Genomic DNA, 138,035 nt, shown 5'->3' with positions numbered 1-138,035 from the left:
ATATTGGTATGGGTGTAGGAGACTCAAAGTGAAGTTGATTGGAGATTTGAGGAGATGAAAAAAAGATTGACTTGATCATTAATTCATATAAACTAATGAGGCCTTTTGCATTAACACATGTTGGCTTGAATTTGGTTGGAAATCTAAATTATCAATTAAAGTTTAAACTTGAATTTATTTAAATTAGTTAAAGATGTTGTCAAAAGTTATTGGTGAACTAAAATTATAATTTGAATTGGGCACCAAAGTAGGGGTTTGATGCTCCAATCCTAGAATCAACTTTGCTTCAGCCTTCACCAATCTCATATGTTAATGTTCATATAGTTGCCTAAACTGCAAGCGAAGTCGGGTTCTACTTTTAGAATATGGTTATGGACTTACAACAATCTCGCATTAAGATACCAAACAGCCTATTTGCTTGCACAAGTATACCAGCCACTATGACGGTGCAATGCCAATTGGGTAGTTCATGTTATAGACAGCGGCTATACAGAGCTAATGTTAAAGGGAAATATATGAGAAGAAGGATCATCCACTTTTAGGAACAGAAATAGAATAGCAGCTACTATTCGTTAGCGTAAAAATGCATTCAATTGGAGCTATTGCCGACAGCTCTTTTCTAGATTCACAGTGGACTTAGCAAAACCTGATTTATTTGCCACTTCAACATACATTAATTGTACAAAACAAGTAGGATAATTGACATCAAATTTTCAAAGAAATTAATGTAAACTAGGATATCTGTTAGCCCATATTGAAAACTAAAATACATGAAACATACACTTTCAAAACAATTGCACAAATTCAAAATAAATAAGCATGTGTTAACTTTCTGACTTGTCTGTTTGACATCTTTGATATTACATTTTCGAGGTTCACTTTTATATGCATCTACGTTGTAATTTAAAGTAATTAATTTTGTTCTATCATAGAGTCATCAGGAGAGTGATTCTAACTTTCGACTAGTTTATACAAAGATAGTCTAATCCCTTTTAATATCTCTTCCCCCTCCATTGCACAAGCCCTATAGTTGAAGCATTTCAACAAACAACAACACACCCACTTATGAAACCTTAATTTGAAAATTTTACTAAAAAATTTAAAAAAAAAATTAACACACCCAGAAAACCAACAACCATGCACACTCACCCTTTTGCATGTCCATACATCTTAAGCCGTGACATAACACACTTGGTTTAACTAGTTGAAGCCATCATCACTTCGTATCAAAGTTTCCTTATGCGTTGAAACTATGTCCTTCACCAATCACCCTAAGCAAAATTGACGGAATATACCTTGGAAAATATCTTTTGTTAACTGATACAGCTAGAATTCCTATTTGAACTCAGAAAATCGATTCAACTTCCCAGGTAAATCTTGAGCCATCAAACACTGGCAAATGGAAATTTTCATTCATCAACCGATACTCTTCTTTCTGAGACAGCCATGCACCAGAGGCAAGCAAACAATTTGACTCTTCAAGAAGCCGATGAAACTTTTCTTCAAGAAGACATCCACGTGTCCTAAGCTTAGTCATCTTCCTTTGCACAAGCACTGGTTTCAACCTCTTCTGAAACATGCATGATAAGACAAGGGGTAAATGGATATAGCATTAACCCACTTTAGACTATTACTTTGCATACTTTCCACCCATATTGGTTGAACGGGCAAATTTAGAATACAGTGATTGAATCTATAAACTAGGCTCAAATTTAAATTTTTTCCATAAAGATTCTAATACTCCATTAATCTTGCTAGATCTTGAGGTCCATGCATTTGGTTTAAGTTAATAAATTATTATTCTAATAAATTATTTTTTTATTATTGACATTATTTTATTTGATTTATTAAATAATAAATATATTTTGATAGTATTTTATTACCTATATTGATGTGACAGTTAATATAAAAATTATCATATTACTTCATTAAGTATTAACAAATTATTAAGATAATTTTAATTTTATTATAATTTTATTTTTACTTATTATTTTTTTAAACAAAAATTCTCTTATTTTTAATTAATATAACAAGTAATATAAATAATATTTTTGTTTTGTTGTAACCTTTTATAAATTGGTTATTAATATTTTATTTCTATCATTATATTGTTTAGTTTATAAAATAATAAAAATGTTAATAATTTTTTATTATAAATAGTGATATGACAGGTAATAAATATAATAGGTAATATGAGTATCTTTATGAATTTTTTAAGAAAAAAATGCCTTCAATTTTCAATTAACATAAAGTAATATGGAAACAATATATATTTTTAAAATATATTGATTTATATATAATAATTTATAAGGAATAATTTGATATTGATATTTAAGTAAAATAATATATTAATATTTTCATATTAATTTTAACTAAGCATAATAATTATTTATATACATAAATTTTATAAAATATAATAATAAATTTATACAAAGAATCCTTTAGGTAATCTATTGTTACCGTAGTATTTCATTTATAGTAATAAATTTAAGTAAAATAATATTTTAATATTTTTTTAATTACATCCAACTAAATACACAAATTTTTTAAATGTACAAAATTTTATCAAATGTAATAATAATTTATTTTTACTTAAATATTTTAACATAAGACAATAATTATTTATACAAATAAAATTACCAAATATAGTAATAAATTTATAACAATAATCTTATAAATAATAAATTTTTATGGTAATATTTTATTTTTAATAATAAATTTAACTGAAATAATATCATAGTATTTTGTTACTACATTTAATCAAATATGATAATGATTTATATGTACTAATTTTTATTAATTTATATTGAGGGACGACGCATCATTCAGAGGACGACCTTCTGAAACAATTAGACAAGAGCTTAATAAAATAAGGAGGAATAAGCAAAGAGACCTGGCAATTGAAGCCATTTGGAAGATGAATGAATTGTTTTGGGCTCAGTGGATCTTCTTCAGAGAAACCTGCGTTGCTTGATATGCAAAAAGAGTGGAGCTTGGCATGGTATTTATAGAAGAGCGCAACAACATAATTCCTTTTTTGGGTTTTTTTTTTTAGTAAAAATATTCTTATTTATTTTAAATACACAAATAAATGTATAATATATATTATTATATGATAAATGATTTTGAATTAAGAATAAAATAATATTTACTCATATGATAATACACATAAATATATATTTATTTATGTATTCAAAATAGATACGTATAGTATTATTTTTTTTTAACGTAATAGGTTAAGGGTACGTTTTACCCAAAAAGAAAAAACATTTTCTAACCTAAGGTTTGAGTTAAAAGCACTTTTCCCCTTTTACTTAGTATAAATAATATTTTCAAATGTAAAATTAAACTTTATTAAAAAATAGCATCATAAAGGTATAATAGTAATTTTATCATCTATTAATTTAAAAAAATTATCTTTTTATCAAACTACAACATTTTAAACATAATGATTTAATTCCTTCAAAAGATTGTTGTATTTTGTTCAATTCTTTGATAGTGTAATTGTCATTTTTTAACCTATTGGTGGGCAGATTGATATTTTAAAAATTTACCAAGAGACCTTTGAACTTTTTTTAAATTTATGATAACCATGTAAAAATTTTTAAGAAGACTCTTGATATTTTCAAAAATTATAATTTACTTCCTAATATGTGTGATTATATGACAAATACACCTATTTTTATAAGAAGAGAGGAATAGGAGGTGAGGGTGAAATTAAAGGAAAATATGAGACTTTTTCTATAATTTGAATATTTAAATGGTTATTTTTATTTTTATTTTTTTTATAACAAAAGCCCTGTCCGTATTTTTATTTATATTAATTTATGTTTATATAATAATTTTTAAAAAATAAAATAATAAGAATAAAATGGTAATTATACTTTTTAATAACAAAATTTAATTTTAGATGTAAATATATCATTTATACTTGATTTTAGGTGGGAAAGTATTATACATGTCATCAAGAGCTAGAAAAGTGTTTTAAACCCAAAACTTGGGTGGAAAAATGTCATTCACTGTAAAAAAAATGTATGCGTCTTTGTAATTAATAAGTTTTCAACGCCTTTGTAAGACTGTGATCGGTAATATTACATATATAAATAATGACATATTATTATATAATTAGATAATTAAAAATTAAAAATAAAATAATATTTAATTATATAATAATATATTATTATTTATATATAAAATTATATACATAATTTTATTCAACTGTGATACTTTCTCACTAGTCCAAATGTGAAATGGCCCAAGCCAACCTTTTTACCCAATCAATAGGTGGTCCGGATATGAAAACCATGCCCTCTACTTAACCAAACGGAATTATAATTGGTTGCGTGGCTTGAGTTTGAAGATAGGCCAATTCCCATCACATATTTAGACGCGTAATATTATTTAGTCGTTAAAAGGTAGTTCTCAACTCTAAGTTTTAATCAAATAACCAAAAAACCTCTCTAATATTTTATTATTAATAAAATTTTTTCTATCATTAGTTAGTTGTTCATATCCAATTAGAGTTTCTAATAAATAGGTGTATAAATAATTACATAATTGCCCATTTGATTTTCATTTTAACACCCAAAAAATATTAACAATAAGAGATACAAAGATGTTTCGTCAATGATGAAAACATTAGCTCATGGGTTGCCATGAGAGAAGGGTTTGTCAGAAGAGAAGTTCACTTGAGGAAAAAGGTTGCCAGAGGGATAAATAAAAACCTAGCAAAAGGGAAAATATACAATTTTAAAATTTAATTATGAAAAAAATTATTAGTTTTATAAATCTGAAAAGGAAACAGATAAAGTTTTATTATTTTTAATATAGTATTAATTAAATAATAATTTTTCTTTTAAAATTAACTTATTTTGATAATTTTAATTACCCATAGATGAAAATTTAAATTTTTAATACTTGATATATATTAATTTAGGGTTTTAATAAACCTTAGACGGGAATAAATCTTTTGCCTATTAACAATAAGGGATTTTTGTTCTTTAACTACTCATAAGACAGTTTATTACCATTTAACTTTAATTTAATTTAATTTTTGATTTAAATTTATTTAATCAAATAGTATGAATGCATTGTTATGTCATATTCTAATTTTTCTCATTTAATTTGAAGGAACTACTCAAATGGGGGCACCTTAACATATTCCATATAAATATCTCCACGTAGTTAGTCTTTTTAAATAAATGTCTATTCCCATTATAATTCTGCAAGTAGGATTTGATTTTGTTGCTTGGAAAAACGTATTACAATTGACCAATACTTTTATAAAGGGTTTTGGATAGTACAAAAATGTAAGTTCAGTTGACATCAGTCATCAGCATCAATTCGGATTGGAAAACGTCAAAATCAATCTCCTGCACTCAACTTCAACATCTGAATCTAAATACCAGTTTATCTTAGAGTTCTTGAAATTCCACAGAATGTCCTGTTCCTGTTCGTGCTCCTGCCAATGATAAATGTATGTAATTACATCGGCTTTTAAACCTCCCTGGTTCTGACTGTTACTGTTTTTCATAGACAGATTCCACCATTACAGCTAAGTTGGATAAAATTTGAATTTTTATCCTCTTATATTTCGAATTCTTTCTTTGGTTATTTAAATTACTTCTTGAGAGTGAGAGAAATTGTCACAAGAATATGATACCACTGTTTATAAACGAATTTAAACACCAATAAAGAAGCTCAGGTTAATCCGGGCGGTAGACATTAAAGGTCTAAATTTTTCCTTTTCCCTTCTGGTTTTCCAATTTAAGGGTCTCAAAGTTTGTATTTTGAGTTACAAATTTAAGCATCTAAGCCAAAATTCAGCAACTTCATTCTACTTCCTAGCTAGAACTTCAGTTGGGTCATCAAAACTTAAACTATGCCTTAAAAATGCCAAACTAGGGAACATGGTGGGAAACTTAAGAACAGGGCATTAGCCATTTACATTCAGTACAAAAAAAAATTACCATAGAAATATTCGGCAGTTTCGCAGAATAAAAAGTTACATATAGTTCCGAAAATGGAAGAAATCTAAAAAAATTAAACCTGTAAATGATAGTTAAAGAAGAAGGAAAAAAATTTAGGATGGATACAAAAAAGTCAAGACAGAGGTGTAGGGTGTGAATCTGATTTACCCCTTGGCTTCTCATAGAGCTGAGAGAGTCAGAAGAGAACTAATAATACGACAACATCGTTATCGTTTTCACAGGAGACTTGGGCATTTACAGATCTAAATCAATACAAGACCCATCTCTCTGTCTCTTACAATTAGGCCATGAAATGAACCAGAAAACACAGCCAAAAACGGACATTAAACACAACTGGACCCTTTTGGTTCTGTCTGCTTTTGTTTATCCTCCAAATCGCAACCTCATAGCCTCATTCCCGATTAACCGAAACAATTTTAAATAATTAATTATACACAAATCTCGCAAACAAGGAAACAATTAGTTCACAATTTCATATCATAAGGGTACAGATCAAGTTACCAAAACCCAGTTTACATACAAAAATTTGGAAAACACAGGCACAACCCATATTAAGAAAACAATAAAAGTGGAAACTCATACAAAAAATATACATAATTATAATGATAATAATGATTGATAAATCAACTACCCCGATTACTAGAATTCATCTTTTCATAGTAGCGAATCGAAAGCAGGGACAAGGAGAGATGAACCTCGTCTTTTCCCCACCGCTGCGGCTGCTTGGAGCCGACGACCCGGTGGCAAAGATAGAGAGAGTGAAGGCGACGGAAGCCACCAAGAGCAAGGACCACGGATCTCAGTTGTTGGGTACCGCAGCCAACATTAGCCAAGTGGCGCGTGCAGATCAGCTCCCAAAGACGCTCGTCTTGGCAGGTTTTGTACCACTGCTTGTTGACGCAGGCCGCCGTGGCTAGAGTCTTTGCATCGACATGTTTCAAAACCTCGAAAAGAAGGTTTTCGTCCAAGTTCATGAGTCCCGTTTCTTTAACTTCCTCTTCTTCTTCTTCGTCTTCTATGTGTTTAACTTTCTTCATCTTTGGGTCATCTCCGGAATCCGCAGAATCAAAAACCGTACGCTTCATGATGATGAAGGAGTGCTTTGAGAAAACAGAAATGACGAGGGGTTTGGTAGTGGGTTGGGTCGGGGGTATGGGTTAGAGAGCTCACCTTGGAGGGTATCGAAGACGACAAGAAGAGAAATCAATGCACTTCAATTCTCTTACTTTTTTTGTTGTCTTTTTTACTCCTTGTTAATTTACCATTTTGCCCTCCTGTCTTTTTTTATATTTCCCATTTTAATGGGTGGTATTAGCTTTTTTGCAGAATAATTCTAAATCAATAAAACTATTTATAAAAATTTTTAAATGCATAAATAAATATACAGTGTAATCATATAAATATAATAAAATTTAATTATATAATAATATATTATCTAAATATATATTTTTATATTAAATATATATATATATATATATCATTACTTTAATAAAACTTTTAATAATAGTTTAAATGAAAATAAAATAGAATTTTAAATATGAAAATAAATATTTAAATATCTTTTAACAGTTCAACTTTGAAATCAACCCCACTCACTTAATCGCATCGATTTTAGTGTCAATCAAGATAATTTGATTTTAACCAAGATAGTTTGGTTTTAACCATAAGAGACAAGGTATTAAAAGGCCCAAGCAACATCGGACAGAGATTAGTTGTTAATTAATGGTAATAAAAATGAAATTAGTGACGAGGCAGGCAACTTGAAGCAATAGAAAAAAATAATAATAATAGGCTTGACTGTGGCAGGAGTCATGGCGCACCAAAGCATAGTGTAAACGCTGCTGGATGGGTTGGAAGAAATAAACATAAAATAAGACAGCATCATTAAGATATTTACAAGTCTCCACACAAGGGAACAAACAAAGATGCGTTAAAAGTTGATTGAAGGATGAGTGGTTGGGAATAAACCACGTGTTATTTTCTTTTTCTTATAACCATCTAAATTCTTGTTTTCTTCTTTGAATTATTTTTAATCTTACCAGATATTGTTTTGTTTAGAATCCGGTCCTGAAAGTGACAGATTTGGCTTTTTCTCAACGCCCTGTTATCTGCAACCGGATCTTTGACAGGTTCCTCCGGTCATTTCTTCATCAAAAACTTCGAGCAAAGTTTATTTCCAATCCAAACGAGTTTAAATATAAATATAAAATAAATAAATATAAATCTAAATACAAGAAATAAAGTAGTAGAAAAAACAAATCTATACAAAAATTGTGTTCGGCTTGCAAATTGATGCATTACTTAAAAAAATAAAAAAATAACATCGATTAGAGAATCTAATCAAATATCTTATGTGAACTTAAACTGAGTTTAACCTGTTTATATGACCTTGAGTTAAATATGAACTCTTAAATTATAAAACGAGTCAAATTAGAATTAATGTTTATTTATACTCAACTAGCCCATACTGAAAACGAGTTGAACTCACTTGAAAATGAACTGAACTTAGGGGTGGATACAAACCGAGTCAAGCCTAAACATCCCTTGGTTCGAGTTCTGTTATAATGAAAAATAATTTGATTAGAGTTTAGCTTGAATTTATTGAGTCAATATTAAGGATGGTTCGAGTTTGGTTCAAATGAAAATAGTTCAATTCGAGTTTGACTCGAATTCGTGGTTTGAATTTGTCACTTATTAATAAAATAATGTCGTTTAATAATTATTTAACATAAATTAAATTGAACTATGAGTCAAGTTTGAATCAGATCGAGTTATCTATTCAACTCACGAGTCAAATAGAACCAAACTTTTTATAGCTCAAGTTTGGTTTGACTTTAAAATAAGTTGAGTCTTTTAATCAAAACTCGATTCATATTAGAAATAAACAAATTCAGATCAAGCTGAATCAGCTCAATTTAGGTCCAACCCTAGTTGAACTCACTTGAAAAAAAGTTTTATCTTATTTAAATTTAATTCGATTTAAATTTAATTTTAATTTAAATATTTAAAATTAGATTCAAATAACAGTACTTTAAACGGAAAAGGGACTGAACGGTGCCTAGAGAGGACAAAGAGATAGAAACTTCAATCATGTTGGGATGGTTAACGGACAATTAAGGTCCATTTATTCACAACACATGATTATGACGTTCTTGAATCTGGGTAAACTACAAAACTTAAAAGTCTTCCTTGCATGTGAACCTTTAAACTTACTAAAATATATAATACCTTTTTTTTTTTTTTCATTCAAGATACAATATTTATGTTATATAATATAGTAATGTCTAATTAGATTATATAATCTTAACATATATTATTCAAGATAATTTTTATTTTTACCTGCAAATCAAAGCTAAATCTTCGATCCAACTATAGGCAAAAGTAATTAAAATTCTAAAATAATCTTTTTTAAAATTATAATCATTAAATTTAACATATCTTAATCAAAACAATTCAATTGATCGACATAATTTTATTTTTGGAACTAAGGAAAAGTTAGGACTTTCAATAAGGTGGGGCTGCTTAAAGTATGTCCATTTCATTTGAGGAATGGACTACTTAATCGGGTCACCATCGTCCAAAAAGGGGGAAGTATGTAATCCATTAGGCCTTTCTTAAACAGAGGAAGAAGCCCGTTACGTACCAGCTTTTCGACTGAATATTTGCCAAATTTGGCTGATGGACCAAATCCAAGTTGGGTGTATTAGCTACTTAGAGCAAGTAAGAATTGGGCACGTTGTTGTGTTATGTGCCTAATTTACCGAACATCTTGTCCTAACTTTTGTGTCCATTCCAATTGTATTCACATTAGATAAGGTAGGGGAATGACCCAACTTGCAGCCCAATTCAGGCCCTCCATTGCCAGCCTTAACACGTTAGTGAATCGGCCTTGCCAATTAGGACTGCCAATTTGGCGGACAACCAAAGCATGACCTAGCTTCTAAACACAGTGAGGGTTGTGCCAAAACTAGGATTAAATTCAAACTGAATCAAGTTTAAGTTTGTTTTAATGAAGTGAAGCTTAAGCTCATCAAGCTTGTTTTAAAAGCGTTCGAGCTCTAATTGAGTTTTGAGTTTGATTCGATACTAAAACAATATTGTTTTAATTAATTCGTATTAAATTTTTAAAACTCACGATCTTTATAAGTCAAACACTCTTAAAACTCGAATTCGAGTTTAAAAATATTAAACTTTTAGGTTTTAACTCGTGCTTGTTCAAGCTTGCTTTGAATCAAACTATAGCCGGAACTGCCCTGTCATGGCTAACTGACATGTTTAATTCACATTGTTATCACATACTTACATTAAAATAGCAAATGGTTGCCAATCCAATGCATGTATTAACTATTAAACATTCATACAAAGAAGACGCTTATACAGTAACTCAACAATTCTATGTTTAGTCGTTTCTTACAGAATCTTGTAATTGCCTGACATTGTTATGAAACAAAAAAAAAAATTAAATTAAATGCAGATATAAACTAGCATAAGAATGCGGGATATGACTGCCCAACAAGCTCTTGATGTGATTTCATCAAGGCGTCCTCAGCACATCATTTGTGACCAATCCCTCTTCTACTGGGACCAGAATAAGCCTGAGCCATGTTCAACTTGTTGAATGAAACAGGGGAAAGCCGGTGGTTGACAGGCCTCGTAGCATTTACATGAACAGAACAGGAAATCAAGATAACGATGAAAATGACAGAGATGGACACAGCCAAAGAGATGATCCGATGAGGTGGCTTCATTTTTTTATGTCCTTAGTTGATTGGAATCAATGAACATTTCTTTAGGGGTATATATAAGAGAAGAGGCAAGCAAGAAGAGGCTCTTCTTCTTCATGTAGGGCCGCAGGGGAATAAAGAATTTCGAGACTTCAACAGTTGTACTTTAAATTTTATTTTATGTGATTCAAGAGATCTCTGTTTCAGAATAGGACAAACGTTAAGAAGGAAATAAATTCTAGTTTGGAATAATTAAGTATAATTTTAATATGTTTTTGGGATTTTCAAATAAGAATATGGAATGTGAGAAAGGCTGAGGCGTATCTACCAAATTTTAGATTTAATTTAGCTCGTGATTGACAGATGGAGGGAAACAAGATATGTCACGGCATGAATATCATTAGCGCGAGTTTGTTTTCAGACGGTGAAATTGTCAAACTGACAAGTGCCGGCACAGGCGGCTCTTGCCGTTTGGTCAGGCTCCTTCATTCTGCTAAGATCTTTATAAGAAGAAATGAAACAATTATACATGAAGTGCTTTAATTAATTTTAAAAATCTTGTTTATCATTCATAGACGTTTAAATATATTAATTTTAAGGGTAAAATCGTTATTTTATATTTAATATTAAAAATAAATTTAAATTTGATTTAAATTTTCTCTTATAAATTATAAAAATTAATCATTTATTTTTAACCTAAGTTTTCAAAAACAATATTTTCTTTTAAGATTTTCAAATTTTTAGATCTTAATTTTTTGATAATAAAGAGACTTCTCTGACGATCTCCAAACAACAGAGAAAATTGTTAGTTTTTAAAATTTAGGAGGGAGGAATGATATAATTAATAAACTCAGTTAATTTTAATCGTCGATGGGTGGGTAAATAAGAGTTTTAAAGTTAAGGGACATAAATTTGAAAAAACAGCATACTTGGGGGTGGGGGTTGGAAAAAATCCTTTGGCCTATATGGAGATTATATTTATAACCGAAGATGAAGTCCTGAGAGCTTATATTCAAAAATCAATTATGAAGACCCATAAATAGTAATCCTGAGTCCCATAAAACATTTATGGCAATGTATTGACTATCAGAGATATATCATTTAAATATTTAATTATATAGACAAATCTAGGTGAATATAACATTGCCGATTCGAGAATAGTAGCACAGTTGCAACTTGCAACACAATAAGGAGTGGGGTTTACATTTAACCACCACATACTCCTCATGGCTCACGAGGATGACAAGGGAATAAATGAAATTCTTATGTATATGGATTGTGTCGATCACATGCTTACCATAATTAATATTCTTAACAAGATTATGAAATATAAACCTAATAACGTGATGATATATGTGCGGCCAAATGACTTATTTCCACTTAAAGTTTGTTGTATTTATAAATCAATATTCTGTTAAATATTGAAAATCTAATCATTTATCTGTAAACGATTAAAACTAATTGAACTAATTAATATTATTTATTTCCTCCTTAAATTTATAAAAATAATGATTTTCTCATAAATTAAATTTTAAAATATTATATTTTTCTCTAAAGATTTTTATTCGTTCTTCCTTTTTCCAACGCAATCTCTCTCTCTCCCCATTTTTTCCCTTTTCCGATAACTTCTTATTTTTGTCATTGGACGAAAATGTTTGGAGATGAATCATCATTTCTTTCGATGATAAAAATGATGTATTTGTCACCAGGCAGAAATGATTCATCCTTTGGCTTATATATGCCTGGCTCGGACAGATGATTCAACTCCATAGAAGCAGCAAGAATGCATATAATGAATAGTATACGGTGGTTGATTTCTTCTAACTGGTAACTTGTTTGTTGGCAATATTCAAAAATCGAAAGCTAGACCTGGTCTTGGTTTCACATTTTCACACCTACATGGTATCATTTTTATGTGTAAATCGCTCCTCTTGCCAGAAGCTAGCAAGTGGTCCATCACATTCTCCGTCAGGAATGTTGAAAATTGTAAAAGTTGTCGAGTCTCCCTTTGAAAATTGCCTCTTACTTTGAATTAATTCGTAAGCTAATAAAGAGTGTAGGAAAAGAACTCATTTTATATATTCGAAAAGCTCCTGACACAAACAGCTAGCAGCTAAGCTGAGTGAGACACGGCCTTTTCAACTTCACGATCCATCTACCGTCTTGTGACTGTGAGCTAGCCAACACGGAAAATGGTAATCCGTGTTGTGTTGCCCAGTTAAATTTAAAACAAAATTAAGGGTCCTCCAGTTGACTCTGTTCCTTCGGTTTCAGAAACTAAAGCAAGAGAATTAGACCGACAATTATATATATATATAAGGAAACCATTAATTCAAACCCAGCTATGCACCGCCTTTGATATATATAATAATAGGCATTAGGCACCCTTTTTCCTGGAAAAATACCCAAGAAAGAAAAAAATGACGCATTCAGTTCGATTCCATTGTTTATCATCATTCATCTACCTGGATTTTCAACACAACACGTGGCATGAAATGTACACGCAGATGAGTAAACTATGAGCTAGCTAGCTGCTGTTTTCATGACATAAATTAAGAGTAGCAGAGAAAAAGGTCATCGCGTAGCAGTTAAGTTATAGGAATACACCCTTTGGATGAAGAAAACCGTGTGAAACCAGGCTTATTATTTGAACGTGATCATGCAAAAACCACAAAAATTTAACCTAAATCTATATGAGTCACGTAATCAGCTTTAAAAGTTTTACTTATTATGCCAATCCAAAGGCCAAAGCCAAGTACTATCAGAAAGAGTCAACTCCCAATGCCATCAAAATTGTCAAAGTAAAAGCTATTCTCTATCCTCAAGCTCACCCTTCACGGCTTCTCAATCTGTACACCCATTGGTTCACCATTTGAATCTCCAAAAAGAAAAATAGAAAAAAAAAAACCGGTCAAATAATCCTGTAAAGGTCCCACTACGCAGCGTTTCACCGTCTTCTCCAGACAACTCAAATATATATATAGACACATGTCTAGCAGCATGTAGGCATTAATCAGCAACTTTATAGTATCTATCTTTAGAGAGAAGATTTCAAAACAAAGGTAGCATGGCAGCATCAATGAAGCCATCATTGTTTGCGTTGGTTCTGATAATCCTAGTGGTATTATCAACACAGTTTAGCGTTACCCATTGTAGAATCCTCCGGTCATTGACGGACACCAGTACTATTTCTGGGACTGGAAGCGAGCACGTTGCCACCGTTTCATTTTCTCTTCCTTCCAAAAACTCGAGCATTCATCAATCAGTAAAAAGCTTGGCCTTTAGATTGTCTTCCGGCCCAAGCGATCGGGGTTCTGGTCATTAGAAGTTGCACCTTCAGAAGCTAATATATTCTTTTGGTTTTGCATATTCTTCTTTACACAAAGTTCAAATTTTAGCCTTTTGTTTTCTCAGAAAAATACTGTTAACTGGGAATTTTTGTTCTGGTTCATTCATCTGTTGTAATCTTAATTTCTGTTTCGATTCATTCTATGTATTAATTTTACGATGTAATCAGTTAATTAGTGCATAAAGTATAGAAAATCTTTTAATGCACCCTCGAGATCACCCATAATTTCTCTCTCTTTGCATCTTTAATTTCTCATCTCATTGCCAAGCTGCAGTGTGATTCATGATTGAAAGAGTTCTGAATTGGGATGTAACTAAATGAATATTATTGATTAAATATTGTACAATTTTTAATATTACAGGACAATTTGAATAAGAATCATTACCCAGAATAAGAATAAATATTTTATTTAACAATGATCTCAACCAATCTGAAAAAGAAGTTTCAAGGAATTTAGAAATCTAACCAAAATCCTGTTCAAATTAAAAAAAAATAGTAAACCAATTTGTGTAGTATGAATTTCTACATACCCTTGTGCAAATATACAGTATATATACTTGAAGATCTTATAGACGGCTCATCTACTGTACTCCAAGAACATTTTTTAACCTAGTAAAGAGCATGTTGCATATTGCTCTGGTTTTAGAAAATTTCAATGCATCGCTCCCTATAATTAATCAGAGATACTTGCACGAAGTCTGTGAGCTGGTCAAGAGCCCATGTTCTTTCGATAACGTAAGTGTGTCACATGTGTCGATAGAATAGATGGTATCGTTATATAGGCTCGAAAAAAATGTGGCTTGGACTTTACATAACAACTGAAAGTTGAATTATTCAAAGGCCGACGGATAAATTTCCACAGCTCATAAGTCGAGGTAAACTTGTTCTACTTTCCCAAGCTGTGCATGTTTCAATTCGTGCCAACATTTTCCAAATGTCGCCATGTTTTTCTCCTCATGTCCTTTTCTTCAATTTGCCAATTCTAAAATGCCCATATGATATGATGCTAGCTTTGAATTTAGGGGATAGAGTACAATCTTGGTCTAAGATTATGCACGAGATCAGGGAAAAAAGGCAAATGTCAAATGTTGTTGGTATTCCTCAAAGTTGAATTCCCAAGTAGCAATTATCCTTTTTCTCAGAGGCTCATTTCAAAGCATACGCATTAGTAGTCCTATCCTACTTTGATCAACCCCCTAAGCCCTAACTATTTCAAGAAATGCACAAGTTTTTTTTTAATCTTTAAATTAAATAAAATTCCCACCATACTCTAATCGTCAAAAAGAATGACAGATCCATATCAAATTCAAGGGCTCCCTGTTTCATGCTGACATAATTCTCAATGATTATTACTTGTGTTTGTTGCCCAGTAAACTGTGGAACTAAAGAGTACTCCTAAATTTATAAATTAATCTTACTAATTTATATATATAATTTAATGTTATAATATAATTAAATAATTTTGAGATTAAAAAATAATTATCATCAAATAATAATTTATCATTTCAATTTATATGAATGAGTTAATAAATTTAGTTTGTTGATTTATTCCGAATTAAAACCCATTTAATAACCCAACACCATTTTGAGGCTCTATGGGATTGGGCGGTACTAATTTATGTCATAGGCTGTCAGTCCGACATTCCACAGCACGATCCCAATCCATAATGAATGTTTATATTTATTTTCTATCAAATAATTTTCCAATTTTTTAATCAAAATGAAAGGAGGAGAAAACCTCCATGTGAATAGGAGGAGGCTGGTTGTTCAACCAGTAGGCTCCCAATTAAAAGCATTCACAACAAGATAATGAAAAACGAACAAATCAATGGTCAATTTTTCAAATATTCCAAATAATAAATATTTCTTTGCCACCTGCTACATCCACCATAATCCATGCCTAGTCTGCAAGCTCAGTGGTTCATCAAAACAGCCGTCAGCTGTAGCATCAACTTTCCTCAACGCCGAGGCCCTCAAAAATCTTATAAGACAAAAGATGTTCAAAACAGAATCAATATAAAATAATAGGCTAAATAAACGACTACGGGGAACAAACAAGTCTCTGGTCAATTTTACTGACTACTCAATCAATAATTAATTTCCTTTACACCATCAACATTCGTGCCAAATAAAACAATGGTTTCAAAACCCGACAAGAGCCAGCCTGACTGCCTGAGCTTATAACACCTTGTTGAATTCGTCCAAGATGATGTACAGTAGTATCATCAGAGGATTGTAAATAGGATAATAATATAGTAGACTATATAAATAATATTATTTGAGAAGACAACAGCGTCATCAAAGAGACGAACAATCCAAATTCAAATCCAATTACCAAGTTGTAACTCTATCTCAAGTTTTGCACGCTAAAACTAAATGTGGATTTGAACTAGAGGCTGAAACCTAATTTTCTCAAGGTGAAATTGTCAATAGGCATCCACCTATTATTTATATTCAAACATGGTATTAGGGATTGCAATAGGAGGGGCAAAGAGGGGATCTCCATCCCCATCTCTGTTTATGTCTTTGTAGGGGATATTAATCCTTATCCCTTTTATAGGGATAAAAATTATTCTCTATTCTCTCCCCACAAAAAAAAAATCTTCTCCCCATTTTTATGGAAAAAAATCATTTCCCCATACCTATAAGAATTTTTTTTTTTCTTATACCTTTTAAACACAATATAAAATATTAAATAACCAAATTAAGTAAAATTAAAACCGATCAATTATTTCAAATGTCACTAATATAATATATAACCACTTTAGTATATATAACAAAAACCTAAATAAATTTAAAAAATATAAATAATTTAAAACTATAAAGATATATTAATATTTTAAATAAATATATTAATATAAAGAAACGAAGACGAGAAGTAAGATGAGACTAGGGTGGGGAAGGGGCAATGCAAGACGGGGAGGGGATACATGTATCCCTATCCACAATTACAGATTTTTTTCATCCCCGTTCTCGTCTCTTTTCCCATTTTTATTGAAAAATTTCTTCCCTGTTAGGATTGAAGAAGATCAAATCCCTAAGACCTAGCCAAAATTGTCATCTCTACATGATGTACCAACTTGGGAGATTTTGCACAGAAGAGATTTTTAATAGATGATTAGAAATAAAATTGACAATACAAATCTACATTATTCCCCGGGCATAATCAAAGCAAACAAAAGCTGAAACTTTACTTTTGCGTTAAGTACTATCACAAAAATAAGAAACTTAACTCCAAAAAATTAAGGGCTTTCATTTTAAAAATTTAGGTCTATTCATAAAATATGACAATCGGAATATGAGGTCAAAACTTCAATACAAAAATGGCAATACAGATTCTGGGAAACCAGAAAGAGAAGATGTTATCATGCTACAGACTAACAATTAAGTTCAGGACTTCCAGGGGAAAGTCAGCTTTACACTTCTGAACCATTGCAGAGAAAATCTAAGCACCGTCAAGCCAAATCAATTTTATGCATACAAATTAATTTCAAATCAATCAATAAGAGGAACATTACAAATCGGAACAGTGACATTATAATTCAATCTTCAATACATTGAGATACAACCAACAGGTTGCTGTTTCCTAAAAGATGGATACAGTCAATCACATAAATATAGTTCTAAAATGCAAGGAATAAAGGAAAAGCAACCATAATTAAGTTGAAAAGGAGATGCCATATTATTTGAACATATGAAGTATGAAGCTAAATCTAACAAAATTTGTCTTCCATATAATCCTAAATAGTACACCAGGATCAACAACAAAACGCAGCAAGATGTCTGATGGGATTTAGACACTGCACTAGCAAGAGAGCATGATTTCAAGAGAAGATATATATATTCAGATTAAAGGTGGTTGCAATAACAAATGATGGAAGAACAAAAGTAAACAGAACCCTAAGCTTCCAAAATCAACCCTGACCAGGTCCTTTAGGCTAAAACATGAGCTGAATTTCAAATCAATCGGCTATTAATATGTAACTATTCCAACTGTTTCTTTAAGAAAAAAAATTTAAGATCTAAGAATATAAACTGAAAATCTTAAAAGAAATAATCTCACAAAATGGGCAACCTGGTCATCAAAGTCAAAATGTTGCCCTGGCATGAAAGATGAGGCCTGAAAATGAGCCGAAGTGTATTACTAATAGTGAAACTAAACAGATGGAGAGGACCAAAAAAAAAAAAATTAACACAGAGATTATGGTTTTAAACTTAAAAAATTAAGATTTCCAAAACATCAACCTAAAGCTCAGCAAACAACATTTCCATAACATTTATGATTCCAATAATATCAACTCAGTGGAAAATACCAAATATTGAATCACAATATGAATACAGGTATGAGCTCAGTAATAAAGTAGGAATTCAGTCTTAATTGTGGCAGAACTTGTAATTCTTAATCACATCTAAGCTTGATAAATCATACACCCCACTATTATAATGAAATGATTAAACACATTTCCCTTCCATAGCATTGGCTCTTGATTCAACACAATCTAACAATTGGCCAACAACAACCTTTGAAGCTATTATTTTGGAAATACCATTAAAATGCTTGACATGAAATTAAAATTAGGTACAAAGAATTTTTGTATATACATAGTTATTGGTTAATGGTCTATAGGAGGAAATAAGTAGAATAATAAAATTAAAACAGATCACATTTCATAAATGCTGCAAATAAAAGAACAGTGATGTCATGGCCCAAAGAAGGACAGTAAATCAATAGAAAAAGGTCATCCAATTTTGAAAGGACTATCAAACTAGGCATAAAAAGGTCAAGTTGTATGAAATTCCTTGATGAATGCCTTTTCTATGCTGAAAGCACATAAAAAATGCAGAATCAATAAAATCTTCATGGTCTAACACATATATATTACCCATACCCAGCCAAACTAGGTATCTACTATCTAGACATTATTAATGTCCACATGACATACTTCTAAGAATAAATATTCTGCTAATTTATACAAGTTAAAATTAAGTTTTCAAACTAAGAACAAAAGTTCTAGGAAATAAAACTCAAAATTTCAATTTCATTACATCAAACTCAAGCTGCAAAGGGTTATGGTAGTTTTCTTCAAGGATTTGTGTCTCCCATGGTTTCCCTTCATAATAAAATACATTCTCTTTCAGCAACTGCAATTCTTAACTAATACATCAGCCAAGTAATCCACAATGAACAACACCGCATCCTAATTTCGGAAGAGCGAGCACACACGAACACTTAATGCACACAACATTAGGCAGAGAAAGAAATTGAAATTGGAATTAAAATAAAATAAAAAAAGATGTCGCGCATCATTATTTCATAGAAAATCAAAAATGCACAAAATTGCGACAACTGTAGCTGAAATAGATAAAATTAATCAAGAAAAGATATTCAAAACCCTAGGATGATCACAAAATAATATAACTATAATATTGGGTAATAAATCAGTATTATAAGTACAAAAGCAGATCCGAACCTCCAAAAACATAAATGATAACGGAAACCCTAACATACCATAACTATAATTGAAACCTCCGGAGAGAAATCAAGTCTGCATCTCAGCAGAAGAGACAGCATCCTCACTCGCCTCTCCCGCGGCTTCCGCACCATTTTTACTGTCCTCCAAACCAGTAGTCGAACCAGTACCGACAGCACTAGCGCGCGACTTCACGGATTCCAGTATGCGTTTGCTGATCTCCTTGGAATAGACCTGGAGAACCTCGATTCCATCAACCTCAGCAGCAGCGCCGGCCTCGAGATCAGCAACAGAAAACGCCTCGTTCTCAATGGAACGAGCTGTAGAGTCAGCCTCGTCTGCCGGCATGGAGCCGTACCGCTTGGAGAGCACCGAGGGAGTAGTGAGCGTCTCGACGAGGCGCGCAATCACCGCGTCACGCGTGCGTTGGGTCGGCGGCCATATGCGGAACGCGAGACTGCTGGAATTGGGCTTCTTTGAATCCTGTTGAGAGTCGCTTTGGGGATCTTGAGGTCTTTCAGCTTCTGTTTCCATCGGATCGGAGCGTCCGCCTGTTGTCCCTATGATTAATTATATAATATTCGATTTGGAAATTTTCTTATATTTTTAATTTAGGCAGAAGATTATTGGGAAATGTAAAGAAAGAAACATAGACAGGGGTGCAGGGTTAGCTTACAAGTTAATCTGATTTTGATGTGCGACGAACTGACGACCTACCTTTTCCTTTTATGGTTTCTACTTTACTTAAAAATTACTTGCTATCTCCTTCGTAAATTCATACGAAAGAAAATAAAATCACATAACGCTATATTTATTGATGGTTCGGATTTTGCATTCTGTCCAAATCTTCCTTCAAATCTGATAATTTATCCGAATATTAGAATCCACCTAATATTTCAATCAGTCTATTTTAATGTGTGAACGATATTTAAATTTTTTTAAGTATTAAATATAGAATATTTACAAATTAATTAATATAGACTATTTACACATTTAATATGATATCATCTCATCTATGGTTAAATGATTATTTTTCACCCAAGTTTTTATATAATGATGGATTTTTACTTTTTAAATAAAAAAAAATTAATTTTTCTTTTATTTATTAAATTTATTAAAATATCTATTAAATTTTTTTATGAAAATATTAAAAAGGCAAAAGGCCTTATAACAAAATAATGTTGTGTTCCTAAAAGTTTATTAAATAGTTTTTATATCTCTAATTTATATTAATTTTATTTAAAATTAAAAAGTTACAAATATAAATATAAATAAATATATTAATAATATATAATCATATATATATTTGAGGTAAATTATAATTTTAAAAATTTTAAGAATAATTTCACCAATTTTAAAAGGTTTTTAGGAATTTTAAAATAGTTTAAAGTGATTTTTTTTGAAAATTTTAAATTTCAAAAGTCCCAATTAAACTGCCAAAGAAATGAATAAAGTAATAAATTATAAACGTAAATATTATTATATTAAAATTATTAGAACTATATATTTTTTAAAAATATGTAGGGAATATGATAATTTTTTAAATAAGATAAGAGAAATTTTATTTGCCTCTAATAGGTTTTAAAAAATAACACTTACTCCCTCATTTACACTTTACCATATAATATTTGAATAAAAAAATATAAATACTTTTTACTATTAAAATTAATGGTTGATTTTAATATATAGGTGGAAAATTGATTTTTTTTAAACTTTAAGGATGGAAACATATTCTTTCATCAAACCTTGGATTGGATGTAATATAGTCATTTGGCCTCTCATTTAATGGTGTAATTCTAACATTTACTTTAATATTTTATAAATCTAAGTAATTTATTTTGACAGCGGACAATTTTCTTTCAGTTGCTAGTTAAGAAAGAAAATTTCATAATACAAATATTACTAAAGTTACAGCATAGAATTGGCAAACAGTTTAAAATTAAGCCCATGAGTTTTGAAAGGACATTTAACATGCACTCGCGAGCTTTGCACAGAGCCTCTAATGGCTTCACCTTAGGCATTGTAAGATCAGTTCCTTCTGTCAAGTCCACTTCCTCTTCACCAATTCTCTCCCACTCAAAGCACTGAATTAAACTGGCTAATGCTAGCCCCATTACTCTATTGGCAAGGCCAGCCCCAGGGCAGGATCTTCATCCTTGCCCAAGTGGTATTAACTTATACGCCTCAATTTCACCTTCCAGTCCTGCAAATCTCTCTGGCCTGAAACTTTCAGGGTCCGCCCACACCTTGGGATCTGTATGAATGGCCATTGCATTGACAATTAACATTGCTGACGGTGGTACATCGTACCCTCCGATTGTGCAGTAATCGGATGATTCATGTGGCACTAGAAGTGGTGCTGCTGGGAACAGCCGAAGGGTCTCATTGATTATGCATTGGAGGTCCGACAACTTGGCCAAATCAGATTCTTCTGCTGAACGGCCATGGCCAACATGACGGTCAAGCTCAACTCTGGCTTTCTTTAGCACATCAGGATGGTTCAGCACAAGTGACATTGCCCATTCTACAGTTACAGATGATGTGTCTGTTCCCGCAACTAGCAGCGCCTGTTAAAATTACAAATCCATGGAAGTCCATATAAAATGTAGGATTAACAATAAAACAGAGCTTTTTAGACATACCATTATCATACCTTTGATAATTTCATCAGAGCAGGATTCTGGGTCGGACACTTGTAGAGACATCATAGAATCGATTATCGTCTTGATTCTTCCTCCTTCATCTGAAGAATTCCTTGTCTTTCGATGCTCATCAATCAAACTCTGCATGAATCTATCAGACTTCTGATGCAGTCTTATTACCCTATTTTTGTAGCCATTGTAATCCACCCATCGTAAAAAGGGTAAATAAACTCCTGGATTTGAAGCTCCACACACAAAAAATCTCCCTTACGATTTCTAAAACCCATTTAGACTCCTCTGGGTGGTCGACTTCTTCCCCAAAATATCTTTTCCCAGAAACCATCCTCATGATGATATTAAAAGAAAGTTCGGATAGCTTTGACCTCATCTCCACTTTGCGAAATTTTGGCATGAACTGTGATAAAGATTTTTCAGTAAAAATATAACCTCATCCTTTCTAACTCCCAAAGGCATGTTGAGGCGATTCGTTGAGAAGATATCAAGCGCAGCAAGACGGCGAAGATTGCGCCAATGAGGACCATAAGAAGCAGCGGCCATTGTCGTATGGTTATAGTTCAAGTACTTGCCAGCAAAAAGCCGAGGCCTATTGGCAAAGAGAATATCATTTTTAGAAAGGCATTCTTCGGCGGCTGATGGAGAGGACATGAGTAGCACACAGCGGTTTCCAAATGAAAGATTCACGATTGGACCATATTTGTTTGAAAGGAGCTGTAATGTTCTATGAATGGGTTGTTTCAGTAGATGACAATGGCTAATTATAGGAAGTGAAGTTGGGGTTGGAGGTCGATTCTTTTATCGTGTTTGTTTCAGTAGAAAATTCCTCAGAATGAGAAGAAAGAAGAGCAAGCATGACGAGGACACAATGAATAACCATATTTTTTTTCCATCAGCTTGAATTTGCCATTCCTCTAATCTATGACGGAATAATGATAATGGAGGAGAACAGGCGTGCCCATATATTGTTGTTGTATTATTTGATTTTGGGCTTCTCTTTCTGTCATCTTTCGACAAAAGGACTCAGGCCGGAAAATTTTGTCGTTTTGCAGAGAGATGGATGAGTTTACCCTGCTTCCCCAGACGGCTATTACGTAGTATGGCTGGTTGTCTGCTTGCCATTGACTGAGCTCTGCTTGATAATAATATGTATAGGGGAAGTTTTGTCTTCTACGATCATTCGCCAAACGATAAGAATGGAAGATTCAGTCGCCACTAAGGCTCTCACCATGTCGAAGAAGAGTGGCTCCTCTATGGAGCCCGGTTTTATTAATTTATTTTGAGGGGGAGGACAGCTATTTCCCACCAGAATTACGTGAGAACCTCACGTTTCATCGAAAATTTTCCCCTTTACTTAAGGGCAATAAAGTAATTTTATTATTAAATATTAAATACTAGTTATAATTGTGAATAAATATAAAAAAATAGTTTTCCCATAACCAACTTTATCCCATTTTTATCATAAATTTTTATCCTTGACTTTTTTTATATTTTCTTTCTCTCCTTTTAAATAATTAATTAAAATACTCTATAATTATGACAAAATCTCAAATTCTAAATCTACTAATTTGATAATTATCTTAAGTAGATATAATTTTATTTTTAAAAAGATATATTTTACGGTAGGGTTGGTTTGGTAATGCTGATGTGAGAAAGGCTACTAGAATGAGAAAATTCAGGGCAGTGAGATGTAGTTTTCATGGACCATTTGATTGGTCTGCCAAAACCTGCAGCACATCACGACAAAGTGGAAAAAAAATTGCCAATAGGCGATAGCAACAATAATTCATTCTGCAACTTGGAAAGAATTTAACATCCATATCTGGACTGGATCTTCATCTCAGGTTTGTTCTTGAACATAATTTTCTTTCTTATTTTCCCATGGAAAATTTGTACTGTACCCTTGCTCTCATAGTCTCCATTTTCATGATAATCAAACTTATATTGAATTACAAGCAAAATTTACCACCGAGCCCACCGACACTTCCAATCATTGGTCACCTCTACCTTATCAAGAAGCCGCTCCACCAAGCTCTGCAGGATCTGTTATCGCAGTATGGTCCAATCATATATCTCCGATTTGGTTGTAAGTCTATACTTGTTGTATCTTCTCCATCAGCTGTTGAAGAATGCTTCACAAAGAACGACAAGATATTTGCAGACCGCCCTCGAACTTTGGCTGGGGATCATTTTACCTACAATTACAACTCGTTTGCGATGGCTTCTTACGGTCATCTCTGGCGAAGCCGCCGCCGCTTCTCTGTTGTTGAAATTTTCTCGACTACCAGTCTTCAAAAGTCTTTAACCCCACTTCAGGATGAAGTTCGCAACCTGCTTCGCCTAGTTTATATGCATTCAGTCAGAGATGACAAGAAGGTGGATTTGAAGAATTTGTTCTCACTTCTAAACATTAATTTCATTATGAGAATTGTTGCTGGAAGGCCTGGTATTGAAGTGAAGGAAGCAGAGATGGAAGTTCTGGAGAAATTCTTGCTGGACTTCAAGGAAAGATTTTTTCCTAGTTTGTCCATGAATATATGTGATTTTTTCCCAATTTTGCGGTCGATTGGTTACAAAGGTATAGAGAAGAGTTTCGTAAGACTTCAAAAGAAGAGAGACGAATATCTGCAGAATTTGCTAGATGAAATTCGTTTAAAGAAAACAGTTACTTCTACAATCAGGAATGGGGAAAATAACAGGTCATTGATCGAAACTCTCTTGTACCTCCAAGAATCAGACCCCGAATTTTATTCAGACCAAGTCATCAAAAGCAACATAGTGGTAAGCACTAAGCACCCGTACATTGATTCTCTCTATTCCCCTGTATATAGACTAGTAATTTGTTCAATGTTTTGAAATTGTCAGATGATGTTTATTGCGGGAGTAGAAACAGCAGCGCTTACCTTAGAATGGGCAATGTCGCTACTGTTGAATCATCCTGAGGCTTTGCAAAAGGTAAGCGCAGAGATTGACAAGAATGTTGGAGATGGATGCCTGCCAAGTGAGTTGGATCTTGTTAAGCTTCCATACCTTCGTTGTGTCATAAATGAGGCACTTAGATTATATCCTCCGGCACCGCTTTTGTTACCCCATTCATCATCTGAAGACTGTATTGTGGGAAGATATAACATACCGCGAGGCACGATCCTATTGGTGAATGCTTTTGCGATGCATCGGGATGCCAAGGTTTGGGAGGAGCCCACGAAGTTCAAGCCTGAAAGATTTGAAGACAGTTTTGTTGAACGAGAGGGATTCAAATACATTCCTTTCGGAATGGGGAGGAGAACTTGTCCAGGTGCTGGCATGGCTATTCGTACAGCTTCTTTGGCATTGGCCGCTCTCATAAGATGCTTTGATTGGGAAAAGGTTGGGGAGGAGGTGGATATGAGTCAACATTATGGACTCTCTCTTTCCAAGGCCAAGCCTTTGGTGGCTATGTGCACCCCACGCCAAAATATGATTGAATTCCTCTCTCAGTTGTAGACATAAATTGTTTCTGGAATTTTACAAGTTACAGAGTCGCACAGCTTTAGAATTATATGCATGCCTTTAGGCAGTTCTAGAAATCATCACTTGTAATGTATTGTTGTCACTATTGCAGATACCAAAGTCCACCCTACTTGAATAAAAATCATCTAGATTTGGTTTGTTTGTATGATTTATGAAAGATGTCGTTTGGACTAATTTTAAATGTTGTTTGAACTAGCAAACTAAACCAAAAGAATGTTCTTTATCAAAGCATAAACTTGACTCATTTTATTAAAACGAGTCAAATTTATGAATTATGTTCGAAAGTTAAGTTTGATTCAAGTATTTTTGATCCTATTTATAGATCAAACATAAACAACTTTGAAATCCGATATAAACATCAAATCAACCTCTATACAAGAAGATAGGGAAGCCATAAACAACTTTTAAATCCTATAGATTTCATTACAAAGGAAGACTGCAATATTATTAATAAGATACAAAAGCAATCAAAGCGACTATCATAGCTTTGAAAGGACATTGAACATAGACTCGCGAGCTTTGAACATAGCTTGAAGTGGCTTGGCTTTGGGCATAGTAATACCGGTTCCTTCTGTCAGGTCCACTTCCTCTTCGCTAATTCTCTCCCACTCAAAGCACTGAATCAAACTGGCTAATGCTAACCCCATTACCCTATTTGCAAGGCCAGCCCCAGGGCACGCTCTTCTTCCTTGCCCAAATGGTATAAAGTTATAAGCCTCACCCACACCATCTAATCTTTCAAATCTTTCTGGCTTGAAACTTGTGGGATCCTCCCAGACTTTGGGATCTCTATGTATAGCCCATGCATTAACAAACAGCATTGTTGATGGGGGTACATCGTACCCACCGATTCTGCAGTAATCGGATGATTCATGCGGCACTAGAAGTGGTGCTGCTGGAAACAGTCGCAGAGTCTCATTGATTATGCATTGGAGATAAGGCAACTTGGCCAAATCAGGTTCTTCTGCTAAACGATCATGACCAACAAGATTATCAAGCTCAGCTCTGGCTTTCTTTAGCACTTCAGGATGGTTCAGGAGAAGTGACATTGCCCATTCCATAGTCACTGCGGATGTGTCTGTGCCTGCAAGTAACAGTGTCTGTTGAAGAGAAAAGTAGGATTACAAGGATGAAACTATTGAAATTGGAAAATTCAAAGTCATATAAATCCCACGCTAAAAGCTAGCATGGGACATTTAATCTAAACATGAATTTTTATTTGAAGAAAGATCTACCAGTTATCAAATTGAAAATATCCCACCGAATTTTTCCTGGAAAAATTCAGTTTAACTGTAAGTTTGCAAGTCAATATAATAGTTGAAGGAAAGACATACCGTCACCATGCCTTTGATAATTTCATCAGAGTAGTACTCAGGCTGAGAATCTTGTAAAGACAGCATTGAATCGATTATTGTGTCGATTCTTCTTTCTCCAGCTGAACAATTTCTTTTGTTTCGATGCCCATCAATCAAGTTCTGCATAAATCTATCAGACTTACTATGTACTGTTATTATTCTTTTTTCATGGCTCTGGAAATCTAGCCATCGTAAAAAGGGCAAGAAATCCCCTGGATTTGATGCTCCACTAACTTCAAAAATCTCCCTTATAATTTCTCGGAAACGCTTAGCCTCCTCAGACTCACCAATTTCCAAACCAAAATACCTTTTCCCGGAAACCATCCTCATGATGATGTTAAAAGACAACGCGAATAACTTTGACTTCATCTCCACTTTCGTGAAATTTTGCCGGCAACTTTGATATAGCATTTTAATTAAAAACAAGATCTCATCCTGCCTAAGACCCAAAAACATGTTAAGGCGACTGGTTGAGAAGAATTCAAGTGAAGCAAGGCGGCGGAGATTGCGCCAATGATCACCATGAGGGGCGGCCACCATGGTGGTGTAGTCATAGGTTAGGTACTTGCCGGCAAGAAGACGGGGTCTATTGGCAAAGACGATATCAGAATTAGTAAAGCATTCCTCTGCTGCCGATGGGGAAGATACGAGCAGCACTCTGCGATTACCGAATGAAAGATTCAAAATTGGACCATATTTGTTTGACAGACTGTGTAGTGTTCTGTGGATGGGTTGTTTCAGGAGATGAAGATGCCCAATTATCGGAAATGAAGGAGGACTTGGTGGGAGATTCTTATATGGTGTTGGTTTTACTAGAAATTGCTTCAAAATTAGAAAGAGAAAGAGAAAGAGAAAAAAGGATGCAGAAAAGATGAAGAACCATGATTTCTCCATGAGAATGGAAGTATTCATTCACTCTTAATTCCAGTGAGATTGATTGTTTAGTCTAGTAAGGCCAATCATTCATTATTAAGTGAGGAATTAAAAATGGTTTATTTGACTAAGTCTGTGGCCATTGACAAACTTGCTTTGCTTGCAAAGACAGTGAATGTGGTGTTGTTTACTTAAAAGCGACTGCTTCCCACTCAATTGAAGAAGATTGTGACGCCTGAAGAAGAGGTTTTGTCTTGTTTTGATAAATTTTTTACATGAACTTATTGATGGTCTCATGGTTTACAGTCTATACAAAGTGAAGAATATTTTGACCATGGACGATATTACAGTGCGACTCTGTAACTAGTAAAATTCTAAAAGCAAACTGCTCTGCTGGAAATTTTGGCTTCTACAACTGAGAGAGGAATTCAATCATATTTTGGTGGGGGGTGCAAATAGCCACCAAAGGCCGAACCTTGGAAAGAGAGACTCCATAATGTTGACTCATGTCCACCTTCTCCTTCCCAACCTTTCTCCAATCAAAGCATCTTATGAGTGCAGCTAATGCCACAGAAGCTGTACGAATAGCCATGCCAGCACCCGGACAAATTCTCCTCCCCATTCCAAAGGGAACGAATTTGAATCCCTCTCGATCAACAAAACTTGCTTCAAATCTTTCAGGCTTGAACTTCGTGGGCTCCTCCCAAACCTTGGCATCCCGATGCATCGCAAAAGCATTCACCAATACGATTGTGCCTCGCGGTATGTTATATCCTCCCACTCTGCAGTTCTCAGATGCTGAATGGGGCAACAAAAGTGGTGCCGTAGGATATAATCTAAGTGTCTCATTTATGACACAACGAAGGTATGGAAGCTTAACAAGATCCAACTCACTTGGCAGGCATCCATCTCCAACATTCTTGTCAATCTCTGCGCTTACCTTTTGCAGTGCCTCAGGATGATTCAACAGTAGCGACATTGCCCATTCTAAGGTAAGCGCTGTTATTTCTACTCCCGCAACAAACATCATCTGAAAATTTCGAAACATTGAACAAATTACTAGTCTAATGTACAGGGGAATAAGAAATATCATTGTTTGGGTGCTTACCAGTATGTAGCTTTTGATGACTTGGTCTGAATAAAATTCTGGGTCTGATTCTTGGAGGGACGAGAGTTTCGATCAATGACTTGTTATTTTCCCCATTCCTGATTGTAGAAGTAACTGTTTTCTTTAAACGAATTTCATCTATCAAATTCTGTATATATTCGTCTCTCTTCTTTTGAAGTCATACGAAACTCTTCTCTATACCTTTGTAACCAATCGACCTCAAAATTGGGAAAAATCACACATATTCATGGACAAAACAGGAAAAAATCGCTCCTTAAATTCCAGCAAGAATTTCTTCAGAACTTCCATCTCTGCTTTCTTCACTTCAACACCAGGCCTTCCAGCAACAATTCTCATTATGAAATTAATGTTTAGAAGTGATAACAAAATCTTCAAATCTACTTTCTTGTCATCTCTTATTGAATGCATATAAACTAGGCGAAGCAGGCTGTGGACTTCATGTTGCAGTAAGGTAGAAGACTTTTGGAGACTGGCAGTCGAGAAAATTTCAACAACAGAGAAGCGGCGGAGGCTTCGCCAGAGATCATCGTAAGAAACCATCGTAAACATATTGTAATTGTAGGAAAAATGATCCCCAGCCAAAGTTCGAGGGCGGTCTGCAAGTATTTTATCGTTCTTTGTGAAGCATTCTTCAACAGCTGATGGAGAAGATACAACAACTATAGACTTACAACCAAATCGGAGATATATGATTGGATCATACTGCGATAAAAGATCCTGTAGAGCTTGGTGGAGCGGCTTCTTGATGAGGTAGAGGTGACCAATGATTGGAAGAGTAAATGGGCTTGGTGGTAAATTTTGTTTGTAATTCAATACGAGTTTGATTATCAGGAAAATGGAAACTATGAGAGCAAGGGTACAGAACAAAATTTCCATGGGAAAATAAGAAAGAAAATTATGTTCAAGAACAAACCTGAGATGAAGATCCAGTCCAGGTATGGATGTTAAAACCCTTTCCAAGTTTCCGAATTTATTATTCCTGTCGTTATCAAAGTGACTTCACGTTGGAAAGAAAGCTACGATGCTGTCGCTGTCCCAGCACAGCATTTGCCATTTTGGCAGAACAACAAAACGAAACCCGTCAAAATTCTTACAATTGAATTTGTTCCCGAGACTTTAAATAAGAATTTTAGGGCAATCTGTAATTGACACAATGATAAAATAGCCAAATCGATAAGAATTGCAAGAGATAATATTAAATTAGCCTTTTCTTCTTTATTATATTTAGGGTGAAGAGGAGAGAGCTTTTGCTTTTCTTCTGCAATGATTAGGCCCATAAGGAAATGGAATCTCACGGGCTCTTTGGGCTTTGGCAGTCGGGCAATTATCTAATCGATGTCCGTACGGATATCTACGGTCAAGCAGCCGCAGAGTTTGCTTCTCGATGCACAAATACAATATTCGTTTTTGTGAGATTTGAATGTGAGTTTGAAACCGAAGAAACCACACAGTTTGGCTGAAATTTGGAGCAACTACAAATAAAATAAACAGCAAAGTTTCTTAATCACTTCATATATTTATCGATTTACACATATATGGTCTACAAACTAGTACAAAATATGGCTAAAATGTCCTCAACGACCAGCAAAATTTTGGAAAAACGACGTATGCAATTCACGGAGAGGAAAAAATGCAACCCCAAAAACCCACTTTCAATGACAAAATGGACAAACCAGTAAGGCAATAACGCTTATATGGTATTGAGTATATGGAGCTCCGAGTCTCCTTGTCTAGAGATTTGATTATGCGATGAAGCTTCAACGATTGTGGAGAGGGTCCGAGGCATTAGGAACTTTCCTCTTGCTCCAAAAAATTGCATCAGATGGGCGCCTCATACGTTCCTGCTTCTGCTTCTGGGGCTGTTTAGCTTTCATTAATGGTGGTTTATTGTTTATACCAACAACCAGCGTCTCTTCCTTCTCTCCAGAGACCAACAAAGAGAGAAAAATTATGACAATTAACTTGTGAAACAACCCCAACTGGAAAAACTGTTGATAATGCATGTTGTTTGCAATTCTTCTTCAAAGAGAAAGAAAGCTCTTTATCTAGCTCTTCAAACAAAAGTGAAATGCACAGTAGAATGAGAGAAGTTGGAGAAAAAGTTATTTGCAGAGAAAGCTACCTAGCTTTGTGTGGTTCCGAAAGAAATGAGAGAAAAGATAAACAGGCAATGCAGTGTGTTGAGTACACTACACCCAGCAAACAAGGGAGCAACTCAAGATGAAACTTTTCTAGCCATTTTGCTCTCTGTTCATCCTTAAAATAAGGCTGGCTCTACACATAATTTAGTGCACTTTGTATACAGAACTTGGCTCTTGTGCTTTTTCTTTGTCTGGGTATTGCTTGTCGGTTAGGGAAAGTAGTCAATCTTCTCTTTATAGTTACTTCGACCACCCCAGAAATAACAAGTAAAAACTGTTTTCAATCAAAAAGTCTTCTTCCGAGGACTTTTCATAAAGCTTAATTTATCGCTCAAAGAATCCTGTAAGAGACATAAACATCTTTCTTTCCTGGTAAACAATCTTTGCCTTTAAGTACAAGTTTTGAGTGGTCAAATCATGCGCAGCCTTGCTAACTTCTGGTTTCTTCAATACTCTTTGTTTAAATGGCAACTCTCTATTCAACATTCAACCAAGTCTAGCTGGCTCTGTGAACACATTATCTTATTCCATTCCGTGATTATAGCTTTCTTTCTTTCTGAATTGCTATCACAATTTGGCAGCGATTCGACCGAAAAGTAGGCAGCCCGTGGCTTTGTCCTTTCAAATGGCTTACAGAAAGTAAACTATGTGAATAAAATAAAAACTAATAACTTGAGTGGGAGAAGGTTTTATGTATAGAAAAGTATGATTTCAAATTCTTCCATGTTATATTTCAATATTAAATTTTTGATTTACTTGATATAGTAATTGTAAAATTAGTTATTAGATTTAGAGTTTTACTTATTCAATAACATTGATTTGGCCTTAAAAGGATAATCCATTTAAAATGTGATTCATCGATAAAAAAAAAAAAAATCTAATAATATATGAATCTAGAAAAGAAAACAATTAGCATGCTGATGATGTAGTTATGTCTCACATAACTTTGATCCTGCCCTTGAATGCATTCCCTACCATTCTACTTATGAATTCCTCTGTAGCTGTAAAAATAAATTTTGAATGAAGGCAAAAAGAAAAACATCTGATGATTTTGCAGACACTCATGTCTTGGGAAAGATAAAAGAAGTATTAGTATATTATACAAGACCACGCTTCAATACGGTCTCACCCCACATTTTTCATCACATTTAAGGAAATCATTGGCTCCCTAAATGCTTGGCTAGGCATGCTATTGTTATTAATTATGTTATTCAATTTCAGACGGGGCCATATTGGGCAAACCCGGGTCCCAGGACTAACCTGGGCTTACATTGAATGGATCTCAACTGTGAGTTCCTTCTCAGTTCTCACCCAATAAAATACAATCAAGGCCAAGTTGTCTGGTTATTGAAAGCTTAAATTAGGCCCAAAGCCTCATCTTCTACTCCATAACCAAATTCTGTTATTCATCGTAGACAACTCCTCATAATTCGAAGATTATGATTTGACTGTGATGGATTGTTGTTATTGGAACTTCCACTTATGAGCTTATTCAGAAGAAACAAAATAAGGATACAATTGTGGATGTTAAATTTTGAAACAGGAAAAGGTCGACATGACAAGCAACGTTAGGGACACCAAGAATCAAAGAAGAGAGCCTTTAAGGCCGTCAACTTCAACTACATTCATTCTATCTTACTAAATTTGCGGGTTGTGGGAAGGAAATTCCACTGCACAGAAGCAGCAGAAATGTTGCGGGGCAACGAAAGAGTGATTTATTTGATGATAACTGCAACAGAAATCATGAGGTTACTTCAAAAGAGTGGGTGAATTCGAGAGTTGGAGTGAAGAAAGATCTTAGGGCGCCAGGCCAGGATTTTCTAGCAAACTCTACTCCCAACAAAATCTTATCATGTCAATTCTGCATGAGAAAGTTGTATACTTCACAAGCGCTTGTTGGCCACCAGAATGCTCACAAAACAAAAGGGAGCAAAAAAGATACAGAAATGCCAATTTTTTAAAGCAGCCTTAAGAAATAAAATCTCACTGCTACTGGAGAGATCCATTAGTCTTCAGAGCAAAAAAGTTATACTACAAACAGGGAGACCATTAATTAATTGCAGCAGCTCATATAAAATGAGATGAACTAAAGATTAGAAAGAAATTAGCCAATACTATGATTCATGTCGGCAAGCATGAGCAAAATGTTAACATATTTGAACTTGCCAACACTTTTTCCTGCCTTGTTAACTTTTTTCTTGGCTAGTACCTCTAAGCAACCAAATATGAGCAAACTGTTACAACTGTTAGATTCCAGAGGCAAAGCCTCTGCTGGAAGATATACTAGATCTAATAGCTCAACTGAGGCTGCAAACTTGCTCGATATAATCAAACAGGCAAGTGGTCAATTTCTACAAACATTTCCAATCTAAGAATATCACCATTCATGTGAACCAATCACTTGATCTAAGTAATGTCACTATTAACATATTAGAAGGTTTCTCAAATCTAGCACACATTTTTTCAGTCTTTTGCCCTCAAAAAAATCCAGGCAGCATGTCTCAATTTAAGCCAATCTATAATGCTGGGAAATGGAAATTTATCTGCAATCATCCTCTTCCTGGAAAAACAAAAAGATAATACCAAATGTTCCCTCAGAGATATTCATTTATAAGCATAGAATTTACATCATTCAAAAATGGATTAAGAATTCATCTCCTCCAAGAATGATCAACAGTAAAAATAAAAAGCTACTAAAACCAATCAGAAATGCATCAGTTGCCCAAACCCACCAACGTTCAAATGCAAACCGCGAGCATTTACCCAAGTGAAACTATCTTCCATGATCACTATTAGTAGTTTCTTTGGCTAGAAGCACCACAGATATTTCGCAAAAATCTTCAAAAATCAGTAGCCCTGACATGATTTGCACTACAGCATTTCATGGCAAGCAATTCAGGTCAAAGAATCTATCCATCAATTAATATTAGCAAAAAGCCAACCAAAAGTCAATCTTCCGGGAGTTAGAGTACTTATATGCAACTCATTTTCAATCCTCTTCAACCATGCCAAGCCTCTTCCAATGATAAGTATAAAACCATAACCGCAATTCAACTTCAACCTTAAATATCTTCAAAGTAAGAAACAGGTATCTCTGGAGAAGAGGGCATAGTTGTAACACATTTGAACTGTTTCAAGAAAGTGAAAGCACAAATAAGACTACAATTTCCACAATGTGACAACTGGCAACACAACCATTTATAAACTTGATGAAATATGTACCTTATGCTGCTTGTATTTTTCTCTTACAGCTTGTAAACTACCCCCCCTTCTACTCAAATACAAGTCATGTATGAGAAGAACACACTCTTTTATATCAGATGGTTTGTAGCCAGTAGATTGTTGCAAAGTAGAACTCTACAAAGCAAAAATGATTTTGACTCAATAAAAGTCCTTTGCAAATAAAAGTAGCAATCAGATAATTAACTAATCCGCTTACCCAAGGGTGCCTTGTTGGACGAATTATGAATAGTGCAAGAAAGACAACAGATGCAGCTACCAAAGAAGGTAAAAACTTCACACAAGCATAATCTAATAAGCTCAACTCAGCAAGGTAGTATCCAAGGAACTCTAGCTGCAAATTGGAAGCCTGTATAAAGCACAAAAAAATTGAGCGATCAATAAAGAACATTCTTAGCTTTTGTACATCCACAGAATAACAAAAGAGAAGAAGTTTTACTAACTTTATAATCTTCTTGTGCAACCCTGGTGAACCTCCTGCATTCCAACAATGTTAATGGCAGCAACAGTTAGTACAAAGAAGCATTAAATTGTTACCAAGGATGTCCTACAAGAAAAAGTACAAGCATTCTTGCCTTAAAAATGTTTTTATTGTGGGATTGCCAAGTTCAAAGTTCAGAGCCTTGAGTGTATCAGCTTCCATCTTAACCACCTTCACATGAGAGTAAAATTCGTTTCAACAACTAGGATGGATGTAGAATGTAATTAAATAGATGATAAAGAAAAGAGTACTAAAAGCTACCTCATCTTTAGTGTATGTATTATCTGTAATGTAGCAAAAATCTTCCACATTAGGAGGGCTGATTTCCTCGTACTTTCTACTTGATACAATAAAGATAACAAAATATAAGCATTCAAGCAAAATAATTAAAACAAAAAGGTTTAATGGTAAAAGCACGAATGAAAAAAACAAATATATATATATATATATATATATATATATATATATATATATATATATATATATATATATATATAAAAGGAATCCAGGTGCTTACGAGGCTATGAGCATAGAAGAAACACCAAGCAGTTGAAGCCTTTGCCGATTAAGAACATTCAAGGAAAGAAATCTATCAATATATGAAATTGTGAGATACAAAGTATCTGGTACAAGCTTGTATTCCTCAGCAACTTCAACCAACCAATCCACCAATATTCCCCGCATATTTGCACTGACATCCTTCTGAACCTTCTCTATATAATCAGGTAAAGGTCTTCTCTTTGGATCCACCTGAATATTAAAGCATAATCACGCTTATATTACAAATGACTAAAATACAGTCGAAAGCTATTGCACATTACCAAATCACCCAAATAAAAACCTAACATTAATCATTTGCGGATCCTTAATTCCTAAAAAGAACCAAATCTTATACGGATACACTTTAGGTTCCCGTCTAAGCTACAAATATCAACATCAAATGAACCACTATTGTTAAACTATCTCTGCCGAGCAATTAGGAATTCGATCCAAGAGTGACAGTCTTAATTGTTACAGTTCAATTAAAATCTAAACTAAAAAGATCCAAAGTCTTGAATTACCTCCATGTTATGGAGATACTCGTAAATGTCCGATACATATGGCCCACACATCTGTGGATCATCTGACTTGGCATCAACATCAACCTTTCCGTCGACATCGTCGTTCTTGGCGGATGTAGGCAGTAGGGGCTTCTTTACTTTCATCTTAGCTTTACCTCTGGGCTTCTGCAGCTCGCTTTTCAAACTCGGATTCTTCGAAACGACGACGTTTGACAAGTTCGGTAGCTCCCCCAACGCCACCCGTTTCTTATTTGGCGACTGGCCCTCAGCATTACACAGTGCCGCTCTTCTCTTCGAAGCGCGGGTGACCCTCACACAGTTCTCCTGATCAGCCATTGCAGTGAAGAAATGAATACTCAGACTCGCTGCTCAGCTGAGAGAGAAAGAGATGGAGGGATTGTGAGAGGGGGAAAGAGAGATGATTATATGTAGTGAAAGAAAGAGCGGGCAGCGTTTGCATTTTGAAATGAGATTGAAGGCGCTGTTATCTCAGTTTTTATTTAAATTTCGAATTTGGGTAATTTCCAACCCAAATGACTTAAAAAAATTGACGCTGCCGGGCTTTACTGGCAAGATTTGGCGGGCTGGTGGACGAAAATCAAATCATAACTATTCTTCCAAAATAATATTAATTTTTGTAAATATTTACGATAAATAGAATTTTATAATTATTAAGGTAAAGTGTTGACTATGGTAATAGAATCTAAGACAGAAACATTTATTTATTATTGGCTAAATGCCTTTTTTTTTTTTTACGGGAGGTCAGATATAAACCTAATTTCTTATTTATTAATTATCAAAATTTTAGAGAAAATTATAATAAATATTTAAAACTAAAAGATATTAAACAAAATCGCTCAAAACTTTAAAGATTAAATAAAAATACCTTCGATTTGAAAAATGACTAAACTGTCTTTATATATAAACTTCACATTTTCCACGGATTTACTATTAAATTCAAAGAAAAATTTGGGTCTCCCATAAATATAACAGGTTTTGATCTTTTTCGTATTTTTTGATAACTGAAAATGACAAATAAGGATAGTACATCATCTCACTTCTTATTCGAATTAATTTATTATTATGATTATTGAGATTTAAGAGAGATTTTGAGGTTTAAATATTTAGGGTTTCGATTTTGAATAATGTATAAAATATTTTGATTAAATTTCTCAAGGTATTTTGTGTTATTGGATGTGTATATTTGATTTGTGTTAAAATTAGAAGCTGAAATGACAAGTTTTGATTGAAAAATGGGTTAGATCTGTCAGCGCTATGTTAATCTCACACAGGCACCCATGGGGTAGGGGAAAATTTAGCGTTTTCAAAATTTTAGGGGGAAGGGGAAGAGGAGGAGATTCACGGGGGTCCGTGGGAAATTTTACACTAAACCGTGAAAACCTTAGATCGAGTGAAAATTGACTTTTTTAAAACTATAGAGTCTGTATAAGATAGACTTTGAACGACCATATTTTTTTATCTGGGAGAAGTTACAGGGCTTGTAATATATCAACGCGAAGCTCGTTTCGAGCTCTATAACGACAACTAGTTTTGCTAGTTACTCCCAATTTGAAGGCCCAAATAAAATTGTTTCAATGTGTATTATGCAATTTTTTTGTTTTACCAAATTTGGGATTTTCAATTTTTATGATTTTGAGCTTGCTTGTGACTGAGCTAGACTTTTTTAATATGTAGTTTTCAAATTTGACATCTATCTCTTTAATTTTATGCTTTTTGAGACACGTTTTACGATGTAATTAAGAAATTATAGGTCGATTTTTTGGTTTTCTCGTTTCTAAGCTATTCAAACGTGTAGTTTTTTAAATTCAGATCTATTTTTTCAAATTTTGAGTGATTTTTTTATTGTTGACATTCTAGAATATTTCAATATATCTATTTATTCTTAATATGTTAGTTAAATCTTTTATATATTATGTAATATCAAAATGTCCTCCATTTTTTTAACATTTTATTTAACCCCTAAATTATTATCCAATATCCAAATGCCCCCTTTATATGACATACAAACTAGATTTAATAAATAAAATTAAGTTTTGAGTTAAGATTCATATAAATACTTTTTTTCACGAATTGATTTTTTTTATTCGAATTCATAAATACGAACTTCTTTCTTCCGAATGAACCTGTAGTAATTAATATTAAGTAAAAATGAGAGTGAGAGTGAGTGTTTAAGTGATATAAGAAATGTATATAACGAGAGTGAGAGTAAGAGTGAGAGGATTTATATAGATGTGGTGAAGGGTAATTTTGGTATTTTAAAAAAATTAAGGCATTTTTGCTTAAGAATAGGAAAAATGGGTATTTTTGTTTAAGAATAGGAGAAATGAGCATTTTTGCTTAATAAAAAGGTAAAATGCGCATTTAATATAATTTTTCAAAATTTAAATACCCATCAATCTGTCAAATTTTGTTATTATTATTAGGAGTAAAATTATTATTTAACAAAAATATTTAAAAAAACTAAATTTTATCACATATCCCCCCTCCCCAAGGATTAGTTTTTTGATAAATTGTTTTTACCTAAAGTTTGAAAAATAAACATTTTCTTCTTAGGGTTTTTCAGCCACCGCTATTAGGGGCTAAATTCTCTCCCCCTCATGAGTTCTCCCTCTATCGTAGTCTATCTATAATCATCACCAATCAAAGACAGAGGTTTTCTTCAACCCAACGATTTGTCTTTGTTGAGATGAAGAAAACTATCATCTTCGATTGATTTCGTCGATCAGTGATGGTCATTGATAAACCAGTATAGGGAGAGAAGCTGAAAAGGGGAGAGAACTCAATCGTCCTAGTCTTCAACTGTTGGTAGTGATGGTAAGAAAACTTCAAGGAGAAAATATTTATTTTTCAAACTTTAGATGATAAAAAATTTATTAAATTTTTAAATTTAAGAGAAAAATATAATAAATTTTTAGTATTTTAAATATATTAATAAATAATCATTTTACTAATAATAATAATAATAAAATTTAATAGAAAAATAAATGTATAAATTTTTAATAATTAATTAATAAAAAATTAAATTTACACCAAATCGTGAGTGGGAAATAGTTATTTGGCCTTTCTTATTTGTCAAAAAGTTTAAGTTTGGGTTTGGGAGGGGGAGAAATGGGAGCGCTGCCGCCACTGCCCTCTATTTCACAACATTGGGTTACCCGCTCCTCTCGTTTTGGAAGGCTCTTTTGTCACAGCAATTTTATGTTTTAAATTTTGATCTCAAAATCAAATCAAATCTTGCCCGCTCATCTATGCTTTAACCTCAGTTGCTTCTTGTGGCCCAGAGGCGCACCATCATTGCCGTCCGCTCTGTGATCAGAAACAAATCAAACGGTTAAATACGCCTTGATTAAATACATTTATAATTATTTTAATCATAAAAACAATGTTATTAATCAAAAAATAAGATTTTGAGTTACCATTAACAAGATAATAAACTAAGAGGGACCGCACCGTGAGGCCAACAAATTATAAACTGGCGCATGTATTCTTAAATATAAGTAGAATTTTGGCCCAAAAGAATATATTTTTTCCATGTTTTTAACTTTACTTATCACAACAAAAAAATAAAGAAAAATTCAATCAAATATAAGGGAAAAAATATTTTTCTTTTAGTAATAAGAAATTTTATTTAAGTTAAATTATTATTATTTTTTTATCCAACCAATAACATTGAATAAACAAACTCTACAATCAAACCAATAATATTAAATAAGATAAATTTTAAATCTAATAACTAATCTTATAGCTACTAAACTATATCGTTAAAGAATATTTGAATTAATATTCTTTTATATACAAATTTTTTTCTTTTGTCATTCAAATCATCTCTTGGGATAGTGAATCTTCTGGGAGTTAGAGTACTTATATGCAGCTCAATTTCAATCCTCTTCAACCATGCCAAGCCTCTTCCAATGGTAAGTATAAAACCATATCCGCAATTCAACTTCAACCTTAAGTATCTTCAAAGTAAGAAACAGGTATCTCTGGAGAAGAGGGCATGGTTGTAACACATTTGAACTGTTTCAAGAAAGTGAAAGCACAAATAAGACTACAATTTCCATCATGTGACAACTGGCAACACAACCATTTATAAACTTGATGAAATATGTACCTTATGCTGCTTGTATTTTTCTCTTACAGCTTGTAAACTACCCCCCCTTCTACTCAAATACAAGTCATGTATGAGAAGAACACACTCTTTTATATCAGGTGGTTTGTAGCCGGTAGATTGTTGCAAAGTAGAACTCTACAGAGCACAAATGATTTTGGCTCAATAAAAGTCCTTTGCAAATAAAAATAGCAATCAGATAATTAACTAATCCGCTTACCCAGGGGTGCCTTTTTGGACGAATTATGAATAGTGCAAGAAAGACAACAGATGCAGCTACCAAAGAAGGTAAAAACTTCACACAAGCATAATCTAATAAACTCAACTCAGCAAGGTAGTATATAACGAACTCTAGCTGCAAATTGGAAGCCTGTATAAAGCACAAAAAAATTGAGCGATCAATAAAGAACATTCTTAGCTTTTGCACATCCACAGAATAACAAAAGAGAAGAAGTTTTACTTACTTTATAATCTTCTTGTGCAACCCTGGTGAACCTCCTGCATTCCAACAATGTTAATGGCAGCAACAGTTAGTACAAAGAAGTATTAAATTGTTACCAAGGATGTCCTACAAGAAAAAGTACAAGCGTTCTTGCCTTAAAAATGTTTTTATTGTGGGATTGCCAAGTTCAAATTTCAGAGCCTTGAGTACATCAGCTTCCATCTTAACCACCTTCACATGAGGGTAAAATTCGTTTCAACAACTAGGATGGATGTAGAATGTAATTAAATAGATGATAAAGAAAATGGTGCTAAAAGCTACCTCATCTTTAGTGTACGTAATATCTCTAATGGAGCAAAAATCTGCCACGTTACGAGGGCTGATTTGCTCATACTTTCTACTTGATACAATAAAGATAACAAAATATAAGCATTCAAGCAAAATAATTAAAACAAAAAGGTGTAATGGTAAAAGCACGAATGAGAAAAACAAAAAAAAAAATATGTTAAAGGAATCCAGGTGCTTACGAGGCTATAAGCATAGAAGAAACACCGAGCAGTTGAAGCCTTTGCTTATTAAGAACATTCAAGGAAAGAAATCTATCAATATATGAGATTGTGAGATACAAAGTATCTGGTACAAGCTTGTATTCCTCAGCAACTTCAACCAACCAATTCACCAATATTCCCCGCATATTTGCATCGATATCCTTCTGAACCTTCTCCATATAATCAGGTAAAGGTCTTCTCTTTGGATCCACCTGAATATTAAAGCATAACCACGCTTATATTACAAATGACTAAAATACAGTCGAAAGCTATTGCACATTACCAAATCACCCAAATTAAAACCCAACATTAATCATTTGCGGATCCTTAATTCCTAAATAGAACCAAATCTTATACGGATACACTTTAGGTTCCCCGTCTAAGCTACAAATATCAACATCAAATGAACCACTATTGTTAAACTATCTCTGCAAAGCAATTAGGAATTAGATCCAAGAGTGACAGTCTTAATTGTTACAGTTCAATTAAAATCTAAAGTAAAAAGATCCAAAGTCTTGAATTACCTCCATGTTATGGAGATACTTGTAAATGTCCGATACATTTGGCCCACACATCTGCGGATCATCTGACTTGGCATCAACATCAACCTTTCCTTCGACATCGTCGTTCTTGGCGGATGTAGGCAGTAGGGGCTTCTCAACTTTCGTCTTAGCTTTACCTTTGGGCTTCTGCAGCTCGCTTTTCAAACTCGGATTCTTCGAAACGACGACTTTTGGCAAGTTCGGTAGCTCCCGCAACGCCACTCGTTTCTCAGTAGGCGGCTGGTCTTCAGCATTACGCAATGCCGCCCTTCTCTTCGCAGCGCGGGTGAGGCTCACACAGTTCTCCTGAGCAGCCATTGCAGTAAAGAAATGAATACTCAGACTCGCTGCTCAGCTGAGAGAGAAAGAGATGGAGGGATTGTGAGAGGGGCAAAGAGAGATGATTATATGCAGTGAAAGAAAGAGCGGGCAGCGTTTGAATTTGAAATGACATTGGGGGCGCTCCTGTCTCAGTTTTTATTTAAACTTCGAATTCGGGTAATTTCCAACCCAAATGACGTGAAAAAAGAGTATTAATTAAAATCAGTAAAAAAAATTTTGTTTAAATATTTTTAGGTAAATTTACAGTACCATTTTACGGAAATTAAAATAAATATCCTTTTTAGTGGGATAATAATCAAATTTATCATAAATTTTAGAGTTAAAACATAAATACCCTTAAATTAAAGTATTTAAATGAAAATACTCTAAATATCTCCTTACATACCAAAACTGTCCTTCTAATTTAAATTACTATTTTATTTAAGGGTAATAAACAAATTTACCCCTAATATTGGGGTTTAAACAAAAATACCTTTAATCTAAAATATTTAAACAAAAATACCCCAAAATAATACTAAAACTACTCTTCCTCTATTTTTATATAAACCACATATCTTCCTTCATTTTTAACATATCTGAGAGAGATTTCTGAAGAGAGAAAATAAGTTTGTGTTCAAGATTTCGGGCGCAAAGAGAAAAGTTCGTCATTACGAAGTATTTATCCCTGTCATTACTTTAATCGTTATTATTTTATTAATAATACAATTATATGTGATATTTTATATAATAAATTATAATTGTATGTAATATGTAACATAATAAAAACTAGATAGGTTATGTTTTAAATATTATAGTAGTATAGGATAACATGATATTACTTCAATCGTTATCATTTTATTAATAATGTAATTATATGTGATATTTTATATAATAAATTATAGTTGTGTGTAATAAGTAAAATAATAAAAATTAGTAGGCTATATTTAATAATATTATTTTGTCAAATTGAAGTATGAAATAGGTATAATTGTGTAATAGACATCTATAAATACTATTTTCAGTCGTATTATTTATGTTGATTATATATTTGATTTAGGCAATGTACAATTTACCCGCAAATTTTAGGAGTTAAGCAAAAATACTCTTATATTAAAGTATTTAAACAAAAATACCCCAAATATCCTCTTAAATACCAAAACTACCATTTTAAATTAAATTATTATTTTTTAAAGGGTAATACCAAAACATGATATATTTAAGTAGTCTCAATATATAATTGAATTATAAATTAGGTATAATTATATAATAGACATCTGTAAATATTATTTTCAATCGTATTATTTATGTTGATTATATATTTTATTGTAGGATTAATCTAAATGATTGGATATGCTTCAATTAGATATGAGAGAAATTAGATAGAAAAGGGTGATAATGTTATAAAATATGTTGGAGGTAATAGGAAATTGATTAAAATTCCAGAACACACATCATTTGAAGAATTAATCGAAATAGTGAGCGACAAGTGTAATATAGATCGACGAATATTTAACATTCAGTTAAGCATGAAACCAAGCATCTCGACGACGGTGTTCCGATTGAAATTTCTAATGATGAAGATGTTGAGGTTCTTAACAGTCTATCTAACCTCTTCAAAGAATGTGTTCTAGTATTTGTTATGACTATAGTTACTGATGATAGTTATGAGACTCAACAAGCAAATGAAGATTTTCAAGGTGGTGAGTCGAGCAGTTATCCAGAAAATCAAACTATTGGTGTAGAAGAGATTCAAAATATCGAGATCAATCTGAAACAAGAATTCTTAGAGGAAGATTTTGCATATATAAATGAAGTTAACGTTGATGCATTGTATCGCGCAGAAGAATTCCTTAATGGGGATGAAGCAACTTTTCCAGACTGGAGTGAATTTAATGGAAAGGTTGAATATGATATTCCAATCGAAGAACCAGAGATTGAAGAGAAGACCTATGGTAATAACGATATTGAAGGTACGAGTTATTTTCCAGAAAAAAATCCTGCTAGTGGGAATGTTCTTACTGATGCATTTCATTGGTTATCACCGTTTCCTGATCAACCATCTACATCTAGAAACTCTAAAGCATCGACCGATACTGATTCTCCAAAAGTTGGTACATTATTTCCTAGTGAACAACATGTCATTGATGCGATAACTCAAGACGCGCTTCGTAGGGGATATCAATTTTTTGTGAAAAAATCAGACACGCTTAGATGGGTTCTTAAATGTCGTAACAAAGAATGTAAATGGCGTGCACGTGCAGCTAGGGTGGGAGAAACTGATAGCTTTGAATTACGTCGTTTGGATAGTTGTCACACATATTACAGAAATCAGATATTACCTCATCATAGGCAAGTAGGTGCTCGAGCTTTGGGACAGATTTTGAGGACCAAATTCATTTTAGTTGATCGTGTTTATCGACCGAAGGAGATCATTGCTGATATCGCCGACCGATATAAAATTGATATATCATACGCACAAGCATGGCTGGCGAGAAATTAGGCGCTTCAATCATTGAGGGGGACATCAGAAGAGTCGTTTATGTTGCTGCCAGAGTATTGCCTCAACTTAGAGTGTTGTAATCCGAGGATGGGGACACATATACTAACAGATGAGGAGGATCGATTTAAATACTTTTACATGTCATTCGGTTGTAGTATCCGTGCATTTCAACATCATATTCGACAGATTATTTGTATTGATGTTGCTTTCTTAAAGGGTCGATATCTGGGTCAATTATTTATTGCTGTCGCATTAGATGAGAATAATCAAATATATCCACTTGCTTTTGGGATTGGTCCCAGGGAAGATCATGACGCATGGTGTTGGTTTTTAACAAAGCTGAGAGATTATATTGGTGAGGTACCTCATTTGGCCATCATTTTAGATCGACATGTCAGCATATTTTCTGCATTGGCTGAAGTTTTCCCTGGTGTGTATCACGGTTATTGTTGTCACCATCTCCATTGTAACATACGGTCCAAGTACAAAAAGAATGCTAAAATCGCATAGATGTACTGAAAAATAGCCAAGGCGTACACTGAATTTGAATTTCAACAGGTCATGAAGTCACTGTCCCATTTGCACCCTGAGGCAACTGCATACTTGTGTGAAGTGGGTTTTGATCGATGGGCATGAACATATTTTCCAGGGCATAGGTACAATGTAATGACTACCAATATTGCTGACTCATTTAATGCCTTGGTCAGACACGCTCGAGGTTTACCTATTACTATGCTGATCGAGTTCATTAGAGGTACATTACAATGATGGTTTTATGAAAGAAGAAATCATGCCAGTAAGTTCATATTCACTGTTATACTATGTTATAAATGTGTGTTACTAAATTTATACTTGGTTACTAACCAGATGCATTTATATTTATATGATTTACAGATGCTTGTACCAGTCCAGTCACACCTTAGGTTGAAGATAAGATCGCAAAACGTGTACGGAAGTCTTCGAACTTAGAGGTGCGTCCTATAACAACTGAGTGATACTAGGTTCTTGGTAGTGGCCAATATGATGCCCTGGTAGACCTGACGGAGCATACTTGTACTTGTCGAAAATTTCAATTATCAAATATTCTCTGCATGCACGTTATTGCTGTAGCTAGATATATGAAGCTTACAACCTGCCTTCAATGGGTGCATTCATACTATAACACAACTTTTTATCGAACAGTTTATGTAGACGTAGTCAATCCATTGGCCTGTCATAATAGCAAACTCATATGCACTGAATCTGACATCCACGTCATTAACCCGAAACCATAACTCCTCTCCCAAAGTCACCTTATTTACCGCTCGAAGGATGAAGGAATGTATTAGGACCCCACTAAATCGACTATCCTTCAACTCTAGGAAGTGTCCGAAAAATGTACGTCGAAACATTTATAATTGTCTCTCTGTTAATAATTTTTTGATCACGACTCCAACATCTCTATATCCACATGTAGTAACTTGAGCCTTGAAGTGTTTTTCGAGAGGAAATCGCAGTTCATCTCTGCTTTCGTCTTTTTTTCTCTTTTGTACAACTCCCTGTATGAAAATTAAATTACAATTATATTAAATTTATATAAATTTTAGGGAATAAATTATTTAATTCTATACATAGAGGCCTTATTCGAAAAAACAGATATTAAATTCGAATTCTACACGTCAAAAAACCTTAAGATGGTTAAATTTCAATTTGATCTCATATGAAAAATATCAAAAAAGCCTTAAAATTTAATAGAATTGCTTCTGCCCCCTGATTCCAACCAGAGGAAACGCATGCTGGATAACTCTGGAAAACCGCAATTTGCCCCACCACGCGAATTCGCGCGTCCACCACGCGAATTCACGCTTCAACCGCGTAAATTCGTGAGTCAACCGCACGAATTCGGGGGTTTGACCGTGATTTTGCCACCCCACAAAGTTTTCCAATTTCTACTACGCCCCACCACACGATGAAAACGCGCATTTTCACCCCCAACAACACGATTTCGTGTAGTCCACGAAGTTTGAAAAGTTTAAAACACCTCCCCGTCTACACGAATTCTTGTGGTCACTGCGCCATTCGCACGGTGACTGTCGAATTCGTGTGGCCACATTTCACCTTCCAAACTTCATTTTTCAAACTTCATTTCAACAATAATCAACTCTACACCTAATCTTACATAAAAGTCCTAACATAAGTCATCAAAATCAGCAAACAATCAAGTATTTTCTTCGAAAATTTCAAATCCGAACCCTAACGCAAAACACCCAAATTTTACATCAAATCGTGAAATGAAATGCATAAAGAGATGACAAGAGTTGTTTTACTAACCTTTTTGTCCATCGTTGTTGCCAGAAATGTCGGAAAAATCGTCGGATGAAATCGGAGTTGCTGAGTGCGCGAAACGTGTGTTCAAAATTTTCTGTTTTCGTGTGTTTGGTTGTTGTGCGCGTGGTTATGGACGATTTTGAGTGGAGGGGCATTTTCGTCTCTTCGCAATTTTGGGGCATTTTTGTTTAATGTTAAAATTTATGAGTAATTTTGTTTTGCCCTTTAATCTTTGGGGTAATTATTTTATTTTTATAAGTAAAGTTATTTTTAATTTTAAAAATATCTTTTTTGACTTATTACATCACTTTTAATAACTTTCGTGTGCAAGATATAAAGAGTTGTACAGGGTAAATAAATGCGTAGAAGATGTATCATTGAATGCAAAGTGCGTGCATGGGTGCATAAAAAATATAAATATATATAAATATATTTTTATATAATAATATAATATAATATTTAAAAAATATAATATACATTTAAAAATTATTATTATTATTATTATTATATTATAATATTTAACATAATATATATAAATAATAATAATAATAATAATAATAATTTTTAAATTTATATTATATATATTTTATAATATATATTTAAAAAATATATATAAATAATAATAATATATATTTTTAATATATATTAAATATTATATTATAATATATATAAATAATAATAATAATAATTTTTAAATATTATATATATATTTATTTATTTATTTATGCACTCTACACTTTGCACCTTGTACGTACTCATATACTCTGCACGTATTTTGTATACACCTTACATATATTCTGTATGCACCTTGCACACATTCACGCATCATATACGCACTATACACGTACCCACATATCTTGTACGTATTCTACACGCGCCCAAGTACCTTGTACACACCCTACGCTTACAACATCAGTTAGTACTTATCATTCTCTTCATCTATGATATTTTTTTGTTAGTATCTGTATTTAAAATCTAAACAAAAATTTATCAATTTTTAAGTATGTATTTAATTCTTAAAACGTGTATTAGTGATAGTTTAAATAAAAAATTATCAAATCTGTTAAAAAAATTTTAGGCAATTGAGTATGACGTAAATCATTGGAAATGATGTAGTAAGTTGAGAGAGAGTATTTTTGAAATTAAAAGAAAATTTACCTATAAAAATAAAACTGATGTACATTTATCTAAAGAGATTTAAGTAAAAAAAATTTTGTTGATTTTAATTAATATTCCCTTAAAAAATTGACACCGTCCGGCTTTACTGGCAAGATTTGGCGGGCTGGTGGACGAAAATCAAACCATAACCATTCTTCCAAAAAAATATTAATTTTGTAAATATTTATGATAAATGGAATTTTATAATTATTAATGTAAAGCGTTGACTATGGTAATAGAAAAACATTCATTTATTATTGGCCAAATGGCTTATTTTTTTTACCGAAGGTTAGATATGAACTTAGCTTCATATTTATTAATTATTAAAAATTTAAATATACATAAATTTGTTAAATTTTGTTATTATTATTACGAGTAAAATTATTATTTAATGAAAATATTTAAAAAAATTAAAGTTTATCACATATCCCCCCTCCCTCTGGATTAGTTTTTTGATAAATTCTTTTTATCTAAAATTTGAAAAATAAATATTTTATTTATTAGGGTTTTCTAGCTACCACTATCAAGGGCTGAGTTCTCTGTCCCTCTTGATTTCTCTCTATATTGTAGTCTATCCACAACTATCACCAATCGAAGATAGTGGTTCTCTTTAACCCAACGATTAGTCTTCATTAAGATGAAGAGAACTATCGTCTTCGATCTATTTCGTCGATCAGTGATGGTCATTGATAGATTGGGATAGAGAGAGAAGCTGAGAGGGGTAGAGAACTCGATCGTCCTAGTCTCTGACTATTGGTAGTGATGGTAAGAAAACTTTAAAGGGAAAATGTTAATTTTTTAAACTTTAAGTGATGAAAATTTTGTTAAATTTTTAAATTTAAAAAAATATAATCAATTTTTAATTTTTTTAAATATATTAATAAATAATAATTTTACTATTAATAATAATAACAAAATTTGATAGGTAAATTAATGTATAAATTTTTAATAATTAATTAATAAAAAATGAAATTTGCACCAAATCGTGAGTGGGAAAGAGTTATTTGGCCTTTATTATTTGTCAAAAAGTTTGAGTACGGGGTTGGGAGGGGAAGAAATGGGGGCGCTGCCGTCACTGCCCTCTATTTCACAACACTGGGTTACCCGCTTCTCTCGTTTTGGAGCGCTCTTTCGTCACAGCAATTTTATATTTTAAATTTTGAACTCAAAATCAAATCAAATCTTGCCCGCTCATCTATGCTTTAACCTCAGTTACTTGTTGTGGCCCAGAGGCGCACCATCATTGCCATCCGCTCTGTGATCGGAAACAAAGCAAACGGTAACATACGCCTTGATTAAATACATTTATAATTATTTTAATCATAAAAACAATGTTATTAATCAAAAAATCAGATTTTGAGTTACCATTAACAAGATAATAAACTAAGAGGGACCGCACCATAAGCCAACAAATTATAAACTGGCGAATGCATTCTTATATATAAATAGAATTTTGGCCCAAAAAAATATATTTTTTTCATGTTTTTAACTTTGCTTAGCACAACAAAAAAATCACGAAAAATCCAATCAAATATAATTGAAAAAGTTTTTTTTTTTCAGTAATGAGAAATTTTGTTTGAGTTAGAGTATTATTTTCTTTAATCAAACCAACAATATTGAGTAAAAAAACTCTGTAATTAAATCAATTATATTGAATAAGATAAATTTAAGATTTAACGACTAACCTCATAATCATCGAACTATATTGTTAAAGGAGATTTGAATTAATATTTTCTTATATATAAATTTTTCTTTTTTGTGACTCAAATTATCATTTGAGATAGTGAAAAAGGTTGAGTAAAATATTTTTTTCATATAAAATTGATTGAATTTTTGGAAATTTAGTTACACAATCAATTCATTGGAAACAACCACCACCACCGCTTGACATTTCTACATCTCTCACTCAGGACTTATTTTTCGGGACCCCTTTTGGCTCCTCCATCAGCTACCACCGCCATCAATTGCCTTAGAATTGAAACAATAGTCAATCGACAAGCACTTGCAACCCCTCTAGTTCCTCTGCTAGCCGCCACATTATCAGTTGTACAAATATCATCATCTTCCCACTCTCAATTTATGTCAAACCCACGAAATTATAATTATTTCCACCGTTTCTTTAATTTGTTTATTCATCTTCCAATTTTCGACTTGGATAAAGTTTAGCAATATGCTAAACTTTTTAACGTATAAACCAAACTTTGAAGATGAGGAGGTAATTGATATAAATAGAAGTTAGAGAGTTTTATTATAATTTCTATTGGTAGGAAAAAAGATAAATTTGGGGGCGTGTGCATAAATTTTAAAAACAGAAGGAGCCAAAGTATAGTTTATATAATTTGCAAGCAATCAACAAATCTATGTTAGACATAAAAACTAGCAAAAGCAACAACTAAATAAATTGCTCACAAAGTAAAGATTAATAAGAAAAGGCGACACCCTTAAGTCCCCCATAATACAAATCGAATTGAATATTGATCTTTCACATATAGAAGAAACGGTGTTGAGAGCTTAATTCAAGGTTTGTAGTGTAAGATAATTGTGAATAAGTGTGAATTCTTATGCAAAGGCTTTTTTCGTATGATATCTTTTGCAAAAATGTTCATTAAGGTTCAAAGTCTATAATAAAAGTTAAAGTTTAGAGTTTACAATGAAGGTTTACAATTTAAAATTTATAGTTAAGTTTATGGTTTAAGGTTTAATGTTAAAATTTATAGATTACGGTTAAGGTCTATGATTTAGAGTTAATGTATAAGGTTTAGAGTTTAATATTAAGATATAGGGTTTACGATTACGTTATATTATTTATGGTTTATAGTTAAATTATAATACTTATAAATACGTCTTAAGAGTATTCTAATCATTTTATTTTATTTGGATTATTTATTTTTGAAAATTTGTAAGGATGAAAAGTGGAGAATGTTGGTTATGTTTGTTCATATACTAGAATTTTTCATGTAATACGGACAATCGTAAAAAGGATAAAATTGTAAATTAAACATGGTAAATAATTGTGTATTAGTAGTGTACGACCGTTCATACACAACAGTTATGAGTAAATCACGTCTCCTAGGGTTAGGGCGCATGATAATGGGGTGGTTGATAAGAGTTTTCATATAAATTCACCATTAAAACTCTAACAATTTGTTGGATCAACAGTATCAACAATTCTTTTGGCCTCAACTTCTTATGGCAATGGTCCACTTTAATAAATTATTGAATAAATTAATTTTATATATAAATAATAATATATAATTATTTATTATTTTATTTTTAATTTTTAATTATATAATAACATATTATTTATATATAAAAATTATATTCATAACACTAGGCTTGTAATACCAACCAAACCGACAAGTAAGGTGGCTAACCCTTTCTTTATATATATATATATATATATATATATATATATATATATATATATATATATATATATAATCTTTTATAACTATAATGATGTCAATTGTTATATTGATTTTTCGTTTGAAATTTTCTCATCCAAACAAATATAAAAACATTAATTCCAGTTCCACTGGCTATCTGTACAGTACAATCCCCCCTGTCCTGCATATAATCTATACTGGGATCACCGATCATGAGTCTCACATAATTCCTTCAAATACCTGAGGGATAAAATTTAGTCCATGCGGACAAGTTCAAAGCATTCCCTTGTCCAATCTCAGGACGTTGCGGATTACTGTCCTCCTGCGACCCACCTCCTGGCCTTATCTGCTCATAAGTGTTGACGTTTTCCACATGAAAGGGATTTGAAGGCCGCGGCAAGATTTCAGGTTGATCACTGAAAATATTAAAGAATATGACAATTGAATTTGAATACAAGAGCTGCAGCATGTTACTAAACGAGCCAATTATAGAATATTCAATGATCACCTCACTGGAAGAAGGCCGTTTGAATCCAAAACATTTAGGATCTCAACTTGTGGGTCTCTTTCTGGAAGCCACTGTAAAATGTTATTTGGACTTTCCGCAACTACACCATTCAAATCTTGCGTTTCTGGAGGAAGATGTGCCTGCAATAGTTTGGTTGGAAAAACAATTTATATAATGGTATTAATCGTAAAGTCCAGCCAAATTTACGTACATGTGAAGCTGATGGTGTGTTCGGAGAAAGCTTCTCTTCCAAAAGTTGCCGCTGTTATCATAAATTTTGTAAGTCCAGTATATATCTGGTGGAGCCAGCCATTCAGAATTATACATATCGTTAAGGAATAACAATTACCTTGCGCAGGCGGACTTGTTTTAAAGTTTCCTCAAGGATTTGAGCTTGGTACTCTATTTCATTCGAGGTTGTTATTTCAGACGGATCACTTTCAAACATCCTTGAAAATTTTGGCTGATTAGTGAAGAAATACAGAACTGATGAGAAAGTTCAGGGTTTTTTGGTACCTTAGTCGTTTCTCCATGCTCTGTATCTGAGACCTACACTTAAGAATTTCTAGTTGAATTTCCTGTAATTCAGCCATCGGAAGTGGTTCACCATAACAACCAAACGATAACCTGATAATAAGTTGGCAGGATGAAAATAGAATTCATGCATGAAAATACCTCGATGTTAGAATCAACCGTCATTGGGGTATTTTGCATAAAGTAACAAAAAAGAAGATTGAGGGTCTCGTTAATTAGAAAAGAAAATTTCGTAAATGAACGGAACTTGAAATTATATTGATATCTAATTTCATAAGCAGGAAAGTAGGCAAGTGCAATATCCAACTGGAGAAAAAGGTGCTGGGTAGGTAAAAATAAGAAATCAAGAACAATTAAAAACCTGGCTTCTTGATAGATTTGATTTGCCTCATCCCTCAACTTACAAAGAGCACTTTGTAGAAACTGAAAACCCAAAAAATTCAAATCCGGCCTTAAACACTAGGGTGGTGAGAAGTCTATTTATGAATATATTTGGAGTGTGCTTGTTACCTCTTGATTATGCAGTCTTCGTAAGGTTTCATCATGGTAAACATACCAAAGCAACATAACCCATATCAAAAAATTAAGAAAAATATATGCTTAATTTCTGATTATAAGATGTTTACCTTCCTCGCTCATGCTCTGGAAGATTGACATACCGTATTAAAATTTCCTCAATGCTTGAACAAACACAAAAAGAAATCAATTTTAGTTACACTAGATAAGGAGATATAGTATTTTACGTTGAATTCAATCTGGTTTTTTTCATCGAGCTATAAAATTATACTAACAATGAAAGTGGATATGTAGGGTATATATTTAGCAGACCTTTTGTTTCCAGAAAAGAGGCTGACTCGTCCAGATGGGGAGAACATGATGAGAGCTACATCAACATCACAGAGAACAGACAGTTCATAAGCCTTCTTGATAAGACCGTTTCTCCTTTTTGAGAAAGTGACCTGCCTGGTAGTTGTATTTTCAATCCTCCTGATCTGGAGCTTCACTCTTCCCATGTCCTTCTAATTTCAAGAGAAAACTCTACACCCTTTTATCGTCTGAGCCGATTGATTGCTAGTTAGGAAATTATAATAGTTTGATCTGTCTTTAGGAAAAGGATCATATATATATCTATCACTCTCCTTATATATAATTGAAAATAAAGAAGATCAGCATGAACGCAAGAAGGAAGAGGAAATACACATGTTATAATTTTGTCATTGTTAGGCCATTCAAAGAAGGTGACATGATGAGTGAGGACAGGGAATCATATCCTTAATTTGCTTTTATCATTAGATTTTCTGGTTTCTTCTTTTGACAAGATTTGTAAGTTGAATCATTAGGGCAAATGGGTGCTATCAATAATTACCTTCAAGTCGGTGAAGATTTATGTAACATTTATTTATATTTTAAGTTCAATGACAGACAAATCGATGATGCAAACAATAATGCGGACTACTTGTGATAAATTAAGGAAGTATATGTACCAGAAGAATTTGCGGCTTCTTTCACACTAAACCCTGAAGCATAGATATACAAAAGATGTTGAAGAGAGTAAACAGTTACAAAGGAAAAAAAAAAAAAAGAAGAAAGTTTCAGAAGGAAATGTGAAAACTAGCCAGGATAGTAGATGTATGGTGTTACTTATCTCTTTTACTAAGCGTCCACAAGCATCAACCTGCTCAAGCAAAATCCATTGTTAGTCCAGCGATGAAAAAGACATCCAAATGTGAACAGGAACCTGTAGTAAATATATCATGAAACGTAAGCTGTGGAAAAACTGAAAACCATGGGAAAATAGACAAAGCATCTTTCATTATTTGATGCGTTCGAGGTATAAGCCGCGGCAGTGTGTCTGTGAGGGTCCCAGGTAGCACATGGTATTTTACTTTCGGTTGTGACTTTAGCCGAGGTTGACGAAGACGATTGCCCGCCGCTTGCAACGTGTCAATGGTTTCTCCATGCTGTATCTGATTCTATATTGCTTCCTCTCACTCCCGCGGGTCTCCCCAGCAGGCCTCGCACGTTCGGCCCTCCAATGCTGCTTTCTCGTGGTAGATGTATCACTGATTACTGCAAAAAGGGCTCCACCATTTGCATTCAGGTTCCCCTTCCCCTTTTCACTTGTAATCTTGTGTGTAAGCTTGTGAAGTATAGCAGGATAAATGTTTCTGTTGCTGGTCTTTGCTTTGGCGCCAGAGGTATAGACATGTACATGCATCGATTAGTGAAAATGTTCTAATGAATAGTAAATACAATAAAATTATGTGTACCTATTTTATATACACAAATAATATATTTGATATGTATTATTAAGTAATTAAATAATTTTAAATTAAAAATAAAATAACACTTAATCATATGATGACACATTATGTATGTATGTATTTGTGTATCAAAAAGTGAATATGCATAATATTACTCAAATAGATATTTCAATATATACATTTTAGATATCAGTTTAAGCCTTAATCAATTAATTACACTCATAACAAAATTGGCTACTACTAGTTTTTTTTTCTTTAAATGGTTGTGTTTAAGGAAATGAATAACTAGACGATTATTTCCTATAATTATATTTGAGAAAATAAATTAATAATATGCTCTTGTGGAAACAAAAGAAAAGATAATATGTCACATCCAAAATGATGCTTCAATATTTCCCTCAAATTGGAACGTGAAGAGGGTAATTGCCTAAATTGACCAACAAATGTGAAACCAATCACTCTTAAGATTTTAATTAACAATAAAATTATATACATAAATAATAACATATCATAATGTGATTAAATGTTACTTTATCTTCAATTTAAAACTATTAAAACATATCATTATATATGTACAAAGTTGGGTATATAGCATTTTTAATGAAAATGTTAGCCAATTGGTTGTTTAAAGAGATGGGTCAAATGACAATAGTTTACTACTGAATTTGTTGTTAAATGAAATGACAATTTATCTTGGTGTGCTTTGCATGCTTGTGGAAGACTAGATTAGCAACAATGTGAATGACAACCTCATTTGATGCCTGATGAATTAGCATTCTGGTTTGCATATCTGCTGTCCCAACAGAACTGCTCCTTAGCCCTCTGTTGATTTATCCTAACCTTGCGTTCTCTGGCTGGGTTCTTTCTGCTGGGTGCTGCAGATTATTGGCCTGCTGCCATATTTCAGTTTTGTTTGTTATGGTTCCATCTTTTGCATGCCCTGGCTTTTTTGAAGATTTTCCCGGTCTAATTTTGCTAGCTCTTTTTTCTGGGCTCCTTGTTTCTTGTTTAGCTTGAGGTTTCCCTTGGGCGGTGGACCTCTCTGTTGAGTTAGTTTGACTGTAGGTGTTCGGGACTTTAAGGTCTGTAGTTTTTCAGTTCCTGTGTTTTTTGCTTGTCTGGTCGGCCTTGGTTGCCAGGCTTGTGGGTGTTGTCTTAGCCCTTTCTTTGGGTTTGGTGGGCCTTCTTGTTGAGTTGGCCTTCTAGTGTGTTGTTCTCTGTGTGGGCTTTGTTTGTGTTTGTGGTTATGGGCTGTTCCCTTGGGGGTGAGATTTGGTTGTTCTGTGGACCCTTCTTTTGGGCTTTTTCTGACTGTACATGTACATACCAAAATATAATTAAAAAAATCCCACAAAAGAGTCTGTTAATCAAATTATTTCACTAGTAGTGGTGTCTACGGCTCAATATTCAATCTCAGCAGAAGAATGAGAAGCCACTGGTTGTTTCTTGGATCATCATAAAATGGGATAAGACCCAAAAAATAATAATAATAATAATGGTTCAATTTAAAAACAGGTATACCCAGCCGAGGCAGGTTTTCTTCCTGCGACAATAATATCATCAACACGTACGTGAACTTTAACAGAAGATCCTTAGGGAGAGAAAATGAAAAAAATGAGCGGTCCACACATCTAATTGTTGAAATCCAATGGCACAATAAGTTTATGTTACCAATTTCTAGGTGTTTGATGAAACCCATATAATTTTTTTTTTCATTTTTAACTAGCAAAGGTGTTGCTCCCCCTGTTTGTTGTAACATCATGTAGACTTCCTTCTCCAAGTCACTAAGCCGCCAATGCTAATAAAAAGGTATTAGTTTGGTGACTAGAGCCAAGGTCTTGTGGAAAGCAACGTCTTCAACCTAAGTGTAGCCTGCCTTTGGCGACAAGACGTGACTTGTAATGCTTAACTTTAATGCTTCCATCAGGGTGATTTGCCTATGCACGTAATCTGTTATTTTCAAGTTACACCTAACATTCAAAAAGTAGCCATTCAATTCCCCGCTACTCAAAATAGTAACTACTTGTTCAACTTCTGGCATTTACCGCTAATAAACCTACTAGTCTTCTCTCTCAATCCCTCGTCTTCACCTCAAACACTTAAACTCTCGTAGTTACATCTCTTTCTACCCAAATAAACACGCAAACTCACTTAATCAGCCATGTTCAGGGCAGTTCTTGCTCCTCCTATGAGGCACCGTCAGCGGTGGCAAGAGAGCTGGGCGCGCTTAATACCCCCTTTGACCTTATGGATATGTGGCATGTATAATTTGTGACATTCTCTTTCAATTTCTCGTTAAATCACCATTCAATGCATTTTTACCCTTTTTCTTTTGCAGTTACTGTGAGTCTAAGATATGGGTACTATGGGGATTGTCGCATGGTGCTTGGTCCCAGCGCTTCAAGGTTGATGAAAGCAAGTTCTGTATTCGTTAAGCAGGTTGAAGTAAGAGATGATGACAAGAAAGGGGTTCTTCTTTACGGGTTTTGTGAGAAGCCTGAATTGAGTTTTGAAACCAATTGGAGTGTTTCGAAAGTTTTGATTGTTGGATCTTACAGGCGCAAGGTGAAATTTTTGTCCCTTGAAATTTATTTATTATTAAGCATTTCCCCAATAATTGAAAAGATTAATAAAGTTGGATCTGTATTATTAGGGATTTTCTTTGTGGTTGAACGAAGGCTCCAGGATCCGTATGAGATTTGAAACTCAGAGTAGAAGCCTAAATCAACTCCAACTGGTTATGATTAAGGGTAAGTTAGTATACTTTTTGCATATTTTAGTAATAATTTTCTCTAACGAATTTTACAGTATAACAAATGTATACATGAATCTCCAGGAGAACGGAAATTCCAAACATTGCTGCCGAAACTCACTAGTTCCTCAGAATCCCTTGCCCTCACCGACATAGTAGCCGGTATGATTCTGCTTTTCCTCAGATTTTCAACTTACGTTTTACCCATAATATAATTGTTAGTGAAGAAAAGGTTCCGCTTAGATTTGGCCTTCATGATCACTATCGCTATTTCCTGTCTCTAAAATTTGTGAGCCATTGCTGGAAAGCACACCAGTAATAGAAGAGGAAAGGCCAAATTGAAATGAGAAGAATGCTACATATGTAAGATGGTTGAAAGTATCTATTAATATTTTTACTTTATCTGCTGCATATTTTTCAGTTCATGTTGCTGAATACACTATTGAAGAAGATGACAGGTACTACATTGGTGTCATTAATGTGAATCCCAAAAGCGTTATAATGACAATGACTGTAAATGTTACATCCAAAATGTATGATCTAACCAAAGCAAAGAATGTGTGCTCGACGTTAAAGGGATTGTGCCGGCTCCAACTCTTGTTTCCGAACACTCATTATGTCATATTGACAACACCAAACAATGTAAGGCCTCATTTTTTTCCCACCCTTGTAATTTGCTCAACTTCCCTGAAACTTTAATCTTAATCAACAGAACTTATTGTAGGGGGATCTAGATGAATGGTACATTGAACTATCTTTTGTTGCTCGTGTCATAACCTACATAGCAGCTTTAGGTACAACATAAGATGCAAGTATCATTTGAAGTTTCAACTCTCTTTACAATGACTGAGACTGAGTCTATAGCCTGAAATTCTCTATGTTTGTTTGTAGGATTTATCATAATTATTATTTTTCTGCTACTGAAGTTTGTTCAAGCATGTGATGGTGAGAATGACTTGGTAGCTACAAGAGAAATATCTGGGACTGACCCTATAATACCTGTGAAGCCAGTTCAATACACATATGGAACAAATCAAGAAGATGATGATTCAGGATCATCTACTAGCTCTTCAGAGGATTTGTATGATGCAAAATTATGTGTTATATGTTATGACGACCAGCGCAACTGTTTCTTTGTTCCATGTGGGCACTGTGCAACCTGCTACGACTGTGCTCAGAGGTATGAATGCATAAAAGGACCTTCTAGTAGGTTTTTCTTTGCAGCAAACTTTTCAGAGATTTTAATAATATGTGATTTTGCAGGATCGTGGAGGAGGATAGTAAAATGTGTCCAATATGTCGCAGACTTATTCACAAAGTTAGAAGATTATTTAACCCATAGAGCTAAAAAAAGCTAGGAAAATTGTGTGATTGTGTCTGAGAAGAGATTTGATTTTTTTTCCTGGAAAGATCAAGGGCTTTTAGTTTTTTGCACATAGAGTCCCTAGCTTAGTTTCTTAAATTGTCAGTTGGTTATTTGCTTCTTTGGATCAAGCTACAAGGTCATGGATGACTGAATGAAGGTGCTGAAGTTGGAAAAAGCGTTTTTATGGTCTTGTAACGCATCTTTGTAACATTATCACCAATTTGTCTCCAAAGAAGATTGTAATTTCTCCAATGTTTACTCCATTTCTGAAAGGGTTTGACTCACTTCCACAGATGTTATCTAGTATTTAATATTCTTTACACTAGTGAAAGATTTTCCACCTTTAAATTGGACACGTGGAAATAATGTGAAAACATTGCTTTTACTGAAAATGAAAATAAATAACATTCTCTCTTCTCCTCTGTCCTGTTCTGCTCTGTTCTTTCAAATTATTCTCTCAAGGTCGGCCAAAACCCTTAAATGTTAAATGACCAGGATTTACGAAGTGGGATCCTGAAAGTTCTGAACCTTCAAGTTTGAAATCGTAGGCATAGTTTGAGTACAATCACGATTAAAGCAATAAATGAAAAACCATTTTCAGCTGGCGATACCTTTTGAGAGGGCTAGTGATGGTTTAGGTTTCAAAAAAATTAGTACGGATAACACAATACAAGCAAACTACTCTTCGTTTGGGGAATCAGATAGCAAGAAGAGATCAAGCAAAGTGTCCCACCTATGCAAACTTTGCCAATGCAGTAGTCCAGATTTCAGATGCCATGATTTAGCGAAGACGGTGAAACCAATAAACCCAGTTGCAAAGCAGAAAAACAATTTACTTCATCGGCACCATACTTCAGAATACCCGACCATCATTGTTTTTACATGTTTGGCATGAACGATGGTGAGCTTATTTTCACTCCCAAAACGATACAAGAAGAAAAACTTACAGATATATTTCATAATCAAATTAGCAGTGGCTTTGTTTAGGAGTTGCCCTGTGAATATTTAGTCAGAATTTGTGCTTTTTGGAGCATAGTGACATATGGAAGGCCTCATAGCCCGTAATTAAAAGAATGGTTCTCATTCTAGTCCTAATGAACTTAAGCATCCAATCCATCTGTCGCAATTGGAAAACAGTCATTTCAAAGTTCAAATCATCAAAGCTTGTTAAATTTGGAGATGAGATAAGAATGGTTCCGTATTAAAACATATATAGATGATGATGCCATTCCTTTATCACAAAAGAAAGCAGAAAGATGTTCTATTCTTTTATTTATGCTTGTTGTTCATATTCGTAATGAAAGAAATGGTGCTGCTTACTCTCCCTGTTTCTATGGCTTCCAACCACCAGGGCTCTGCCACACCATACCACACCATTTTTTATGTATTTTCTTATTCTGATTTTACGTTCCTCTGTTTATTTGCCGGCATCAAATCAAAGCACTGATTTGGAGACTTGTCAAAAGAGGAAAACTTTAGCTTTGATGCGATTCTTTTTACTAATACTAAGGATTGCATTAATGATTAATGGAAGAAACAAGTCTCAATTTAATAGATAAGGCCGTGTTCGTGTTGATAGACTTATGAAATTATTAAATGACCGTATGTGACGTGTCCATGTGCCATTGGTTGGGAACCTCCTTTTCCAAAACGGAGAAAAATGAAAAAAAAAAATTATAAATTCACCATCTAAAGTCTAGACCCTTAGGCAGGCTCACTTGGCTTGATAGGAGTCTGTCCATCGTTCTGCCAGATACTACAAATCCACCGACGACGGAATATTTCATGAACTCATCACGACCCAAAGACGATAATGAGTTGTCGCCTAAACCTAGTGACGAGGAGGCCAATCGTCTCTTACAATCCTCAGCCTCATCGGACGATGAGGAAGCGGCGTTCGACTCGCGGGAAAAAATCCTGATCGCGGATGTGGAATCCTTAGACGTTAACCATGTGCCGCCTTTCTCGTGGAAAAAACTGTGGCTGTTCACGGGGCCTGGTTTTTTAATGAGCATCGCTTTTCTGGATCCGGGGAATTTAGAGGGAGATCTCCAATCGGGGGCTATAGCAGGGTACTCGCTTCTTTGGCTGTTGATGTGGGCAACGATCATGGGATTGTTGATTCAATTACTGTCGGCTCGGGTTGGGGTGGCAACAGGCCGGCACTTGGCGGAGCTGTGTAGAGATGAGTACCCGAATTGGGCCCGCTACCTGTTGTGGTTCATGGCTGAAGTGGCGTTAATCGGAGCGGATATTCAAGAGGTTATTGGGAGTGCTATTGCTATTCAGATTTTGAGTAATGGGGTGTTGCCGCTTTGGGCTGGTGTTTTAATTACTGCGTCCGATTGGTAAGTGTTTTTTCCTTCCCTAGAATTCGAGCTGTTTGCTGCTGAATTTTTTATTTAGATATTTCCTTTTTATATCGAATTATTGCGATTTGTTTCGACAGAAACTTGCATGTGATTTTTTTTTTCTGCATTTTTTGGATTTGTTCTGCGAAAGGTTATCATGTTTAAGCTAAAAAATTTATAATAATTCATTATTGTCATCTGTTGCACCTGTTTGTATGCAAAACAATCGTACATCATGTTTAACTAGTACTATTTTATTCGCTCTTGTCAACAGTTTCCTATTTTTATTTCTAGAGCAATATGGAGTAAGAAAATTAGAAGCTGTTTTTGCTGTACTAATTGCGACGATGGCTCTGTCATTTGCCTGGATGTTTGGGGACACACAACCCAGTGGAAAGGAACTTTTATTGGGTAAGTAATTTATTTGACATGGAAGGACAATTTTGTTCTGTTTTTTGGTGGCATAATGATCAGTTTTTCTATACTGTTTACAGGTATTTTGGTTCCAAGACTGAGCACAAGAACTATTAGGCAAGCTGTGGGTGTTGTGGGTTGTGTCATTATGCCTCATAATGTATTTTTGCATTCTGCTTTGGTACAATCAAGAAATATTGATCCCAACAAGAAAGGCCGTGTTCAAGAAGCACTAAACTATTACTCAATTGAGTCATCCATTGCCCTTTTAGTTTCCTTCGTGATCAACTTATTTGTAACAACTGTTTTTGCCAAAGGATTTTATGGTACTCAGCAAGCTGATGGTATAGGATTAGTTAATGCAGGGCAATATCTTCAGGAGAAGTATGGCGGAGGATATCTTCCAATTCTTTACATCTGGGGTGTTGGGTTACTGGCAGCTGGACAAAGTAGTACAATAACTGGAACTTATGCTGGTCAGTTTATCATGGGAGGCTTTCTCAACCTTCGCGTAAAGAAATGGCTGAGGGCTCTAATTACAAGAAGCTGTGCAATTGTGCCGACTATAATTGTAGCTCTCATATTTAACACTTCTGAGTCTTCATTAGATATTCTAAATGAATGGCTTAATGTGCTTCAGTCAATACAAATTCCCTTTGCTCTTATTCCCCTTCTTACCTTGGTGTCCAAGGAGCAGATCATGGGAGTCTTCAAGATTGGGCCTTTCTTGGAGGTATATTGTTAGTTTTTTTTTTATCTGCCATTTTAATCCACCCCTTTTTATTTCAACTTTATTTGAGAAGCCATTTGTAGCCATATGATCTAATGAGTAATTATGAGGTCAAGCAGTGGTTTTTTTTGGATAATTCGATACTGTTAAAACGTAAGTTGAATGTTTGAAAATTTTGTGTGATTGAAGAGAAAAATGGAATAAATATCGCAGAAGTTGACTACCATGTCAACATATTCAACCATAGAATATTTGTTTTCTTTTTGTTAAATTGCTCAGCCTCTTGCTTGATCCATTTTGTAGCTTTCTCTCATTCTGTTACAGTTCATCTTTTTAGCTTAAGGGTGTGGTATCGATTCTTATTATGAGAATTTGATTTTGTGAAGGTTTTCATGTAAAGTTTACTCGGAATCTTTGAATAGTTTTATGAAAGCAGTGTTTCCTATGGTTCAGAGATTTACAGAATCATGTGCTCATGCTTTTGCTTCATACTGACACATAACTGATTGATTGGAAAATGTCTCTCCTGATTATTCTGTCATCATTTTTTGTTGGGTCTGTAAACAGGACGGGCAATAAATTATTTGATGCCTTCTAAGTTTTTTGAACCAATTTTTTTCATTATTTTGCAGAGACTTGCATGGACTGTGGCTGCTCTGGTGATTGTCATTAATGGTTACTTGTTGCTAGATTTCTTTTTTTCTGAAGTTAAGGGACTGTTGTTTGGATCTCTAGTCTGTGCTGCCACTGCTGCTTATGTAGCATTCATCATTTATCTAGTCACTCGTAGTGGTGAGCTTTCTCCAACATGGCGCAGTTTAGAAATGTCCAAGAGAGTCACATGTTCAGGAAATTGACTCTTCAAGAGGAACAATGAAATTGCAGAAACTTGCTGCTGTTGATTAAAGTCTGCCATAGATAGCACGAAGATTGTGTATTAACCATTCAAGAAGCTCTTGAGTATTGCTAACCTACAGCATCCCTAAAATGAGTACACAGATTTAAAAAATTCAAAGCAGTCAGCTGTAACTACACCATTTTACACAATGCCACAGTGAAGCTACATGAAGTCAAGTTTCCAACAATTGCGTGATGATACTCAATTGTCCATTTTGGCTGGTGAACAAAGCTTCCTTCCAACCTTCAAAATAAATCACTTCAATAGATGATAAATTTTTGTGCTAAAGTAAAATTTGAATTTGAGTGTTGAATTGTACTTCAATGTAAACTCAACATAGACCTCCAGTTACCAGGTACTATTCCATGAAAGAAAAGAAGTTTGACAAGCTGCCTTTGCATTTACAGTCATTGCTGTATTCTTTTTCTTTCCCTTCTCCTGTAGCCTCTGTGTTTTGGTTCAGATGTTTGAAATTGTGAATCAGTGGTGACTATTTTCTTAGAAACGGAATAAACAAAATGATTCATATATTGAAGGAAGTTTGAAGATTATAGGCATATTTGGGATAGTTTATATATGGGTGGAAACTTGTTCAAAATTTTCCTCTCTGTTACTAAAGCTGGAGCTGGGTGTTGAAAAATACAAATGCGCGTTCTCCTTCCAAATGGGTTTACTTATTATAAGAGGAAAAACATTGACTTGCAAACCTTTAGTTTAGCAAGTTGAAAACTTGAGAGGCACTAGTATTTTATCTACAGAAGTGAATTCCAATGCAATTAAATTTAATTTAAAATTTTCAGAACTTCCCTCTTAAATCCCTAAATCCCATTTAGCAGATGTTAATCTGATAAGTTTCAAAGTAAAACCATCCATTTGAAACTCCTATCCAGATAAACAAACAGTGAGAAGTTTGAAATTAATTTGAAATGAATTTATCTTGAAATTTAATTATTTTGAATGAAATTAATATTTTATAATTTTACAGAGAGTTGAATGCAAAAAAGACAAATTGAAACACATTCCAATTCCATCTAAAAAACTATTGGTTGTTCAGAAGAAACACTTTTTTTCTAGCTGACGAACATACGCCAGGTCTTTTCTCTTTCTATTTCATTGCGTTTCATAAATTGCATGCAAAAACTGGACTAGTCTTATCGTGTCTCTCCAGCTATAACTCTCTGTGTGTTAAAGCCTTTTCCATTTTTATTCAAAAACCTTACCAAATTTCAACCCAAATTGTAAGTACATGCCATATCTTTTCATTATTATCCTCTTTCTTATTTGAACTCAAAAATTATATCTCCACGCCTCCAAATGCCATATAAATTCTTTTGAAACACCCAAAACCCTTCACCTCTCTCACATTCATTGATGGCCAACACCCGCAGTAACCGTTCTTTTATGGCTACAACAATGCCTTTTCACTATCCCATCTACGGTTCATCGGATGCCCCTCTGCGTCGCCAAAGTCAGCATCAACAAAACGCTCAAACTTACTTACTAAACCCTTTACAAGAAACCCTTGAATCTTCCTTTGCTAATCTCACTCTTAGTCCAGGTTCTAATGCTGAGTTTTTTGATAGGTCCTCTGATTTTGATAACGTCACAAACGGTTCTGCGTTAAATAGGGATGGCTTTCCATCACTTGCTGCCCAAGAAATGGAACTCGGAAACTTTGTTAGGAGTTTAAGTTCTTCTGGGTTTATGGGCTTGCAAGGCCAAAACTGGGACGGTTTCAAACCTGGTTTTTGTTCAACATCGAATAATCTTAGCCAACGCAGTGCTGACCAAAATGGATTTTTCCGTGATTTTGGAGATGGAGCTTCTCACAATGATTTATCGTCTTTGTCATCTTCAAAGCAAAATTTACTGTTGAATGTTATGGTGCCAAGATACCAAAATGGGTTTTTGCGTGATTATGGAAATGGAGCTTTTCACAATGATTTATCAGCTGTATCATCTTCAAAGCAGGACTTCTTGTTCAATGCTATGGTGCCGAGAAACCCGAATTTGAAGAGTCGCCAATGGTTGCAGGAACCATTTGATTCCCCATCTTTGGGAGATTTGAGGGGTAATATCGTGACTTTGGCCAAGGATCAATACGGTTGTCGTCTCTTGCAAAACAATATTCTTCATATGACAAAAGAAGGAACTGATATGATTTTCGTGGAGATTATAGATCATGTGTGTGACTTGATTATTGACCCTTTTGGTAATTATGTTGTACAAAAGTTTGTGGAGATATGCAGTGATGAACAGAGGACTCAGATCGTTCAAATGCTGACCAATATTGATTTTCAACTTGTTAGGATATGCCTAAGTATGCACGGGTATGTTTTTATTTATTTAAATGTTTTTATATTTTATTTGAATGGCTCAATAGTAAAGGGTTATCTTTTATTTTACAGGACTCGTGCTGTACAGAAATTATTGGAACATCTTACCACCCCGCAGCAAATCTCAATGGTCGCAGCTGCTCTAGTGCCTGGTATTGTCACATTAATTAAGGACACGAATGGTCATCATGTAATTCAGTATTGCTTGAAATGTTTTCCTGATCAAGACAAGAAGGTAATGTTTAATTGGTTGGGTTCATGACAGGCGTCTTTATGTTCTTTCTGTTGGAAATTTTCATTTTTCTCTTTGATTATACATTTCAAGAAATAATCCCAATTGAAAGTTAAAATCATAATGGTACTGGTTGTTGAAACCAAATTTTCCTATTGTTACTAATTTGTTAAGCAAATCCTAGCTAGAGAAGTTATTCGAGCTCAAAACTAAAATTATTAGCCTTGGTTGTAGAGGTACTATCCCATTGATCTCTGCAGATTTTTTTATTGGGAGCTTTAACTAAGGTGTATTTGGAGACAGTGTGGTCTTTTATATATATAAGAGTTGCCATGGTTTGATTTTTCCCTGTGAAAAAATATGGTCTTCTGTCTATGATGAAATTTTGGATAAAACTGCATGGTTCTAATATAGTGTTGGAAAATCCTTGACAATCAAACAAGTATGAACGATAGATCCGCCTTTTGCTTGTATGTCAATAATTTTTTACTAGTAGAGCACATAATCATGGTTTGAGATTTAATAATTGAAGTATGTTTTCTGTGTATGTAGAATTTCTTCAAGAAATTTTGTATAGAAAGAATGGAAATGAATTTTCAGTGTTGGAGGGAGTAGACATTAAGCTTTGGTCTCCCCTAATGCTTATTTATTATTGTGCATGACCTTCCTAAAACAATGCAAAGGGCCACCAGGAAAAAGGCATGGTTCTGGCTTTTTGAAATTTCTGACAGATTATTTTTGGCAGTATCTTCTGAACAAGGTGGTCGATAATTGTTTTGGAATTGCAACAGACAAAAGTGGTTGTTGTGTGCTACAGCAATGTGTTGAAAAATCTAAAGGGCTGCAAAGAGAGCGTCTAATTGCCGAGATCATTGCCTATGCACATCACCTAGCAGAAGACCGTTTTGGGTTTGTTTGCAAGACCTTTATGATGTTTTAATTTCATAATCATATAGCTTTATATATCTTATTTGTGGTTAGAAATTAACATGTTTCTAAAATTTTGTTTATATCTAGTAATTACGTGGTGCAACATGTTCTGGGATTGAGGGTACCACAAATAACTGCAGATCTTCTTAGACAATTTGAAGGGCATTACATGCATCTCTCCTGCAATAAGTATGGCAGTAATGTTGTGGAGAGGTGCTTGATAGAATCAGGTGAACAGCAGTCCATGAGAATCATTATGGAGCTGCTTGGAAGTCCAAATGTTTCTATGCTGCTTACCGATCCTTTTGGAAATTTTGTTATCCAAAAGGCTTTGTCCGTGTCTAAGGTTAGATCATTCACTTTGTTAAGCTTATTCATTCTTAAAACTAGTTGATTCTTGCTTAGGCAATTTGGACTTGTGCATATTGAGACTGCTCGAATCTTTCTCATGTTTAAGTATAAGTGAAATGCCTGCCTTCTGATCAAATTCTGACATGTTTAGTTGTATTGTGTTTATCATTTGTGGCAAGGGCAGGGTTTACTCCATGATGCTTTATGGAATCTGGTTAAGTCAAATATTCCGATGATGCGCAGCAATATGTATGGAAAAAAGGTACTTGCTTGGTTTGACCGCAAGAAGTTTATAAATGTATAGACATGCAAATAAGTTTATAGGTCACAGGCACTGTCTTTCTGATTTTAGCTCCAACATATGGAATCAGGTGTCTGTGTTTTGAGTAAAAGATGTCCTTATGTGTAGGATTGTTATTGTTATTATAAAAGCCCTTTTGTTTGTGAGTGTGTAGGATTTGTAGTTGTAACCCTTGTTGTAAGTTTATATTCAGTGGAACGTTGCTCTGGCACAAGAAAACCTGGAAAGAAGGGGGAATAATTGGCCAATTGGATGAGCAAACCAACTGTAATTTATGTACAATTCACTTGAAAGGATTTTTTTTGGTTATACTTAAGTTGAGAATACAAGGCTTTGATATCCTTTGAGGTTTTTATTTAAGCTCTCGTTTTATGTAGTTTGTTTACTTATTCCTGAAAATTTTGTTTCTCCATTTGTTGCGGCTTTCTGCATAATGAGAAATCATGGACTCTTTCCTGGAAAGGGCATTTCATGTTTTTTTTCCTGTTACCCTGCATTTCATGTTATGTCCAACAGGTCACATAACTCAAGCAAATAAAGTGGTCAGAGCGCTTTGATTGAAATTTTTTTTCTGTAATGTAGAGTGGGAATTCTTGTTTCTCTGCCCATCCCTTGCAGTAGAAGTATTCAAAACAAGTTAACTAAACCGGTTTAGTTAGTTTTTCTATCCAAATTGGATTGTCAGTTAGGGGAAAATCATAACAGAAAATGAACTGGTTTTGATGTTAACAGGTTTTTTACCAAACTGAAAATATTGGATAATCATACCGAATTTGGTTAATCGCATTAGTTCATGGTTATGCCTTTTACCCTTACCAATGTAAATGCTCTATCTACATTCAAAGGTTTAATTAACTCAATTTTCCGATCCCATTTGAGGAAATTTGTGAATGTTTTTTTTAATGATATTTTGGTGTATGGCAGCAGTAAAGAGGAATAACTTCAACACTTGAGTTGTTTTGGAGACCCTAAGGACGAATGACTTGTTTGCTAAGAAAGCAAGTGTTTCTTTGGCTGGAATTAGATCAAATATCTGAGCTACATCATCTCTTCAGAGGGGCATAAAACAGATCCCTAAAAGGTTGTAGTAGTACGAGAATGGCCGAAACTAATCACCAACAAGCAACTTAGAGGATTATTTGGTTTTATAGGAGATTTATCAATGGATATGAGTAAATCGCCAAGCCCTTGATTGAATTACTTAAAAGAACTCATTCCGATGGATTGAATCAGCTTAGAAGGTTTTTACAAGGCTTAAGGAGGCCTTAGTGAATACTCCAGTGTCAGTTATACCGAATGATTGAGTAGGGCTATCAGTTGGGTCTACTCAACTGAGTTTGATTTGTTCAAGCTTTGTTTTGCAAATAAATTTGGGATCCGAGTTTAAGGCTCACCCATTCGGTCCTCTTTGTTCAGGTCTGATTTATTACACTGGTTTATAACAAATCCTCAAAAGGTTGGTAGTGCAAGAATTGGCCAACTCTAAAAACCAACAAGCAATCTAGAGGATTCTTTGGCCTTACTGGCTTTTATAGGAAACTTATCAATGCAAATGGATAAATTGTCGAAGCCTTGATTGAGTTAAAAAAAAAAAACTCATTCCAATGAACCCATTCAGCTCAGAAGGGATTTACAAGGCTTAAAGAGGCTTTACTTAATGCTCTAGTGTTGGCCATACCAAAAATAACTTAAGAGTAGGACTGTCAATCAGGTTTTTTGAATCGAGTCTAGTATATTAATAACTTTAGACTTATTCATTTAGGTCTCAAATTTTTTGTTCAAGTTTGATTCATTATAATTTTTTGGATTTTAAGCCTATTTCGAATATATTTTGAGTCTATTTTGTAATTTATAAAACTTACAAAACACTCTATAATCTCCTACAAGTTTGAAAACCTAAAATATACACCCCTATCCATAATAATTTTTTAAACGTATCATACTTTGAGTATAAATAACCTTTGTTCAATCTCAAACATGATAACTCGATGAGCATGAATAATTGAATCCTAAATTATAAACATACATGGTCTGTGTGAACCTAAGTTAAAGAAGCTAAGGTTGGGTGGAAGATGGATGTGGAAAACGAAAAGATGACAAGTAGAAGCATTATATTTTGATTGACGTGTCTATTGTTAGCTGGACAATAATATTTGAAAGTTTTAACTGCCATCTTCCGTTATTGCCACAATAAATTTACAAACTCCAAAAACATAATTCGATTCCTAATCATGTGATTTAAATCAGAATCATAACTTAATTAAAGTTTAACACTTCTAAATTGTGTATAATTTGATATTAAAATAGTGATATCGATATAAAAACCTTTCAATAGTTGATAAAAAAAACTCTAATAAAAAGATAGTGTGTAAACTAGATTATTATATTAATCAAAATTAATTATATCAAATAAAACAAATTTTGAATTCAATAATTGATTCTATAATTACAGATCATATCCAGTGACAATATTCTGTCTCTCAATCCTTTTACAAAGATAACGGATGAGCACCATTTGACATTTGCTATCATAATTAATTAATTAATTAATATTAAAGTGTCACATGGCTAACATAAGCAGGCTCTTCTAAATATAAGATCCGGTTCACCAAAATAATATAAAAATAATATTATGTATATATTTATATATATTATTATATAATTAAATTTATTTTATTTTTAATTTAAAATTATTTAATTATATAATTATATATAAATATATATATTCAAAATAAATATATATAACATTGTTGATAAAATGAAGTGTTTGTTCAATCGTACATTCCGAGTGGCATTCTGCATAAAATAAGTAACTTAACTATCAATAGCATCGCCAACTAACTATTTCCCACTCCAACTTTGGTGAAATGACAGGTTCACTCTTTAAATTTGAAAATATGTTTTTCATCCATATATCAATTCTGTTAATGAAATCTGTAAGATTTTATGATAAATTCAACCAAATAATAATAATAATAATAACAACACACTTCCATATATTTTACTAATATTATATGCATAAATAAATTTTCCTTATTTAATTCATATAACTTTATATGATAAAATATGATTAGGTAATTTTAAAATAAAAAAATAAAACAACCACATTATTGAATTATATATTAATATTTTAGTTTATATAAATAAATTAATCAGATTTGTTTATGTATATAATTTTATTCATTAGTTAAATATGTTTAATATCTTTATAATTTCATTTTTCTATATTTATTTCAAACTGACATTACCTCTATGTGTATTGTATAAGGTCATAAAAAATATTATTTAACTGTTAAAATAAATATATGGCTTCGATTTATTTAACTGTTAAAATAAAGATATGATTTTGATTCATGGGTAAAAAATTGATTTTTTAAACTTAATAGATAAAAATTAGTTTTCTCAAAGTTGGGGGCGAGAATTAATACTCTGTTAATTCTGTATGTGCTCATGGCAAATATGCTTAAATTGTATGATAATATAATTAACCGAACCATAACACATGGGATGGGATGTACGATAATAAACGCATAACCTGCAATTATTCTCGTTTGTATTACAACTAGGATTCTTCGTATATCATAAGGTGGCATTAATCATAATCTCTGTCAAGGGCATTTTGGTTTTCCCTTCGAGTTCTTCATGTCTCTGTAACATGGGCATTCGTCCTTGTGATCGTAAGTCCCCGACGGAACACACTTACATTTTTCACAGCATATTCCACAGTACTTCAAGCATCTATCCTTCCTTCCTGCTTTTGAGCATCTCACCGCGCACTTTGAGTCACAGAAAGCTGTTCATAAATTAACATCCACATCATATGTACACAAGAAGAAGAAGATGAATATAAGCTTGAGACCTCAAAGAAAGATTAATGTATAGCTACTAGTTTCTCACCTGAACCCGCCATGGAAACCTCGAAGAAAGAAGTGAGAACAAGAGAAAGAACAAGGAATAGAACGAACACAGGCTTCATTTTCTCAGCAGAAAGTTTATAAGCTTGAGAGAGCTAAAAGCTAGAAAGTCGCAAATTAAATGGGCATTCGTGGGGGTTATTTATAGTGAGAAAAAGAAAGGAAGTAGGTGAAATCTTAGGAAAGTGTTCACTCTGAAATTAATAAAATACCAACAAAAGATTACAGACTGTCATCAGGTACATATTGGTAGAATAATAATTTGGGATGGAATGACTAGATGGCCATGGCCCTCAAGTAACTCAAACCCCAAACACGCTAGCACTCTGTCAACATCATCAAGCACTAAGCCATCGTTACTAGTATTTATGGTTTCGTATGAGAAAACCTTACTTGACTATCTACCTTATCAAATAGATGAAAATTGGGATCCAACTAATCCTTATAATCATTATATCAAGTTAATTAAATATTTGATTTTCATATATTATTGACAAGCCTCGAATCCAAATGTTCTCTTTTGGGTATTCCAAATTTTTTGTCATTTAAACAATCTGCTGAGTGTTCCGTATAATTTAGTTTCTCATGAGCTAAATTTGAGTATCTAGCTAGGCCACCTTTGGTCCACTTTGATACAAGCGCAAACGCCATGGGTTCCACTGAAATATTGCTCTAATAAAGAAGGTATCCATAGCCCAACTGTAAAAGCTTTAATACGGTCGAAACATTTGGCAATAATACAGGGGCATAAATCCTCTAGGAATTTGGGATTGGGTTCCTTTATGTGGCAATTGACATGTACAAGCTTAGGGTGCTTTTATGACCTCTCTTATTATTTTTTGTTTTTTCACATAAAAAGAACTCTCCGGATTGCAGAACCAGAGAAGGGTTTATGAAAATCTTGCATGAAAGTGGTGCAAGCCACCAAAGTCGCAGGTGGGAATTGCCCTTTTGGTACCAAAAGAGTTGCATGTCATTTGGCCTGTCAAGTCTCAATATAATACAGTTTAGTGGGTCATTAGTATACTCCTGAAAAAATAATCTAATCAAATAAATTTTTTTATTTAAAAAAAAAAAAAAAAGTCTCCATATAATATGGGTTAAGCTATAGCGTGTGGACAAACAAAGAGAGAGACTTCCAACTTAAAATATTTATTTTACTTCCACGCAAAAAAGAAACAAAAATAATATGAATCCTCATAGAGTTAGCTTTGCTTGTAAAATATAACCTTATGCTTAATGACATATTTTTAGAAACAACTAATTATCATTATCAATTATAAATAAAATTATATATATATAAACAAATTTTATTATCTTATTTATACAAACTGAGACATTAAAATCCGATCAGGTGAACTTATAATAAGTTTGAACATCTGATTTGATCAGCTGTAAAAGGTTCAGTAGATGATAGATCAAAGTATGAATGGACTTTCCCAAAGGGTAAAGAAGTTGAATGGATGAAACTCTTGCATGGTAGCAAGTGGGTATTATAGTAAGTTGAAAGAAATAGACATGAAATGGGCACATGAACACCCAGATAGACCTAAAAAAATAATTGAAGCTAGCTGTAAATTAAACATGGGTATTCCCAACCATATTAAAAGCTGAATGTCCTCCTACACCCAGCCAAAACAAAATCATTTGTGGTCCTATATATAGCAATAATATATCTCTGTGTATTGGAAAGTGTAGACCATTCAACCAAGATAAGCCGCAGCGCACACCTTAAACTACACAACTTTCAATATCACCTTGCAGTTGGTCCTGTTGTTGGGCTTATTTCAAGCAAATGCTGTGACTCTGATGATTACGCCAGTAATAACTGAAATGCTCAAATAGATTTTTAACTCCGATGCCATGGAAAAGAAAAGAATATGGGCGTGAGAATATGTTTAAGACAAAAAGATGAATTGGGCCTCAGTCCAGACCTTTTTACATTTTTAACCATGATGAGCAAAGCCCAGAGAGCTTCATCCACAAATCACATGCTTGGATACGCTTGAGAAGAAACAAAAATAGAATGTGGCATGTCTCCGACGAGTAGTTTTTTATTTTTTTTTTATAATGGAGTATTTATATATATTTATTTGACAGATAAATTTAAAATATAATAATTAAATCTATAATTAGGTAAATTAAAGTTTTATGAATATGACAAAAATTTAAATATATATTTTTATTTTTAAAATTTTAAAATTTTATTAATTTTGTTAACCTTTATGATCTTCTCGTAAATAGTTTAAATATCAAAGACTTGTGATTTAAAATATGAAAATAAATGTTTAAATTTTTTCATATTTAAATCTTTTTTATATTTTAATATTAGATTTTTAATTTATTAAATATAATAATTATAGATAGACTGTTGAATTCAAAATTTTAGTTATTGCCTAGTTCAAATAAAATAGTTTTTTTTTTTAAATAAAATTTTGATTTATTTACTTAAGTAAAATCGAAAGAGAAATAAAAAATATATTCTTAACATGTGAAGGTGAGATGCTGAATGATAGCAAGGCGTGGGCCTTGAAATGATGGGGAAATCGCACATTTCCAAGATAATCATTACAGATATAGACATTACACCATTCTTTATCGTTTACATCAGCGCTGGAGTCGAGAGCTCATGTTGGGTTCAATTGATATATATGAGAGCTGGGGTTTAAGTTCGCACTCATCGAATTCGTTGGAGATAAGTTTAAATTTAATTTGAATTTGATTTGATTTATTTTAAGTTTAAATTTTTTACTATTTTATTATTAAAATAATATTATTTTAATATATATCAATTGAAATAATATTGTTTAGTATTAAAATTTTTAATTGATAAAATTGGTGAATAGCTCGAGCTCGAATAGTTTTTATAAAATTGACTCATTTTAGGCTTACTCAAATAGATTCAGTTCGAATATACCCTAGTTTACAATAGACCAAAGGATATATTCTCACACAAAGAATGATATATTTTCAAGTTTTTCTCTCTTATTTTGTAAAATTCTAAACACTTATTCATCCACTATTAAAGTTAATAAATTTTTAACTTCTTAAAATTTTATCTTTTTTTATTTTTTTAAATTCTAAAAAATAACAATTTCTCTTTTTAGACCAAGTTTTGAAAATTAGTTATTTTCTTTCTAGGGTTGATACTTTTCCAATTGTATCTCCTTTCTCTTCCTCTGATTATCAGTCCCTCACTATCTACCCCTTAGTTGACAATCATAAACTTAATAAAAGGATGATGATTCATAGGGAAAGAGAAATAACTTCGTTTTCTTGATAAAGCTAAGATTATTTTTCGATATTAATTGATGTCATTCAAGCTTTCAAATAAGAGAGATTTAACCGTTGAAACAAGAAGAGATATTAGGAGATATTTGTGATCGATGATGGTATTAAAGATTTGAAAATCAAATCTTAAGAGAAAAATATCATTTTTTAAAACTTGACTTAGAAAAAAATTTTAATTTTTAAAGTTTGAAGAAAAAAGTAAAATTATATTTTAGTTTATTTTTAATATTATAGATAAAATAATAATTTTATCCTAAAAACTTTTAATTTTAACTATTTATGGTGGCTGTTTAAAATTTTCCAAAAAAAAAAAATTGAAAAAACACCCGTAATTTGAGTGAGAAAAAGTCCTTTGGCCTTTGCAATATTAATTACATTTCACAATTTGAATCGACAGGTTAATAAGCTGCCATTTTGTGCCCATAATATCAATAAAATACTAGGAGTTTGGTGATTCTAAATCTAAAAATCAACCTGCGGACGTAATGGGTTTGTGCCTGCCACCCTAACCAAACATACCCACTGCCCAAAGCAATTATTTGTCTTCTTACGCATTATAGGATATGGCCGTGGGATGAATGATATCTTGAAACACGCAACGCATATATAATTAATTAATTAATTAATTAATTTATTGCCTCCTACTAATCTAATCTAATCTAATCTAATCTAATCTAAACTAATCTAATCTACCCAGACTCACGCTTTGTAAGTGAATGATCTTTAAATCAATGGTAACATGGGACAGACATCTCAGTCTCATGAATTCCAATTCCCAATTGCAGTAAATATAAATGCCGTGATTGGCGATCAAAGTGGCGGGGAATCATAGAATTAGAAAAAGGAAAAAAGTTAGGCTACTGATTTGCTGAATTGTCTGTCTGTCTGTCTCTCTCAACAAATATTTTGGAGACAAGAGTCACTCACTATTTGCTTAGTTATTTATGTATGTGCAACTAAAGTAATATTGTCTCATTTTATAAAGCAATGTTTCCTTTCAGATAGCTTAATCATGGCAAACTGGATAAAGAGAGAATTAATGTTGAACATCTTACATACATACCCTTAACTAGAGATGATAATTATAATTTTAAAATATTTTTGACTTGATTCTATTTTAATAGAAGAATCAATTAGTCTAAATAGGTGATACATTGGGTCAATTAATCGTTGACATATAATTATTATATTAAATAAATTAAAATAAGTGAAATATATTTAAATTTTTACTAATTAACCAATAAAAAGTTGAACTTACCCGCTTACTCTTATGGTTAACCTATTATTTTGTCACCAGGTGATTTTGTGCCACCAATATAATATTTGCGTCCAAAAAAAAAATTAAAATATGTAATATTTGTGTCCAAAAAAAAAATAAAATAATTTATGATTTATGAATCTGACCATTGTTTGTCACTCTCTTTCCCACGCACATGACATGCTTAGCGTGCTGATAGGATGATATTATTACAATTAATAAAGTTGGTATTAGATTCATAAATAACTTACTTATTTATCGGTCTTTGACTGTTCCACCAACAGTTGACCGTTGGTAACGGCGCTAGCCGTATAAGTAACTGGCACCAACCACGTTTAGAAGTGAGTAGCTCGCCTCTCAGAATCAGTATCTCTCTCACACACCTCGAGTGGCAGCCACAAAAAACAGAGCGCAATAATCCACTCCTTCCCTGTATTTCTCTCTTTCTTTGTTTTAATTACTTATCATTATTACCATTTCTGAGAAACCCATTTTCATTCTCCTAAACGGCATTCTTGATTCACCACTTTTTTCACTCTCTGGTTCTTCTTCGGTTGCTGTGCTTGATTTTTTTTTTTTCTCTGTTGGGGTTAGATTTGTGAAATGGAGAGAAAACAAGGCTTCTTTTCAGCGTTAAAAGAGGAGGTGGTTAGAGGGTTATCACCAGCGAGGACAAGAGGGAAAAGCCCGGCAAGGAGTGCGTCTCCTATGTCGAGTTTAATCAGGCGAAGAAGAGGTAGGAACAATCACCACCGCGTGGCGCTACCAGATTCGGTGATCATGAGATCGGCAAGCCTGAGACCGGTGGAGGCTTTATCGCCATTGAAGGAAGGACCTGATCCGGATGGAACAGAGGGTGGACATTCGAGGATGGAAGGGAGGTGGGCGCACTGGATGAAAGGACAGCTTGTTAGACCTCCGTCAGTGTCAGGTTCTGCATGTAAACGGTCGGATCTGAGGTTGCTGCTCGGAGTCTTGGGTGCGCCACTTGCACCAGTGCACGTTAGCACTGCTGAGCCCCTGCCGCATCTTAGCATCAAAGACACTCCAATTGTATGTACCTCCATGAGATGTTTTTCTGCCAACTTTTAAGATAGTGAAATCCCAAGTAATTTTGTTCTTAATGTATGTAGATGCTTACATCATCTAACAAATCTTTTCATGAAAATCAGTTTTTTTGTTTAATTTCTAGCTCTTATTCATTGATTAAAAAGAAAAAGGAAAACAGATGTAGTAAATTTGATGAAATTGAGCTCCCATATACTCTTTTTTAAACATGCTATATTGACTTTGTGCTTATGGTTATGTATGCTGAGGTCGGAAAATGGATGTTTGTGGGAGGAACATGTTTTATAGCTTACTTCTTGGCTGGAACTGGCATAATGTAAACCTGAGCTTCTTTGCTTTACTTGTATATGTTTGATAAATTGTTCTGTTTTTGGGAAACAGAAAAAAATAATAATAATAATTGGAGTTATCTTTGGATAGCGGTTAAACTTCCTCTTTATTTCATCTGAACAAATTGGTTATGCTTGCAGGAAACATCATCCGCTCAGTACATATTACAGCAGTATACAGCAGCATCAGGTGGGCAGAAGCTTCAATCTATCCACAATGCTTATGCTATGGGAAGGGTAACAATGATAGCTTCCGAGTTTGAGAAGGGTAACAAGGTTACACGGAATCGGAATTCGTCCAAAGGTGCAGAGTCGGGTGGATTTGTGCTGTGGCAGATGAATCCAGATATGTGGTATGTGGAGCTAGCACTTGGTGGCAGCAAGGTGCATGCCGGATGCAATGGGAAGCTTGTATGGAGGCATACACCTTGGCTTGGAGCACATGCTGCCAAAGGTCCTGTCAGACCTTTGCGTCGTGCCCTTCAGGTTGAGCTTTTCGTAACTTTTAATTTTCTGTTTTTTGTTACAGATTAACTGATTGTTTCTCCTGGTATAATCTATTACCTAATCATCCAATTTTTTTATTCTTTTAATAGGGTCTTGACCCAAGAACCACGACCAGTATGTTTATTGATGCAAGATGCATTGGGGAGAAGAAGATCAATGGAGAGGATTGCTTCATCCTAAAGTTATGTGCAGATCCTGTCACACTGAAAGCCAGGAGTGAAGGACCGGCTGAGATCATTAGGCATGTTTTGTTTGGTTACTTCAGCCAGAAAACAGGGCTGCTTGTTCACTTGGAAGACTCTCATTTGACCCGCATCCAGAATAATGGAGGTGATGCAGTCTACTGGGAGACCACAATCAACTCATACCTTGATGATTATAGGCCTGTTGAGGGAATTGTGGTTGCTCACTCAGGTCGTTCTATAGTGACTCTTTTTAGGTTTGGGGATACAGCAATGAGCCATACAAGGACTAGGATGGAAGAAGCATGGGCAATCGAAGAAGTGGCTTTCAATGTTCCAGGCCTATCGATGGATTGTTTCATTCCCCCTGCCGAATTAAGATTTAGTTCTGTCAGTGAAACTTGCGAGCTAACTCAAGGTCAAAGAGTTAAAAATGCAATGGCAGCAGCAGCATACAGGGCTAAAGTTGCCGCACTAGAGAAGTCTCGTGATAGCAGTTTGAACATCTCTTGGAGGCCAAATGTTAGGGAATAAATGTTTGTGGTAAACTATGGCACAAATAGGGTAGTTTTCATGTTTTCCTGTACTGACGTGATTAGAATGTCAACTGTAAGTTAGGTGCTTAGTTGTTTGCAAGTTTTGGCATTGGATCAATGTCACTCTGAATTTGTAAATAGATCAAAATTAATTTGGTGATTCCAGTGCTTGAGTTTATTTGATATAATAGATCAAGAAAAGACAAACCCAGCTAGCTGAAGGAAGTATGTTTTTTAGTTTTAGTTTCCTTGCCTTGGAATCTTGTAAAGGTAACAATTGATTAACTTCTTAGTTGGACTCTTGTGACGTAGTAACTTGAAATGTATGTGTTCTGTAAAATCTTTTCAATGAAGAGACTTGAGTCCTTATCGCTGACAGGTTATGTTGTCATTTCGTATTTTTGGGACGTCAATCTCTTTGTCAAACACAAACTGTGAGTGTGACCTTGTACAGCTCAAAACTTTTTAAGTTACGGAGAAAGGGTGCTTGGTAGGTTAGCATTTTTGTAAGCAGAAAATGGCGAGGAGAAGCTCACACTCCTGTAGAAGTTTAATTGAAGTATGAAGTACGATGAACCAAGGGAGTCTAGGCAAATGGCGGATTCAGGCTGCAGTCGCAATCTTAGAAATGGGCTATTTTCATGGATTCTTGCATCCAATAATCCACAAAAAATGCCCATTTATAATATTTATTTTTTCTTAATTTTTTTATCTTTTAACTTTTATTAGATGAAATGATTTTAGAGTTTTGCTTTCCCAATTGTGATGAACGACGTCACTTTAGCCTTTATATATAAAATTTATAATAGTTGTATTATTCTTTCAACTTGCCCTCTCCTCAGCCTTTTAGTTCTTTTTCCTATAAATTAGAAGAAAATTGAGCTTCTTCCGATCTTTCTCATCTCATAAAAAAGTACAAGACTATCAAATAAGGAAGAAAATTGAATTTGTTTAAATCATTCTGGTTTTGTAGGAAAGTACCGAACAAGTAATTTTGATACAATCAATCTGACGAAACGGTGTCACTGCGAAATTTTATTGAGAGCAATGCCACGAGCTTTGCGTACTTGCTAATGGGCTTTTTATTCTGACCCTGCTGGCTTCGGGTGAGGAGTCTAGACCCATTGATCGCGCCACTATTTGGAACCCATAGAGTCTAGGATTTTCACTCTGGAGTGGGATCATATGGTAAAGCTTTATGACTGCGGAAGCTAGCCTGCATAAAATGACAAAGAAACAGCCAAGCACAGTTTTAAGCAAGAAATAAACTCGAGAGCCTACTGAAAAATAAAAAAAATTGAGAATCAGTATTGAGTCTGCTGACAGTCTGAAATTGAGTATAAAATCCTTCCTATCGAAAGAACTTCCTTTTGAGCTTTCTTGTTACATTTGCTCCATATGTATTATGGAAATTCTAATGATGTAGGGAAGGCAAAACTTCCATACATTTGAACTCTGATTTTAGCCTGCTATGATATAAACTAAATTGAGTCTACAGTTTCATAGTTACAAATTAACTAATAGCCAGGGGATCCACCTCTTAAAAGAGGCCTTTAGGCGAATGGCTTCAAAAGACTGCCGTTGATCAAGACAAACGGTGCAGGTCAAGAATTTTGGCAGCTCAGTGGAGGCAGAATTATAACCATTAAATAAAGTATTAATAGGACTAAGATATTTAGCGCCTGACATGATTGTTCTCGAGCAACTCGTAATGGATTTTCTTACTAGAACTTTAAGTTGGAGTAGAAAATAGCTCTTTCATCATCTCTTGTTTAATTTGGGTAATGTTTTTTTCATTAGGAAGAACAGTGTGTTGGTTTAAAAAATGCCTCATATATGCTCATTCTTCCCTGGAAATATATATATCTTGGGGCCAAACCTATGGCCTAATTAGGTTATTCAACAGAAATTACACCACTTAAATCTAAGTATGACATTCATCTAAAATTATTTGCAAATTTTGATGAGAATTGATGTTACTAGAGGCAGAATCAAACCTTTAAACCAGCTTTTAATGCTTTCCAACCATATATATGTAGTATGCATGTTCATACAGTACCGCATATTCTTGAGACCTTCAACAAATGTACTAATTCAAAGTTTTTAAATCTATTTCTAACTTGTATCCTGAGTTTGGCCAGTTATGGAGTTAATATTTATTTGAAGGTTGAGGTTGAGGAACGTGAAGGACCACATTAAGCCTTCTGCAAGGAGAGACAGAGCCCAATATTCAAGCTGTGGTCCCTCCACCTCCTCATCATCTAAGTGGAAGAATATTATTATACACCATTCTTATACCAGATGTTTCTGCAGGAATAAGACTATCAGCACAACTTCCCATGAATTTTTTTTCCTCAGTGAAGTAAATCCAGTCCGATAGAGGGTAATCTCATAGTCTTTTTACTTGGCCATGTATGATAGGCTCTTCTGAGGTTAGTTTTTTATCAATAGGCGTAGAATCAGAGTTGTTGACAAATTGAGAGAAACGAAAATTTGGAAATGGACAGCATGATGACAAAATGTGCTAAAAAATTCTGGAAATTTGTTCAGTCCTGCGTTCGGTGGTGGTATTTAGGAGATTTGGAAGATACTGTATGCTGCTTACGCGGTCCTTTATCGTATAAGACAAAAATGCTTTTTGTACAAGGAAGAAAATATATATATATAGATTTGAAGAAAAGGAAGCATTCTGGAAAAGCATTTCCAGGAAGAGGAGTTGTAAAAGGAGGCTAAACCCTAACCTGAGGAGTGGTGAGGACCACTCCACTTGCTTTCTGATGTGGGTTGCACCTGCCAAGCACATAAGAGATTAAATGAAGTTAAATAAATAGATTTCAAGGACCACAGACACACGAATGAACTAATAATCTTTTCCATGGAAAAAGGTTCTGTGGAAAAACACTTTTACTGATATAACTAGAATAGGGTAAATGAAGATGACAGCCACCTAATTTCTTTTTATTGGCCGCATAATCTAATCAATCTAGGTGCGAAAGCACGTTCATGCGTTTTTGAAATATTTCTATCTGAAAATACTTAAAAACTAATATAAAACATTTGATAGCGTTTTAGAAATATAAAAAAATTTAAAATACGTTTTTTTTCTTATTTTTTAATCAATTAAAAATCGATTTCATGTTTTAATCTTAATACACACCTTATAGAATTTGTATTTTATAAAAAAAAATCCCTTCTTTTTCATATTTGTATGTTTCTTTGCGTTATAGTTTCTTATAATTTTGAAAAAAAATGTTCCAGCATTTCCTTGTCTGTATCATAGAATGAAAAGTCCCTTCTCAGATTATTATTTCTAATTTCTAATGTGCTGCCTGCATCCACCTTCATCCTCTTATAGGTACCACGTTCATCAAGGTTTCCCGCATGAGTAATGATCAGTTATCTTTTGCCTGGACTGAAACTTTCTTTCTCTATTGCCCTCGAAACTGATGTTGGAGCCTCTATTGTAATTTAGTAAAGTTCGTCAACAGATGTGGCGAAGTACAATTTTTGTCAGAAACAGTATGATTTACCCTAGTTAACTATGGAGACCTAGCTTGAACTTTCTCCAAAGAAAGTCATACATCACTCCATTCAGATATGGAAAATGCTTCTACAATTTTATATTGTAAAATTTTTTTATTGCGCCGCTTGGATCACTGCAGTACCACTTACATTCTTCAAAATCTTTTCACCGCAATTGAATAGTTGAACCTTCATCATCTAACCATGGCCTCAAACTAGTCACATTCCAAAACCCTAAAACTCAAACCTTTGTCAGTAAACCATGGATTCCATGAGGAGAAAGGAGAAGATCATTCCCACTTGCAACAACTCATTGTGTTTCTTCTGCACCCTGAAGGAGCCGGACTCATCACTCAGGACAGTCGGGATAGCGAATTTTTTCAGGGAAATGCCTGTTAGAGATGACCAAAGAGATGTTTTGGTCCTGAGCAGTCTGTGGAATATTGCTATGAGTCAACCCAATGATCCGGTGTTCCCATCCCTCGGTATCTTTGATTGCATGGCAAGGCTGATTAACAAAGGTGTCAACGACAGAGATTGGCTTAATAGAGACCAAAATATTTATATACCTTATTATGCAGCTCATGTTATTGGATCTTACACTATGAACAAGGTTGAGTTTGCAGAGAAAGCTGTGCAGTCAGGAGTGATACCTCCCTTAATGGAGCTCTTAAGAGGAAAGATTAGTTGGGTGGAGCAACGTGTTGCAGTTCGAGCAATCGGCCACCTGGCAAGCTATGAGAAAACCTTTGATGCAGTAGCAGTTTACGAAGAGCAAGTAGTGAAATTGGCTATGAAATTAGCTTCTACTTGCCTTGATGTTGTGTACGTTAATTTTGTTGATAAGAAGAAAAGGCTGAAATATCACTGTGACTTGCTTACAAGGGGTGTAGGAGGATCAGAAACGGAGAACCGGAAGGCTGAGGAGTGGGCTAGCCAACTTCAATGCTGGTCCCTCTACCTACTGAATTGCTTTGCTTGCAAAGAGAGGTCTTTGGATCTCATTTGTCAAAAAAATTTCTTAATCGATTTGTGTTATATTTGGGGAGGACTGGTAAATGAAACTTCACCAGCGGGGGTTGGACTCATCAGAATTTTGTGCTACAGTAATACTGGAAGAAAGAATATTGCTGAATCCAAAGAAGTTATAGAGAATCTCTGTAATCTCTCGAGATCTTCAGATGATTGGCAGTATATGGGCATTGATTGCCTTCTATTCCTTCTCAAAGACCCTGATACGAGGTACAAAGTTATCGAAACGGCCACCTTGTTCCTTGTTGATTTGGTTGAATTATGCAGCCTTCTAGACAGGAAAAATTTGGGCGAAGCACTCACAAGAACTCTCCTTTTAGATTATAAAGAAACAAAACTGAAATTTAAGAACAAAAAATTTCAAACAGCACTAGAAGAAATATGGGAACTTAAAGTAGAGAAAAGAAAAGGAGAGATAGCGATGTCTAAAGAAAAAATGGAAGAAAAAAGGGTTTTTGTGGGTCTGATAAAACAAGAAGCAAAACACTTGTTTAGGTTAGGAGAGGTAGAAGAAGCTGCTTTGAAGTATAGTGAAGCACTGGAGGCGTGCCCATTAAGGCTTAAAAATGAGAGAATGGTTCTCTACAGCAATAGAGCTCAGTGTCATTTGCTTCTTAGAGACGCAGACGGTGCCATCAGGGACTCAACTCGAGCTCTTTGCCTCTCCACTCCACCAAACTCTCACAGTAAAAGCCTTTGGAGAAGATCACAGGCTTACGACATGAAAGGTCTGGCTAAAGAAAGTTTGATGGACTGTATAATGTTCATCCATGGCTGTATCAAATCAGAGAGGAGCAAACATGTGAAGATTCCATACTATGCAGCACGTATGGTCAGCAAGCATATGGATGCCACATGGCTTTTTGCTAATTCCCGGTTAAAGATATCAACCAGTCAAGTGAATAATGCTAGCAATGACGAGCAACGGTATGATGAAATGATGAAGATGGTAATGGAGAAAAAAAGCTACTTATCTGGTAAGTATGATGAATGGTATATATCTATACAAATTGATCCAACTTTTTCCTTTTCATTATTATATATCTATGCAAATGTTGTCAGTTCATTTGGCTTATAACATTTTCAGGTCTGTCCACAATTTTTGAAGAACCTATTCACGTAAAAGGAGGAAGTAGGAGAGAGCCAGGAAGGGCAAGAAGAAGAAAGAAAGATGTTTGTAGCTCGATGAATGTGAAGTAAGTAAAGGGATTTACTTCATGCTAAACCAGAGAAACAGTATATGTTTCAGATTCTCATGCAGTGGGTCTGAATCTGATGAAGAAGTTTTTTGGATTTTAGACAATGCTAATGTAGAAATTATATAAATGGATTTTATAACATTATGCCATGATTTTGATTGCTCAACAGTAGTGCTTCTTCTTTAGAGGGTAGAAGTGGCGTAAATTCATGGATATAAATTATTGCAAAGGGGTTAACTTTGAGCAGCCATTAATGGATGACCATTATATTAGGGTTGAATTCAATGAGTGGAACAAGACCTAGCTTAATATCATTTTGAACCTAAATAGTAGTCAGTCGGAATTGATGAACACACACTTGAATTTGACTAAAAAATATTTTAATTTTATATTTCATCTGATATGACAAAAATTTGAACACTTGATTTGGTTTGAACTTGATATGTTTTAGGCAAAACAAGCTCAGCACTTGATTTAAATCTAACTCTTTTGATTTGAACTGGAACAACAAAGATCAAATCTAGTCCACTATTGAAACTATTATTGGAGTAGAAAAGAAGAGTAAAAGTAAAGAAAATAAAAATAGTGTAACTTACATGATGACTGTAGCTTTCTGATTTCAAAGAGCAATTTTCTTTTTTCTCTGGTCTATCTAGTCGTCTATTGATTGAAATTCCATACTATTTTCCTTTTTTCTTTGTTCGTTTCTACTTAAGGCAAATAATTTTGGTTGTCAAGATAGCTAGGGGACGATATTAGATGTGTATGAACATCAGTATTCTCAGAAGCCCCTGAAAAGTACTTGTTTCATCTTTAAGTCATAATTATTTTCCTGAAACTTTCATATATTAAAGCAGCAACTTCTGTAATATAATATCATTGTATGGATGTTCACTGAATTCATTTCAATCATCCTTATTCTGGCCACTGAAAACCCATTTGTTTCCCTCTATCCTTATTCAATAGGACCAGAAATTGTGCCTATATAGTACAATGACTATAGAGCATGTAAACGTTTCCAATCAGTCCACCATATTTATATATTCAGCACAGACTAAAACATTTTCGTACCCGCTCTTCCTTAATTTAACGCATATCTGACCGGGTCAAGGCCCTGGCCGGGTTTCAAAACATTATGTAAAAACAATGCCAGTAGGTGAGGCATTTGACTGAATGATGGAATAGGTTATACAATGGGTCAATTTCTAGTTATTGCAAAACAAATATTGTTCACATGAAAAAATATCTTAGACAAGCATCTTATACAGAAGAAAGATTTTTCATTTTTTGTTAGGTAAAGTGAACAATCTGTCTCTTCTTTGATGTTGTTTACAGTGCAGTGAATTCGGGTCAAGTTTATGCCCAGTAAAAACTGGACGTGAGTTAATCATATATATTACTCAATTTCTGGTCTCCAGAAACACCACCAGGACCTTCAGGCCTAACCCAAAATAATCCAAGGCTTATAAATAGCACCAAGAGAATGAAGTCCAATCTCTCTGACAGCACCAAGAGAATTAAGTTCAATCTTTCTGGACGGCCATTGGGATTTAAAAGAACTCATCCAGAAAAGTAAGTTTCGAAGCAGTTAATCATCATGACAAAAGCACAAACAATTGATCTTGAATCTACTGATTGCAAATAATCAAAATTCAATATGTTTCAAAAGAACAAATTCCACAACAACATCTCGGAAACAAATTGTTCATACTTATTCATTACAACCACTGCATAAACAGAAGAAACAAATGCTAAGTTTCATTACAAATACCAGGTCAACACATACTAAGGCACAATCTTGTAAGCCTTGGCCTTATCAATCCAAGTGATGAAGGAATTCTTGGAATTCCTGAAACCCAAGAAACCATGCTCTTTACTCTTATTCATGCAAGTTAATTTAGCCTCCCCACTTAGCATAAGATCCACAAACCACCACCCACCAACCATATCCAATTTTGTCTCCTGCAGTTGATTTTGATTCACTATTTCCTCCCACACAGCTTCTTTACCTTTCATAATTTCCTCCAACTTCACTCTCTCGCCCTCTTCAAACCCATATTCCTCAATCCCAAACTGCTCCGCCAACACCTTCCATAAATGCTTCCACTTAAAAACATCTCCATTGTTACAATTAAATGCTTCGTTTCTTGCATATGGATCCACTGCAGCCCAAATTTGATGCTCTGCAATCAGATCAGCATCCGATGCAAACGAGTAACACTCCCAAGCCGCTTTAGTCCCAGGAAATCTTAATGGAATCCCTTCGTGTTTACATATGGCTGCGTATACACATAGACTGCCTACAATATTCATCAAGCTAAAAGGGGAAAATCCAAATATTACACTAGGTCGATGAACAGACCAAGTCAAGTCCTCTTTTTTCTCCACTGCTGCCAACAATATATCTTCCTGAGTGTAGTAAAAATTCGGTACATCTAACCTAGGCAAATCCTCCGTGAACGGCGGATCATGAGTCTCCACCTTTCCGAACGCCTCGAAAGGGCCCCTATAGTGCTTTCCGCCCGTTTGGAGACAGATGTGACGGAGATTAGGGGAGCTTGAGATTACAGCGTCCAGAACGTTACGGAACATGGCGCCGTTGACAGCGCAATTCTCAGCTTCCGATGATCGGTTGATCCACGAGACATAGAAGACATGGGTGACATCAGTGAGTTGAGAGAGCTTGGTTCGGGTCTCTTCTGGGTCGGATATGTCGCATTGAATGTATTCCACCAAGTGATCAGCGTTCCAGTTTGGCCTGGGCCGTCGGGCTACTCCATAGACCTTCCATGGACCACCAGGCGTATCAGATAGCGGCAAGATCTCAGCGAGACTGTTGCCGACGATTCCGGTCACGCCCACTATGAGGCCCACGCTCTGGAAGCTGCTTGGCGGTTCATCTTCATCGAATTTCTTCTGCAAGATTGAAAACAAAGAATGTTAAATGTTAATCATAAACAAACTAGTAAAATTTGATTAAGTTGGTATATGAAAAGAGTGAGGATTGATTAAAGTTGCCTTAGCAGCGCCAATAGCACCAGCCCACCACCAGCTCATGATTATCAGAAGAGAGAATGGGCAGAATTAGATGGTAACAACCGGTTAAATGAAAAATCTGTATGGCGGATGGGAACTAACAGTCTGTGTTGATTACAAACGACAAAGTCGGTTACTGGTTTTTCCACAAACCAAGTGAGAAGCAGAGTCCCGGATGGGATCCTCAGAAACACGAGATGGTTGATGATTCATCTGAAATATCCAGGGTGTTTATGGTCTTTTTAGAGGTCACTTGTAGTGTTATCTTCAACAGAGAACGGACTGGCAGGTGTTGCCGTGATGGTGAAACGGTAATATTTTATGGATTCTTTAAATTTTAAGAAATTATTTTATCTTTTTAAAATAATAATTTTATTTTTTATTAAAATTATTATTAACATTTAATATAAATATCTAATTATTAATATATTTTTTGCAGAAACAAAGAGAGATCAACATATAGAAACAAAAGGGAAAAAATGGAAGGACAAAATTGGTGAATGTAAACCCAAGAATTGACTTTGATTGTGGATTTAATTTTGATATGTATTTCAAGAGGAAGAGAAGAAGGAGATCCAATGCGAGTTTAAAAAGAAAAACCTTAAAATGGCATATGATTTTTCTCATCTTCTTTTTCTAAGATTATATGGATTTGAACTGAGCTAAGCTCAATCTCGATCGAGTTCGAACTCAGTTTGACTAATATAAAACTAACTTAAAAAATTATTGTTCAGTTTAAGCCCGTTCACGAGCCAAACTATTCGTGAGCCACTCGCGAGCTTGGCTCATCCAGGCTTACTGAGCCCTATCACGAGCCAAGCTCACGGGCTTCCTCATCATCCCTAATAAAATTAAAAAACTTTAAAAATGTATTGGGGAAGGATTATGAGATACAACTATTCTTTACTAAACACAGCCTGCGCCTCTCCAGTAAACCCTTTCACCCTCTCTAAAAGGTCATTGACCAAACTCCAAATTCCAGAGCATTCAGATATGGCTGATTTATCAGCCAAATCGGTGAAAAAGAAGAAGAGATAAGGTCAGCTAAAGCCCACCGTATCAATTTATATTTACCAGAGGACGAGTCGGCAGAAGAAGTTGAGTAGGATTAGGATTCCAGTTCATGCTGGGAGGTTGAAACTGTTGCTGCAAACTTCCAGCACCCAGAGACCCAAGAAGAGAGTTGGGGACTAGAAACAACACACTCTGTGGGAGTTGATTCAACAATGAAACAAAGGAAATATCATGATTTTCATCAGTGGTCGTGCTGTCACTATTAAAGATCATCGTGAAATCTCTTCCTGGAAGAAGAGGCTGCTATCGTGTTAACACCACTGGTAACTTCATTATTCTAATACGGCGTGGACATCGAGCATTTAACAAGGAAAGTGTTTGTGGTAGAAAGGGAGACAATGTTGGAGATGTTGGGCTTGGGAATATTTGAAGAAGCGAATTGAGAAACGGAACCGTTTTGTTGCATGCCTTCTTCTAATAACAACCCTTCAAAGAAATTATGATTATCATGTTCAAACAGTGAATTTCCATAGCCACCTATGCCATTTTTAGCGGGGAGTTTTTGATTTTGATGACTTGTAAGTGTGACGTGTACATCTCTCCATACAATCTTGATCTTTCTCCATTGGTCTCTGCGTGTTGTTTTTCTTGAAAATCAGGCATAAAACCCAGTCGTCAAGCTGGATATATATAATAAAAAAGAAATTAAAATTAAAGCTAATTCTTTCAATAGAAATTGCTCTTCAGAATCTTGGGCGAGCTTAATTGGCTCGCGAGCTCCACCAAGCTACTTGGGTGATTATTTGGGCTCGAGCTCCAGCTCGATTTTCATATCAAACAAAACTCAAGCTCGGGTTTGAGCTCATTACTATAGGGTTCGTTTTGAGCTCGTTTGAGTCAAGCTTGAACTCAAATTTGAACTCAAACGAGTTTGATTCAAATCCAACCTTGATTATATAAAATGAATTTTTTATCTTCTTATATATTAGTTTTCATTAACAAAATTAGTAATAACTAAATTTTTATTTGTTTTTGTTCAAGTTTAACACTATATATTTTACAAAATAACAAATAACGATTAAAGAAAGACTTGAATGTCCCAAGACATAAACTAACTTATGAAGGTTTCATTGTTTTTTTTATTTTTTGGCTAAGGTTTCATTGTTGAGAAGAGAGCATTTGATCGCCATTACAATTGATTTGAGCAAAGAGAGGAGTGTTTTTGAATGAGAGTTTTCTTACTACTAAATGTTGCAGGTTGGTCATTTTAGTCTTGTCCACAAATTCTCTTTAAGTATTCTCATTTCATTATGTCTTTGATTGCATTCAAGAGATCAAAGCAGTGGCTGGTCTCATGCTTAACATAATTGTGGTAAAGGCAAACTCTTCAACAATCTCATTTAGAGCGATTCCCTTTCATTACTCAGGGGCATGAGAATATCCCTACGTCTTTGAAGCTCACATATAAATGGCTAATTTGAAATGAACAAGGCGTGATTGCTATGTCAAGTTTTTAATGTGATTTGTCTCGTTGATCGAAAATCTACATCCATAGTTATGCTATGAATTTTTGAGAAAAACATTCTATCATAGTTTATGTTGTAAATACGAAAGAGGAATATTGTATGTATATCTAATCGAAAGGTCGAATTCACTTTAGACTATCTAATTCGTATATGTTTTCCTTTCAATCTCTCATACTTAACTTTGTATAAATCTTTCATATTTATAAGATGTAGAGACAAAGTTACATTCAAATAATATATCTTAGCATCCTTAATCCAAATATGATTCTAGATATTTATTTCAATTCTAATTGTGTTAATAACATAATAATTATATTGATATCGTAACCTTAATTTGACGAAAAACAATTACTTTTTCCAATAAACACGAGACAAAATAGGAAATAAATTTTGTAGATACAAGTCATGTGAAGTTTTTTCCTTTGTCCATGAATGATACGACTTTATATTCTCATTTCAATAAGATCGAAGAAAATGTGATGTGTTTGGTCATTGTTTTAATAGTTTATCACTACGCTATCGTATCTTAATATCAAACTCTATAAGTTCAGTTTGAAAGGAATTTTACCATATAACTATATAAAATTTAGTTTTTGGTTATTAGATGACAATCATTATATGATATTTTTGTAATTGATTACATCTTATTGATAATAAATAATATTATATATACATAATTTTAAATGTATAATTAAATATTTAGATAATATGTTATTATATTATTATATATAATTTTATATTTAATTAAAACTCATATAATTATATAATGATGTATCGCACCTATTTAAACTTATTTGGCCTGTGAGGGTGTTTTTGTCTTTATGTTGAATATTATCCTTTAGATAACGGAATCCCAAGTCTTCTGTTAACTGAAATGATGTGTTTACCATAATTTGAAATAATTATAACGAAAAAACCAACGGCCACATTTGTATTATTTGTGATCACGTTTCTGTCACGTCGCTTTCAGACTTGTGAGAATCACTATTGGATGCTATCTTTTCTTTTGTTTTTACAATTCAAAACCCTCCCAAGTTGTTCTTCTGTTTCCGGAAATTGTTAGCTTATAGTAACCGGAAGTAAAAATAATGGTGCTTACAAATTTCGATGGAGCCGGTGTTGGATTCGGTATGCTAATTAGGGTTTATTGTAAACATTAATCGTAAAACTATGTAGAAATAATCTATGGACTGTGCTTATTTTTCAGGTTTCGGCTTGGGTCGTGGGTTCGGTGTGGGCTGGGGTTTTGGAGGTCTGTTTTATATCAATCTAACAATTAGTTCCTGATTTTGTTAAGGTTTCTTCATATTTCGATTTGCAATTTGTTGTATTCTCCTGTGTTTTGCAATATTATGTATATTGTATGCGTTTGAGTATCTGGATGTTTAAGGGGAAGAAGAACGGAAACAAGCAAAAGGGACTCGGTCTTCCTTTATTTTTTATTTGATCACATGGAAGGAAGAGGGAAGCATGATGATTATCATTTCTCCATCCCAGAGGTCAATTGACTGGAACTTGGTAGGAAGGGCAAAAGAAGATGATTATCGCTTTGGTATTTTTTAAGGAGAGAAGGGAAGTGATTATATGGTAATTTAATGGCTATATACTGGTACACTTTATAGAAGGAAGGAATCGCTTTGGTTGTTTGAAGGTTTTTAACATTTTCTTCACCCTTTCCTTTCCTTGCATAATCTCATTCCAACCAACCAACTTCTGAAATGGCCTTCCTTGATCCTTTTTATTTCCCTCCTCATTGGTTCTACCACAAGGTATGAATGACTTCAAATTTTTTAGACTTAAATAGTTCTAACGTTATCAATCATACCTTAGCGTTGCTAGTCAAAGACATGATTATGACGCTTTCCAAGAGTTACTTATTGAAGAATTCAAAATTATATAAATTCTCCGCTAAAGCTCATACTTTTTTTTTTAAAAAAAACTACCCCATGTTGCTATCTAGCAGTCTATCCATAGTAATCTGTATTTATTTATTCACTAAAACATAAAAAAACAAAACGTGTCTAGCAGTTGTGATTAGCCAGCCACTTCAACAATGTTGACATCAAATGTATTTTTAAAAAGTTTTATGACCTGCGAATTATGGAAGCAACAAAGTTATAAAAAATTGTTTGTCAGGCCGGCTGGCTTGCTCACAATGTTGGTTGTAAGCTTAAAAAATTTATCTATCTCTCCGCAGGAGAAACTGTCAAGGCTAAGCTACTCTTGTTTTAAAGGAAAAAATCTGTTGGATTGGAATTTCTTCCTTCAAAGCGAATTCATCTAGCAATGGAGATATGATCTTAAATCTTCAGTTTTGATACTGCATTAGACATATAATGAAAAGAGAAAACCTGATTTATACGATAATAAGTAGTTACTAATTTAAGAAAATAAACGTATCACTCATCTCATAATCTCTGCTTTTAAATTAAGAATATAATTAAATTCTGAATCTTTTAATGTTAATAGATATGTAACCGTCCAAGAGTAATGGTACAGCTATGGAGGCCAATTCCTATTCTGTGGTCATCCTTCACTTCAACCAATAGTCAAACTCAAGGAAAGAGGACGAACGTGCTCATCTTCCTCTTCCTCATGAACGGTGGTTGTTGCCCTGCTGAAACGTGACATCACAACCATCTCTTCAGCACGCCAACTTGATAGATTAAATTTGCCCGCTGGCTCGCAGCACAAGCACGAGCACGAACTCTCAAGAAAGCATGGCAGAAAACAGAATTTTCACGCTTTCACAGATTGCCCAGCACAATTCAAAGAAAGATTGCTGGCTGGTGATCGATGGCAGAGTACTGAACGTGACAAATTTCCTGGCGGAGCACCCAGGTGGAGAAGATGTGCTGATAGAGGCAGCAGGGAAAGACGCAACAAAGCACTTCGAGGATATAGGGCACAGCAAGGCCGCTCAGAATATGCTCCCCAAATATCAGGTGGGTGTTCTCCAAGGTTACACCATTAAACACACTTCTTCCGTCCAGCCCCAGGAAACTAAAAAGAAAGAAATGGAAGCATATGTCATCAAGAACCAAGGCAAACTTAAATACGCTGCTCTCTTTGAGTTCTTTGTGCCGCTTTTGGTTGCTGTTTCCTACTTTGCTTACAGATTCCTTTGCCGGATCTGATGACATCGTCTATTAGACCAATTATCATTTTCCTCCATTATGTGTTTGTTTGTATTTTTCCTCGTGAAATAATATCGATGATTTACACTCGTTAAAGTCATGTAAATCTAGATCACTCAAAGCTTCAGGATTGGGGTTCAATCCGAGCAAGTCGAACTCAAATTCAAACTCACATCAAACAAACAAAGTTCAAACCAAAGATTAAACTATTATAAACGAGCCAAATTGAATTCATTCAAACATTAAAGTCCGAGTCAGTGCTGCCGGACATGGAATGCTGGATGAAGATTCTACTTCTTTTCAAACACAGAATACGAACAGAACTGCAGAACAATGAATAAACAACATATGCCAAGAATGAAATCCAGTTTAAAAGAATAGATAATTGAAACTAAGATGCCCGACTTGTGGATAGCAGAGGAAAAAGAAATCAACAACCAGAGGAATATGCATAAACTTGGGTGCCAAATTCTAAAGTAATAATAATTCTACATTCTGAGGAATATGTATAAATTTCCTGCTCATACAATTTCAGCAGATTTTAAATCATACACTAGATTATGACTGCCAGGTACACTTGATATACGTCCAAATATTTTTCGAAGTTAATCCCATAATTTTTCCAGGAAAATAACCAAATCACTCATCCTCCACCTAATTTCCAAGCTTTACATTTTAACCTTGGCCGAATGACCATGTCCCACCCAAGGTTTGATGAACTAGCATATTCCCACCACATTAAGTTTGAAAAAGTCAATTTGCCATCCATCTATCAAAGGTAACCAACAAAATGTATTTATGTCATTTTATTCAAATATTATAATAAATATATATTATGAGGTATCATGATACGAACCTTAGGAGAACCACACCTCAAAAGCTAGCTATTGAGATGGGAGAGCCCAAGGCCATATATACCCCACATTAGTTGCCCATACTTTCCAATGTGGGATCCAAGTCTCATACCTTGCATTTAGGATCGTAACATACCACCACGCTCCGCAGCCCCGGCGGCCACACGGGCTGGCTGTGCGCTAGCTCCCTGCTAGCCCCGGGCGAACACTGCAATGTCGGTATCACCACCCGTGCCGCACGATTGCAAGTGAGAGACATGGTGATGACTCTGATACCAAATGGTACGAACCTTAGGAGAACCACACCTCAAAAGCTAGCTATTGAGATGGGAGAGCCCAAGGCCATATATACCCCACATTAGTTGCCCATACTTTCCAACGTGGGATCCAAGTCTCATACCTTACATTTAGGATCGTAACATATCAATGTTATTTTTTAAAAACTTATTAAAAGTTAATGAATATTTTCTTTATCTTACTTAGGAAATTATTTGTAATGTAACATTTACATATTTTATTTATTGTGTATTTTAGAGGTATAATTGTTAATTTTGAAACTGTTAAGGGATATATTGAAATTTTAAAAATTTAAAAAAATAACCCAAAATTTTTTCAAATTAAAGAAAAACCTTAAAATTTTTTAACACCCCTAATATTTTTAAAAATTAAAACCCCAAATATATAATTTTACGTCATTGATATCGCTACCTATATTTGTATCAATAATATTTTTTATTAATTTTAATTGAATTTAATATAAATTAAGGTGTAAAATTATTTAATAAAACTATTGAAATAAAGTGTTTTTTAGATTGAGAGTTTTTTTATTTTTTCAATCATTTTATAAAATTCAAGGGTGAAGGACTGGGTTTTTCAAATTTAACAGATGAGAATCTACCGTTCCATCAAATCTTATATAGGAATTAGTTGCTTGGTCTTTAACCTTTCACTACATTGAGTACTGACACAACTCAAGTACTTGAAGAACTGGAGATGGAACATCCAACTCCATATTTTTTAAAATGATGAATATTAATATCTATGTCAGCTTATCTATGTATCCTTACAATTTTAAAATTGATTTTCTTTATGGGCAGAAGTTATTTTCTTTTTAATGCTGTGATTAAGGAAGTTGATTTGTGTCTGATGGTGTCAGGAACCAGTGGAAAATATCAAACAATGTAACCAATTTCCTTTTTTGATCTGTCAATTGCGGAGGAGAATGTGTAAGTTTGAAATTTTGATCCACAAATTGTTTCAGTTTTTGTCTTGCCACTTGTGAAAAACAAGGGAATTTGTTCAAGCTAAAATAAGAGTTTAAACCTTGACTTACCCCATAGCCAGCAATTTGAGTTTGAGTTAGACCCCAAGGCCAAAGATTAGTGAAATTGGTGGAGCATTAGAATTTTTAGAGAGAATGTTTGGATCCAAGTCTCTGTCATGCTTATTGTTGAAAACCTGGAGGAATCTACTGGTTTTTTAGCCAAACACATATTATCTGCCGATTTATCAACATATACAAAATTCTGAATAATGTTAGAATTTGCTCTGAAACATATAAGTTGTGTCTTTCAATGTTTTCACCCCTCTTCCTCTTCACTCGAGTAAGGATGGGCAGGATGCTATAGAGCAAACGATTCTTATATTGTCCTTAATGGACTGCCTTATAAAGATGATATATAATTAAAATGAAATGGAGTTCAACAACAATTTTACAGGTTTTTATGGACAATTGTCTTCCCTCTCTTCTTAATCCACTGTAAGTACACAGAGTGAGGCTTCACTGTGCTTGGATGCACGTCTTTGACCATGATTTAGTAGTTAGCCCATTTCTCAATGTGGTTGTTTATGTCCAGCTGAAGGCTATTGGACTTTTAACAACATGTTTCCCATCCGACCACTGGAGGCTAGCAAACTTGTTTGTACCAGATGGCATAGAACTAGAAGTAAAAGTAACTGTGTAGCTCTGTTTCTGGTTTTGTTCACTGAAACTTAATGATTCTGGCTCAACCACAATCTTCACTGATGAAATCTGTGAAGATACTGATACATTGTACGTTCCAGGCGTGCCCACATTTGTTACAGTCCTAGAGTATTTCAGAGTGCTGGTTGAGTCAGAGCCACCTCCTTTCTCTGTTGAAGTTCGCAAAGGAACAGAGAAAGATGGGTAGTTAAAGTCTCTCAGGCTGTAAATTTTTCCGGACTCGCAGGTGAAGTCTTTGTTTGTAGCTTGCTTAATCTTGGTTGTGCTATAGTTTAAGGCACAGAGGAAGCCTAGGTAGTCCTCGACGTTGGCATCATAGACAAGGCCAGGATCAAGGGCTGCTACAGGATCCACGTGTCCGGCACCGTAATCAAACGGTGTTGAGGGTTCCCCGGTGGCAATATCTAAAATGGCTTCTCCGTTTTTGTATGTTGAGTAGGCTGTGGTCATTAGAGCAGACTTAATGGCTGCAGGGCTCCATTCTGGGTGCGCACCCTTGAGGAGTGCAGCCAATCCGCTCACATGGGGACATGCCATCGATGTACCTGAATCGATGTTGAAGCTCACCCGCCGGGTGTCACTTTGCAACCTAGTCGGACCAACGGCACCGGTCCAACCAGCCAGGATATTGACCCCTGGTGCTATAAGGTCTGGTTTGAGTATTTCCGGAGTGACTGGATTTGGACCTCTGGAGCTGAACGCTGCCACAACTGGTGATGGCTCAACACCCAGCTGTGTACCCCCAGAATTGATGGTGGCCACTGGATTGGGATCCGAAGAGACATATTTCTTAATCACATCACCAGCTTTTTCACCCACCGTTACTGAAGGCAAAAGCTGTGCTTCCGCAATTAGCTCTTCCCCATAGGGTTCGGTGTTAGCTAAAATCATCCCAACACCGCCAGCATCTTTCACCACCACACCCTTTTGCGCCATGGCATTGCCTCCTCGATCACATATCACAATTTTCCCTGCAACTTTTGCAGGAATTAAACTTCCAGTCAAGCAAAGACTGCCGCTTGATGATTCACTTGCGTTAGCTCCGTTAACTAGTGGCACCAAGGAACTAGATAATGATTTTCCACTATACAGAGATACGCCAGACAAATTCTTTCCACTTCCAAGGGTAATATAAGCTGGAAAATCGCGATCCAAAGTTCCAGCACCTACAGTGGTTATCCAAGGTGCAACGTTGGACAAGCTTCCTGAATCTGGTCCACCATTTCCAGCTGAACAAGATACAAGAATCCCCTGTGCCATAGCTGTGAAAGCTCCAATTGCAACAGTATCTCTATAGTATTCTGAATCTCCTCCTCCAATAGACATGGACAAAATATTTACTCCATCTGCCACAGCCTTATCCATGCCTGCAATGATATCGCTGCCAAAACACCCACCAAGCCAACAAACCTTGTATGTAGCAACCCGGGCTTTTGTGGCCATACCGCGTGCTGTACCAGAAGCAAAACCGAGTAGGCTAGCTCCGGAGACAGCTGAGCCAGCTGCTGTAGTTGATGTGTGAGTTCCATGGCCTTTGTCATCTCTCGGTGATTTTGATTCACTTGTTTCATTAATGGGCCCAAACTCTGCTTCATACCCTTTTGAGAAATACCTTGCACCGATTAGTTTCCTGTTGCAGCTTGATGAGTTAAAGTTCTTGCCAAGCTCGCACTCTCCTTTCCAGCCGCCTGGAACTGGTCCAAGCCCTGTGTCGTTGAAGCTTTTCAGCTCTGGCCAAACTCCAGTGTCTAAAACTCCAACAATAACATCACTCTCTGCTTCAAATGTAGAAAACAGAGCTTCACTCTTTTCCAATCCGAGGAATTCCGGTGTTCGAGTTGTGTGTAGCTCATATCTTACTTCTGGCAGGACTGAGATAATTCCTGGTTGTTTCTCAAGCGATTCAGCTTCCTGGGCAGTTAGCCTTGTGGAGAAGCCATGAATTACGTTGTCGTAGGTGTAGAGCATGTCTGCAGAATCTGATACTGATTGTAAAGATGAAGTGTACCATTGAAAATGATCATCGAAACTTGCTGGCATGTTGGACTTATCCATGTGAATCACATAAGTCGTTCTGAGTTTCTGGTTCTTCTCTTCTGCTTCTGCTACCACATACATGTAGCAGAAAATCAGAAACAGAATCATTTGTAGAAGCTTGAACTTTAATATCTTCATCTCCTCAATCTATTATTGGAAGCCTGATAGGTTTCAATAACTTGGGTGAGTTTTATAGCTGTTTTGGCTTCAGGACCACGCTGACAAAGGAAGATATAATTACAATAAAATTATTTATATATATTTTTTATACATAAATATATACATATATAAATATATCATTATATAATTAAATAATTTTAAATTAATAATAATATTATCTAATTATATGATGACATTATCATATATTATTAGAAAAATTAAAATTTTAATTAGAATTTTAATTTTAAAATATCATTAAAGTTAAATCCCCCTCCATTATCACTGCACCTACCCTGAAATATTAAAATGGGTCAATTGTGTTCAAATTTGAGTGGCTTACAGTGGCAGGCTTTTGTCTTTTAATCCATGAGAATGCAAAGAAATTGTAGGCAAAAGCAAAATCATTCACGTCTCTAGGCAGTTGACGCCCACATAAAGGGTCGTCGAATCATTTTACAAGCCCCGGTTAGTCGGTTAGTGGAGTCTGGCGAGCAAAGAAACTTTGCCCATTCCCGTGTGTGCCACGGATAAAAACTTTACAGATCAACATCCATTTGAGCAAATGCCTTTAGGCCTCTAGTTGGTGTCATTTCTCACGGAAATTCTGCACCCTCCTATCCAATCAACTTATAGCTTTTATCTCCCACTTTAAAGTGCTCTCTGTTTTCATGATCAATGTTCACATTCTCTTTTGACAATTGAGTACCTCAAAGAACCCGATGGAATCATGGAAAAAGATTGCAATCAACCATGACTCCAAATGGTTTTTTGAATGACAAAGACACAAGTTTTTAAATAAAAGAATATAAGTTAAAAATTTATAGATATTTTTTTAATTAAATTTTTAATTTACCTGAAAAGTTATTAAATTTGAAATTTCAATTAATTAAATAAGTCTCAATGACACCGTCCAAATTTCCTGGCAGCATTTCGGCTCTTAGTTACACTTTATTAACTTTATTGTAAATTTTATAAAAAAGGACGCTTGTTTGGTTTCCCTACCCATCATCAATATTTTAACACTAATAAAATTATATATATTTATTTTAAATATATAATTCGTACACATATTTTAGATATATGATTTATATATATAGATGATGTGTCATTATATTATTAGATGTTATTTTATTTTTAATTTAAAATCATTCAATCATAAGATGATATATTATTTATGTATATAAAAAATAAATACACATATCATTTATAGCTGTTTTAACACTTGTCTGTTTCTTGGTCATTAGAACTCTTGTTTCTGTGTGTGCAATTGGCCATATGATTGCCCCTTTTTGATTAATCCATATTGTTTCTTACTTAGTTGTTTATTCTTAAGAATCAGACTCAAACTGTTTCTTGGAATCCTTAATTTTTACCTACGAAATGGAATATGACAACTGGAGATAACAACTTGGAAAAGAAATTACAGATGTATGTCTCCATGTGCTTCTTTCATGAACGAAAGGAAGATTCACATTAATCATAGTCTTAAAACGAAATTAAAGTATATTTAGGATGTCAGTTACTTGATAAAATGATGGTGACTAAAATAATTAGCCGAAGAAACAGATGCAGTGCAGTTGAAGATATCTTCTTTAAGAAGATGGTGTCTGTCACTTCAGTTATTATCATCGACATCATCAATCAACTAGGACAGGCGTAAAATGAAAGCAAAGAATAAAAATGGTACATTACATGATTTTTTCTTTTTTGGGTTTTCGGTTATTAGAGGTATCTCATATGAATGAAATTATTTTTTTGACATCGAATCAATTACATTGAACAGATAACCTTATGAGCTTGTCTGTCCAGATTCGTGGCATCATTCCAACTGAAGAAAACTTGTAGAATTTATCTATGTTGCCAGATGCAGATGATGCTTAACGGGTCAATTATTGTATGCTGAAATATTAGTTAATAATTTGATATGGTATGTATTTGTTACCACTAGATTTGACTCTTGGAGTACCTCGGTTGGAACCAGAACAATAAATATCACAGCATAATTTAGGACAAAAATCCATCCGGGGTTGCTAAAATGTCACTTTCCCCGGCAAAGTTGGTGTAAACAATTGAAAACGGAAGTCCAAAAAAATGGTTTCCCATTTGAAAGCTTTGCTTCCCAGTGGCCTATTCAAGTTGAAATTGACAAGTATTGAAATTATAGGCACAAGCTAACATCCTGAATTATTGAGGCATTTGTTCTGATTATACGTAATGCTAACATACAAATTGAATTAATATGGATAACATTTTATATACTATAAATTTATATGTATTTATTTTAGATATATAAATATTTATTTATTTTAAATATATTAATATAAACATATTCCTATATACCATAATATAATGAAATGATTTTAAATTTAAAATAAAATGATATTTATTTATATAATAACCTATATAATATTACACTTTTTATTTACGTAGCAATTTCTAGGTGATTCAGGTGTGGCGCGGGCTTCTAGGTCTCCCTTTCGACAGTGAAAATTGCCAGACATATTTGATAAAATCAGCTTATAATACGAAATGTTAACGACTTTCGTGTCACATGACATTTTCCCATTGAAAACGATGGCTGATCAATGGGGCTTAATTGATATAGAATATAGCCTTTCACCTCGACTTCGGAGTCTACCATGATTTTTTGTTTGCTTTTTTTTTTTTTTAAGTTTCTTCAAGCGTATCGAAAGGCTTTTAGCCTTTCTTTTGATTTGTTTATGGGGATAAAAGAGGGGCTTATATGCCGAGCCCATTAAACTCACAGGCCGTATGAGTTGGTTTTGGGCCAATATTGGGCTCACCGACCCAAGCAGGTGACAGTTTTTAGGATATTTATCCATATATAATATTCTTTCAATGACCACCATACCAGCCTCTTTTATTGTTTGTTCATAGGCTCTCAATTCTCAGCTTCTTGTACTTACTCGAGCACAAGAAAGTTGGGCAGGGGTCTGATCTCTTCCCCCAAAATGCGTTATATTTCATTTAATGCACACCCCCTTCTCTTGAACCTGAGGTTTTCAATTTTTCTTTAACATGCAGGTGGCGTATAGGTGATCGTTGTGAGTGTAATGGTATATTTTGTTTTGTGAAGTGATGGAAAGGAATTGTGTGGTCTTATGGAGCTTAACTTTCTTGTGTTTGGGGCTCATTAGTGATGTGCTAGTAGAAGCTACCAAGGCAGGTTTCCAAATGATTTGGGATTTGGAATGGAAACTAGCCATACCATAGTGGCTGGTCTTGGTCATCAAGTGCATCCTACTACTAGTGATTATGGAGGAGGCTGCCATGGCTCTGGTGCTGGTGTTGGTGGTAGTTTTGGTATTGGGGGTGGAGTAGGTAAGGGCTATGGTCCTGGTAGGGGGTTTCTCTCTGGAGGTGAACGTGGTGGTTTCAGTTGGAGTGGTGGAGGTAGCAGAGGATTGGGCTCCAGGTCTGGTTGGAGAAGTAACAGTGAAAATGGTAGTCATGGTGGTGGTAGAAGCGGCAGAGGAGGTTATGGTTCTGGCAATGGATAAGGATTGGATTCAAACAAAAGTCAGACAAAACAAGCCACGTTGAAAATAACAATAGCAATGACAATTTTCTAACTTTCATTTTCCAGAGCGTAGTTGTGGATGGCCCTCTTACTCGTGGCTTGTTTCAAGCACAAGATATGCATAACTTGCCCCATAGAGAAACCGTGGCATTTTGGCCCTCTTCTCGGAAGTTATTACATGTTTTATTTTAGTTTTAATTACAAATTGGAAAAGCTGTACCCCTATTTAAATTCAGGACGATATCTGTTGCTTACTTGGTCCAAACTGCAGTGAATTGCCGGCCAAATTTCCCCCAAAATTTCAGCTTTCAACAACTTAAAAACGTGAGGGGCATTTACATACTTTAATTGCAAGTCTATCTCTTCACGCGTCAAAGATGCATAAAATCCAAAAGAATCAATCGTGTAAAAGGAGCAAACCAAAGATGGAAATCGGGCACCAAATTTGTTAAGTAAAAACAGACATCACAATTATGCTTCAATGGTCAGACACCCAGGCGATAAATTATTGGAAGGACATTATTTTCATAATATACACACACACACACACACACACACACACATGTATGCACAATGTCAATGGTTATTTTATCCACATAACATCATTATGGTATTAGGACACAATAGCTAGCATAACTTGAACAAGAACCTTGCACACTGGAAGCATATGTATGCTTCAATATAAATAATAGTCCTGTTTCAGGTCAAGCAAACCCAGGAGAATGGCCCCTGTGGTTGGGAAGCTCAAGCAGACAAGCATACTATCACTCTTTAGCCTGAAAATTTTCACACCAAACTGAGTTATGTAGTGCCTCTTAATGTAACTCAGACCATTAAAATGACTAAACATGAAACAGTAATAAAAAGAACAGAAATTAAGTGTCTGAGACCAATGTTCACTGAACATTGTGCAAAGTAAACAAAAGATACATTCATCATTTGTCACATATTAAAGTTAGCATGACAGAGGAGGCACAGAACTGAACTTTAAATCCATAGCAGGATATATTAACTTCTGTTGACTCAAAAGCAAGACAAATATGCAGGATGTTTTGAGTTCCAGGAAAGCATGCAATTGGGTTAAGCACTTACAGTGTTTAGACAAACGTAACATTTTTTAGTCAGACTGTTCCACTGATTTTCATATTAGGAGGGGCACAAGAATCAGCACATGAAGGTAGAAATGCAAGATGGATATGTTTATGACCATACCTTGGTCCCCAAGCACGAGCCCCCAGTTAGATCACCTGCCCACTATCACAGTTCAATTCCAGGTTCCTGCAGGGTATAGGATTGTGGTTAAGAACAACATAAACATGATTATCAGAGCACAGCACCAGATATAAAACTGGAAGCTGTTGTTGATTAAATTGAAAAAAAAAAAAATCATTCCAATTCAGCAAACAACCTTTTATGAGTAAAATTTGTTTGATGGTCTGAAAATGACACTAATTCGGGAGCTGCGGCATCAGGTATTCCTGCCTTGTGAGATTCCAATTTATTGTCTCCCTGCATAGAGAAGGGCATCCTAATAATTATCCAAACAGTACTAGAAGTGGAATTCACCAAAGAAAACATAATCTGGCAATGCATCAAAAAAAGACTTACACTACAATGTTCCTCCATCCACCCAGGAACTCTCTCTGAAAGAAGTTTGACATACTGCTCCATTGCCTCCTCCGGATTCATGTTCCCCAGCCTTTGCCAAGCATTCCTTGCACAACGTAAGCAGGGCCGTCCATCACTCACACATAGCAGCTGTCAACCCTGTTATTATAACTAGCAATCAAGCTATACAGTGCAACTTCTTAAAGGGTGGGCTCTAAGGTGTCTTGAATTTTTAGTTCTTCCTAAGTTTTAGCAAACCCGAAATCTCACCTAGATGTAGCATAAGTCTAACCACTTGCAAATGATCTACGTGTACTTAACAACTATATCTGAAGCTAAGCAATTGATGATCTACGCACATTCTGAACTACCTCTTTCTGACTACACCGGCTTACACATTAATCATAAATATAAGCATATTATAATTAGATATTTCTATCTCAGTTGTCAATTGCAAAATTGTTAAAGACAAAAAATTTCTAAGTAATTAATCTGGGGCGCAGTTTATTACCTGATTAATTTCCCCTAACATATGATTATGCTACAACCGTTAATTAAAGACCTCTACAAAGTTCCTAATTTTATTTGTCTAGTTTTCTGGTCTTTATTCAATTCTAGTTTACCACCCTGATCATTCAGTCACACTGTGACACTCACACACATAAAATACAAAGAAAAACAGATATAAAAAGAAACAGAAAAAGTGTAGGAAAGTCTGGTACCACTTGGCACGAGCAGAGATCATAAGAGCCATTGGCTGTGGCTCATGGCAAGGTCCCTCAGTAGCAATCTTGTGAAGGCCATACAACTCCATTTGCACATCACTAAACAAATCATCTTTTTCTCCAGACCCCAAAAACTTGGCAGCCTTTCCAAATACTTTCTCCAATTCACTCCTTTCTATCCCCTCCCACTCATCATCCTCCTCACTTACTAAACCACCCGTTGTCTCCCCAATCTCTCCCGATTCTTCAATAATAACATTATAAATTACAGCCGATCCTACGCCTATAACATTGTTATTCACATCCGATTCTACGACAATAACATTGTTATTTACATCCGATTCTTTGATAATAACATTATCATTGACACCCGATTCTTCAATAATAACAGCTTTATTTACAGCCAATTCTTCAATAATAACATTATTATTCACAGCCGATTCTTCATTTTCAAATGCTTCTTCAACAAAGTCCTCACCCTTTTTCACTTCTTTCTCCATAATTTTCTCCTCCGATGATTCTTCGCACGGTTCACTAACCTCAATTGATTTCTCCAGTAACTGGTAGCGTTCCGTTTCAATTTCTTCGTCGTGTGACGCCGACACCGCGATCTCCTTTCCACGTTGAACCCCTTCTCGAAATTTCTCCACTTTTGCCACAGTTTCTTCAACCAATCGAACTCTGCCGTAGCTTTCAAGTACTCCAACATTCAACTTCTCTCCAAACTGCAATTCTTCCATAATAACACCTTCGTCAAGGTCTTTGACCTCGAAGGCCGAGTTAGAATAGTGACCACCGCCACCGCCACCGCCACCGACACCACCAGATATGGCAAATGAAACCAGCTTAGCAACAAGAAAAGAAAACAACACAGCAATAAAAGCAGTACAGACCAACTCCTGAAGAAGCTCCATTTGGTGACGACAAAAATAAAATAAAATTAGAATTGACAATCTACAAGGAGATAAATAGAGAAACGATGAAGAAGACTAAAAAAGAGATGATGATAGGTTTAGAAAATTATACAAATAGTCTTATGATCATGAAATTGCAAAAGAGGAAAGAGAGGTAAAAAAGAAAAAGGCAAAGCCGGCCAAGAGGGTAGGGATATTTGTACTTTTGTAGAGCAGAGCAAGGCATATTCGTCTTTAGCTTTGGATGAATTTTACTGAATTTTTGGGGTTTGCGGGTCCCACTTTGCTTCTGTTTAGAAGCTTATTCTCATCATTTTTGTACGACTAAGTCGCCGTGGCAATTCCCCACCTTTAAAACAATTTTCACAAGTGTGTATTAATCATAATTTTCAAATTTAATTACATTAATAGAAGGAAAAAAAAAACGTTAGTTTTAAAACCGGGCCAAAAGGACTTGCTCCGACTTGTGGTACAGTGAAATCCCTTTAGTGTTATTTTTCAATTTTTAAAAATTTATTTATGAAATAATTTTTACTAAAAATTTTATTAAAAATTAAAAATAAAATTATTATTTAATAAAAAATTTAAAAAATTAAATTTATATTATACTTTTCTCCCTTAATTTAAAAATCTCATAATTTTTTTTTTAAATTTGAAAAGTAATAATTTTTCTTTAAGATTTTTTTTCTTTGACAACGATCCATCTTTTCCAACTATCAATTATCCTCTCTCCTAGTCTCTCTCTCTTTCTTCTCCGACCACAGATCAACGAAAATCTTTTGGATTTTTTTTGTTAGAAAATCCAAACAATTTTCGTCAATTTGTGATTGAAGAGGAAAGAGAGAAAGACTAAGAGAGAGAGACAAGGTGAAAAGAAGGGCAACTAATAGCTAAAAAAAGTAGATTATCATCGAAAAAAGGAAAAAATCCTATGAGAAATTATTATTTTTCTAACTTTGAATGAGAGAAAATTATAAGAGTTTTAAACTTGAGTAAAAAAAATATGATAAAACTTTAACTTTTTTAAATTTTTTGTAAATAATGGTTTTATCTTTAATTTTAATTGAAAATTTTAATCAAAATTGTCTTAGAAATGAATATTTAAATTTTTAAAAATTAAATAATAAGATCGTAAGATTTCACTATCCCTTATATGGAAACAAATCTTTTGGCTTTAAAACTATTTTACTTTTCTAAAGCCTCGTATCATTTTAAATTAATAAATTTTAAAATAATTATTTACATATCTATTTTATCATTGATATCTTATTTTTTTTCACTTTTACTGTTATTTTTTGGGGTGACAGAGGTCATGAACGAAGGCCTCAAAGTCGTAGACCCGAATTTTGATTCGGGTATGGTCAAAGGCCCGAATTTGGGCAGCCTACATGTTAGTGTGGATCTGGTTATGGCCAGACTCATTGCCCAGTACTTGAAACACAATATCCACCAGGACCACCCACCCTGGAACACAAGGTAGATTTGGGTACAGGGAGGGAGGTTTAAGTCTGAACATGAATCCAGTATGGTAAAAATAACACCTAAAACCATAATTCACTTTCAATCATTTATTTATTAGAGACTATCAATTATAATTTTTTTTAGTAGAGTTGAAGCTTAAACTAATGTTTTTTTAAAGCTCATTAAACTTGAGTTTATGTTCGGGCTTGACTTCGTTTTTTTTTTTGTTTAATTTCATTTTGTCGAGTGAAGCTTGAGCTTGTTTAAACTCAAATTTGATTCAATTTGAATCTATCCTTAAATATAACTAACTTAAATAAATGTCCTTTTCCTTGTGTCCAACATTTTAAAATATAACATATTTTAAAATTTCAATTTGATTTTTCCAAACTTAAGGGTGGAAACTTGTTATTTTGTAGAACCTTGGGTGGGTAATAGTTATTTGGTTTAAAATATATTATTATAATAATAAGCTGCTTGCAATTTGAAGAGAAATCAGAATCTGAATTGGTGCCAAAAATTGGGTGGAGTTGAGCTGATGGAATGTTTTGATCTCGGAATTGTATTAAGCAAACAGAAGCTGAAGCTGTGATGAATAAATTAACAAAAATATAAATAAATTTAAATAATATAAATAAGATAAAATTATAACGATAAATTAATATTTTAAATAAATATATTAATATAAATAAATAAAATTATACAAAAAAAAGTATATCTTTGTCATTAATTATTAAAATATTTTTTATTTTTATTTTTATTGAGAAATTTTTTTTTATTAAAATCAAAATTTTTGTTTCTGACCGGCACAACACCCTTGACATGTCAATGGAATTTCAAATAACAACACAGGTTGAATTGAATGAATTAAATTGCCCAAACAACCATATATGAAAAATGGGTCCACGTCCACCTCTTTATTTATGAAGGAGTCTAGTCAGATCCAGCTGTATGCTTGTATTTCACAATCCCTTGTTCCTTCTTCTCTAATTCCACCTTAATAAATTCAACGTATTATTTCCAATTTATTAATTGATCTTATCTTCAATGCGTTGACTCTGATAATATTAAAATATAAAATTATAAAACAGATTTTCGGTTGGAAAGGCATAGGGGCCGGAATCGAAAGAAATTTCCTGTTAAAAGCAAAGATATTATCTACCACGTGCCTGTCTGTACGTCGTCAGTCCGTATCAAGGAAAACAATTAATATTATTAAAAAATAAATTATATTTTTTAATATAATAATAATATATCCAATAACAGTATATTAAATTTACCTACTTAATAAATAAAATTTTTCATTATGAAAAAATAAAAAATTAATAAAAATAAAAAAAAACTTTTGAATTATAATTTACATAAAAAATTTCTTTACCTTTTTTCTATTCATCTTTTTATTTTCTTCCATCAGTCTCTTTATCAACTCTCACTTTCTCTTTCTCCGACAATCTATCTTGTACTCTCTTTATACCACTATCTTTTCCTCTCTTTATCAGCCTCCCATCACCCTCTCTCCCCTCTTTCTTGCCATCATCTCATATCATGATAAAAAAGATCATAGTAGTGGTTTAGGATTTAGATGATGAGATCGTGAGAATTACAACTTAATAACACTGGGTTGTAAGGATTGAATTATAAGTTTTTATATATAAAAAATAATTAAATTGTTATATTTTAAGTGTTTATGTGAGATTTGTAAAAGGTTTGTTTTCAACTTTTCACAAATTTTGAATGGTAAAAGAGTGATATTATGTATATATTGTTTTATATACAATTTAGGTATATAAGTAATGTGTCAATTATATAATTAAATATTATTTTATTTTTAATTTAAAATCATTCAATCATATAATAATCATCATATATACACTAAAAATATATACATATAATTTGATTGATTTATTAGGTACTATACTTATGGTCCATTGCATGTTATCTTGCAAAAAGACAAAAGTATTATATTACAAATTTACCCTCATTATGTACCTTTTGCTTGGTAAGGAACCAGAATTAAAGCACATATGCCTTGAAATGTTCAAAGGTAGTGCTTATTTTCCTGATTTCTTTTCTATTTTATAAGTAAATGAAAAAAAAGTTATCAAAAAGCTTTATCTTTAAAATTAAAAATATATATATATATCATTCAGAACCATTAGGCAAAATCAAGCAGTCATGACTTCCAGCAGGTAAAGTTACAATAATAGGCCTCCTCTGTTAAAATTAACGGAAGTTATTTAACGACTGGGTTAGTTTTTAAAATAATACATGCAGAGTCGTCATCCAAGTACAATTATCGAAAACTGAAGGGGTACTCTTGGAAAAGAGCTGGAAAGTGGCACCAAATATTCGTACTAAAAAAAACCATTTATTTTTATCAAGGAGAAAAAGAAATAATTACAGGGGCAGTGTACCGAACAAATAAGATTTTCTATATAAGTCTTTGTCTTTCAGAGCTCTTGCCATCGGTATTTGATCTTTCTTTCGGGGTTTCCGTGTTTCTCGCAGCCGAGTTGAGCCTGGTTCCTAGGCTGAGATAACGAAGAAGAAAATGGGAGGAGGCAACGGCCAGAAGTCAAAGACGGCTCGTGAACGGAACATGGAGAAGCAAAAGGCCGCCGCTAAAGGTAAACTTCTCTGCTCTTCTGGTTCCCTAGATACACTTGTCGATCTAGTTTTCTTTGTAGTTTTTCTTTCAAAAATAATAAAAAGTTCGAGTCAAGTCGTCGAGTTAACTGAGAGTTTGAGTTTCAACAGGCCAAAGAATGAAAGTAAAGATTTGAAGTGTCTTTTTTCTTTTAAATCCTCTGAAAACTGAGATCTATGGGTTTCTTCTGTATCTTGATTCAATGATTGATGATCGGATCGATCTTTGGACAGGAAGTCAGCTTGAGTCGAATAAGAAAGCCATGACAATCCAGGTATTAGCTTTGCTTTGGCTTATACTTATTTTCTGAGTTCCATTGTCAAGTCAAAAGAAAATTGAGTTACTTTGAGAAAATAAGGGGTGTTTGCCACGGTTTGAAACCGTGAACTGCATGAAACACGGGGGAACTCTGCATTCAAATACGTTGTGATTGGTCTAACAAAAATTAGGTTTCTAAGTTGTGATATGTAAAATATAAAGTAGTTATAAAGGCAGCTGAAGCAATAAGAATTTTCAGTTGAGATCAATGGTCCTCCTTAACAATCAGAGATGTGTTAGAATCTGTGGGCTACACACCAGTGAAATTGATTATTGGTGCTCCAAAGTTGTTGCACAAAGGTAAGTCAGGGTTTCACAAGCTTAGTAGAAGCTCGAGCTCACGTTTTATGACTAAAAGTTTTATTATTTTACCAATTTTGTTAATCAATGAGGTGAACAAGTGCACATATTATGGGTTTGTTTTGTTGGCTATACGTGTGATTAATACTCTGAATCTGAATGGATGAGTATCGGAGTCTAGCATTTTTAAAGAAGTTGCTCATCTTTGTTGGCTACTTGTGTGATTAATAACAGATGTGGATTCTCCAACTCATTTAGGAATTGTCTTCACTTAGGAAGACAGGGCAAAATGAAACATTTGTGGAGATGTATATTTGATCAACAATAAAACTATATGTGTACAGTTTTGATTACCCGATTGAGTATTAAAATGGTGTATCATGATTGGGCGATTTTGAATTAAAAATAAAGGAACACCTAATCTGTGATAAAAATCGTCTAAACACTCAGAAATTGGGTGCATATAACATTAGTCTTTGATTAAAATGTTAAAACTAGTGATTATATAGCTGCCTAGAATTTCAGTTCTAGTAATTTTTCTAACTGATGTTATTAATGTTAATTGCAGTGCAAAGTGTGCATGCAGACGTTCATTTGCACCACATCGGAGGTGAAATGCAAGGAACATGCTGAAGCCAAACACCCAAAATCTGATTTGTTCACATGTTTCCCTCATCTTAAGAAATGAAACAAAAGAAACTATAAACAAACCAAGCACATCCCCACCTCTATTATCTTAATCCTGGTTAGGTGTCATCCTTGTAGACTGGTTACCTTTGTCAGCATGCTAAATTAATCAAGGTCTATGGACTCTGTTTATATATAATCGTTAATTAATCAAGGTCTATGGACTCTGTTTATATATAATCGTTAATTAATCAAGGTCTATGGACTCTGTTTATATATAATCGTTCCCTTGCACTGGTTACCTTTGTCAGCAGGCTAAATTAATTCGATTGTGTGATTTTTTGTTGGCATTTATTTTCTGATTTCAGAAAAATATAAAGAGAAAAAAAAAATCTTGATTTGAAAGCTTGATGCCGTAAGATAACCATAGTAAGACTTTGAGCCTTTTGCTAGCTAGGCATGAGCATATTTTGCCAGTACTTTGATGTCAGCGGTCTTAGGACACTGACATTTTAGACTCGCTTAATAATATAAGAACTGGTAAAATTAAAGAAGAAAAAGCAGAATTATGAGCTTTTGTCTCCAGATAAATGGAGAGCAATTGGGGCATTTGTTATCAGGAGACTAAACTACGACTGATCATGAAGCAACGAGACATAAAGGGAGGTCCAAGTTGGGGCTTTCACAAAAGACAGTTACTGACTGCGCATTCTATTATTTTCTGCAGTTCTTACTTGGTAGAAGTAAGGATGGGCCTGATTCAAATGAAATCAGAGAAAGGATAAATCAGAATCAAAACGGACTGTCTTTTCAAAACCATAGGAGCAGCTAAAAAGACCAAGGAGGAGGGATGGTTTTTCTAACATTCTAAATTTCTCAAACCATTTTAAGGTGTAAAGCTATATATTTGAAAATAGAAAAATAAATTTTGAAGTTCGAACCATATTCATGATCATGGCTTCTATAATGAAAAACCAAAGAAACCTATTTTCATGATCACAGCTTTAATTATGAAAAACTGAAAATATTTCCATTTTTTCCTTGCCAGAAAAAGATTAAACTCCAATCACAAAAAATCTGGGCATGCATCGCTGGTTCTACATCCAGAAAATTACCATTGCCTCCTTGGTTGTAAGCCTGTCCTGGTGATCATAGCGAAGAAGCTTGTCCAAAAAATCGATGGCCTGATTTCACGCAAAAAATGTCCAATTGAATTAACAATTCTGTCAAAATTAATAAGACAAAATCATTGTAAGATATTAAAGAAGAAAAATGTAGATGGCCTCTGGAGAAACTAGATGCTGATTATCTGCATTCAAAAATCTGGACCATGGCTTCCTGCTGTGCCTGCAACATAAATTAGGTAGACAGCATAAGTGTCCTACAGCAGAATATTGACCTTGAAACATTCATTAAGCAAATGCATGGGTTGTTTGAAGAAAAAAAGAGGGAGAGGTGGCAGGATTAGCATGATAACAAGGTTTCTGACTGGCAATTTTGGGGACTGGCCAACCCCTGTTTTAGGATCGTCAAATAGCATCTGAACTTTGAAAGCTAAAATGGCCTTTAGTGGTGTTCCATAGCGACAGACTCTTGCGTAGCTTCTAATACTTTGTTTAGGTTATCAAGAATTGGATTTACTTAAGGAGACGAGATCTGTAATTGAGTGTTTGTACCTTCCAACTGGAGCTTCAAGCTGAGGATCAAAGTTCTCAATGATATTTGTTCAAATGTGCATTTAATTCATCAGTTCCTAGAACCTGAAAAGAGAGGCATTGAACATAGATACAACCAATTAAACAGGCACTACAGCTAGGCCTGTATTGCAATAGGTGTCAAAGTTTGCTTGGATCTACGGTGAAGAAATTCGTTTTAGGTTGTTTTTAATAAACCGGTCAATAGTTTAGGGTGGAAAGTGACGACCATCAGTATTAGAGATGATGACAAAAAAAAAAAAAGAAGAAAAAATAAAAAAAAAACAAAATGATTTTTTAAAATTAAAAATTTGTAGATTGAGTGGATTAACTTTTAAAATTTAAAAATAAAAATAATAAATTTTATATTTTTTTAATATTATAAATAAAATAATAATTTTATCTTTAGTTTTATTAACAAATTTTAATAATAATTATATTATAAATGAATTTTAAAATTTTAAAATCTCAACTGGCGTATCTTTGAGAACCAAACTAAACTTGAGTGGGAAATAGTCCTTTGGCCGCCTCTGCAACTACGTGCGTAGAAAGACTTCACTTTCCTGTTAGTCGGAGAAACTTTTTCTATACGCCAGTGATGTAATTAGTCTGACCCACCTATCTTCAAAAGCCACGTTGCTCGCCTTAGGCCACACAAAATAAATGACATGGCCGCATCGACTGTATCCTTCTCTATCATTACCGTCCGTTACATGGGTGGCGCGTCCAAATCACACGCCTATTTGTTTATCGTCCATTAGACGAATGGATCACACGCGCTAAAACAAAAGTATGCTGTGCTTGAACACTTGGGCCTCAGTCTCTTAAAAAAACTATTTTACATGGGACCCACAGATCATAACATCTTCACGTGGAATGGAGGAAATCAAAATCTAAACTTACAATATAACCCCCTCCACGTAGATTGATAAAGCAAATCAACCCGCCCGTTTTTCGATAAATGTCAGTCTCTATCAACCGAAACATATTGCGAACTCATTGGATCCGGACGGCCATAGCGGCTGGTGCCGACACGTGTCTAGTTTTAATGGACGATCGCGTCACCCGGCGTACGTTAGCCACCGATTAATTCTGAGAATAGTGAGGCCTTGGCTCTCCAGGGCAGAGAAAGAGTGCGAGGCGAGAGAGAGAAGATTTGACAAGTTCGATTTTATTTTTTGGCAAAATGTTTTATCCTGTTGATATTATTCTGTTTTGAACATACCTTCCTGTATTGTTTTAGTTGTTGCTTACGATTTTTATATTTATTTTGGCATGCAGCAAATTTTCTTCAGTCCACATTCAAGTGTTCATTTTTTCCTACCCTTCCCTCCTCTGAACGGAGAAGAAAAGAAAACTTGGTAGATGGGGTGGTGGTATAACGCTGTGAGAAGAGTTTGGAACAGAGTAGCTTTGCGTCTGGGGATTCGCAAAAGCGGTCAGTGTCCTGCCGTCCGATGATTGTTTGCTCATTAGCTACATCCTCTGTCCATCTTGAATTGCAATGGCTATAAACAGCTTTTATGTTTCGTAAATATATTGTTCTATAATGATTTAGGATAATCTCGATTGATTTGATCCCCACTATTGTGCATGTTGAAGCTTGTTAGAATTCTTACTATACCCTGCAAATTATTGCTTTTGTTTACTGTTCATATGCAATCCAAAACTCATCTAAAGCATCAACTTAATTCACTTTCTTGTACTGTCCCGAGTTTGTCTTTTTGGCATCTTAGTTTTGTAAATCAGGTGCTCTGCTCTGCCTGAAGTATGCAGTTTATAGAAGATAAAGTGAAATGAAAATCATATTTCTGTTTCTTCTGATGCATGATTTAAGTTTTGCCGAGTTTATTGACTAAAATTGTGTCTGGGAAACAAGTAGGTCTACTACGGTTAAGACGCGATGTGAGAAGTTGTGAGTACAGGGATGTGCAAGTGATGTGGGAGATTTTAAAGAGAAATGAAGCAGAGCTAACTCGACCACCTAGAAGGCGCAAAAAGAGAATCTATTGGAATTTCTTTGGCAAGGCTAGATGTACTCCATATCTTGGCCGCAGTTATCCACAATCTCAATTCTAAAACCTCTTGGCTCGTAAAACTCTCACTTTATCAGAAAGGGGTTGCTGCTTCTCCCCATCAAGCAGTTTGTATATATCAGCTGCTTACCAAGCTGGTTTTATCCTTTCTTTTCCCTCACTCCATCTTTTGTTGCTTATGAATAAAGTAAATTCCCATTTGTGTTGATAATCTTGCTGTGAGATTTTACCATGGATGTCTTTGCTTCTGTGCTTTGATTGTTAGTTAAGAATGTGCAGGGATTAGTGAGAACTCTTTGTGGCTTCTTGTTCTGAGTGAATTATTCGTAAAAATTCTGTGGGAAATTAAAATAAGACAAATCGCCTTGGAAGTACGTGTATTGTTTGGTTGATGTTGTTTAAAAACGAACTGAGTGCAATGGCTGACGTGGCAAGCAAGTACCAGAAGATTAAAAATTATCGAATTGATCGGAATTATTTTTGTTGATATGAGATGGAAGGTGGATAGTCTAATCATTCTATTGAAATTGGCTGGTCAACTATTGGACGGATTATGATTGATTAATGATTTAGGATATGGACAATTATTTTACTGGATATGATATGGTACCAGTGCCACACCGAACTTAACATGTGTATCACTTTAACGGTCCTTAATTTTCCACTTTTTCCGTTATATTTTGTCAAAAGTTACTGTACTTTAACGGCCTTGGCCCCATACTGTGTGAAACTGTACAGTTTGACTACAGTCCATTTAGAATAGGAGTCACGTGCCACTCCTCATCCTCAGACATATAAAAATTAACAATTTTTTGTCGAGTTCAGCCACTAAACTAGGGTTTTAATTATTTGTCGAGGGGTAGGGCTTTCAACAACTACTTACAACTGAAGAAATATGGGTCACTCGAATGTATGGAATTCGCATCCGAAGAGCTACGGGCCTGGTTCTCGTACCTGGTATGTGCTTGATTCTGATAACTCATCTCCTTATCTGTGCTGCTGTTGAGTTGATTGTTGTGTGGCGTTTTTCCTTGTTTGATTTTGATTTTGAGCTTAAGTTGTTATTTTTGTTTCTAGATATATTTTATTGACTCTAGATTCTCTGATCGGCGACTTCTGTTGCACTGGAAATCGGTTAATTTTATTTGGGACATCTTGAAATAGATATTAGGTTTTCGAAGTTTTAATGGTTTTTTGAACCTTGGCGTGGTTGTGTTGTAAGCTGCTTTGTCTGTGATTTTGTTCGGTTTGTATGCTTATTTTTCTCTGAAGAGTGTAATATTTAATAGTATGGAGTCTTAATGCAGTAGCCAAAGACTTATGTGGACCTCATTCTGTTTGAATCACCCTTAAAGCTTTTTAATTATAGCATTTTCTATTGCGTTTAAGATGCTCCTAAGTATTTCCTAATATTGGGATCTTTGTTCCTTTGGCAGCCGTGTTTGTGGAAACCCACATGGGCTAATCCGGAAGTATGGGTTGATGTGTTGTAGACAGTGCTTCCGCAGCAATGCCAAGGAAATTGGCTTCATCAAGGTATTACTATTATTTTTGTTAATTTTGTATTATAGATGTAGTAATCTATTGCCCCTATGGTTGTTAATTTCCTGTTACATCCTCTACTTGCCTGCTGAAAGAGATCTCTATGTTTCTTCCCATTCGTACGCTGTGTTCTTTGGTTTTTGTTCACATATTTATGTTCCTGCAACCAAAATTTTTCATGTTTGGACCTTGTAACTTTTGTTTGTCTCTATTGTTTCTTCAGTACCGGTGAATGCTCAGAGCTTCCTTATCAACTGCAATGAAGGTTTTGTCATAAGGATAGGGTAGAGCTCTTTTAATTTTATCTTAAATTTATTCCTCAATGATGTCGTTTACTTGATTTCAAAGTTGTAATTTCCTCTTCTGTTGGCTGACAATTGAACAAATAAAGTTATGGTTGGACAGAATTTTCTTAATTTCTTAGTACTTTTTTTCATATGCAACACGGCTATTGGTTGATTGGTTTGTCTGTGTAATCAACTGAGATTGTGCCCTTTCCATGTAGAATTGAAGCTAGTCAATTAGTTGAATGTGCTGTGCTGTGCTGGTTTTGAAGCTTCTATTGCAGAAGTCTACTATCTTATCAATTGTTGCAATGAAGGCTTGAATAATATTTTGAATATTTTTCCACATTTTTAACACTAGATGCGGTTCTTTATCTTCTATCATCTTAGATGTCTGGATTAGGATATAGCGATCATATAGGAGGTTTTTTCAGACAATTGAATCCTCTGGATAAGTTGTTCAAAAGAAAGTTGAATATTCTTATTATTTGGCTCATTGGTCAAATGCATTAAATGGTGAAGAAAACAAATCCTGGTCGGCATTTTCACTTCTAGGAACCATCTTCGGTGATGATTTGACTTCTAAATGCACTTCAGGCACTGTTATCTCCATTGTGATGCGAATCTATCTCTCTTCGGTCTCTATTACACGAACTTGCTTTTCTCAATAGTCTTGACATTGTGGCTCGACCATTGGTAACAATCATATTGTGGTGCTAGGGTCTAAAGAATGTAATTACAAGTTTTTAAACATGTTATAGAGCTAAACACTAGACTGTCATGTGTAAAATTTATCAAAATTTATGGATGATAAAATTATATTTTTACTCTTACAAATTAGATTTTATAAGCCGAATTTGATTTTGAATTAAAAAATGTTATTTTTATGGCCACACGGTTGGAAATGTGTTTTAGATGGGAAAATATAATTTACTCTTGTCAAAATTGAATGATTCATAGATGTCTCATGTAATGGCCAAGCTCCTTGTATACTGTTCTTTCAAATTGTTCACAAAGACTGAATTCAAGTTGAGTCAGGCTGAAGCTTGAACTTGTTTCAAAGTTTTTGAGTTTGGTTTGTTTGAGAGGAGTCGAGTTTGAATTTGATTTGAATTTGAGTTTAATTCAAGCTTCGAACTCAATTTGAGAGTAAAATTATGTCGTTTTGACATCAATTAATTAAAATCTTCAAGTTTGAGTTTGAAAAATGAACTTAAATTCAAAAATATTTAACTTCAGACTTAAGTTCTTTCGAGTTTGAACTTAAATAAATTTGATTTAAATCTAATCTTATTAAGGTTTGATTTAAACTGAACTAAGTCTGAGCTCAATTTGATTTAGGTGGAGTTGAGATTGAGTTTTTAGAGCTCATTTCAAAGCTATTCGAACTCAATTTGAGTTTCAAGTTTTGTTCTTATATAAATTGAGTACAATAATATTATTTTAATTTATATATATCAAAATATTTTAAATTTGTGAATTTGACGGATTAAGTAATTTTAAAACTTAAGTTTAAATTAAAAAATATATAACTTTCAAAACTTATACTCGTTTGCACTGAACTTATATTGGGTTACTGGAGTACATTGCCCATAGCTACTATCCTCAAGGACATTGAGGAATGGTTAGCTGACGAAGATAAGGTTCTGACATATTGCTGTCTCACAACCAGATAATAGCACGTGGACACTCTAGTTACATAGTGTTTTTCTAGGAACATTGCTAAATGTCAGCTTATCCAGATACGGTTCTGACATCTTGGTCTCTCATAAGCAGATAATAATAAAATGAGAAATTGGAGGTGCGGGGAATCGAACCCCGTGCCTCTCGCATGCGAAGCGAGCGCTCTACCATATGAGCTACACCCCCGTGATTTTGAAAGCATTAGCTCATTAATGAATGAAATACAAGAAAAAATGCCATGGTGGTAAAATATTAGAAACAAAAAATGGTCTTTGCAGTCGGCGCCAAAAGGCAAAGGCCCAAGCACCCAGCGGCTAGCATTCCAGCTCACACAAGTAAATTACGCATTAAAGACTCTTCATTTCCCAGTCCTGAACCCTTCAGTAATGCAAGCAAGACAACTGAACATCACATGCTTTCTTTTATTATTCACTTGTCTACATTTATTGCGATTCTTTTCAAGATAAGTGAATACATAAATAAAATGAAGATGATACCGCTACACTACTTATTCAAAGCATGGACTCTTAGGCACCCACACCTCTACTTCTTGTCTTCACGGATTTTCTGGACTCTGTTGTTCACTGAATTTCGGGTGACGAAAGGCCAGCCATTTATATTTCTGCTTATTTCTTGCGATTATTTTCATGGGTTGACTAGTTTTAAAGGCGTCTTAAACAAACTTCTGAAAAGTGCACGCACAATTTTTCTCATTTTGGAGGAAAAGGAAAGTTTCGTGTTGTTGTTTTTGCTATTTTCCCACTATGAAGATTTCTGGGTTCTGGGTTCTGTTCTTTGTGCTTGGGACAGCTGTCACGTTCCTGAGCTTCCCTACTGGTATGTGTTTTCTACCATGCATTTCTTTGTTTCAATGTTGGTGAAATATTTCTTTACACAAAGTTTGGCAATGCCAGTGGGATTTAGCGGAAATAGTACTGTCTAGATGTTAGGTTGAAATCCAAGTATTTAGAGCAAAAATTGTAACTTTTTACTGGTTCTTGGCCTTTTCGTTAATGGACAATATGAAATTGATTTTACTTGGTGCGCCTGTCTTCATTTATGAGTGTTCTTATTTTTTATATCCTACAACAAGGGAAACTATTTGTGCAATGAAAATGATTAAATAATAAATATAACATCTACAAATTCGATTAAGGAAAAGTTCTATGTTTAGCTTCGATTGCGTTTTCTAATAAAGTAATTGAAAGTAAAACTAAATTTGTGTTTTTTAATCTCTGCATGAGTAAATATTGAGTGTTTTACTTTTATGTTTCTTAGGATTTATAACATTATAACACAAATGTAAAAATGATACTAAACAGTACCGGAGATTCTTTTGGTTTCTTAATTTTCCCCCTTCTTGAGAATGGTAGTTCATTTTTGAATGATATAATGAGATTTGCAAGTACTTAGTACATCTGGGATGGTTAGATGTTGCCGAAGAGAAAATGGTCAGAGTTTGATCCATGTTTTGTTGGCATGTGGTTTCAATTGGGAACTCTGGTGAGTTTCTGGTATGGGATACAAATCTTCGGATATAAGTTGATCCTTAGACGTAGTAGATTGCATCTCTTTAGTTATGTGCTTATGCTTGAAGCAACAGCACATTTATGGTATGAAGATTGGGAAATTCTGTTGTGCAATGTTGATGATATGGATATTGTATTATGCAACGAATGCATCGTATTGAATAACACCTAAGTTTGAGAATTTTCTATCCATGGTGAGGGAACAGGGAAGTAGGTATATGAGTCCAAATTATTGCTTTAGATTTTCATTGGCTGGAATTCACTTGTTCATAGGATGACACATTTCTCTTGTAAAATTTCATTATAGGTATGGTTATAACCCAGCACAGTGATGGTATGATGATGATGGCAATGAGGAGGAAGCTGAAGGTATGTACACTGTCATGGGAGAAGTTTTCGGCTTTTGATCACTGTGGCAAGTTGCGCTGAATTTATAAATAAGCTAATTTTTAGTTTAGAATAATGAATAAATTGATCAGTAAAGATCTTTACTATTAGTCAAGCATTTCTGAGTTTGTTCTTTTTGAGATTTTAGGAGAACGGCTATACCCCGAGCACCAACAAGAAGCCTGATGTAGGCATGATCAATTTGCAAGATTATTCTCCCGCAGATCCGGCACCAAGTAAGGCTACTATAAAACCTGCACCTATTCATCACTACAGTCCTTTAAATCCAAACATTCCAAGGCCTTCTCCTCCTGATCATCCCACGGCCGGTGGATCAACCTAGGCTACTGGAAACCTGTTTTTCCACTGTTGATTGTTACAATTTTTATTTTGTGTGATGTTTTACCTGCCTGATGTTGTAGACAACTTAATTAACTATTTGTGTTGCTTATGCTTTTATCTGTTGATTGCCCGTTGGATATTTTATGTATTGTATTGTGATGTTTGAAGCTTTCATCTTTTAAGGAATATCTAATCCATTCTATGTACCTATATCATTCTCTTTGTACATATTTGATTAATCTTGTTCCTATAAGAGCATATTTGATTAACCTTATTCTCAAAGTATTAACTCTGCACGGTTGCATCTAAACATCTTATCATTTAAACAAGGATAACCCCGATTCTCAATATCTTAACCATGTATTTAGATAGAGAATGACCATTTCAACTATTAGTAACAGTATGGTCGTGCCTGACTGAACTGGGTCAGATGCTTTGCTGTCTTAAAAAGGAAATTCTGTAAACTAGGCAGTAAATTAGCCTGATATTTTTCCTGCTACCAAGACTTCGCCTGGTGAATTAACATCCATAACTAAAATTTTACACTACAGAATATATGCTAGGAAATGCGTAGTTCTGAAACTTCTATCTACCCTAGTGATTCAGCATGGGATTCCCAAACACTTTTTTCGCTCAAAGTAATATATTTCAGGTTTTCGCCCACCGGGAGTTCCTAAAAATTGCAACTTTAAATTAGTTACCTCCTGTTTTTCCTGCTTTTGATGGGAAACTTACAAATCAAATTGCCTTTTGTCCTATAAAATTGTAGCCACCAATTTTTGTTTGTTCTCCTTGATCCCCGTGTGCTACATGTCTATGTATCCGATTTATTTGCTTGCTCTTTCTGCAATATTTGACAAGAAAACAGAAAACAGGCAAATTACAGAAGAGATTAATAATCATGATGTCATCCATTTCAGACAAATGCTATTGCATAGAGTGCAAATTCAGGATGTTGATTTCTGTCAAAATATCTTTAGGTGGCAGCAAATTACATGTAAACACAGAGAGCCAAAGAAAGTCGATTTCTCTGCAGCACCAACTCTGCTTGTGGACTTGTGGTTGACTAGACCAACCCAAAATACAATTCTCTTCTTCTCCAAGCTAATTTCATTACCAACCATTTCAATTTGGTGCTTTATCAAATATCAGCAATAACACTTCTGGAAGTAGTTGACCCATCTATCAATTTCTAACCAAGCACATTTATTTTAACAAATTTCCTTCTTTTAGAATCTCTTAATGAAACCCATACAACTAGGAACAGTGTAAGACTTCTTTTAGTAGCCTCCTATCATAGTCTTCTTTCTGGTTTTGCTACTGCCAAAAGTTATTAGCCAGAAAAGCCATGGGACGCGCAAGAAATTAGAAATCATTTATCCTAGGCTTAGAATCACTTTCAATGTGGGTACCATGCCTAAGTTAATAAACTTTAATTAACAAGATTTAGTTACTTCAAGATCAATTATATTATGAAGTATTTTTCAAGATATGACTCTTTCCATCTGCTAATATTCATCATTTGTTAACAAAGACATTAATTAATCGATTGTTTGTCGTCTTTGCTAAGCTAGTTACATATTTCTTAACGGTTCGATTGTCGCTATGACTCGTATGATATCCTTGTCAACTTTTTCAGTTTGGTTGCTGGGAAAATTCAGGAAAGAAACGTGCATCTCAAACAGAAAAATTTTACCCATGTTAACATTTGAAGCTTAACCTAGATTTAAGTTGGTAGATGCATATACAGATCCAGAAAAACAGTGAAGAATTGTTTACTGGGTCCTTCATTAAGTTTAGTGGGTGGTCCTTTTAATGGCTTCTGGTAAGTTGTCTAGTATCAATACTAAATTGTGCAGTTGGGAATCAGAAGACTAGATTATGGTTTCTAGTTGAAGATTGGTTTTATAAATTATGTTGAGACTATTCATTGATGGATGAAGTTTGAAGTCACATAATTTTGTCTGAATTTGAGAAAGTACCAAAATGCTCAAAGAATCTGCATGATTCAATCGACAACTTCTGATTTTTGAATCCTGTAAGCTATTTTCATCACCGTCCAAGCAATAACCCATTTACTTTTTGCACTTAGAGAGAAAAGTTACAAAAAGTTCTTCATCTGTGAGCTTACTGCAGTGGATGTCTAAATAAGAACTGGGACCCTTGAAACATAGAAAGAAACAGGCAAGGACGGAGTCACAGAGGTAGACAGAGTATGGGCTCTGAGAAGAGCTGCATATAATCTTCAAAAGTTAATTTGAGTGAAAAAAGTGACAGGGGGAGAACAAAAGTTAAAATTCTTTTCTCAAGATATTTTAAGGTTAAATTTTTAATTTATAATTATAAATTAATTAATAAATTTAAATTTTTAACTATTTAATATAATCTATTCAATTTTAAAAGAACGATCAAACTCATATAAGATTTCCTTATCACCGAAAAAATGCTTGTAATTGCAGGTAGGTTTTATATTTGTTTATGCCTTTAAGGTGAGGAGTGGGGACTTAAGCTTCTTGAAAATTCATTAAAAAAGGAATTAGGTTCAGCGGCTCAATGCTAATTGGGCTTAACTTTGAAGTAAAATATGGTTTGTTATAACCCATTAATTTATGTTGGTAATTATACTTCATTATTATGTAACTCTAATTTAAGCGAAGAAAATGATTGCTTAACATAAGATAATGAAAATCCTTGCAATCTATTCTACCCACCTATCCTAATTATTTTGTAATCTCCCTCTTTTAATCACTAATTTTCTGAGTTAAGCTTGATTAGCAGAATTATACAACACCCTTCTTACAAATTTACATGTGACACCCTTAATTGAATTTCTTATCAATAAAATACATTATCAATAAAATATATGAAAGATGTTAAGTTTATTTGTGCATCTAACATTGTTTGAAGATGAAAAAACTAAACTGATTAATAGTTTATGAATTTATGTTATCAGAACGTATTTTTAGATTATAAACCCAGAAACAAACGTATGATATATTGTGTGTCTAAAATAAATCTTACATTAGTAAAATAACGGAGAGATATATCTACGTCGATATAATATAGAGGAGATACATCTTGCATTGATTGGGAACAAGAGTATCAAAGTGATTAAATAGCCATTATGAATGAAAAAAGTAGTTACTACCATCACGGGAATACAGTGGCAATCCTGTCTTGTGGATTACTATTTAGGCCCCTGGAGCCAAGAATTGCCATAAATAGTGGTGCCCAGAAAATAAAACACAGGCCTCAGAAACGTAACTCATGTTTATTGATGAACAATGTACCACATAATTGAATGCCTTTCACATAGTAAAATAAATGAAACATCACCTAATGACACAGACAAAGGTGTTTCAGAAAATCGAGTGCCAGAGAAGGAAAGGAATGTCATTCGAGAAGTGGTCCTTTTAACTGACGCACTTGAATCAAATGGAGGGGAATTGCATGTGTTAGTTGTTCTTACTTTTCACACTACGTATATAATGTGGTCTAGACACATCACTTTGTGTCCAGACATATTACTCAGTATCTAATGACTGATCACGTAAACATTACACTAACGAAATCAATAATTTTAACTTTGAAATCACTTAAAAAGATTTAAATTTTTATTTTCATATTTAAAATCGCATATATTTTTCACTTAAACTATTTCTTAGAGTTTTTATTAAAAAAATTTAATATAATGACTTGAAACTAAAACCTTTTGCACCAACCGTGACTATGTATTAATTCAAGTACTGTTTAAATGGTTCGATTGTCAACTGAACCGAACCATCCTCTCCACCGAATCAACCTCTCATGGGATTTCGAAAACATTGCTTTACTGTTACAATGGGGTAGCTAGAGCAGGTTAAAGCATTAATATGCTAACCAAACGTGTTTAGCGTGTTAACACTTAGCAAGTGGTTGAATTTGATTGGGAGGAAGAAATGACTGTTTCACTTGCTGACGTGGATGAACGTAGGGTAGAGATTAGTGTTAGTGTTAGTGTTAGTGTTGTGTTTATCATTTATAAATAAAACAGTCAAGAATGTTAATTAGAACGTCCTTTTACGTCATTTTCTTCGCATAAAATTAGAATTGGAAATTCAGCATTAGTCTCTCCTCTTAAAATTCCGAAACTACCCTCCTTACCGAAGCACGTTACCCGCGAGTTTCAACTTATACATGAAGACCGCGAGTGGAAACAGATTTATAAATTTGAAATATAGAAACGATTTCGTCAAGTGTTTTCCAGTCCAAACACCGAAGAGTCCGCCCCTCAGTTATGCCCTCAAGTCTCGCCTAAACGAGGTCTCTGTGTTCCCGGAATTTGTAACGGTCATTTTTCCGGTCACTTTCTCTCATCTAAAATCATAATAAAACCGGAAAATTGGTCTCAGTTGCTGGTTGATAAACCTGCTCTCTAACTCAGCCTCGCTTGACCTTCTCATAAACTATAATATTCAGGTTTTAGCGCGGGTTTATGGTGGAACATTATGAGAATTAGGGTTCTTGAAGTGACTTTGAAGAATGAAATATTATCGACTGAAATTTTTATGTAAGCAATGGTAACCGCTGTATCAAATACATTTAACAACTCCAAAACAACAAGCCAAAATCGTACAAGGATACGTCTCTTAACTTCGGAGCCCGACAATGCTCCTGCAAATCGACGCCCCAAATCACGTGAAGTCACTTCTCGTTTTCTTTCCTCCTCCTCGTCTTCGTCCTCTTCCACGTCATCTATGACATCGAAACGTTGCCCATCACCGTTAGTTTCAAGAACAATTTCATCAACAGCCATGATGACTCCTCCAGTTCCCTCATCTCACTCCACAATCAAACGTTCGCAATCCGTGGAGCAGAGGCGGTCGGTAACTCCTCGTCCAAATAGCAATAATTCTTCTTTAGATTTGAGAAAGGGAGAAATATCCGCGGCTAAAAAAATGTTGTTCACTTCGACGAGGAGTTTTTCGGTTTCTTTTCAAGGGGAGTCGGTTTCGCTTCAAGGAAGTCTAACTAAACCAGCACTGTCTCCATCTCCAATTATTACCGTAAGGAAAGGCACACCAGAGAAAAGAAAAGCGATTACGCCAGCGAGAGGAACCGTAGACCACACGGAGAATTCGAAGCCGGAGCTTTGGCCTGGGAGATTAAGGCGGCTGAATTCCATGAGTAGAAGCGTGGATTATACGGACGAGAAAAAGAAATTGAGTGGTGGATCTAGAGGTAATGTAGTTAGGGTAATACAGAACTCGATGGTTGATAATAACAATAACAGAGCCTTGTTTGAAACGAGATTGAGCACTGATTCGGCAAATGCCTTGCTGGAGAGGATACAAATGCAGAAGAAGAAGGAAAACGTCGTTAACGAATCTGATGTTCGGTTTGATCTTACAGTTTCTGACACCGAGAGTGTGTCTTCTGGCAGCAATTCGGAAGCTCATGAAAGTCACGGCGTCGTTAACCAATGGCAGCGTGGTCCTCGTGGGATTGCAGTGCCAGCCAGGTTCTGGCATGAGACTAATAATAGATTGCGGCGCCAAACTGACCCGGGTTCTCACGAATCTAAGAATAATGGACTCAAAAACGCTTCTACAGCAAAGCTTGGTGTGACCAAGAAGTTTGGTATTGATAGTTCTGTGTCGTCTCCAAAAGGAGTTGTAAATACCAAAGGACAGGTATCGCCTATTAGAGGTGCAATTAGGCCTGCCTCCCCAGGTAATCTAGCAACTTCTGCCACTTCTTCTCCTGTCCGGGGAGTGAGCCCTTCCAGGATAAGGAATCTAGTGGGGGTTGGAGTGAGTAGTAATTTGAACAATGTGAATAACACACTGTCGATTTTGAGTTTTGCTGCTGATGTGAGAAGGGGGAAGATTAGGGAAAATGGAGTTGTAGATGCACATTTTCTGAGGTTGTTTTATAATCGGCTGTTGCAATGGCGGTTTGTGAATGCCAGAGCTGATGCTGCTTTGTCAGCTCAAAGGTTCAACGCAGAGGTATTTACCCTGCGCTATAAACTTTTTGTTTTGGGTTTTCTATCGAATTATTTGTTATGTATACTGTTTGATAACTGTTGTCAGTTGATGCATTTTTTATTATTTTGTTTTGTCATTTGATTTTTTTTTCTTTACTCTGTTTCTTCTTATAGTAATTTCTGATCTTTATTACTTATTTTCCTTTTTAGTGGCTTATCTTTACCTAACAACTGTGCTATGTCTGTGTTTGTGCTAGCACTGGTGATAGGATTAAAAAGTGGTTTTCTGACAACCTTTTATCTAATTAGCTTCCTGATTATAAAAGTTTTTTGTGCTATACGTTATTCCCAAATTTTGAACCCAGTGTTCAAACCAAGGGAACTTTGGGTTGGAAGAGAAATGGGTGAGTATCTGAGGAGATGGGATTGTGTTGTGCTGACTGTCAAAACAGCTGAGCTTCTAGAAGGTTAATGTTGGTTTTTGGCAGAAAATGGCTGGATTGAGGATTTCATTCAAGGGGTAGAATATATGAAATTAGCTTGAGCCATGTTTCCTGGTTATATGGCCTGATGGAGCTATAAAGTTGCTGATAAGTTTGGCATTTTTTTGTGGAAAATAATGACACTATAAATACCTTGCTGTGAGCATCTTTTTTTCAGGAGATATGAGGACTGATTGTACGTTGTTGAATGTAGACATTTGGAGCTGGTTTTATTAATGAGTAAGTGGGAGCAACAAGGGAGTAGAAAGAGAGAAATCTGAGAGTTGAACCACAACAGAAACATAGTGCAAATGATTATGCCTCTATAAACAGAGAGTGAATTTATGGCTAATTTGAAAGTAGTGTCAATAAGAGTAATTGATCTAAATGGTTTCTGCTATTGTTGAGAAGAAAAGGAGATATATATTCATTTTTTAATTAATCAAGATGATAATTCTATAATAGTGTACTGGGTTAACAAGTTAGAAAGTTTTTAGGAAATGTTATATTTGCAAATATTGGTCATGTTTACATCGGTGATGAATTCAATGGGTAGTGTTAGAAATCTAGATCCTTTTGGGATTATTAATTATGGGCTTTAATATATTTGGGCTTAAACATGTTTTGAGTTCCATTTGTTAAAATGACTTCAACCAATTTAACTTGAATACCTATTACATTTTCAACCAATTTAACTTGAATACCTATTACATTAAATCGGCTCACTGACCGTAACTCATGAGCCCAATTGACACTTGTCTTATATGGGTGGCTTATCTAAACTTTGGTTTTGCTCTTATGGCTCAGTTGGAATTAGGTTCTAGCTCTCTTTGGCTAGCCCATGAGTCCACCTAAGTTTTAACCAAGGGTTTAGCTTCTCTTAGCTTAGCCCACTATGCTAAAACGAGTCTTAGATCAATGACTGTTAGATCTTTTGCAAGAGCTTTGATACCATATTAGAAATTTAAGTCCTTTTAGAATTATTAATTTTGAGCTTAAATATGTTTTGGTCTCTAGTTGTTAAAATGACATAAGACAATTTATCTTAAATACTCATTACATTATATATCCTCTAATTTTTTGTTTTCTTTCCCATGTGGGACTTACATATTTGATACCAAGTGTTGCAAAGTAGAAATGAATCCGAAGTTTAAGATACGATTTCAAATTAAAAACTGTAGATATCTTGTATATATTCTTTCCTAGTTCAGCCTTTTTTTTTTTTTAAATTTCTAGGACCTAATTTACTGCAGACTATGCATATATTTGTCTATTTAAAAGTAAGAATTCTTCAAATCTTCATTCTTGTTTCATGGTTTTAGAGCCAAGCATTCCTACCAACACATCTTTATGGCACACTCACGTTGTCACTTTTGTTATCAGTTCAATACACTCCCTCGTTATCTGTGTTGTCTATATGAGGTGATATTCTGTGTTTCTGTTACTGTTTTCTGCAAACAAATGCAAATCTTCATGCACCACCCCTGCTTAAGTCAAAACTTGCACGAAAAGAGTTTACATATTTTTTTGTCCGACCACATACAAAACCAAATTTAATGTATATTTTTTTAATCTTTATAATAATCTTTACTGTGCTTAAGAGGTTTCTTTTTCCCTAAATTTGTCTTTTTTTTATCAGAGAAGCCTATATAACACATGGATAACTATGTCAAAGCTGTGTGAATCTGTTAAAGCTAAAAGAACCAAATTACAGTTGCTGAGGCAAAATTTGAAGTTAACATCTATCCTCAAGGGGCAGGTAACTGCATTCAATTTATATCTCTCGTGGACTTTTAGTGGATAATGCTTGTTTATTGTTTATTTGTCCTATGCAGCAATGTTTGTCTTCTTTACAGTTCGTGAAATTCATTGATGCCTTGAACTTTTAAACTTTGATTACTGCTCTTCTATGTTTTTACATTTTTCTATTTTTCTTCCTTTTTGACTACTTGAATTTTCTGTTTGGAATTTGCTAACTCCTTTTGTTCAACATTTGCAAAACCTTTTGGCATTTGATTGCATTACTACTTCTCAAGAAGGGAAAAAAATTAGTGTATAGCATTGTCAGAATGATTGAAATGTTTCATGACCTTTATGGAGATCATTTTTTATTCTATTCCATACTGTCTATGTTGATCTAATTCTGCTGCTAATTGCAGATGATGTATTTGGAAGAATCATCGCATATGGAATGGGATTACTCCAATTCATTGTTGGCGGTTATTGAAGCTTTGAGGGCCAGTACACTTTGCCTTCCTATTGTTGGTGGGGCAAGGGTATGCATCTCCTCATTTTAATTTCTTATTTAAAAGTTTGAATTCTCATCACCCCACCCACATGCATATTTACTTTTAATTGAGAGATTATTTGACTGTACATATACAGGCAGATGTCCAAAATGTGAAGGATGCTATTTCGTCAGCAGTTAATGTAATGCAGGCAATGGCTTCCTCAATATGCTTATTGTTATCAAAGGTAATCATGTTCTTTTCCTTCTGTTCTTTCTTTACCTTATCAACAGTTTTCATCAACTATAAAGCCATTTTCACATGCTGTTACTTTTCAATAGGAACTATGAAAAACGTTTTGCTGTTTTTTTTTTTTTTTTTTTTCTGTAAATGAACTATTAAGGCTTTAAAGAATTGCAATTAAAGTTTTCTACTATTGATTGTGGAACTCAATTATCTGGTTCAGAATCATTCCGCTGTCCAAATTATAGTGGATTTGGCTTTATATTTCTTTGGTGTCATGTTGTAGCATTTGATCCAGGCTTCATGTAATTTGGCACGTTTCTATAATTGATCTTCCTTACACTATCTTTCCAAGGATTAGCTAAGTTAAAGATGGTAATAGTACCAGCCTTGTAACTAGACTTGCTATTCTTCTGTGATCAAATTTTTTGAGATATATGACATTAACATATGGTGATTTGTGCCATTAAATGTGGGAGCAACAAAAATTTTGGTCATGGTAACATGCTTCTCATATCTGAGAGCATGAATATATTGTGTTTAAATCTTCTTTTATTCTCACGTGAGAATTTAATACTAGCCCAGTAAGGTTTCTTGGCCATTTTAAACCATTGAATGTGATCAAAAGTGCCGTCAACAAGCACTGCTAACCATATCATTATGTTAGATTAGGTGTATAATATTGCAGACAAGTATTAAATCAATCATTGTGTATCTCAAAATTATTGCGTGCTTTCTCATTCTTTCAGGATTATATCTGACGGCCAAATTTATTTGTCACTGATAGGCTGCAGAAGTTAATTCTTTAGTGACTGAACTTTCCAATGTAAGTGCAAAAGAACATGCTTTGCTTGGTCACTGCAATGATCTCTTGTCTGCAATTGCAGCCATGCAGGTAACTTTTTTATTTGATTTTATTATTTCAAAGAGTGGATAAGCATTAAAATTTTCGTTGATAGGTCTCCCAGTTAAAAGGTCTTGAAATCCTTGGACCTTTTATTCATCTGAAAAATGAATGTTTCAATTACCAGGTGAAGGAATTTACTATGAGAACACATATCTTACAACTCGAACAGCGTGTGCCTTCAAGCCTGACAACGAAAGTGTAAATCTTACATTACATCAATTCACTGTCTATCCCTAATACTAACGTGACTTAAAAAGCCCATTTCTCCTCAAAATTACAGAGCTGGAGCTAACAAGGTATTAAGTGATTGTGATGACTTTTAAAAAGCGGAAGAGTGCTTATTCGGCCTTTGTTTTCTCATAAGCATATTTAGATTGTATACATTTTACTTTTTCTGTAGGCCAGAGGAAAGTATTTGTAAATATGTGTAATGATTTCTACCAATTTTCTATCATTCAATGGTGTCTCTATCAAGTTCTTTTGTATATTAATCTTAGGCGGACAAAGGAAGCTGTCTCTCACAAATCTTATTATTCCAACTGAAAAATCGTGGCCCTCTGCGAAGCCTGAAGGTTGCTCAGTTTGTGTCTGAAAAGGTAATCCAAAAAACAAATAACAGCTTGTGGGTATTTTTTGTAATATATTTGTTGTCCGACTTTAAGACCTTTTCAAACAAAATCTTCAAACTTGAATTCTTATTTTACCTAGGAGATTATTTACTTCACTGACTCTTTGGTGAAGCGTGGAGAGAGAATGAACGTTTTTTGGGATTTGTTTGCTGGGGAATAAGGTATTTTAGTGAAGGTGTAGTGGGATCCATAGCATATGCTTGTGGACGCGGCGAGGCGAGGCGAAGCGAATGGATTGGAATAAGGCTTTGCCTTTTGTTTTAAAAATTAAAGATAAAAATAAGGTGTTGATGCCGTGGAACCCACTTCCAATGGAGGAGGACCATGGTCCAAGCAGGAGGCTGACGTGCACCGCACCATTATGGGCCCCAGCCTCCACCTCTGATTCCATCTCCATGCCTTGTTTGGGTGCTCTTCCCATCACAAGGTTCCCAGTCCCATCTTATATCTAAGATTACCGTCCAATCAAACTGAATTTAAACTCATTGGTTAAATTCAATCTGGTTTGAATAAAGTTAAGGTATTATGGAAAAGTCAAATTTGAATTCAATTTTAATTTAAATTTAAATTAAGTTTTAAATTTAATTTGATTTTATAACTTAAAAAAATAATTAAAAGGATGTTATTTTAATACGTATTGATTAAAAAAGTATTGTTTTAATCAATTTTTATTAAAATTTTTTAGATTAGTTATTTTAGTGAGTCAAACACCTATAAAGTTTTGAGTTTAAAAATATTTTACTCTTAGATTCGAATTTAAATTTATTCTAACTAAATTCATTTCACACTCGATTAGGTCGAGTTTATTTTCAAATTTGAAGAAACCCAGCTCAAATCCAACCTTTCTTTTGGAATTTCATTTATCTTGTGTTGTGTTCCTCTTCATCCATGGTTTGTTCAGATGTTATTTATCTGTATTATATTATATGCAGAAGACAATTGGATATGATATTTTCTTGTTTCTGTATGTAATCCTTCTTTGGCGAAATCGCCATGTTAATTTAGAACGTGTCGAGCAATGGAGAACGTCCGTTTTATTATCAGATGCTTCTAAAATACTCCATTAGAACTGTTCGGTCAGGACAGAATCCAGGGAAGCTGACAACGCTTCTCGCAAACAAACCGACAACTTAACTTTTTATCACCAAATACCCAGTACACGTTAACTTCAGAAACATAACTCGCCGGAGAATTCATTCATTCGCCGGAGTGACCGACCAAAACTACAAGGTTTTTCGTTTTATTATCTTATTTAATTTCCTCTTGATACTTCTACAAAAGCCGTCGTTTCTTATTCTCTCTTGCAGTCTGATCATTTCTATTAGTATAATTCAAACAAACAGATTCAGTAGCTTCCTCTCTTCTTTTCCTGTTACCTCACTCTGAAGACTCGTCATCTCTGATTCTTCGGAGTAAAACGACACCGCATCTGCTCTCTGCCAACCCCCTCCTCTGCCGCGTTTCGCCCCGCTGCTATCAAATTTTGGTGTCAGAGACAGATCAAGATCAGTCCTCCGGTTCTGATCCCTTCCATTATTCATAATCAACGGCCTGGATTGGGCGTGGAGGCTCTTCACTGTGAAGCCATCGACGTAATAACTCCCCGAAGATTTATCACTGTTTGGCTTCAAAACTCCAACATGTCTCGATATCGGTCTCAGAGTTCCTCCAGCTAGCACCGTCTCCACCGCCGCCTGGCACAAGTTCCAGTTACCACTTGACAGTAAACCTACCGCTCCGTCCACCGGATTGACTGTTCTCCCACACGCTTCAAACAATAAAGACTGAAACAAAGCTGAAAAACAGAAAGAAACAAAGAAAAAGTTAAAAGGAGTTACACATATATAAGCAACAACATAGCATCTTATTATGTAAATATGTTCAACCAGGTCTCTGAGTTTCAGGAACGGCTGCGATGAAGGATAATAGATCGCTGCGGCCAAAAAACTTAGCGAGAAACAAGGTGGCGTTGCCTTGGGCTTCCGGTGAGTCCATCCACCGCAAGCATGATCTCAATATGCATGTCTCACTGCACCCCTTTCGTAGAACTCTGCACCCGTTGCAGCTCATGATTTCCCACCCTTAATCACCACCGTCCGATTTGTAGACCAAAATTTGTTTCAGATTCGCTACACCTACACTTGAAGTAAGCAAGAGAGAGTAGGTGCTAGAGTGAGTTCCGTGAGTAGAAAGCAAATTTAAAATGGTTAATTAGGGGTTGAGTTAAAGTAACCATGGTTAAATTAAGTTCATTTTGACGGTGCCGTTTTTGGTGTACTCTGTGGGCGTGGATCGAGGGAATATTTATCTTCCAAACTCTGGGCACGAGCGGCTCCGTGTTTCCGCTTCTCTTTGTTCTTCAACTTCCACCGTTGGATTTCTGGTTTCTGATTGATGTTGACGGTTAGATTTGTTTGCTCCACTCCTTTTAATCTCACTGTAGTACATTTCGTGGTCATTACAGTACGGCATGAAAACTTGTTGAGACGATATCATAAATTTCATTTAATTAATTTTATGACCTCACTAAGATAAAATTAATTATGATTCAATGAATAAAAAAGGCCAAGTGGCAGAGAAAGTCCTCCACTCGCATGATAGTGCCACGTCATCACATAATATAATTTGGTAATTAATTAATAGGTTAAGGTGTGTTAGTGCATAAATAATGTTAATTAAGTAGGAAAAACTAGCTTTTCTGAAGCTCATTCCAAAACCTACAAGCCCTATCAACGCTGTCATCTTTTTTTTAAGATTATGAATTGACTAGCTCATGTGATGTGAGCAGTAATATTATTGCATTAGAGACTAAAGTACACAAAGTAACACCTTATTCTTGTCCATTCAGTCTTTCCTTTCCATCCTTGTTCCCCACAACCCAAAATTGCAAAGAATTAAAGTCATGGGAATGTTATCACAATGGACAAAAGAAAGGACGCATGTAACCATATAGGTTGGTGCGATCTCTTACCATCAACTAATATATGTAATTCGGGTTAATCAATTTTGTTAATTATTATTTTGAAAGTAATAGAAAGTGTATTGATTGAAAGCAAAAAAGTTTGTTTTTTTGGTCACTATTCGGATTTTTATGTCTAGATTTATGTTATCGATAATTTCAAAAAAAATGTTTATAATAGAGTGTAAACTAAATTTATAAGAGAGTTTTTTTTTTTAATACTAGAATTTGGAGAATTATTTAATGAAAATGATCATCTCACTTATTTTTAGAATGAAACTTATCTGATTATAAGTATAAAATGTTACTTATTTGTGTTACAAAAATGTTTTTCTTTTTATTTTCTATTTAAACGATATTTTCCATTTTAAAAGGAGGGGGAGAGGAGGAGAGTATTAGAATTTTATCTTTTATATTTCGAATTTAATTTTCTGTTAAGTTACGTAAGAATAAAATAATAATTATATTTGATTATAACGGAAAGTTATTATCTACTATGATAGCATTTTTTATAATATTCGATAATAACAATCATGTTCAATTATATAATAACTTCCATTGAGAATAAGATACATATGATCGTTGATGGCTATTCTTATACTAGCATTTCCGTATGGCACAACAAATGCCATGGCAGGGCATGTCGGCGGTGACATGATTTTTTTTTTTTTCTTAATTCTATTCGTGAGTTATTTTTTTTACTGTTTGATGAGCATCATAGTTTGACAAATCAATTCAGTTTAAGGCTTTAGCACTGGTTTCGGAATTTAGTTGAATTTCCTTGCTCTTACGTGACGACGAAATAAGGAAAAAGAATAATCATCTCGAGAAGAACTTAAAAAGATTTTAAATCGGCAACGACAAACCGTCTCCCGCTCTCTTTTCCACTGTGCTAGATTCCCTATATATGGTGCTCTCAAGTTAATGCATGATGTCAGTTTTATCATCTTGCTCAGCTGGGATGGATACAAATGGAGTCGAGTTTGAATACCTCTGCTCTTGGTTTAAGTTTTATTTGAATAAAAAATAGTTTGATTTAAGTTTAACTAGAATTTATTAAGCCAATATTATAGATAGACATGTTAATTAAGCCGGGTCAAATTGAGGCTCAATTCGAAGCATGAAAAAAAATCTAGACACGACAAAACTCGGCTCAACACTGTAGAGTGTTAGGCCGAGCCCATGGGGCTTGTCCGGCCCGATTTAGAGCTTTAATATTAGACCCCTAGATTGACCCGGTCCGATCCGGCATTGTTTATAAGATAAAAATAAAAATTTTTATTTTTTTTTTCACGGCTGCTTCTACCAAATGGCAGAAGCTGATTCTGCCACTTGGCAGAAGCCAGAACAATACAAAATTGTGCTCAAAACTCGGCTCCCTTTGAACCCGGCTATGTTTATTTCGTACATGTTGCCTTGGGCTAAGTTGGCAGATCTCAAAAAATGAATTTAAAAATCATGAAAAACATTAGAGCCGACTGGATTCGTCCCAAACAATGACTGAACTACATATAAAACAAGAATCAAGGGCCTGCTTCAGAACGCATAGATGGGCCTTGACAGCAAGTGATTTGTAAAAGAAATATGCTTAGGGATTGTGTAATGTTGCAAAAATTTAGGGTTCGAAGATTACAAGCCGACGACCACAAAATCACCCTTTTCTCTTGATGTACAAGAAAAATTTTTACCATGTGGAGTTTTCTCGATCGTTGTCTTCGAGTAATAGGATTTTTATTTTCGTTTATGAATGATTGGGATTTTTACATGCGTTTTTAAATGATTGACGAATAGGTAAAGTGTCTCATCATAATTCATGTAACTTGTCATTGAACTATCCCATTATAAATATTAGGCCAGTGAGTTTGGTTAAGGAAATGGTTTAATAACATTAATTTTTCTTCATTTGATGGGAAAAATAAAAAAAAAAAAATGTGCACAAGAGGTCTCCGTAGGCCAAGCAGGCTGCCATGGCCCAACATTAGGCCTTGAATATGAAAAAAGAAAATCAGTTTTCAAGTTATTGGCAAAAGAATCAAGAATTATTTCCGCCAAATGTGGATCCCTATCACTTACCAATTGCCTTTTGTATACGGTCCCAAATCCAACAATTTTAGCATCTGGGCCGTAGAAATTCCTTTAGCTTCGGAAATATGTGAAACAGAGAAATGGTTTATATACATACATGGACTCAGAAATTCTTTCAACTAATCAACCTTTGTCCAATTGTGTTCCTTACGCCTCTAAATTTCTTATGTTTAACCTTAACGGGTAACAAAATTAGTAGAATATTAAAATTTTTAAGATAGAATTTAAGTTTGAATCTTTATTATACTTTTAAAATCTTAATTTATTTGATATAAAATTTACTCGTTTAACAAATATGGGCAGGTCTCCCAATATTTAAAAAAAAAAAAAATTACTCATGTTTGGACCTTGAACTACAGGATTTCTGCATTTTTCGGGCTTCTTATTATTCTATTCTACAAAGTCTCCCTTTCTTGAAGATGGAACTAAATGTCAATATTTCTTGATTTGACTTTAATATATAATTCATAATCTTGTGATGAGTCAAAATATTGAAAAAATAAATCGCACGTCTAATCTATTGAAAGGAAATGAAGCCCTCGTTGACTCTTTAAAAGTCATTTAAAGGAAAAATTAAAGGTCAAATTCCTACCCAAAGTATCTTCTTTTTTAAGATTTTATCCCTTAATTTTAAAATTTTCATTTATATCGATAGGTGGTTAAAATTAATGAAACTCAAATTTTTTTAAATTTTATTTATTTTTTTCTTTAAATCTTAAAAAATAACTATTTTCTCTCCTAAGATAAATTTTAAAAAATAATATTTCATCTCCCTTTCGACGCTTCTTCTCTCTTTGACTATCTTTTTTCTCTCACATGAATGTTTGATTGACATTGAATGAGATTAAAAAGATAATCGTCTTCCAAAAAAAGACAAGATCTTCGTCATTGTCTCTCTAATTTTTTTCAATGTTGATCGGATGTTCAGATAAAAAAAGAGAGATCATCAAGAGGAGAGAAAACATTAAGAAGGAGAGACTATCGATAATGACATTAGAGTTTGAAAACTAAATCTTAAAAAGAGAAATATCATTTTTTAAAACTTAGTTTAAAAAATAATTATTTTTTAGGATTTAAGAGAAAAAATAAAATTTAAATTTATTTTTAATATTATATATAAAATAATAATTTTATTTTTAAAATTAATAAAGTTAATTGCCGATAAATAGGTAAATAAGGGTTTTAAAGTTAAAAAATAAAAAATAAAAAAAAGAAAGATACTTTGGGCGAGTATGAGCCCTCTGGCCAAAATTAAAATTAAAATACAAAATTGATCAGGGAGGGGGATGATTAAGCGCCAATTACGCTGCACAAGCCTCGAACAACATTGGATGTTAATGTGTGGTGACTAGAGAACACAGGTGTCAACCACTTGGTCTGATCTGACTCCAACCTAAGTGGCAAACAAATACATATGAATGAAATTACGAACTTAACCCGGGTCACAACCAAGTGGTCGAGAACCAGTCTATATAAAAGTTTTAATAAACGGGCAGGTGGCGTGTCGTTTTTAGACAAAGAGTAAACAAGCATTTGGGTGATGAGATGGGCATGAATAGAATGAGTCTGAATAGCTTTCAATGTAAGTTTGATTTAAATAAAAAGAAATTTATGATTCAATAGTTTGAATTTGTTTATTGTTTGGATTAGTGATTTAATAGAATAATACTATTTTAATTAAATGATAAGTAAAAATATTAATTTAAATTATAAATATAAATCAAATTAAATTATAAATTTAAATTAAACTTGAGTTAAAATATGTCAGATCGGTCACCTCTCAGTTAAGTGAATGGATTATGGATTGGATCGGGGGAATAATATTTTACCATAAAGTGTAGCTTTTTTGGTTTGCTGATTTGTAATTTACTAGGGTTTGTTTGTTACATTGAACCTGACCTGGTTTGGCCACTCAACAAACGCCTTCATAATTCTCCTACCACTGTTGAATGAAAGGAGGCTTTTTTTTTTTCTAACTTTGCATCTACCACAATTCATGACTTTGTCTTGGTAAGAGTAAAGACACTGTTCAACTACAAATTGCAAACCAAATTCAATGTTTTGACCCTTTTTTTTTTATTTTCTTTCTTCAATTGCTCTGACGCCGTCCCCCCTCGCCATAAAGCCAGACCGTACAGTCAATGGACATAAGAGAAGCTTCCGATCAACAGAAATAAGCACATGTTTGGTGACTGATCAAATTCAACTAATTTCCTCTAGAAATTTGACCCAATATGTGAAATTCGACTAGTCGTATTCGCATTTCTTTTACCATTTCAGCTCTTGGAACCTGGTCTTGCGAAAAGAATACAAACTTGTCTAGCGTGTCCGTTAAGATAATAATAAGCAATGGCAATGGGGATGTCGAATGCCCTATCCTGTCCCGTTTTTCCATTTTCGTCTCTGTAAGAGTCAATTTTTATATTTGGTCTGTCCTTGTTATAGATGACGGATTTTTCATCTTCTATTTAAAAAAAAAAAATCTCTTTTTATCCTAATATCTAAAAAAACCAATCCATTCTTTGTATTTTATAATTAAATAGGATATAAATATATGAAACAATAAAATTAATTAAAATAAAACTAATTAATTACTTCAACCGAAAAGGGAAGGGACAAGACAGGGACGAGATACGCTAAGAAAAAGATATATATATTAGTATCCTCAGTTACGAGATATTTTTCATCTTTGTTTTTTTTCTTTTTCCTATTTCTATTAAAAATATTTTGTCTCATTAAAATTAAGATGGTAAAAAATATTAAATTTAAATTAAAATTCTCTTCTCTAAATATAAAATCAACACATACCTTTACGAGCATTAACGAGAAACTATTAAATATATAACCAAATAATTATTTTTTCGGCTAATAAAATTGAAGTAACATCACACTATTTGCCATCAGTTTTTTTGAAAGAGCTGTTGAAAATTGAGAATCTAGAACGACTAACAAGTTTTCATCCATAAACATTAAAAATGAATTTTTTTCACTTTCCGTTTAAAATTATTCCTCATCTTTAGATGTTAAAAA

The 138,035-nt window shown here is 34.3% G+C and overlaps 23 protein-coding genes, 1 long non-coding RNA gene, 1 other non-coding gene and 1 pseudogene across 39 annotated transcripts; 11 read left to right on the top strand and 15 right to left on the bottom strand.

The window, feature by feature from the left end:
* Positions 1-6,431: 6,431 nt before the first annotated feature.
* On the bottom strand, positions 6,432-7,187 carry LOC123202808 (F-box protein GID2-like). Its single transcript, XM_044618951.1, has one exon. The coding sequence runs from the start codon at positions 7,073-7,075 to the stop codon at positions 6,614-6,616; it is 462 nt and encodes a 153-aa protein (XP_044474886.1). The 5' UTR covers positions 7,076-7,187; the 3' UTR covers positions 6,432-6,613.
* A 12,276-nt stretch (positions 7,188-19,463) lies between these two features.
* LOC123202594 (MFP1 attachment factor 1-like) lies at positions 19,464-20,383 on the bottom strand. Of its 2 annotated transcripts, none has more exons than XM_044618543.1 (2): positions 20,211-20,383; positions 19,464-20,085 (listed from the first exon to the last, which is right to left on the bottom strand). In XM_044618543.1, exon 2 carries the CDS (start codon positions 20,066-20,068, stop codon positions 19,604-19,606), a length of 465 nt encoding a protein of 154 aa, XP_044474478.1. In that variant the 5' UTR covers positions 20,069-20,085; positions 20,211-20,383; the 3' UTR covers positions 19,464-19,603. The 2 variants fall into 2 exon arrangements, with proteins under 2 accessions (XP_044474478.1, XP_044474477.1); XM_044618542.1 differs by having other exon boundaries at positions 19,464-20,094; positions 20,211-20,382.
* Positions 20,384-21,401: 1,018 nt separating this feature from the next.
* LOC123203776 (cytochrome P450 81C13-like) lies at positions 21,402-22,983 on the bottom strand. Its single transcript, XM_044620251.1, has 2 exons — positions 22,188-22,983; positions 21,402-22,101 (listed from the first exon to the last, which is right to left on the bottom strand). The coding sequence occupies exons 1-2, from the start codon at positions 22,200-22,202 to the stop codon at positions 21,685-21,687; spliced, it is 432 nt and encodes a 143-aa protein (XP_044476186.1). The 5' UTR covers positions 22,203-22,983; the 3' UTR covers positions 21,402-21,684.
* Positions 22,984-23,888: 905 nt separating this feature from the next.
* On the top strand, positions 23,889-25,846 carry LOC123203005 (cytochrome P450 81C13-like). Its single transcript, XM_044619161.1, has 2 exons — positions 23,889-24,972; positions 25,057-25,846. Exons 1-2 carry the CDS (start codon positions 24,073-24,075, stop codon positions 25,672-25,674), a joined length of 1,518 nt encoding a protein of 505 aa, XP_044475096.1. The 5' UTR covers positions 23,889-24,072; the 3' UTR covers positions 25,675-25,846.
* A 185-nt stretch (positions 25,847-26,031) lies between these two features.
* Positions 26,032-28,074, bottom strand: LOC123203003 (cytochrome P450 81Q32-like). Its single transcript, XM_044619159.1, has 2 exons — positions 27,036-28,074; positions 26,032-26,801 (listed from the first exon to the last, which is right to left on the bottom strand). The coding sequence occupies exons 1-2, from the start codon at positions 27,966-27,968 to the stop codon at positions 26,181-26,183; spliced, it is 1,554 nt and encodes a 517-aa protein (XP_044475094.1). The 5' UTR covers positions 27,969-28,074; the 3' UTR covers positions 26,032-26,180.
* An 84-nt stretch (positions 28,075-28,158) lies between these two features.
* On the bottom strand, positions 28,159-30,160 carry LOC123203004 (annotated as a pseudogene).
* A 3,616-nt stretch (positions 30,161-33,776) lies between these two features.
* On the bottom strand, positions 33,777-36,434 carry LOC123203006 (putative cyclin-A3-1). The gene is made up of 8 exons (XM_044619162.1): positions 35,982-36,434; positions 35,438-35,670; positions 35,182-35,257; positions 35,015-35,091; positions 34,883-34,916; positions 34,639-34,788; positions 34,422-34,556; positions 33,777-34,327 (listed from the first exon to the last, which is right to left on the bottom strand). The coding sequence occupies exons 1-8, from the start codon at positions 36,315-36,317 to the stop codon at positions 34,262-34,264; spliced, it is 1,107 nt and encodes a 368-aa protein (XP_044475097.1). The 5' UTR covers positions 36,318-36,434; the 3' UTR covers positions 33,777-34,261.
* Positions 36,435-39,692: 3,258 nt separating this feature from the next.
* On the bottom strand, positions 39,693-42,067 carry LOC123203007 (putative cyclin-A3-1). Its single transcript, XM_044619163.1, has 8 exons — positions 41,625-42,067; positions 41,080-41,312; positions 40,874-40,949; positions 40,707-40,783; positions 40,575-40,608; positions 40,331-40,480; positions 40,114-40,248; positions 39,693-40,019 (listed from the first exon to the last, which is right to left on the bottom strand). The coding sequence occupies exons 1-8, from the start codon at positions 41,958-41,960 to the stop codon at positions 39,954-39,956; spliced, it is 1,107 nt and encodes a 368-aa protein (XP_044475098.1). The 5' UTR covers positions 41,961-42,067; the 3' UTR covers positions 39,693-39,953.
* A 9,318-nt stretch (positions 42,068-51,385) lies between these two features.
* LOC123203087 (agamous-like MADS-box protein AGL104) lies at positions 51,386-54,086 on the bottom strand. Of its 8 annotated transcripts, none has more exons than XM_044619260.1 (11): positions 53,841-54,085; positions 53,320-53,401; positions 53,185-53,239; positions 52,983-53,036; positions 52,867-52,882; positions 52,498-52,779; positions 52,339-52,400; positions 52,172-52,271; positions 52,034-52,084; positions 51,823-51,962; positions 51,386-51,730 (listed from the first exon to the last, which is right to left on the bottom strand). In XM_044619260.1, the coding sequence occupies exons 3-11, from the start codon at positions 53,229-53,231 to the stop codon at positions 51,547-51,549; spliced, it is 936 nt and encodes a 311-aa protein (XP_044475195.1). In that variant the 5' UTR covers positions 53,232-53,239; positions 53,320-53,401; positions 53,841-54,085; the 3' UTR covers positions 51,386-51,546. The 8 variants fall into 8 exon arrangements, with proteins under 8 accessions (XP_044475195.1, XP_044475197.1, XP_044475191.1 ...); XM_044619262.1 differs by having other exon boundaries at positions 53,016-53,036; XM_044619256.1 differs by having other exon boundaries at positions 53,185-53,454; positions 53,841-54,086.
* Positions 54,087-56,623: 2,537 nt separating this feature from the next.
* Positions 56,624-59,022, top strand: LOC123202732 (E3 ubiquitin-protein ligase APD1-like). 3 transcript variants are annotated; one of them, XM_044618815.1, is made up of 8 exons: positions 56,626-56,878; positions 56,959-57,185; positions 57,274-57,370; positions 57,457-57,534; positions 57,794-58,014; positions 58,097-58,166; positions 58,264-58,552; positions 58,636-59,022. In XM_044618815.1, the coding sequence occupies exons 1-8, from the start codon at positions 56,782-56,784 to the stop codon at positions 58,712-58,714; spliced, it is 1,158 nt and encodes a 385-aa protein (XP_044474750.1). In that variant the 5' UTR covers positions 56,626-56,781; the 3' UTR covers positions 58,715-59,022. The 3 variants fall into 3 exon arrangements, with proteins under 3 accessions (XP_044474751.1, XP_044474750.1, XP_044474753.1); XM_044618818.1 differs by having other exon boundaries at positions 56,627-56,882; XM_044618816.1 differs by lacking the exon at positions 58,097-58,166 and having other exon boundaries at positions 56,624-56,878; positions 58,299-58,552.
* Positions 59,023-60,431: 1,409 nt separating this feature from the next.
* LOC123203517 (metal transporter Nramp2-like) lies at positions 60,432-63,519 on the top strand. Its single transcript, XM_044619896.1, has 4 exons — positions 60,432-61,086; positions 61,364-61,500; positions 61,584-62,236; positions 62,866-63,519. Exons 1-4 carry the CDS (start codon positions 60,524-60,526, stop codon positions 63,088-63,090), a joined length of 1,578 nt encoding a protein of 525 aa, XP_044475831.1. The 5' UTR covers positions 60,432-60,523; the 3' UTR covers positions 63,091-63,519.
* Positions 63,520-64,212: 693 nt separating this feature from the next.
* On the top strand, positions 64,213-67,605 carry LOC123202696 (putative pumilio homolog 8, chloroplastic). Its single transcript, XM_044618728.1, has 5 exons — positions 64,213-65,461; positions 65,540-65,702; positions 66,445-66,608; positions 66,717-66,975; positions 67,165-67,605. Exons 1-5 carry the CDS (start codon positions 64,503-64,505, stop codon positions 67,282-67,284), a joined length of 1,665 nt encoding a protein of 554 aa, XP_044474663.1. The 5' UTR covers positions 64,213-64,502; the 3' UTR covers positions 67,285-67,605.
* Positions 67,606-70,741: 3,136 nt separating this feature from the next.
* Positions 70,742-71,365, bottom strand: LOC123202697 (peamaclein-like). Its single transcript, XM_044618729.1, has 2 exons — positions 71,179-71,365; positions 70,742-71,074 (listed from the first exon to the last, which is right to left on the bottom strand). The coding sequence occupies exons 1-2, from the start codon at positions 71,255-71,257 to the stop codon at positions 70,890-70,892; spliced, it is 264 nt and encodes an 87-aa protein (XP_044474664.1). The 5' UTR covers positions 71,258-71,365; the 3' UTR covers positions 70,742-70,889.
* Positions 71,366-76,085: 4,720 nt separating this feature from the next.
* On the top strand, positions 76,086-78,531 carry LOC123202970. The gene is made up of 4 exons (XM_044619120.1): positions 76,086-76,176; positions 76,339-76,797; positions 77,283-77,627; positions 77,738-78,531. Exons 2-4 carry the CDS (start codon positions 76,348-76,350, stop codon positions 78,362-78,364), a joined length of 1,422 nt encoding a protein of 473 aa, XP_044475055.1. The 5' UTR covers positions 76,086-76,176; positions 76,339-76,347; the 3' UTR covers positions 78,365-78,531.
* A 3,619-nt stretch (positions 78,532-82,150) lies between these two features.
* On the top strand, positions 82,151-84,120 carry LOC123202916. The gene is made up of 2 exons (XM_044619065.1): positions 82,151-83,897; positions 84,008-84,120. The coding sequence occupies exons 1-2, from the start codon at positions 82,151-82,153 to the stop codon at positions 84,118-84,120; spliced, it is 1,860 nt and encodes a 619-aa protein (XP_044475000.1).
* A 1,689-nt stretch (positions 84,121-85,809) lies between these two features.
* LOC123203547 (3-oxo-Delta(4,5)-steroid 5-beta-reductase-like) lies at positions 85,810-87,332 on the bottom strand. The gene is made up of 2 exons (XM_044619946.1): positions 87,138-87,332; positions 85,810-87,035 (listed from the first exon to the last, which is right to left on the bottom strand). Exons 1-2 carry the CDS (start codon positions 87,174-87,176, stop codon positions 85,905-85,907), a joined length of 1,170 nt encoding a protein of 389 aa, XP_044475881.1. The 5' UTR covers positions 87,177-87,332; the 3' UTR covers positions 85,810-85,904.
* A 4,915-nt stretch (positions 87,333-92,247) lies between these two features.
* LOC123202784 (cytochrome b5-like) lies at positions 92,248-92,932 on the top strand. The gene has a single exon (XM_044618908.1). It carries the CDS (start codon positions 92,416-92,418, stop codon positions 92,830-92,832), a length of 417 nt encoding a protein of 138 aa, XP_044474843.1. The 5' UTR covers positions 92,248-92,415; the 3' UTR covers positions 92,833-92,932.
* Positions 92,933-95,210: 2,278 nt separating this feature from the next.
* On the bottom strand, positions 95,211-97,931 carry LOC123202783 (subtilisin-like protease SBT1.7). Its single transcript, XM_044618907.1, has one exon. It carries the CDS (start codon positions 97,843-97,845, stop codon positions 95,533-95,535), a length of 2,313 nt encoding a protein of 770 aa, XP_044474842.1. The 5' UTR covers positions 97,846-97,931; the 3' UTR covers positions 95,211-95,532.
* A 3,900-nt stretch (positions 97,932-101,831) lies between these two features.
* Positions 101,832-104,868, bottom strand: LOC123202782 (acyl-CoA-binding domain-containing protein 3-like). Of its 2 annotated transcripts, XM_044618906.1 has the most exons (5): positions 103,738-104,848; positions 103,016-103,121; positions 102,816-102,916; positions 102,620-102,685; positions 101,832-102,183 (listed from the first exon to the last, which is right to left on the bottom strand). In XM_044618906.1, exons 1-4 carry the CDS (start codon positions 104,652-104,654, stop codon positions 102,646-102,648), a joined length of 1,164 nt encoding a protein of 387 aa, XP_044474841.1. In that variant the 5' UTR covers positions 104,655-104,848; the 3' UTR covers positions 101,832-102,183; positions 102,620-102,645. The 2 variants fall into 2 exon arrangements, 1 of the variants encoding a protein (XP_044474841.1); XR_006499070.1 differs by lacking the exon at positions 101,832-102,183 and having other exon boundaries at positions 102,621-102,685; positions 103,016-103,174; positions 103,738-104,868.
* A 3,619-nt stretch (positions 104,869-108,487) lies between these two features.
* On the top strand, positions 108,488-110,361 carry LOC123202655 (uncharacterized protein At2g23090-like). 3 transcript variants are annotated; one of them, XR_006499031.1, is made up of 4 exons: positions 108,488-108,742; positions 108,996-109,036; positions 109,949-110,152; positions 110,209-110,361. XR_006499031.1 is itself a non-coding variant. In XM_044618648.1 (3 exons), the coding sequence occupies exons 1-3, from the start codon at positions 108,667-108,669 to the stop codon at positions 110,066-110,068; spliced, it is 237 nt and encodes a 78-aa protein (XP_044474583.1). In that variant the 5' UTR covers positions 108,488-108,666; the 3' UTR covers positions 110,069-110,206. The 3 variants fall into 3 exon arrangements, 1 of the variants encoding a protein (XP_044474583.1); XR_006499032.1 differs by having other exon boundaries at positions 109,949-110,181; positions 110,223-110,361; XM_044618648.1 differs by lacking the exon at positions 110,209-110,361 and having other exon boundaries at positions 109,949-110,206.
* Positions 110,362-110,411: 50 nt separating this feature from the next.
* LOC123202656 lies at positions 110,412-111,865 on the bottom strand. The gene is made up of 3 exons (XR_006499033.1): positions 111,684-111,865; positions 111,123-111,354; positions 110,412-110,762 (listed from the first exon to the last, which is right to left on the bottom strand). It is a non-coding gene; the product is annotated as an uncharacterized LOC123202656 (long non-coding RNA).
* A 2,669-nt stretch (positions 111,866-114,534) lies between these two features.
* On the top strand, positions 114,535-115,695 carry LOC123202688 (40S ribosomal protein S29). The gene is made up of 3 exons (XM_044618715.1): positions 114,535-114,694; positions 115,174-115,273; positions 115,503-115,695. Exons 1-3 carry the CDS (start codon positions 114,633-114,635, stop codon positions 115,509-115,511), a joined length of 171 nt encoding a protein of 56 aa, XP_044474650.1. The 5' UTR covers positions 114,535-114,632; the 3' UTR covers positions 115,512-115,695.
* A 1,664-nt stretch (positions 115,696-117,359) lies between these two features.
* TRNAA-CGC lies at positions 117,360-117,432 on the bottom strand. Its single transcript has one exon. It is a non-coding gene; the product is annotated as a tRNA-Ala (tRNA).
* Positions 117,433-117,613: 181 nt separating this feature from the next.
* Positions 117,614-119,714, top strand: LOC123203056. Its single transcript, XM_044619219.1, has 3 exons — positions 117,614-118,083; positions 119,083-119,144; positions 119,311-119,714. Exons 1-3 carry the CDS (start codon positions 118,011-118,013, stop codon positions 119,503-119,505), a joined length of 330 nt encoding a protein of 109 aa, XP_044475154.1. The 5' UTR covers positions 117,614-118,010; the 3' UTR covers positions 119,506-119,714.
* A 4,035-nt stretch (positions 119,715-123,749) lies between these two features.
* Positions 123,750-129,993, top strand: LOC123203570 (QWRF motif-containing protein 2-like). Of its 2 annotated transcripts, XR_006499317.1 has the most exons (7): positions 123,750-125,494; positions 127,594-127,713; positions 128,114-128,230; positions 128,340-128,429; positions 129,213-129,320; positions 129,457-129,628; positions 129,830-129,993. XR_006499317.1 is itself a non-coding variant. In XM_044619993.1 (6 exons), the coding sequence occupies exons 1-6, from the start codon at positions 124,061-124,063 to the stop codon at positions 129,532-129,534; spliced, it is 1,947 nt and encodes a 648-aa protein (XP_044475928.1). In that variant the 5' UTR covers positions 123,750-124,060; the 3' UTR covers positions 129,535-129,806. The 2 variants fall into 2 exon arrangements, 1 of the variants encoding a protein (XP_044475928.1); XM_044619993.1 differs by lacking the exon at positions 129,830-129,993 and having other exon boundaries at positions 129,457-129,806.
* A 977-nt stretch (positions 129,994-130,970) lies between these two features.
* On the bottom strand, positions 130,971-132,141 carry LOC123203573 (LOB domain-containing protein 38-like). The gene is made up of 2 exons (XM_044620001.1): positions 131,848-132,141; positions 130,971-131,756 (listed from the first exon to the last, which is right to left on the bottom strand). Exons 1-2 carry the CDS (start codon positions 132,029-132,031, stop codon positions 131,293-131,295), a joined length of 648 nt encoding a protein of 215 aa, XP_044475936.1. The 5' UTR covers positions 132,032-132,141; the 3' UTR covers positions 130,971-131,292.
* Between the last annotated feature and the right edge of the window lie 5,894 nt (positions 132,142-138,035).

This window comes from Mangifera indica, chromosome 19, assembly GCF_011075055.1.
Source record: "Mangifera indica cultivar Alphonso chromosome 19, CATAS_Mindica_2.1, whole genome shotgun sequence".
In the NCBI taxonomy this organism is placed as follows: Eukaryota; Viridiplantae; Streptophyta; class Magnoliopsida; order Sapindales; family Anacardiaceae; genus Mangifera; species Mangifera indica.
The sequence above is the reverse complement of the archived record's forward strand: the minus strand, read 5'-3'. Positions and strand labels throughout refer to the sequence as shown.

Coding starts and splice junctions, on each gene's coding strand:
- LOC123203570 (XM_044619993.1), top strand. CDS start 124,061: ATGGTAACCGCTGTATCAAATACATTTAACAACTCCAAAACAACAAGC. Junction 125,495..127,593: donor CTCAAAGGTTCAACGCAGAG/GTATTTACCCTG, acceptor TTTTTTTATCAG/AGAAGCCTATATAACACATG. Junction 128,430..129,212: donor TATGCTTATTGTTATCAAAG/GTAATCATGTTC, acceptor TGTCACTGATAG/GCTGCAGAAGTTAATTCTTT.
- LOC123203006 (XM_044619162.1), bottom strand. CDS start 36,317: ATGGCTGATCAGGAGAACTGTGTGAGGGTCACCCGCGCTTCGAAGAGA. Junction 35,092..35,181: donor ATACATACACTAAAGATGAG/GTAGCTTTTAGT, acceptor TCTCATGTGAAG/GTGGTTAAGATGGAAGCTGA. Junction 34,917..35,014: donor ACAATAAAAACATTTTTAAG/GCAAGAATGCTT, acceptor GTTGGAATGCAG/GAGGTTCACCAGGGTTGCAC.
- LOC123202782 (XM_044618906.1), bottom strand. CDS start 104,654: ATGGAGCTTCTTCAGGAGTTGGTCTGTACTGCTTTTATTGCTGTGTTG. Junction 103,122..103,737: donor ATCTCTGCTCGTGCCAAGTG/GTACCAGACTTT, acceptor ACGTTGTGCAAG/GAATGCTTGGCAAAGGCTGG. Junction 102,686..102,815: donor ACAAATTTTACTCATAAAAG/GTTGTTTGCTGA, acceptor TATACCCTGCAG/GAACCTGGAATTGAACTGTG.
- LOC123202783 (XM_044618907.1), bottom strand. CDS start 97,845: ATGAAGATATTAAAGTTCAAGCTTCTACAAATGATTCTGTTTCTGATT.
- LOC123202697 (XM_044618729.1), bottom strand. CDS start 71,257: ATGAAGCCTGTGTTCGTTCTATTCCTTGTTCTTTCTCTTGTTCTCACT. Junction 71,075..71,178: donor GGTTTCCATGGCGGGTTCAG/GTGAGAAACTAG, acceptor ATTTATGAACAG/CTTTCTGTGACTCAAAGTGC.
- LOC123202696 (XM_044618728.1), top strand. CDS start 64,503: ATGGCCAACACCCGCAGTAACCGTTCTTTTATGGCTACAACAATGCCT. Junction 66,609..66,716: donor CTAGCAGAAGACCGTTTTGG/GTTTGTTTGCAA, acceptor GTTTATATCTAG/TAATTACGTGGTGCAACATG. Junction 66,976..67,164: donor AGGCTTTGTCCGTGTCTAAG/GTTAGATCATTC, acceptor TGGCAAGGGCAG/GGTTTACTCCATGATGCTTT.
- LOC123203547 (XM_044619946.1), bottom strand. CDS start 87,176: ATGAGCTGGTGGTGGGCTGGTGCTATTGGCGCTGCTAAG. Junction 87,036..87,137: donor GTGCTATTGGCGCTGCTAAG/GCAACTTTAATC, acceptor TCAATCTTGCAG/AAGAAATTCGATGAAGATGA.
- LOC123203573 (XM_044620001.1), bottom strand. CDS start 132,031: ATGAGCTGCAACGGGTGCAGAGTTCTACGAAAGGGGTGCAGTGAGACA. Junction 131,757..131,847: donor TCCTGAAACTCAGAGACCTG/GTTGAACATATT, acceptor TCTGTTTTTCAG/CTTTGTTTCAGTCTTTATTG.
- LOC123202916 (XM_044619065.1), top strand. CDS start 82,151: ATGGATTCCATGAGGAGAAAGGAGAAGATCATTCCCACTTGCAACAAC. Junction 83,898..84,007: donor GAAAAAAAGCTACTTATCTG/GTAAGTATGATG, acceptor TAACATTTTCAG/GTCTGTCCACAATTTTTGAA.
- LOC123202732 (XM_044618815.1), top strand. CDS start 56,782: ATGTTCAGGGCAGTTCTTGCTCCTCCTATGAGGCACCGTCAGCGGTGG. Junction 56,879..56,958: donor TTTGACCTTATGGATATGTG/GCATGTATAATT, acceptor TTTCTTTTGCAG/TTACTGTGAGTCTAAGATAT. Junction 57,535..57,793: donor CCTCACCGACATAGTAGCCG/GTATGATTCTGC, acceptor CATATTTTTCAG/TTCATGTTGCTGAATACACT.
- LOC123203005 (XM_044619161.1), top strand. CDS start 24,073: ATGGAAAATTTGTACTGTACCCTTGCTCTCATAGTCTCCATTTTCATG. Junction 24,973..25,056: donor TCATCAAAAGCAACATAGTG/GTAAGCACTAAG, acceptor TGAAATTGTCAG/ATGATGTTTATTGCGGGAGT.
- LOC123203087 (XM_044619256.1), bottom strand. CDS start 53,369: ATGGGAAGAGTGAAGCTCCAGATCAGGAGGATTGAAAATACAACTACC. Junction 53,037..53,184: donor CTCTTTTCTGGAAACAAAAG/GTCTGCTAAATA, acceptor TGTTTGTTCAAG/CATTGAGGAAATTTTAATAC. Junction 51,963..52,033: donor ACACACCATCAGCTTCACAT/GTACGTAAATTT, acceptor AAACTATTGCAG/GCACATCTTCCTCCAGAAAC.
- LOC123203056 (XM_044619219.1), top strand. CDS start 118,011: ATGAAGATTTCTGGGTTCTGGGTTCTGTTCTTTGTGCTTGGGACAGCT. Junction 118,084..119,082: donor GTTCCTGAGCTTCCCTACTG/GTATGTGTTTTC, acceptor ATTTCATTATAG/GTATGGTTATAACCCAGCAC. Junction 119,145..119,310: donor CAATGAGGAGGAAGCTGAAG/GTATGTACACTG, acceptor TTGAGATTTTAG/GAGAACGGCTATACCCCGAG.
- LOC123202688 (XM_044618715.1), top strand. CDS start 114,633: ATGGGTCACTCGAATGTATGGAATTCGCATCCGAAGAGCTACGGGCCT. Junction 114,695..115,173: donor GGGCCTGGTTCTCGTACCTG/GTATGTGCTTGA, acceptor TTCCTTTGGCAG/CCGTGTTTGTGGAAACCCAC.
- LOC123202784 (XM_044618908.1), top strand. CDS start 92,416: ATGGCAGAAAACAGAATTTTCACGCTTTCACAGATTGCCCAGCACAAT.
- LOC123202970 (XM_044619120.1), top strand. CDS start 76,348: ATGGAGAGAAAACAAGGCTTCTTTTCAGCGTTAAAAGAGGAGGTGGTT. Junction 76,798..77,282: donor GCATCAAAGACACTCCAATT/GTATGTACCTCC, acceptor TTATGCTTGCAG/GAAACATCATCCGCTCAGTA. Junction 77,628..77,737: donor CTTTGCGTCGTGCCCTTCAG/GTTGAGCTTTTC, acceptor TTCTTTTAATAG/GGTCTTGACCCAAGAACCAC.
- LOC123202594 (XM_044618543.1), bottom strand. CDS start 20,068: ATGGAAACAGAAGCTGAAAGACCTCAAGATCCCCAAAGCGACTCTCAA.
- LOC123203007 (XM_044619163.1), bottom strand. CDS start 41,960: ATGGCTGCTCAGGAGAACTGTGTGAGCCTCACCCGCGCTGCGAAGAGA. Junction 40,950..41,079: donor TCTTCTATGCTTATAGCCTC/GTAAGCACCTGG, acceptor TGTATCAAGTAG/AAAGTATGAGCAAATCAGCC. Junction 40,481..40,574: donor TTGCACAAGAAGATTATAAA/GTAAGTAAAACT, acceptor TGCTTTATACAG/GCTTCCAATTTGCAGCTAGA.
- LOC123202808 (XM_044618951.1), bottom strand. CDS start 7,075: ATGAAGCGTACGGTTTTTGATTCTGCGGATTCCGGAGATGACCCAAAG.
- LOC123202655 (XM_044618648.1), top strand. CDS start 108,667: ATGGGAGGAGGCAACGGCCAGAAGTCAAAGACGGCTCGTGAACGGAAC. Junction 108,743..108,995: donor GCAAAAGGCCGCCGCTAAAG/GTAAACTTCTCT, acceptor ATCTTTGGACAG/GAAGTCAGCTTGAGTCGAAT. Junction 109,037..109,948: donor AGAAAGCCATGACAATCCAG/GTATTAGCTTTG, acceptor TGTTAATTGCAG/TGCAAAGTGTGCATGCAGAC.
- LOC123203003 (XM_044619159.1), bottom strand. CDS start 27,968: ATGAATACTTCCATTCTCATGGAGAAATCATGGTTCTTCATCTTTTCT. Junction 26,802..27,035: donor TTATCAAAGGCATGGTGACG/GTATGTCTTTCC, acceptor TCTCTTCAACAG/ACACTGTTACTTGCAGGCAC.
- LOC123203517 (XM_044619896.1), top strand. CDS start 60,524: ATGAACTCATCACGACCCAAAGACGATAATGAGTTGTCGCCTAAACCT. Junction 61,087..61,363: donor TTAATTACTGCGTCCGATTG/GTAAGTGTTTTT, acceptor TCTTGTCAACAG/TTTCCTATTTTTATTTCTAG. Junction 61,501..61,583: donor TGGAAAGGAACTTTTATTGG/GTAAGTAATTTA, acceptor TACTGTTTACAG/GTATTTTGGTTCCAAGACTG.